Source organism: Equus caballus, chromosome 9 (genome assembly GCF_041296265.1).
Source record: "Equus caballus isolate H_3958 breed thoroughbred chromosome 9, TB-T2T, whole genome shotgun sequence".
Lineage (NCBI taxonomy): Eukaryota > Metazoa > Chordata > Mammalia > Perissodactyla > Equidae > Equus > Equus caballus.
Genome location: NC_091692.1, coordinates 97,101,914 through 97,239,052, shown reverse-complemented (window position 1 = coordinate 97,239,052; position 137,139 = coordinate 97,101,914). Strand labels below are relative to the sequence as shown.

General features: G+C 53.6%; 6 protein-coding genes and 4 long non-coding RNA genes across 23 annotated transcripts; 3 read left to right on the top strand and 7 right to left on the bottom strand.

Moving 5' to 3' along the window:
* The first annotated feature begins 6,656 nt into the window (after positions 1–6,656).
* On the top strand, positions 6,657–9,713 carry LY6H (lymphocyte antigen 6 family member H). Of its 7 annotated transcripts, none has more exons than XM_023649070.2 (5): positions 6,678–6,828; positions 7,050–7,121; positions 7,979–8,106; positions 8,845–8,964; positions 9,131–9,713. In XM_023649070.2, the coding sequence occupies exons 3-5, from the start codon at positions 8,040–8,042 to the stop codon at positions 9,364–9,366; spliced, it is 423 nt and encodes a 140-aa protein (XP_023504838.1). In that variant the 5' UTR covers positions 6,678–6,828; positions 7,050–7,121; positions 7,979–8,039; the 3' UTR covers positions 9,367–9,713. The 7 variants fall into 7 exon arrangements, with proteins under 7 accessions (XP_023504839.1, XP_023504838.1, XP_023504840.1 ...); XM_023649077.2 differs by lacking the exon at positions 6,678–6,828 and adding an exon at positions 7,415–7,515 and having other exon boundaries at positions 6,951–7,121; XM_023649075.2 differs by lacking the exon at positions 6,678–6,828 and adding an exon at positions 7,415–7,467 and having other exon boundaries at positions 7,104–7,121.
* A 33,280-nt stretch (positions 9,714–42,993) lies between these two features.
* On the bottom strand, positions 42,994–45,012 carry LOC138915496 (uncharacterized). Its single transcript, XR_011421507.1, has 4 exons — positions 44,800–45,012; positions 44,569–44,612; positions 43,468–43,571; positions 42,994–43,323 (listed from the first exon to the last, which is right to left on the bottom strand). It is a non-coding gene; the product is annotated as an uncharacterized lncRNA (long non-coding RNA).
* LOC138915497 (uncharacterized) lies at positions 44,497–49,510 on the top strand. Its single transcript, XR_011421508.1, has 3 exons — positions 44,497–44,640; positions 44,820–44,896; positions 45,551–49,510. It is a non-coding gene; the product is annotated as an uncharacterized lncRNA (long non-coding RNA).
* A 3,808-nt stretch (positions 49,511–53,318) lies between these two features.
* Positions 53,319–57,417, bottom strand: LY6L (lymphocyte antigen 6 family member L). 7 transcript variants are annotated; one of them, XR_011421505.1, is made up of 5 exons: positions 57,048–57,174; positions 56,661–56,751; positions 56,378–56,494; positions 54,523–54,763; positions 53,895–54,035 (listed from the first exon to the last, which is right to left on the bottom strand). XR_011421505.1 is itself a non-coding variant. In XM_070221983.1 (4 exons), the coding sequence occupies exons 2-4, from the start codon at positions 56,731–56,733 to the stop codon at positions 53,809–53,811; spliced, it is 417 nt and encodes a 138-aa protein (XP_070078084.1). In that variant the 5' UTR covers positions 56,734–56,751; positions 57,174–57,417; the 3' UTR covers positions 53,319–53,808. The 7 variants fall into 7 exon arrangements, 5 of the variants coding, with proteins under 5 accessions (XP_070078084.1, XP_014583607.1, XP_014583608.1 ...); XR_011421506.1 differs by having other exon boundaries at positions 54,017–54,035; positions 54,564–54,763; XM_070221983.1 differs by lacking the exon at positions 54,523–54,763 and having other exon boundaries at positions 53,319–54,035; positions 57,174–57,417.
* Positions 57,418–57,893: 476 nt separating this feature from the next.
* On the top strand, positions 57,894–70,317 carry LOC138915504 (uncharacterized). The gene is made up of 6 exons (XM_070222036.1): positions 57,894–57,944; positions 58,470–58,615; positions 58,909–59,013; positions 59,595–59,820; positions 60,076–60,168; positions 61,131–70,317. The coding sequence occupies exons 1-6, from the start codon at positions 57,894–57,896 to the stop codon at positions 61,491–61,493; spliced, it is 984 nt and encodes a 327-aa protein (XP_070078137.1). The 3' UTR covers positions 61,494–70,317.
* A 5,153-nt stretch (positions 70,318–75,470) lies between these two features.
* LOC138915494 (uncharacterized) lies at positions 75,471–81,150 on the bottom strand. Its single transcript, XR_011421503.1, has 2 exons — positions 76,230–81,150; positions 75,471–75,926 (listed from the first exon to the last, which is right to left on the bottom strand). It is a non-coding gene; the product is annotated as an uncharacterized lncRNA (long non-coding RNA).
* A 3,396-nt stretch (positions 81,151–84,546) lies between these two features.
* LY6E (lymphocyte antigen 6 family member E) lies at positions 84,547–90,088 on the bottom strand. Of its 2 annotated transcripts, none has more exons than XM_001496550.6 (4): positions 88,075–90,088; positions 86,103–86,213; positions 85,568–85,687; positions 84,547–85,479 (listed from the first exon to the last, which is right to left on the bottom strand). In XM_001496550.6, exons 2-4 carry the CDS (start codon positions 86,152–86,154, stop codon positions 85,256–85,258), a joined length of 396 nt encoding a protein of 131 aa, XP_001496600.5. In that variant the 5' UTR covers positions 86,155–86,213; positions 88,075–90,088; the 3' UTR covers positions 84,547–85,255. The 2 variants fall into 2 exon arrangements, with proteins under 2 accessions (XP_001496600.5, XP_005613390.3); XM_005613333.4 differs by having other exon boundaries at positions 86,103–86,208; positions 88,075–89,936.
* A 1,739-nt stretch (positions 90,089–91,827) lies between these two features.
* LOC138915495 (uncharacterized) lies at positions 91,828–92,818 on the bottom strand. The gene is made up of 2 exons (XR_011421504.1): positions 92,689–92,818; positions 91,828–92,209 (listed from the first exon to the last, which is right to left on the bottom strand). It is a non-coding gene; the product is annotated as an uncharacterized lncRNA (long non-coding RNA).
* Positions 92,819–99,508: 6,690 nt separating this feature from the next.
* Positions 99,509–103,590, bottom strand: LOC102148827 (lymphocyte antigen 6H). The gene is made up of 4 exons (XM_005613332.4): positions 103,076–103,590; positions 102,876–102,932; positions 102,509–102,634; positions 99,509–102,186 (listed from the first exon to the last, which is right to left on the bottom strand). Exons 2-4 carry the CDS (start codon positions 102,925–102,927, stop codon positions 101,945–101,947), a joined length of 420 nt encoding a protein of 139 aa, XP_005613389.1. The 5' UTR covers positions 102,928–102,932; positions 103,076–103,590; the 3' UTR covers positions 99,509–101,944.
* Positions 103,591–131,928: 28,338 nt separating this feature from the next.
* On the bottom strand, positions 131,929–134,350 carry LOC100066253 (lymphocyte antigen 6H). Its single transcript, XM_001917047.6, has 4 exons — positions 133,622–134,350; positions 133,412–133,468; positions 133,032–133,157; positions 131,929–132,709 (listed from the first exon to the last, which is right to left on the bottom strand). Exons 2-4 carry the CDS (start codon positions 133,461–133,463, stop codon positions 132,474–132,476), a joined length of 414 nt encoding a protein of 137 aa, XP_001917082.1. The 5' UTR covers positions 133,464–133,468; positions 133,622–134,350; the 3' UTR covers positions 131,929–132,473.
* Positions 134,351–137,139: the final 2,789 nt, after the last annotated feature.

Sequence of the window (137,139 nt, the reverse complement as noted above, 5' to 3'; positions counted from 1 at the left end):
ACGTTACTCCTAGGACATCTGGCAGCTGACTCCTCCTGCCACGATGCCCAAGCCAGGCCTGACCCACCTGTGTTATCTTTTGCTGTACAACAAGTTACCCCAAAACTGAGAGGCTTAACACAACACCATTTATGCTCTCATGGTGCCTGTGGGCCAGGAATGCTGATGCTGGGCCTCGGGCTCACGTTCTCTCTCCAGCTTGCTGTCAAGCTGTCAGCTGGGGCTGCGGTCTCATCTGAGGGCTCGACTGGGTGGACATCCACTTCCAAGCTCCCTCATGTCGTTGCTGGCAGGCCTCTGTCCCTGTTGTGGGGGTCCCCACCATGGGGCTGCCTCCCGACGTGGCAGCTAGCTTCCCCCAGGATGAGCCACCTGAAAGCAAGAGCGAGTCCACGTCAGAAGCCACTGTCTTTTTATAACCTAATCTCAGAAGTGACAACCAGTCATTTCTGTCCCAATCTCTTCACCAGGAGCAAGTCTGTAAGTCCAGCCCATGCTCAAGGGGACAAGATGCATGAGGATGAGAATACCAAGGGGTTCTGAGAGCTGTCCACACACCCAGGCCCAGATGTGGGGGGCTGGCTGCCGTGCCTGAGGTGTGCGGGGGCCTTCCAAGTGTCTGCACAGAAATTTGTCAGATTCCTTCTCCAGCAGTGGACTGACTGTGGTCAGCAGGGGCCCCATCAAGGGACACCCTGAAGCACCCCCTGCCTGGGCGAGGATTCCAGAATCCAGCTGACCAAGAGGGACGGAGGCTGGCCTTGTGTCAGGGCACCAGGAATGTCTGTCCCCCTCTCCCCTCCACCCCATGGAGAAGGCGGTGTGAAATCTGAAATGGACATGTCAGTTCTACCATGGATGGCCGGATCCGGACACTGCCGGCCTCCACACGGCCTGAGCGACCCCTCACCCTTCCCCCTCCTACTCCTCCTGCCTCTCCTCCCTCCCCGTTCTCCTCGCTCCCTTGGCTCCTCCCTCAAACACTCCTGCACTGTCCTCCAGGCCCCCTCAGTGTCTCCTGCAGAGAGGCCTTGTCCGCGCCGCCGGATTCCTCTCTCTGGACCCCTCCTCACGGTCTGTAGCCACCTTTCTATTTGCCCTGTCGTCCCCTGCCTGCCTTCCCTCCCTGGAATGTCAGCTCCACAGGACAGGGATCCTCTCTACTGCTGTCACCCTGTGCCAGCCGTACCTGGCACGCAGCGGGTCGTGACTGCTCCCAACTGAATGGCTGACTGTGCAGGTGGTGGCGACCTCTCATGCTGCCCACCCTGGGCTGGATGCCTAGTGCTTACTTTACCCATGGTGCCTTTGTGGCCCTCAGAACGCTTTCACGTGGTTACTGGCATCACCCCCATTTTACAGACAAGGAACTGAGGCTCAGAATCACACAGCGTACCCTGAGTGTGGTCCTGGGCTGCCTGCATACAGAGCCTGGGTCTTGCCTTTGTGCGTCTTGCCTCTGCCTTAGGAAAGAAGCCCCGGATGAGGCTGGCCATGGGGACATACGAAATGCCCGCAAGAGCTCATAACAGAACCATGTGCAGAGTCGGGGAGAGACAGGGCCGACCTGCCGGGACTGAGTTCTCAGTGAGTGTGTGAGTGAGTGTACGAGTGTGTGCATGTGTGCAGGTGTGGCGGTGTAAATGCATGAGTAGTGTGAGAGTGAATGTGTATGTGTGAGTGTGCACATGTGTGTGAACACAAATGTATGTGCTGCACATGCATGTGCGTGAACGTGGGGCGTGCATGTTAGTGTGTACATGTGTGTGAGTGTGTGGAGTGTCTGTGCACACACAGGCAGCTGGGAGGCGAGGAGGCCTAGTGCACTGCCTTCCCCAGCGGGGGACCTGGTGGTCCCTCGAGCCCGGGTGGGGTGTCCCGGCCCAGGCCTGGGGCTGCAGGTGGGTCTCAGGCCCAGAGGCAGGCTTTGTGCAGCTTGAGCTCCTGGTGGCCATTTCCTCAGCGTCGGTACTTTCACGAACTTCTTACACTGCGGGGAGGGTGCTCTGGAGCAGACTTGGGCTTCCAGAAAGTTCATGCGTCTTTAAGGAGCCGCGCATGCTGAGACACGGCCGTGGGCAAGGGCAGATACAGGTGTGGCGGCGTGGACCCTGGCGCGAGGCGCGGGCCTGGCAGAGGCTGCGTGCTGGTTGCGGGGCGGCGGGGCGTGGTCTGCGCGAAGGGCTCCAGGAGGCACGGTGCGCTCGGGGAGGGGCTGGGAGGACTCGAGACCCCACTCGCGCTGCGTGTCCAGGGCCCCCGGAGGGCCAGTCGGGGGAGGTGGGGGTGCCTGCGACAGTTCACAGCATGAAGGCAAGGGCGGGGCAGAAGGATTCGGGGGTCGATGGGGAGGCGGTGGGTGTGAGAGCAGGTGGTGCGGGGACACAGGGGGGACCCAGTGCGGCGTCTCTGCGGGAATCTGTCTCTGATGGCCTCCACCCTCGACACGGGGAGGGTGGGGAGGAAGGTGGCATGTGGGAACGGTACAGGAGGCAGACGCTGGAGGCAGAAATGCCACAGGGTGGCGGCCTGGAAGGAGTTGGCTGTCCCACGGATCCGCTCGGGGATACACACATGCAGACCTGGGCAGGGCCGGGGTGGGGGTGTCTCCGAGGGGCAGGTGGGCTGTGAGCAGAAGCTGAGGGAGAAGTAAAGTAGAGGGGCAGGTGGGGTGGGGAAGGGAGGGGCGGGACCTGGAAGCCGGGACATTGGGGCTTTGCTGAGGGCCTTGTGGGTGAGGTCTGGTTGGGGGGCTACCCTGGGAGATGTGGAAGCGGTTGGCGTAGCCTGGGGGTGGGGTGGCAGCAGGAACAGTGGGACTAGAGAAGAGAATGGGCCCCTGGGAGAACCCTTGCTGGGACTCTAGCCAAGGTGGGCCTGGCTGACCTGAGTGGACGATAGATAGCCAGCCAGCCAGCCAGCCCCCGGACTCATGGTCACTGGGGTCCAGGCGGAACAACAGGCGTGAGCTCTCATCAGCCTGAGGAAGGGCGGGCGCTGGTGTCAGGCCCTGGTTTGCATCTTAGCAAGAAGGGCCGAGTGCTTGGGGCTGGGCCCCACGGCTGCCCGGGTGGGGCCTGGGGACCCCTCACCTGTCTCTCCACTCTCTCCCCCGAGATGGCATCTGTTCCCTTCGTGCTGACCACGCTGTGTTGATGTCTCCCGCCCAGACCCTCCTCCGAGCCCATGTGTACCTGAGGTCCCTGGGTGGGGCCTCCCGGCTGTCTCAGACTCAGGAAGGTGCTTTAGCACCCGCGGGGGAGCTGCTCTCTCTGTCCTCCAGGCCTGGACCCATCGGCTTCCTGAGCAGGGCCTGGGAGGCAGGTGTCCTGGACAGACATCGCCAAGTCTTGCGAGCCCGGTCACCTACTCCGCTTCTACCGCCATCCCCTGATCTCAGCCACTGTCCTCCTCACTGACCTCTGAGCTCCATTCTGGAAGCTTTCGGTCGAGTCTCCACTCAGCGGCCACAGGGATCGTCTGAAACGTAAGGCAGTGGTGTCTGCCCCTCACCTCAACCCTTTTCATTCCCATTTCTGCAGACCTTGCCAACCGCTGACCTCGAAGCCGTTCCCAGGCTCTCTTTCCTTCGTCCATCTTCCTTTGATGATGAGAGGAGGGCCAAGAGAGCCAACCAAAAGGGACCAGAGCCTCGATGTCAGGACCTACGAGTCCCACCAGCTCTCCCTCACCTTGGGGGGAAGCCACTCCTGCATCGGTCACAGTTCTCCATGGAAGCAGAACCAACGGGATGCGAATATATAGAGAGGTTTCTTTCAAGAACTGGTTCATGTGATTACGGAGGCTGGCAAGTCCAAAATCTGCAGGGTGGGCCAGGAGGCAGGAGAGTCAGGAAGAGTCGATGTTTCAGTTTAAGTTCAAAGGCTGCTGGCAGAATTCCCTCTTACTCGGGAAAGGTCAGTCTTTTGTGCTATTCAGGCCTTCAACTGACTGGACGAGGTCCACCCACAGCATGGGGGGCAACCTGCTTCACTCAGAGTCCACTGATACAAATGTTAACCTCATCCAAAGACATCTTCACAGAAACATCTAGAATAATGTTTGACTGAATATCTGGGCACCACGGCCCAGCCAAGTTGACAGATAAGATTAGCCATCGCATTGGATAAGTATTTTGTCACTTGCAGTGTGAAGACTTCCCAACCAGTACACTGAGGTGCTTAGGACACAGTCTGGGGTCTGTACTGGGATTTCAAAGCCACCTGGGGTCTGATATTGGCCCACTTTTCTAACCTCATCTCCCTCTAATCTCCCTGGACCGCCGTGTGCCAGGCACGCTGACCTCCTTTCCAACTCTAACGTGGCACAGGTTGACCCTCCCCTGTGAAATGCTCCCCCTGGCCCTTCTGCTGGTTACCCTCGAAACCCCCTCTGCCTCCTCAGCATCTGCACACAGTCTCTGTGCAGACGACCAGAGCTGCCTCCTCAACAACGAGGGTCCCCGGACCCTTCGACTCCACCACCCCTCCCGGGCCACGGGCTGTTGCTGTCCTGGGTCCTGTTCAGTCTGTTAAAACCTCACACAGGAGACCTTCTCACTAGCTTATATGACAAACAATTTAGATTTCCCTTCTTTTTCTTTTTAAGACTGTTTTTTGTTTTTTTCCCTCCCCCAAGCCCCAGGACACAGCTGTATATTCTACTTGTAAGTGCTTCTAGTTCTCCTACGTGAGCCACCACCACAGCGTGACTACTGACAGATCAGTGGTGTGGTTCTGTGTCCGGGAGCCAGGCCCAGGCTGCTGAAGCCATGAGTGCCACCTTTAGCTGCTAGGCCATCAGGGCTGGCTCTAGATTTCCCTTCTTGAAAGCCAAGTTCTTCACTCACAATTCCTTCTTGCGTTCCTGCCTGTCCTCTGGAACACTTCCTCTTGAAGTGCATTCTTTAGGAGTTCCTTTAATGAAAGGTTGTTAGTGGCGAACTCTCAACTTCTCTGATTTATCATTGATCTGAAAACATTTATTTGTCTAAACTTTTATCTGAAGAATGTATTTTGTATTTATTTTTGGAAAACAGTGTATAAAATTCTTAGTAGGCAGTTATTTCCCTCTGAGCACTTTAAAGATGCTATTTCACTGTCATTTGGCCTCCTCTGCCGCTGTTGAAATTCTGCTGTCAGCCTAGCTGCTGTTTCTTCAGAGTCGATCCCGTTTCTTTTTGGCTATTTTAAAGCTCTTCTTTCATCTTTGGTGGTCTGCAGTTTCACTATGTTGTACATAGGTGTGAATTTTATTTTTATTTATTCTATTCAGTTTTCATTATAGTTTTCAGTAAATACTTCTCTCTCACCAGTTCTGGAATATTCCCAGGCATAATCTTTTCAAATATTGACTCTTTTTCCTTTCTGACTTCAACCAGACTTATATTAGCTCTTGGCACACCATCTTTTGTGTGTCTTAATTTCTCTTTGCTATGTTCCATCTCTTTATCCCTGGTGCCACATTCCTCATAATTTCTTTAGATTTATCTTCCAGTTCACAAATTCCCTCTTCCACTTTGTCTAATTTGCTCCCTAACACGTTTGTGAAATGGTTTTTGTTGTTTTTTAAAAAACAGCTTTATTGAAGTATAATTCACACACCATAAAATTCAGCCTTTTAAAGCCTACAATTCAGTGGGTTTTAGTATATTCACAGAGTTGTGCAATCATCAGCACTATCTATTTTTAGAACACTTTCACCACTGGGAGAGCCACCCCTTGACCATGAGTAGTCACTGTCTACTCCTCCCCTCCCCCAGCTCAAGGCAACCACTCATCTATTTTGTTTCTCTTGGATTTTTCTATTCTGGACATCTTCAGAGAAACGAAACCATACAATATAGGTTATTTTATGACTGGCTTCTTTCACTGAGCATAATTCTTTCAAGGTTTCTCCTGACATTATAATTTCAATAAAAAGTTCTTCCTTCTAAAGGTTCTGTTCTTTTCAGTAAAGCATGGTCAGTGTTGACAGTGTCTCCTTCCTTCCTTTAATATGTCTTAAACTGACAAGACATTAATTTTATATTCTATACCTGATACGCTCCATTTGGAAAGTTTGTGGGGGTTTAAATCTGTTACTTGTCATTGTTTCTGCTGTGTCTTACTGTGAGGGCTTATTTTCTCTGGATGTTGGCTGATTTTTGACTGTGAACTCATATCTGAATTCCATTGAATCTGCGGGAACCCCAGTCCCCAAGTTCAGGTTGCTTGTCTGTTCCTTTGCCTTCACTCTGTGGAGTGGCAGTGGAGCAGTGAGGTGTCCATCCTCTGGAGTCAGGCTGCTTATGTCCCAGCATCGGCTGTCACCTGGTCACTGTGTGACCTTGGGTGGGAAGCTCAACCTCTCTGAGCCATGTTTTCCTTAACATAATATGGGGATGATAATAAATATCAAGTGTTTAAAACAGAACACATAGTATGCGCGTAATCAATGCTAACTATGATGAGCACACCTTGCAGTGACATATTAGTGACAGTCATTTCTCTAACGTAAGACTCAGGGAGGCAGAAACCCTCTTCTACTTTCTCACAGTGTTGCCCAGGGCCTAGGGCAGCGCTAGCCAACAGAGAGTACCCTGTAGAAATGTGTTGGACAAATGAAGGCAGGACGAAAAGGAGCGACCTCCAACACTTGCACGGCAGCTGTGGCTTATCCAGTGCCCTGCAGAGCCGGACTCCAGGCACAGGGGACGGCAGGCGCAAAGGCACTGCACCTCAGACGCTTTCTGGAGCGGGAAGCGACACCTAAAGCTGCGAAACCGGCCGAGGCGGGTGCAGAGGGCCTTGAATGCTGGGACCAGTACTTGGGACTTGCCCTCTGGGGGTGGGTGTGCTTGGAGACAGCGGTCCTAGGGGGTTGCGGCTGCTGGGGGCGCGTCTTGGGTGCTCGCGGGAGGAGAACAGCCTGGAACAGTCGGAACCCGGGATGGGAAGCGGAGGGGCCCCAGGGCTGAGCGTCTGTGACCCGGGACCCGCGCAAGCTCCGCGCTCATTAGTTACCTCCCTCCCTCTCTGCGTCTTTGTGCACTTCGCTTCCTTTCGCAGTAAACGTTCTTCCGAGAAATTCCAAGGGGATCTCAGCCAAGCGGAGGGGGAAGGGATCCTGCTCTCGCCTGGGTAGGGGAAGGTGGGAGGGGGGAAGGGCGCAGGGGGAGCGGCGGAGGGAGCGGGAACCGGAGAGGGCTGGCGCGGGGGCGAGCGGGGCACCTGCTGGCGAGGGGGCGCAGGACGGCCCGGGACCGCGACCTGCCGTAGGCCCCGAGCCCCGACCCCCGACCCCCACCCGCGCGTCTCCGCCTCCCCCGCCCCCGCGCAGCCCCCGCCCGGCTCCGCCCCGCCCCTCGCGCGGGGTCCGCGTCTGCGGCTGCGTCCCCCGAAAGACGAGGCTGCGCCCGGGTTCCGGTCCGCAGGGAGACCGAAGGGCACCGCCGCCCGCGCCCCGGAGTGCCGACACCCCAGGGATGTGAGTGCGCCCCCGACCCGAGGCCCGCGCTCCCCGCCTCCATCCGCGGTGAGCGCCGAGGCACGCGGAGCGGGAGGCGAGGGGCGGGGGCTCGGCGCGGGGTTCCCGGCCCCCCAGCCCAGGGGTGGGGGTGGGGACGTGGCGCGCGCCCCTCCCCCTCGGCAGGTACTGTTCGGTCGCACCTTGTCCTACCCTTTCCTCTCCGGACACACCCACCGATCCCCAGGGTGGAGAAGTCTCGCCCCCGAGCCCCCCATCCGACAGGTGACGAGCGCGGTGGGGGCGTTTCGGGCTGTCACCCAGCCGGAGAGGGCAGACCTCTTCTCTTTGGAGGCGATGCTGTGATGGTGGACGCTCTGGGGGATGGGCTGGGGGTGGGGCTTTCCGAGCTCCCAGACGACCCCCGGCCTTGGATTCCCCGGAGGAGGTTGCATCCGCAGGCCAGAGAAGGGGAGGGTCCTTCGGGCTTGACAGCGGCCTGGGTCGCCTGAGCGAAGCTTCTCTCTGCCAGGCCTGCGCCCCAGAAGACCCCCACCCACAGCCCCTGCGCTGTCCTGAGGCCCGCCTGGAGCATGCTGCCTGCAGCCATGAAGGGCCTCAGCCTGGTACTGCTGGCCGCCCTGCTGTGCTCTGCGCCCGGTGAGTCTGGGGGCGGCCCGCGGGGTGGGCCGGGTCGCCTGGAGAGCCCGAGGCGGCTCTGGAGAGAGACAGGCTGGGGGGCCACCAACTCCGACGGTAGCCGTGAAACCCACACCGCCTCCCGGACCCCTGCGACCCCGGCCCGGCCCTTGCCCCTGTCGCCCTGGCTCACGCTGCTCCAGCTGCAGCCACGCGGGTCCCTCCCGGCCCCTGAGGGCGCCGAGTGCTCTTCCGGCCGGGCCTTCCCCCAGCAGCTCGTCCGTCCTTCGGGGATGTCTGTCCTCAGTGCAGGGCTTCTTGTGCTCCATCTCTTCTCAGAGCCCCACCTGATCTCCCATCCAGTGTGGTTTGGTTTTTGTAGCTTGCAGCCAACCTAACCTTGAGGCATGTGTGCTTAGGGGGTAGTAGAGAGTGTAGGAGGGCACCATGGGTGTGAGATATGTGTGCCTGGGGGTGTGTGTGTGCATGTTTATGGGGCCAGGCAGGGGGCATGGGGGTTTCCAGAGTCCCGCTGGTGGGACCCTCCCCTGGAACTGCCCAGAAGGCTCACAGATCCTCCCAGGCCTGTCCTCCAGGTGCCCGTCTGGCCTGGTCACTCCTGGCCAGGGGGTGCCTGGCCTCCTGCAGCCGTGTGGTTCTCCTAGGAATGCCTATAGCAGGCAGCGGGGAGGATGCAGGGGGCTGGCCGGCCTGCCCCCCTGGTTGGTGTGATCATGCTCCTCCTCGTGCCCCACACAGCGCAGGGCCTGTGGTGCCAGGACTGCACGCTGACCACCAACTCCAGCCATTGCACCCCGAAGCAGTGCCCGCCGTCGGACACAGTGTGCGCCAGTGTCCGCATCACCGACCCCAGCAGCAGTAAGTCAGGACTGGGCCCGAGTGGGGAGAGGGCAGGGGTGCCATCTGAGCTTCTCTGACTGGGCACGAGAGTAGGTGCCTGTCTCTCCCTGGTCCTGGCTGGGTCCTGGGCATGAGGCAGAGGGCCCCGGTGGGGTCTAATGCCCAACTCCCCTCTTTTTCCCAGGAAGGAAAGATCATTCCGTGAACAAGATGTGTGCCTCATCCTGTGACTTCGTTAAGCGGCACTTTTTCTCAGACTATCTGATGGGCTTCATTAACTCTGGGATCTTAAAAGTAGAGGTGGACTGCTGCGAGAAGGATTTGTGCAACGGGGTGTCCGGGGTGGGGGGCAGCCCCTGGGCCCTGGCCTGGGGGCTCCTGCTCGGCCTAGGGCCTGCCCTCCTCTGGGCTGGGCCCTGAGGTCCCCTCCCTCCCACAGGGCTTTTGAGCTTATTCCGCGGAGCCGGTGGTTGCCCTCTCCCCAGCCTGGCCTGGCTGGGGTTGGGGCAGCCTTGGCCTGGCTCCATGGTCTGTGGCCCTCGCCCCTCCCCGAGATGTGAGACCTCCCTGTCTCTCTACCAGCGTCGAGTCCCAGCCAGCAGGACATCTCTGGGAAACCAGGCATCGGGCAGGAGGCGTGGGGGGTGAGGGCAGGGGGCTGGGACCCCCAGCTGTCTGAGGGGAAGCCAGGCTGAGCCAGGCCCAGTCCAGCAGCCTGGCTGTGAGGGCATCTTCTATGGAGAAATAAAGTCACTTTTGAGTTCGGAGACCTGGGTCTGAGTCTGGGTGTTGGGGGGCGGGGGGGTTCCTGGCAGAAAGCAGGGAGTGAGGTGCTGAGAACAGGCAGGCACTGGCACTCTTGGGGGCCGTGGGGTGAGCTGGGCTGCCTGGGGGACCCAGGGTTCGGTAAGGTTTGGGAGCAGCCGAGGGGCGGTTAGAGTGAGAGGAACAAGATCACAGGGTGGGCCTGAGGGCGAGTCCTTACAGCCATGTGCGCGTGCCCTGTGGACGCCGGACACGCACACAGGCTGACACTAGCGCACACGCAGCCATGCCTGCAGAGTGGTACACTCCACCTCCACGCTGTCGTCTTTACACGTTCACACTCTGAAACAGTTACATCACACCAGCTCATGGATGGTGTGCCCCACTGTGGGCACACCCACACATCTCCATGTTTGTGTGCGCACTGCTCTCGAGCTCTCAGGGCCCTGCGCATGCCCCGTGTGTGGGTCTCCTCTCGCTCTTGCTCTCACTTGCTGTCTCTCAGCCTCGAGGGCGGTCATCCTTGGGGGCCAGCTCCCCTGAGAGCTGTCGGGGCTGCTCCAGGCTCTGGCGAAACCCTTGCTTCCCAGACTCTGCTTCTTAACCAGACATCCCCTGCCCCCACCCTGAGCTGGGTGCCACTGTGGGCAGGGTCCTGAAGGCCAGCCCCCTGACCAGGGGCTGAGGAAGCCCACGCCCTGTGGGGGACGCTCAGGTGGGAGGAGGCAGACCAGGCCCGAATAGGTGAATCCTAGCGTGCTGCTTTTCCGGGTCCTTCCTGCTCCAGGGCGGGCTTATGATTTCGTCCCTGCACCCTGAGTCCAGCGCAACCTCCCACACCCGCTGGCCGTGTGGCTTGTCCTGCGGCCCAGGCTTGCTGTGTGACACTTGGTGGCTGCTCTAGGCTTCTCATGGGGTCTGGTCTTTGGCCAGATCTTCCTTCTCTCTCTCTGGCTGCCTCAGGCTCTGGTCACTTGTGGGTCCTGGGCTCCTTGGAAAGAACAGTGGTTTCACTGAGAGCTGGCCTTGGCATTCCTCCTGGGGCTCCTCTGCATGAGTGAGGGGGAGGGATGTGGGGATCCAGGGGGAGTGAACCAGGGAGGAGAGTGGGGTCGCTGGAGATAGGTGTCAACTTCCTGCTGGTGGAAATGGCCGAGGGACTTGTCCAAGGGTCGTCTCACGCTCCATTGTGAGTTTGCTCTGCTGCTCTGCAGTGTACGCCAGCTCCCCCCTTCGCACCAAACCTCAGTAAAGTGTGCTACCCACCGCCTGTGTGCTGCTCTCGGGAGCATAGGGACCAGGGGCTGCTGGCAGGTGACCTGTAAAACTGCTGCTCGCTCATGGGGAGTGTGAAGAGAAGCTTGAGGATTCGGAGGAGGCCGGAGGCTGGGAGGCTGGGAGGCTGGCGCCCGCGAGGCTCTGGAGTGATGGAAGCCATGGAGGAGCTGGGAGGACATGCACTCGCCGCCCCACGGGATGGGGTTCAAACCAACTCGTGTCAGTCTTTGCGTGCTGGATTTATTGTTTGGGGGAAGTGTTGAAAACACAAAAGTGAGTGAAATTCTCCCAGCTCTTCAGAGAGTGATTTACGGTTAGAAGTGAATGGGGCTCTCGGGGAGGGCAGCATGGCCCGGATGCCCGATATCTCAGCCCCCACTTCCCAGCTGCCGGGTTGAGATCTGTGCCCCCCGCCCCCCCCCCCCCCCCGCCATGAGCGTCTGAGTGTAACCCCCACCTTAATAATTGTCATCGAAGGGTTGAACCCCGCAGTCTGTGACGTGCCTGCTCCACGGGGCACATAGATGGTGCAGATAAACCAATGTACCACTTGGTTCTTTTCTGAACAATCCACCAGGGACATCTCTCCTGGTCAGCGAGTCTAGACGGCCCTCTGGTTTCAGTGTCAGCCGAGTGTCCCTTGAAGGGATGAGCTGGGGTTTAATGACCCGCCCTTACCTGTGGGTGGGGAGTCGCTCTCAGTGTTTTCATCAGCACTCTGCCCTCACCGTCCTCGGCCTCCTGTCCCGATGGGCTTACGTGATTCTTTATGTCGGATCGACTCTGAGAGGTGGGCAGCTGAGCCAGGGAAGGGATCTACTTAACACCGAAACAGATTCCTCAAAAAAGGTTGGGTCAAGTTGCGTTCCCACGTCCCTTCCACCCTCACGAGCAGTGGATGTCATCCAACTTCGGGAATTTTTGCCTGTTTGGTAGACAAAAACAGGATCTATTCTGATTTCCATTTAAAAAAAGATTCGTGAGGTTGAGCATCTCCCGTTTCCGTTGGCCATTGCTTGTCCTCTGTAACTGTCCCATCACACCCTTCACTCCCCCTTCCACGAGGCCTTGGTCTTGTCTTGCTGATTCGCAAGACTTCTGTGTGTGAAGAACACGGTCTTTTCCGTGGTGTGTGTTCTGCAGACGTTTGCCTGTGTCTTTGCTTGTGGCGTCTGCACTGTACACATGTGCTTGTTCTCGAGTGCCGTGCGGTCGAGTCTCTCATTGTTTTTTAATGGTTTCTGGGCTTCGGATCTTAGGAGAATTTCCTCTGCCCTTCCCTTATGGAAACAGCCCCTGCATTTTCTTCTAGTGCTTTTACAGATTTGGCTGCTACGTTCAGACGTGCAGTCCACCTGGAGCGCCCGGAGGCAGGGCCTCCTTCCAAATAAATGGCCAGTTTTCTCAATGCCACTTATTAAACATCCTGTCTTTCCCTGTTAGCTTGACGTGCTGCCTTGATAACAGAATGCGTTCCCACGCACTCTGCAGGCTCCACAAGCGTGAGGCGAGTGCCCCTCCCTCCTGTTTTGTGCAAAGCTTGTTGCTACTTCTCACAATCTATTCTTACAGATGAGTTTTAGAATCTGTTTGTCCAGTTCTAGAATAACACTCAGAACTTGGATGGGAATTTGACGCAGTTGGATCTGAGGTGGGGAAGGATGGTGTGGTCACTGTGCTGAGTCTTCCTGCCTGGAAGCTCCGCGGAGCCGGCCCCTTATTTAGCCTCCTGATAACGCCCCTCTGTGCAGTCTTCCGTCTTCCTCGTGCGGGTCTTGTGTCTTCCTCGAAGGACTTGCCGCTGGGTAATTTATGGTTGTACGGTGTAGTATATGGTGTAAGCGGGATTTCTCCTTTGCCTTTAAATCGAATTGGTCATTTTTGGTGTGGTGAGCCAAGGTTCTTCCTTTTCTTTGTGACGCTCTTTCCAGAAGTCACGGCCTTCTAGAAAGCACCCCCCCCCGCCCCCATTTAAGCAGGATGACCGGCAGAGGGACTGAGGGGTCCGTAGGTGGACAGCTGACAGATTGTGGCTTCCGTGTTTCCAGACGCCCCAACCCTGTGTCCCGGGCCTTTCAGAGACAAACGTCAAGACAGAGGAATGGAGTCTGCGGAGAAGCACCTCAACACACTTCCAGACAAGGAGCAGGAGGAGGAGGGAGGGAGGAAGGGAGCTCCTTAACCCAGGGAGAGATGCCCTGGACTGAGAGGGGAGAGGGATGGAAGGACTGGAGGGTGGGGTGGGTCCCAGAGGGAGGCTGCTGAGGGGCAAGGTGTCAAAGATGATGGGTGACGGGGTCTGGGCAGGTGGGCCACTGACAGCTTCAGGTGTTGTTTCTGTGCTGTGGCCCAGGAACAAGGCGCGGGGCGAGGCACGCAAACCAGCGTGAGGGCCATCTTGGTGCCACCTGCGTGCATTGGTTGATGGGTGAGGATTGGATGGACCGAGGGGCATTGGAGCAGATACGTGAATGGACAGATGTGTCAGCCCGACTCCAGTGGACACAGCCCTGGGACAGGAGCTGTGGCGCCCTATATTGACCGAGACAGTGGGCTCTGCCACCCTGGCAGAGTGGGTCTGGAGAGAAAACTCGATATGGGAATTATTACAGTTACCTTCCTTGTTCACCTGAGGTTTGGGGCTGTGCTCACATGCTGGGTGTCTCAGCCCAGAGTCTCTGAGTCGCTGGAGGCAGAGGGGTACACAGAGGACTCTGCTGGGTGGTCTGAGGAGCTGCTCCAGGTGGCAGAGCTGGCCGCTGGGCACTGCCACTGGCCCTCCATAGCACTCTCAAGTGGCGGCATCTGCCTGTATATCCCTGGCAGAGCCGAGGGCATGTGGCGACACCCTAGGGGCCAGGAAGTTGTGGAATGTAGTTTCTGAATTCCAGAAAAGTGTGGTTCACAAGGTGGGGACTGTCAGCAATGTGCAGGGGGTGTAGGGGTGACTTGGGGCAGCTGCAAATGGCATTGTACCCGGAGCACGGGAAAGTTCCTTATTTTCCAATGCATTTCCTCCTAAACTCCATCGTGAGCAGAGTCTCTTAGATTTTCAAGGTATACAACCCGGTAAACTACATGAAGATAATTTTTTTTCAAAGATAAGCTTTTTGGTGAGGAAGATTGGCCCTGAGCTAACATCTGTTGCCAGCCTTCCTCTTTTTTTTTTCTCCCCAATGCCCTAGAACATAGTTGTATGTCCTAGTTGTAGGTCATACTAGTTCTTCTATGTGGGATGCTGCCACAGCATGGCTTGATGAGCGGTGCCATGCCCACACCCAGGATCTGAACAGGAGAACCCTGGGCTGCCGAAGTGTAGCGCGAGAACTTAACCACTCGGCCACGGGGCGGGCTGCTGAAGATGATTTTGATTCTGCTTTCCTAATATTTTTATTGCTTATTTAACTTTTGTTTCTATTGCGCCCGCCGGGACCCACGAAGCATAGTTGAATAATGACAGTGACCCGGGGCGTGTGGGTTAATGGGTAATCGATGTTTGCTTTTGGATTTGAGAATCAGTCTTTATTCAGCTTCGACTTTTTATTTATTCGTATTTCAATTCGCTTTTTTTTATTAGCAATGGCTGATGAATTTAAAAGAAATACTCTCCCGTCGTCTGTTGTTGTAAGCACACGTTCCCTCGTTGAACTGGCGGTTGATAGAGTGGGTTCTGTTGCTGGACTTGCTGTTGGCGAGCCAGCTTGGCGTGGCGGCACAGATCCACCCCGTGGGCCCCGGGGCGGAGTTCTTTCCCACCCCTGCCAGATCCACATCGCCGGCGTTTGGGGAGGACTTCTGCATCAGATTCGCGATCCAGACCTGTCTCTGGTTTTCCTTGGATAGCTCTGCTGGACGTGAGGATTTCGGCAGCCTTGTAGACCAGACGGGCGATTTCCTACCTCCCATGCTCTGGAACATTCCAGCTCTGGGGGGCCATGGAGTTCATCTTCCCCAGCGCTTCCTTGGAGGTGGGGGCGCGGCGGGGGCTCTGACGCTGGCCCAGGGAAGCTGCGGGACTGATGGGTGCTCCACGCCCTGCCCCCTCCCCGGCGGGTGCTGCCCCTCACGAGAGGCTAGGGCCTGTCCCTCTCAGAGTGTGTGTCCATCTCATCCTCGTTTGCACCAGATCGTGGACCAATTAGAGGTCTTGTTATGTCCACTCGATACCTGGGAAACAGACTTGGAAGAGGGAAGACACCAACATACCAAAATCTTCACGAAATGCCTGGATTCATGTGTCTCTTCTACCACCTACTTGCCATGTGATCTTGGCCAAGTTCCGCGTTCCCTTTGAACCTCATTTCTGTATCTGTGAGTGGGTACACACCCAGCTCACAGCGGGGTTGCACGTGGAGGAGGGGCTGTGCCTAGAACCTGGGTCTCTGGCTCCTTCTGTTCCAGCCTGGCAGAAGGCTAGTCCAGGCAGGGTGGATGGAAAGTGGCGGGGAGTGCAGGGGTGTGGGAGGATGAACACCTCCCCTCACTCAGTTCCCTCCTTGGGGCTTAAGGCTTGTCTCTGACCCTCGCCCCCCGCCATTGTGTCCAAACACCTCCCAGACTTCAGGGCTCTTCTTGAGCACAGCCCCTCCTGGGACACCTTCTCTCACCGCCTCTCTCCCACACCCCACCTCCTGGCCTGTGCTCCCAGCCCCCTGTCCCCCAGGATGGCTCTGCCTTGTCTGGTCCCGTCTGGATTCTCTCACTCCCCCAGCCCCTGCCTGGGTGCTCCTGTGTCCTCCTCCCCCTGGGGCCCTGGGGGACAGCTGCAGCTCAGCCCTGCACAGGACACTGTTGGTCAAAGGAGTTGAGCTGGACAGGACGCCCAAGCTCCCGGCTTCCGCACGCTCTCCAGGAGGCACGTTGCTGTGTGATGTTCCCACCGGGTCTCCTACTGTCACCCAGTATGTGCATGCTGGAGACCCAGAGGTCCTTGGGGTTTCACAGCAGGTGGGAGGGAAGTGGCTTCTCCCGAGGCAGGTGAGGAAACGAGGCAGGCGCAGGAAGGTCTCTCGCTTCCCTCCAAGCTCCCGGGCAGCCGTGGGGTCGGGGCTGAGCTGGAGCAGTGGCTCTCAAACCCCAGTGTGCACGAGAATCCAGCAGATGAGGGTCTGAGCAGGCCCGGGCCCTCGCCAGGAAATCCCGGTTTAGAGAGCCCTGCGGGGGCTCCAGGAATCTGTGCCATCTACATCCCTAATAAGCAGAGGGTGCCCACCAGAAGGGAGGTGAGGAGCGAGCTAACAGTTTTATGTGCTTATTTATTCCCTTTACTAGTGTTTGGGGGCCAGGTGCTAGGCTCTAGGCCCTGGGGACAGAGCAGTGGGCAAGACGGGTGAGGGGCCTGCCCCTGCGCAGGGTGCCATGAGGAGCTGCAGCCCTTCGCTGGTGGGCTCCCGAGAATGAGGCCTGGGGGCTGGGGGGACAGGGGAGCGTGGGGCAGGGAGAGTTGAGGGGACTCGAGTCCTGGAATTAGGTGAGAGGCTCCTCCGTTTTTTTAACTTAGTTCTTGACTAGACGATCCACTCCCGTCAGTAAAGCAGGTGAGAAGTGCGCCTCGCACCCCCGGTGCCTCCGCCCGCAGTGCTCCTGTGCAGCCCCTCAGCGCATATTTGTGCAGACCGGGGATGCGAGCACCCACTCCTGTTCTCCACGCCCTTTTACGCAGACGTTGTTCACTGTGAGTGTGTCGCCTGGAGACAAGCTGCTAGCCTCTCCGCGCGGTGCAGATGCGCTTTCCCGCTCTTTCTTACGGCCATGCTGTGCCCTGCAGACCGACCCTCTCTTTCCAGCTTGTGTGCTCAGTCCCGGCTTCATGTTGAGGGTGCCTCCACCTGCAGTGCTGTAATGTGTCACCCAGCACGTGTGTCCGGGCAGCAGGTCCCTGGAGAAGGCCTTGCTGGGCGAGGGTCTGAGCCTTTGTCACCGTGATGGGTGTGGCTGCCATACCTGCCTTGGGAGTTGTGCCAGTCCCACTCCGGCCAGTGATGCCTGAGACACAGAGGGCCTCTTCCGGTTACACTGCATCTGAGGGCATCCCAGTGCTGTTGCACTCGTAGTGAATCTTTCACTCACCCCTTCTCTCTATTAGGGCTTTATGCATCTGTGTGTCCCGGCTGGCGTGGAAATCCCGGAGATGTACAAAGAGGAGAAGGTCTGATAACGTGACCGCAAGTGAGGAGAGGGAGGCGGGGGTGGACTGCAGGTCTGGGCTGCGGATCCCTCAGTCCCACCCGGTGAGACGCACTTTGAGAGCCTGGGCAGACACCGTGGGGGCCATGAGGGCCACACCTCTCACTGTTTGGGAAAGGGGGCTGGCTGTTATCAGGGAGACCACGTGCTGCTGGCCCTGAGCTTGGGGAGGGCTTGTCAGGTGGGTCTTGGTGCCAGTGAGCTTATTAGGGGAAAGGGTGAACACTGACTGACAAAGTTCAGGCTTGAGCCACCTGAATTCCAGAGGACCAGGCTGGCTGGGTGCCTTTGAGCTCCAGCCCATGGGCAGTGAAGAGCTGACCGCATATTGGAGTCACGGGCTCCGGTCCAGGTCTTCAGAGGGCCAGCTGGCCACTGTGTGGAGGTGGGGGAGGGGGACTGGAGGATCGAGGTCTGGGGCGTGTGACAGGGGTTGGTGGTGCCCGTCCAGGGCAGTGGGATGTGGAGACTCTGGGAGGGGATGGCTGGGCAGGGGTGCCAAGACTCGTGTTTGCTGGTAAGCTGGGTCGGAGAGAGTTGGGGCTGATGGAAGGGCTGGAGATGCCCAGCACGGCCCTGAGCCTGGCCCGGGGGAGGGTCACTCAGGTGAGGGGCGCAGGCGAGGAGCAGGTTCGGACAGGTGGAACCGACAACCAGCTCAGGGCTGTCTAGGTGGAGCTGGGACACCCACAGGCCATCCAGGGAGACGTCCTGGAGGATGGGGAGATAGCGGACAGGGGTGAGAGCAGGGCCCTAGGCATAGGGGACAAGGAGGAGGGTCTATGGTCGCGACAGGCATCATATCACCTGCCCATGGCCTTGCCAGCGGCTCCCTGGGCCGAGGTTCTGGCTCTCTCCCTCCGCACTGGTTGGAGTGGCTGGGAGCAGCCAGAGAGCACTGGAGAGCAGAGGAGAGCAGGGGGCTGGGAAAACTCACTCCACTGTCCAGCCAGGTGAGCATGTGATGCTTTGGGGGGTGGAGGGTGGAGGCAGCAGCGAGGCCAAATCACTGGCATGGGGGTGGGGCTTGGTCTTCATGCTGCCTTTGCCCAGGAAGCACTCAGCTGTTTGGTCTGGTTTGTGCGTGTGTGTGTATGTGTATGTGTGAGTGTGAAGGGGCTCAGCTCACACCCCAGTCCTGCCCCGCCCCCCACTCTCCCAGGTGGGCTGTTGGCAGGTTGGTCTTCCGGAGCGGGGACACAGACCCCTTCCCTGGACAGAGACCCCTGGAACGCAGGCCTCTCCGGCCAGCCCCTGAGCGGCAGGCAGTAATTCTGCTGAATGAATGAACGAATGAAGGATGAGGAACGGTGATTGGATATGTCAAGAATCATGAATTAATGAGAAGGGAGCTTCACGTCCGAGTGCTGATAAACAGGCATGGCGGAATGAGCCTCCCTCTCGTGGGCTGGAGCCCCAGTGTCAGCCCCCATTCTCTCCAACTGCCCACTGTCCCCAGTTCTCCCTGGTCTGAAGGGAAGATCTGGGGGTCCTTACTCCATCCATCCTGAACACTGGGCCCTCAGCCCCTAACTTGGGGACCTGAGCAACATGTGGCCCCAGCCCGACATGCGACGGACAGATCCCAAGGATTCACCTTCCTGAGGAGACAAGGTTGGGGGTCTCCATCCCGGGGAGGTCTCGAAGGGGAGGGGGGCCATCTGAGGGAATGTGGCTGGGAAGAAGACCTGAAGATTAGCTAATCTGTCGGTGGCTGGCCCGGTGGCCGAGTGGTTAAGTTCACGTGCTCTGCTTCCGTGGCCCGGGGTTTCACTGGTTCGGATCCTGGGTGCGGACATGGCACCACTCATCAGGCCACATTGAGGCGGCATCCCACATGCCACAACTAGAAGGACCCACGCCTGAAATATACAACCACATACCGGGAGGATTTGGGGAGAAAACAGCAGAGGAAAAAAAAAAAAGATTGGCAACAGTTGTTAGCTCAGGTGCCAATCTTTAAAAAAAAAAAAAAAGATTAGCTAATCTGTAATTAAGTCATTCTTCGGTGACTGTCCCCAGTGTTCCCTGCAGTGGTCACCATGGTTACCATGCCTTCGCATCCCCTGAGTTTCCTTAGAGAGCCCTCTGCTCGAGCTGAGCGTTCCCATTTCTACGGTCTGGAGGTTTATGGGGCCCAGGAGAGTCCTCAGCAACCTGTGAAAGACGCGCGCAGGCGTGTCACGGAGCACGCGCACAGGAGAGGGATGTCCAGGTTCAGGAGTCACCAGGGAAATGCTGTGCCCCTCGGCTTAGCAGCTGTGCAGAATCTGACGTCTCTGATGGAGTCCATGTGTGTTACGAGGACTTCTTGTACGTGGCAGGTTGGTCATACATCGGAGCAGACACTGGGAAACAGCATGGTGCGTGCTCTAGAGTTGAATTTTCATGTTCCCCAGAACCAAGCAATCTCTTTCTGGCACGTCGCCCAGTAAAACGTCACACAGGTGTGTGCCAGGAGGCGTGTGCAGGAAGGTGTGTGGTTGCACTGTTCACAAGGGCAGAAACCTTGAAACAGCCAAAATGACCATCACGCGGAGAATGGGCTGATGCGTTGTGATAGAGTCACGCAATGGAATACGGCAGAGGAGTCGCAACGAGTGAGCTATAGTGTCACAAGACTATACGGCAGAATGTCAGCGACGTGGAACTCGGTAGACAAGTCCAGGCAGATCTCTTGGCGCTGATGCTCATATAGAAATCACTTTATGCTGTTATTTTATATGAATGTGATAGAAAAAATATAGCTTTCTAGATAATAAAACTCTGTATCATCTCCCCCTCCCCCCATATATCTGGCGAGTATGAGAACAGTCAACTCAAGATTCCAGAATCTGATGTTGCCCTCCAGGATGGGGAGGTAGGGGCGCGTAGAGCCTTGAGAAGCATCCCACAGGGAGCAGTAAAGTACCGTCAAAGTGTTGATCTTCCTGTTGCTTGGTGAGTTCACAGAAAGTTGTTACATTATTAAGAAGAAAGAAAGAAACGTGTGCCAGGTAGGGACCAATGATGAGGGAGTGTCACAGACAGAAGGCCATGAGTGAAAATCGGTTTCACTCACCTGAAGTATCGGAAATGCCCTCCCATGAAACCACACAGGGCAGAACCCCTCGACACTTGTGTCCACACTGGGCATCTCACATTTTAACACACGAGCCTGAGGACAGCAACAGGAACGCGCTGTGAACCACTGGACTTGCCTGCTCTGGCCCCAGGAGCCAGAGGCGTCCCGGAGACCTCTTCCCTCCTGAGGGCTCCTTCCTGAAGTCCCTGCTCACACGGACGAAAGCCATCGTCCTTGGGGAGCAGGTGTTGCTTTCATGGTGAAAATGCCGCCTCCAGGGGCCAGGAGGCACATCTGTCTCAGCGAGCAGCGTGACTGACTTTCGCTCCAGGGGCCTGTAGATCTTGGTGGGCGAATGCATTTCGAGAAGGAAATTTTGAATGTGAGGAGAAAGGACATTCTCCAGGGAGGAAAAGGGGGCCTTGAGGGGCCCTGGAGCCACAGAGGTCCAGATGCAGACGTGGAGATGGGGGATGGAGCCCTGAACTGAAGAGGAGCAGGGACCACAGATACGAGGGCAGCTGGCCTTAGAGATGGGCTCTGGGGACAGTGATGTTCGAGGTCCAGCCGTACTGATGCTTGTTGTATGAGTTTCTTGGGGCTGCTGTAACCAAGTACCGTAAACAAAGTGCTTTAAAATAACAGAGACGTTTTCTCCCGCAGTCCCCGAGGCCAGCAGTCTGAAATCCAGGGGACTCCAGTGGAAGATCCTTCCTGCCTTTTCCAGCTTCTGGGGGCTCCTGGTTATCCTTGGCTGGTGGTCGCATCCCGCCAGTCTCTGCCCTGTCTTCACATGGCCTCCTCCCTGTGTCTCTGTGGGTCCTTTCTGTCTTCTATAAGGACATGCTCATTGCCTTTGGCACCCCCCTTAATCCAGTATGGTGTCACTTCAGTCCTTACCTTAATTGCATCTGCAAGGACCCTGTTTCCACGTAAGGTCACATTCTGGGGTTCCAGGTGGACAGTGGTCAGCCCTGTATACTGGTTCTGGGGCTGGGTCCCCTTCACTCCCAGTCCAGTCCCTGCTCAGTTCCCAGCAGAGGTGTTCACCTTTACTCTTAGAGTCAGGCTGTGTCTGCTCTGCCTGGCGACTCGAGGGAGGGCCGTGCGCCTGTCTGCAGGGACAACGAGAACGCTGCGGAGAGGGGGCTGGAGAGTGGAGCTGCAGGGGCCCAAGGGACAGGCTGCCGGGGACAAGCTGAGCACTTCCAGGAAAACCTCAGCAGTGTTCAGACTTCTGTGTCTGCGAAGGACGGGCGCAAATTATTTACCTGGTGGTTAAAGGGAACGTGTTCTGGAGACAGGCAGAGCGCGCACATGCTGGCATTAAAGCTGGAAGTGATTTCTGACTGCGGCTGTGTCTCTGCCGTGAGGACAGAGCAGGCTTCCTTCCAGTGACGTGGGAGGAGGGGAAACCCAGCCGACTGCACTCTTTCCCCAGGATGCCCCTTATTTGGGGAACTAACACCCCGTCAGTGTCGTGTGGTCCCGTCCCGTGCTGTGCTCTCTGCCCTCCTATTGGGGTCCCGTTAGAGTAACCACCCCGACTTTGCTTATGGGTAGTGATAATTCTGGAGAGCTAAGCAGTAACAGTCAGTTAAAAAAAACCTAGGTAATTGATTTTTAAGTTGCACTTTCATCACTTCGAGAAGTCCATAATGTGAATGACAGGCTTCAAGTCTGGGACATTGATGGGGACAGGCTGGCATCACATACGTAAAACCAGACCACAGAGCACTTTTGTTTTTCTCAAGTTTGGCTGTGTGCATTTCTTCACTGTTTGATTTAGAGTAAAGGTGTGTGGGCCCCCATTACCGCAGGGCACCAAAATCAGAAATTTATCCCATAGGAAGCGGAAAACACTCGACAGTTGTTGCTAAGCTGTCTCGCCCTCACCATGGTGAAGCTCTGCTTCTCTCTCAAGACCGAGGTGTCAAAGAGAAGCAACAGGTGACTCAAAATCTGAGAGTGTCAGGAAAACAGCAGCCTGCAGCCTCCCCCACCCCCGGCGTCCTCACACCCTTCCCGGGACGACACGGTGAGCAGGACCCTGTGCTTTCCACTGCCGCGCACGCATCCGGCCTGAGGTGGACGAGTTCTGTGCTCTCTTGAGCCTCCGATAAGGTTGGTGTGTCCAGATTTCCTCTCTATAAGAAGGTTTTGTTTTTGTCTTTTTTTTTGGTGAGGAAGACTAGCCCTGAGCTAGCATCTGTGACAGTCTTCCTCCACTTTGTATGTGGGACGCCTCCACAGCATGGCTGATGAGTGGGGTCGGTCCACACCTGGGATCTGAACCTGAGAACCCAGGTCACCAAAGCGGAGCACACAGAAATTTCACCACTCGGCCACAGGGCAGTCTTTATAAGGAGCTTTTTAAATGCTCTGAGCCTGTCATTGATCAACCTTGGCTCTTGTGGCCAGGAAAGAAGCAAGACAATGAGGTTCAGGTTTGGAGTTTTTGCAGGTTCTTCTGACTCGGCTAAAACAACAAGATGAATCAACATGAAAAAAAATGTTTTTGTGAGTCTGAGTTCCGTGAGGCTGCCCGGTGGGCGTGGGGTGGGGCTTCAGCTTGGCCCCCAGGCTTCAATCTGCGGAGCCAGCGATGGTGCAGAGTGGGGACTGCAGGCAGCTCACTTTCATTCAGCATATCTGCTGGCTGTTGTTTCAGTTATTTCTCGTTGGGTAACAGATCACCCCAAAGCGTAAGTTCCACGGTCTCATTGCTCACACCTCCCAGGTGTGCTGGGATGGCTTACTTTGCTCTGCGTGTCCTCAGTCCGTTCTCTCCAGGCTGTGGTTTGGGCTGGAGGAGGCAGCTGGCCTCCCCGCCCAGGATCCTGGAAGGCTGGGTATAAAATCCTTGATTCACACATTCTTTCCTTGAATTTCTTGGAAATGCTGTTCCATTTTGCCTGGCTTCATATGGTGCCTTTGAGAAATTTGATGTCAATCCAATTCTTGTAGGCTATTTAATCTTTTCTGCCAGGGGCCTTGAGGATTTAAAAACAAGTCTAACATTTAATGAGTTTACTCAGATATTTCCCAGAATCGATCATTTGAGGTCAGTTTCCCAGGTATTTAATTGGCCCTTTTAATGTATACATTCAGTTTTTCTTGTAGTTTCAACATTATTATAATTATTCATTCTTTTTTTCTTTCTCTCTTCTCTGTTTTTGTATTTCCCATTTGAAAAACCAATTTTCTGTAGATCAGTTTTCTTTGCCTTTCTTCCGTTCTAACCACGTTTTCTCTGACTCGTTTCACTTCTTTCTTTGTCTCAAATTCTCGGGTTGTCCCAGTCTCCTCTTACGTCTCCTGCACCAGACCTGGAATCTGCCATTTCTCTGAGAAGCCCTCGTTTCTTTTAGTTTGAGACGATATTTCAAGACCACGGTCTGAGTTTGAGAGAGATAAAACCTCGCGATTTTATGCTGATTCCTCCGACTCAGACTCCAGGCTACAGGCTTTTCTTTTCTTCTATTTTTCTATGCTTCATCGTCCACACTGAGAATCCTGGAACACAGGGGAAATAAAATTGTTGGAAATTTTAGCATTAAGCTCTCTCATAATGACTCACTTATTTTGTCCCGTATCACACACACAGCAGTCTCAGAATAACAACCCCAGAGTGTCAGTGCAGACTGATGACTGAGGACGTTCACCGTCCACGTTTGCAGCGCCTCGCATTCCTCACGGCTGTGCTGTGTCCACCTGGTCCCAGCGCGCGGTTGCGACATGTTACGTTAACTCCGCTCCAGTGCTCAGGGGTCGTGGGTCTATGTGACAATAATGTTTGTCATCCACAGCCCTCACCTCAGTGTCTCTGCTCTGACTACGTGTGGCTTTTTCTCTGGTAGATTCCTGAGGAACAGCTCATGGGAACAAAATTCCCTGAGTTCTTCCAGGTTGAAAACAGCTCGTCAGTTTTCCTAGATATAAAACCCTTGGCCCCCATTTTCTCTCCTGGACTATTCTGTGTGTTTTCCCACTTTCTTGTAGCCCAAGGCCCCGCTGTTCTCAGAAGGAGCTGTGGCCCTCAGGGTGAGAGGTGCCTTGGGGGTGACATGGGTGGCCGTCCTTCTGTGACTCCCCCGAACTCTGTCTAAACCCCCTCCCCATCCTGGCCGGCCCTCCTCCATCTCAGAATCTCTCCTTTGGTTTGAGAAAACCCTGTCTGCTTCCTGTTTCACTTACATCAGAGCCTCATGAGATCGCCTGTGCCTTTGAGCTGCTGACAGTTCCTGGAAGCAACATCTTAAAAGAGCTGGGACCTCGAATGGGTGGGAAAGGAGAGGCCAAAGGCGGAGCCCCAGGCTGCAGCCTTGGGGAGAGGTGGGAGGACAAGTAGTTGTGGGGAGCAGACTGGACTCAAATGAGGGGTATGGAGCCCCTCTGAGCTCACGGGTGTGTGCCTGTGTGCGTGTATGCCTGTGTGCGTGTGTGATGGTGGTGGGCTCAGGGGAGAGCACCGTGAGTGTGCCTCAGGGCATTCTGCACCCTGACCCTGCACGTCCATGCCGGCCCCTGGGCCTCCATCTGCTCTGGAACGGGCTTCTCCTCCCACCTCCCCTGAAGCAGCCCTGGTGAGAGCCTTATGCCTCGTCTGACTGTGAAGGACACTTCAGCCCCTCAGGTCTGCGGGTCCCCCAGGCTCTGCTCAGTGCATCTGGAGAGTGAAGGGGAACGTGGTGTGTTAGGAAGAACGGGCTCACCTCTGAGAGCAGCCCTGTGTCCCAATGGACACACTACCTACCGGCTCATGCATCTCATGCCCAACACACACGACACACATGCAGGCAGAGGTCAGGCTCTTCCAAAATGCACGCATGTGACACCCCGCATGTGAGCACTTGGGGGCTGCTTCCCAGCCTGCTCCCCTGCTCTGTCCTGTCCGCCCTGCCCTGAGGTGGCTTCGCCCGCCTCCACACACCCCCGGACAGCCGCAGGGTCAGAACACAGCCCTTCTGGGGAGAGACGGCCTGACCAAGTGGAGAGGGATCCAGCCCTCCCACCCTCTCTGGACCCCTGCTGTCCTCTCACTCAGTCCACTTCCTGGACCTCCCCCCCACCGTGACCCCGCCTGCATCCATGTCCCACCGCCTCCCGCTGGATGATTCCCCAGCCCCTGTCCTACTCTCTTTCCCTGTCTCTGGGCTCAGGCTTCAGGGAGCCGGCCCGAGTAGAGCCAGGTATCAGCCCTGGTACATCCTTCTCTTCCTCTAGCAGGCACGGGGGGAGCAGCGCCCCAGGTCTCTCCATGCAGACACGGGACCAGATTGGGTCCCTGCTTCAGGGGCCCATGCATGGCTGCAGGAGACACTCGGAAGCCCCTGAGCCCCACGCCCCCCGATCCCACAGGGGACTCCCCCCAGCAGAGAGCTCTGCACACGGTGATGGCTCCCTCACACCACAGCTGCCCCAGGCCCTCGGGGTCCCAGGCTGCCTCCCAGTAGATGAGCCCCTTTCCTGGGGGTGGGACTCTCCCCCTCACCCTCCGTATAGGGGTCCGAGGTCTGTCGGACACGCTGGTGTTTGCTCAGACCCCAGGGTGCCCTGCTCCGCATTGTCCTCCCCAGTGCCTCCTGGGTCCCATGGGAACCTTTGGGCTCAAATGAGTCGTAGACGAGCGCAGGGGAGGGGAGTGGCCCCCCAAGTCCTAGTTCCAGAAGCATCTCAGGTTCCCCAAATGCCGAGACCCTCCCCTCCCCAGTCCAGCCCCAGCCAGACCTCCACCCCTTCTTCCCTCTTGGTCAGAGAAGGCACTGCAGAGGGTCCTCCAGCAAGCTCGTCCTCACAGGGACCAGAGAGAAGGGTACTCCCGACCGGTGGCGACACAGCACAGAGTCTGCACCCCAAGGGCAGGGGCAGTGGTCCCTCTCCCCTCTGCCCTCTGCCCTCTGCCCTCTGCCCTCTGGAGGTGCCCTCACACGCCCATGACCTCATCAGGGTGTCGACGACTCTAAGGGCCTCGCCTCAACCCAAGTTTGGGCCGGAGATGCTACCATCTCCTCTGACCCCTCCCTGGGACCCCCGTTTTCTGAGGGTGCCCCCATAAGGGACCGCACTCCATGCGCAGGCGCCCTCAGCTGGTGTCAGGTGGTGCCACACAGCTTTCACACCATGTTGCATCGTCAATGAGGTTTTCTGCTGGAGACTGTCTGTCTTCCTCTTCTATCTTCTCCTGTGTTCATTTCTGTGATCACACGTTTTGTGAGCAAGGCAGGGTGTGGCCCGGTTCTGTGGCTGCTCCGGGCAACAGGGTACCTGCGGCGCAGATGGTAAGCAACTGTGGAGGCACGTGGATGTGGAAGCACAGTGGGAGAAGAGCTCTGTCAGAATGACCTGGGCGTGGTGGTGAGGCTCAGATACTGAGGCTGCATGCACCTAGACCTGGTCGTCAGGGAGGACTCCCCCAGGAGGCAGCACATGAGGGTGAGGGCGCTGAGGCTGACAAGAGCCACTGCGCAAAGATCCAGGTGGAGCATTCCACGTGGTGGGAGCAGCATGTGCAAAGGCCCTGAGGGGCCAGGGGCCGTGTGCCCGGAGCTGAGACAGCAGGAGGAGGAGTGGGCGGGCAGGAGCCAGAGCGTGTCAAGCTGGCCACCAGTCAGGGTTGCCGGGAGGCAGATCCCACACGGCAACCTGGACAGGGGGAGTTTAGGAGAAAGAATTGTTGACGAGTAATGGGGGACTGGGACATCAGGGGACTGGCTGCCAAGGGTAAGGAGGCCTACAAAGAGCAGATACTGGAGAGCCACGCCCCGTAGGGCCGGCAGAGCATCCTAGGAAGAGACACACTTGGGAGAGGCCCCTCCATGGGCCTTAATAGGGGGGTGGGTCCCACAGGCCACGGTGGGCAAGCAGGAGATGGCCCTTTGGGGTGCTGCAGTAGAAGCATCCAGAACGCTGGCCACACTCACCAGGGGCCACCAGGAAGCTGTTCGCTGGGGCACCACCGAAGCTCGCTTGTGGGTGAACTCCACCAGGTGTCCTGTTGGCCAGCCACGTGCGGCAGGAGCAAGTAGGAAGCCAAGCAGGAACCTGGCATCCCTGCAGTGTCCCCTCAGCGACCTCTCTGAGGATGCTTAACATGCCCAGTGGCGCAGGATGCAGCCCCGTTAGCCACGAGGGGTGGCTTTGGAGCTGGGAGCAGTGCGTCGAGAGCCAAGAGCCAGCACAGGCGGCTTTGCTGGTCAGGCTGGGCTGTTCGGTTACTGTTCTAAGTGTTAGGGTGGCCAAAGAAGGGTTTTAATCCATGATGTGATTTGATTTGTGTTTCAAAAAGATCACTCGGGGTCCGGTATGGAGGGCACAGGGGAGGGCAAACGTGGCGGAGGGGCCCTGGTGGGAGCGAGCGCGGGCATCCCGGTGGGGACAGGAGCCGGTGGCCTAGGCAGGGTTGAGAGGCACTTTGGAGCTGGACGTGAAGACAAAGGGTGTCTTGATTCAGAAGTTTCAGGAAGGGACAGCTAGAGCGACCGAGGGCCTGTGACTAGAAAGAAGGGTTACAGATTAAATGGTCAAAAATTAAGATTTTCATTTTGGTAAATGTTCCTAATCTTTTCCTAGATTTTGCTCATTATTCCAAACACTAATTATCTTAGCTACTTTGGTGCACAGGGCCCAGTTGGTTTTCTTGGCGCACTTTTGGGTACAAGGGACCACTGTTTTGTGCCCCATTAACATTTACTTACAGTCAATCCTCATTATTCACGGGTTCCGTATTTGTGAACCCACCTACTTGCTAAAATTTATTCATAACCCCAAAATCAATACCTGTGGCACTTTCACAGCTATTTGTGGACATGTGCAGACTGACAAAAACTTCGAGTCACCCGCCACACGCGCTCCCAGCTGAGGTTGAACAAGGCGGCGCTCTGTCCTCCCGTTCCAGCCATCCCCCCGAGAACAAGTGTCCTTTCTGTGGTCTGTTCGGGGACATGGTTTTTGATTTTTGTTGGTGATTTTGCTGTTTGAAACAGCCCCCGGCCTTGCAGAGCTGAAGGGCTGTCTAGTGTCCCTAAAGCCAGGAGGCTGTCACGCGCCTCACGGGGAAGTCACGCCTGTCGGATGAGCTTCGTTCGGACGCAGGTTACAGTGCTGTTGGCTGTGAGCTCTGTGTGAACGGACCAACGCTGTGTATGAAATATGTAAAGAGAAACATGCATGAAACAAGATTACGTTTTCTTCCAGTTTTGCTGAGATATAATTGATGTGTACCATTGTATAAGTTTAAGGTGTACCACACAATGATTTGATACGTATATATATTGTGAAATGATTGCCACAGTGAGTTTAGTTAATATCCATCACCTCACATCACCTTACAAATTTTCTTTTCCTGGTGATGAGGACTTTTAAGATCTACTCTCTTAGCAAGTTTCAAATACACAATACAGAATTGTTACCTATAGCCTCCATGCTGTACGTCACATCCCCAGACCTTACTCATCCTAGAACTGGAAGTTTGTACCTTTCGACTACCTTCACCCATTTCCCCAGCCCCTACTCCCTGCCTCTGGAAACCACCAATCTGTTCCCTCTATCTATGAGTTTGGGTTTTTTTGGTTCCACATGTAAGTGAGATCATACAGCGTTTGTCTTTCTCTGTCTGACTTATTTCGCTTAGCGCCATGGCTTCAAGGCCCACCCATGTTGTTGCAAGGGCAGGATTTCTGTTTTTTAATGGATGAATAATATTCCATTGTATATACCACCTTTTCTTTATCCTTTCGATGGACACTTAGGTTATTTCCATGCCTTGGCTGTTGTAAAGAATGCTGCAATGAACATGGGGTTGCAGATATCTCTTTGACATAGTGTTTTTGTTTTCTTCAGATAAAAAGCCAGAAGTGGAATATATGCTATTTCTATTTTTAATTTTTTGAGGAACCTCGATATTGTTTTCCATAGTGGCTGCAGCAACTTACATTCCCACCAACAGTGCACAGGGGTCCCTTTTCTCCACATCTTTGCTAACACTCCTCCTGCTGTCTTTCTTTCTTTCTACCACAGCATGGCTTGTCAAGCGGTGCCATGTCCGCACCCGGGATCCGAACCGCGAACCCTGGCCTGCCGAGGTGGAACGTGCGAACTTAACCGCTGCACCACCAGGCCGGCCCCTCTCCTGCTTTCTTGATGACGGCTCTTCTGACGGGTGTGAGGTGGTGTCTCACTGTGGTTTTACTTTGCATTTCCCTGTCGGGGGTCATGTTGAGCACTTTTTCATGTACCTGTTGGCCAACTGAATATCTTCTTTGGAAACATGTCTTTTTAGATACTTTGCCCATATTTTCGTAAGATTATTGATTTATTTTTGCTATTGCGTTGTACAGGTTGTTTATGTATTTGAGATATTAGCCCCTTATCAGATGTGTGGTTTGCAAATATTTATGGTTATTGATTGGTTGAATGAAAGCATTGTGCCCAGAGGCTCGAGGACCTCATTCTGGGTTTCTCCTAAGAGCAAAGTTCAAGGTTTGCTAAATCGGTATTCGCGGTACTTCATAGAACAGAACTACTACAAATAACAAGAATTGTCCTTATTTGCAGCCAAAGAGAGTCCTTCAGAAAATGTGCCATAAATGATCGGGGCTCGAAGAATTGTGGTGGAGGGTTTGGGGTCAGTTTGTGGGGCCTCCGTGGCTTGCCCCTCAGCTGGGGCATCGAGCAGCTAAACGTCGGTTTCTTCCTTGGCCAGGAGGGGGACACATTATTAGATTCCTCAGTTTTTGTAATGTAACCGAGCAAAAAGGGGCTTGTTCTGCTCCATGCAGTCTCATGCCAATCAGTTGCACATGAGCCGGTGGTTGAGAAAGGAAAGTTTATACGATTAGCTGGCAGAATTGGAAGATGGCGTACTGATGTCCTAAAGAACCATCTTAAAATTAGACAGAATCTTGAGGCAGTTACACAGGGGAGATGGGCCAGGAAGGGGTGTTTAGGGATGTTGGCCATCTCATGTAACGGACTTCAAGGTGCCCCATTATCTCTTTCTTCTGTCATTCATGATGGGTAGCAACTCAGAATTTTTCTTTCTGGAGGTCATCACGTTCCTGGGGAAATCAGAGAACAAAGTTATCGTCTCATCACAGCCAGGAGATATACGTAAGCAAGAGTCATAGAACTAGCAGATCACGTATATGGCAAAGGCGAGAGGCGGTTAATCATCTAGGCTACGTGCGGGAGAGAATATATTCACAGAGCTAGTGAGTCGGGGTCGTAGTTACAACGTTGCTTCCTTTCCCTCAGGCTAACTTAAGATCTAGCTGTTACAGTAACAGTTGCCCAAAGATGATCAAAACTTCCAGTAAGAAATGGAGGGGCCTGGGGCCGGCCCGGTGGCGCAGCGGTTAAGTTCGCACGTTCTGCTTCTCTGCGGCCCGGGGTTCGCTGGTTCGGATCCCGGGTGTGGACATGGCACTGCTTGGCAGCCATGCTGTGGTAGGCGTCCCACGTATAAACTAGAGGAAGATGGGCACGGATGTTAGCTCAGAGCCCCAAAAAGAGGAGGACTGGCAGTAGTTAGCTGAGGGCTAATCTTCCTCCAAAACAAAAAAAACAAAAAAAACAAAAAAAACAAAAACAAAAAAAAAGAAATGGAGGGGCCGGCCCGTGACCGAGTGGCTGGGTTTGTGTGCTCCGCTTCGGCGACCCAGGGTTTCACCAGTTCAGATCCCGGGCGTGGACATGGCACCGCTCATCAGGCCACACTGAGGAGGTGTCCCACATGCCACAACTAGAGGACCCACGACTACAAATATACAACTATGTACCGGGGGGATTTGGGAAGAAAAAGGAAAAATAAAATCTTAAAAAAAAAAAAATGAAATGGAACATTTAGAACATTTAGGAGGGAGGAATGCCAGCTACCATCACTGATGCTTAGTGTATGCGCATTGCTCCAGCCCAGCCCGGGCTGCACGGGCTGTGGCTGATTTCATGAGGAACCAACCAGGAGAGCAGAATGGACTCATTCCCGCGCACACAGGGGAGGCGGTGTGCCAGGATCCAGGACGGGTCTCTCCTCCAGCTCCATGACACTTTATCCTCAGGCTCAACGATTATTTGAGGTTTTATATGTGTCAGTGGAGGCATTCAACTGTGTGTGCCATTTTTCAAAGGCCAAATGCACTTCTTTTCCTGTTCAGGTTTCAAAGGTATTACACCAGCCTAGGGTTTCACAGGAGCCTCCCCAAATATTTTCTCATTCAGGCTTCATTGCCAACATCAGCCTGTTGTTTTTGCATTTAATCCTATCAATAAGCTAATAAACCCTTTGTTATACCACATAGTTATGGCAGAGAGATTAAAATAATGTTTGCTATGTGACACTTAAAATGAGGGCACCATTTCCCGTTCCTTTGAAACAGAAACGACCTTTACTTCTGTTCCACTTGCTCCCAGGAGCTGGGCTGCTGACTAGAGCTTCTGTCTCACCACACCTGCATTCCTTCCGGTTTGCGGACATAACTATTTCCCAGGCAGCGTGTAGAACAGACACGTGCAGATTCAGGCTTCCAGATGTCGTCGTGTCACAGCGGACATTGACACCGGCCCTCCCACAGGGACGACATGTTCAGCTGAACCAGGTGAATGATGGCAGAGTCAAGTTTCCTTGTACATTGTGATTCTTGGGTCATCAGAGAACAGTGGAGGCCACACTGACCAGTAATGTCCTTCTGTGACTCGGACTCACCTTAGGGTCCAGTAAATGCCGCCTCCCTGACCCCTACCTGGCCACTGACTTTGGAGGGATCGGAGGCCACAGTGATTAGAGAGTTCGGTAGCCCCTTCTGGGCAGGGAGGAGGCGCGCCCTCTCCCGGTGGTGATGTCTGCGGTGTCACACCTTTTGATGAGCCCGATTTGCTAATGGTTTTTCTTGGCCACCCAAGCTAATTTGCAGCCAGTCTCCTGGAAGAGATCTCCCTCTGGTGTCCCTACTTGGGACAGCAAGTCCTTTTCATCGGGATGATGAGCTTCTAGGAACATTATTTCTGCCTGACTCACCACTCCGAGACCAAATCCTGAAATCCCCAAGGAACCTCTGGTCGGGCGTGGCATCCTGTCCAGGCCAGCACACGTGTTTCTGCCAGTGAATATGGTTAGAATTTGTTCAGTTTGGGAAGATGGTGTTCTTCCAAAACTGTGTGTGTCTGTGAGGAAAAACTCAGTCAAGTGTACCCTACCCCTGACTGCAGCTCTGCCCTCTGTGTCAGAGCTTCCCGTAAACGGTTGTAGGTGTATCTGCGGGAGGGAGCTGTCGATGCTATCAGGCCACTAAGCCACACATTCTCTGTGTCCCATTCACATCCATGTCTGGTGTATTTGGTGAGCAAATCAGGTTCTGACTCTCCGGGAAGCAGCAACCCGCCCCCACCTGCCGCAGGCGGCTGCCTTGGCCAGACCGAGGCTGCACAGAGAGGGAGGCTGCGCCACTCGGCATGCCCCGCACAGGCCTCACTGGCATTATTTCTCGCAGGTCGTCTGAAAATAACCAGATGGCAAATACAGCCACATATTGTGCGCTGACAGCTCCAGCTGGCTGCCAGTGAGCAGAGGCCCCGAGGGTGCTGTCTCACGTGTGCACCCCGTCATGCAGGTGGCCGTAGGCCTGCGGAGCCCAGCCCCGCTCGGGAGGTCTCTCCATCGTCGCCTTTTGTTGGCACCATGTCAGGAGGGATGATAGCTGCGTGTTATTCTTTAGCTCTGCGGGCTCTTGTGGACACACTGGGCCGTGTCCCTCTGGCGTGGTGGCCCCTGGGGTGCACCCCTGTTTGCATGCTCCCCGCCTCCATTTGTTCCTGTGTTGGTCCACACCCATCCTCCGGGTCATCTGTGCCCTGACCCCGCACTGGGCACCCACAGCCTTGCTGGCTCTTCTCTCTGGCCCCACTGATGCCGGGGCATTTGCGGGTCAAGAATCACTGGATGACCCTCCTGCCTGGGGATGGAGCCACATTCACAGTTAGTCCCAATTTGGCGACACGGGGTCAAATGATGACCCAGACTCAAGTTCGTTCAGGAGCGTGTTGCAAACGTTAATGGCAAGGACATCAGCTCCTGGGACCACCGGCTCAGGTGAAATGAGAGAGGTGGGAAAGGTACAAAATGTATGACTGCACCCTCCCGCCCCTCGCTCGCTCCTCCGATACAGAAACCTTCCCAGTGGACGCCCTGCCTGCCTTCTCCTCATGTTCTACCCGGAAGCCCCTTGCCTGCTGTGGCTGGGAATCAGCCCCTGTCGGCAGCGGGTGGACTTTCTCCTCACCTTCATTTCGCTGGGTGCGAGGGGAACATATCACCTGCAGCCGGGGGCGCTTGGCCTTAGCACCCACACACTGCATGGTCCATGAACCCATAGGCCCGCTCCGGGGGTCTAACCAAGGTACCAGCCTCGCCTTCATGCCTCTGAGCCGGCCGAGGGGTTTGGTGGGTGTCTGCGTGAGGTGTTAGCTCCTCCTTGAAATTCCCATGTGGACTTCCATCACCGAGTGCTGGGATAAGCCCTCGCCTTCACCTCTTGAAGCAAGCTAGTTGCTAAACCGTCTGGAGTGTCCCCTCGCAAGTCTATAGCTGGTTTGGGATTAATTAGAATAAGCACTTCCATCCAGCAGCACCTAGAGCTGGTGATGTGCCCACCGCCACCCCCACACCGTCAGTCTCAGGATTCACGCCTATAATGAGTCATCAGACTTCTCCTCAAAGGGCCCTAGCTCTTTAACAGAACACCCTTGGGATTCCATCGTTACCTGGCGTGGCCTGCAGCCACCAGCACAGGTTTTTGAGTAATCAGTGTTCTTAATTGAGTTACTTCTAAAGGTGCGGTGTTTACCTGGGCCTAGCGAAGAGCAGCAGAGATTAGAGCTCTTTTTCCTAATGTCCTTCTGTCCGTCCATTTGGCCAGTTCCTTCGTGTTCCACTGAGAAGACTTTTCCCCATAGCCGTCTCAAGACCTTCACTGGTTTGTGTCAAGGATGGGTAGACAGGCCTCTGGGCACCTGATCCTCAGGTTTTTCCATTTTCTCTTTTTCTTGCCCCAAAGAGCCTTAGTCATTATAACAAAAACAATACTACTGATAGCACCAGTCTAAGATAGTTCTGGATTCTCGAATTCACCTGTGAGACCTGAGGAAACGCAGAGAAAGTGGAGACTGCCCACCGTGCAAACCCCATGGCCCTCCTCCCTGACACATCACGTGCGTCATGCTCCAGGTCCAGTCAGAAGCTCCCAGCGGTGCGTGGGGCCGTCACTCACACATGAGGGTGTTTCTGCTATGAAACATTTTCCCTTTAAATTCCTATAATTACACGGGAGATACTGATATTTTCCAGTGGCCATGCCTCATAAATCCAGATTTGTGTATTACAAGTCTAGACAGGCCAAGGTAAGGACACTCCTTTATCTGTCTGCTACTAAATACTAAGGGCTCTGACTAACAGGTTTATAGGGAAATTTGCCTCATGGTTTCCTTTTTCTTTCTTATTTTTCTCTTTCTTCACTGCATCCCCAGGGGAGGAAGGAAGGGTCACAACTAGCTGCTAACACTTTCCTCTCCATGTACATATAAGTGTGTGTGCTACAGTTATGCGTATTTGTGTGTGTGCATGAGTGTGAGGGTGTATATGTGTATGTGTGAGAAGGTGTGTATGTGTCTGTGTGCGTACACCTGCATGTTGTGTCTCTTGATACGGGTCGTGGTCAGAAAAGTTGAACGGCCACTGGCTTAAAAGACTGAACTCAACTTGTCTTCCTGAAGTCACTTCCAGATCACGGGAGTGGGGCATACCATGCCCCACTGTTGCTGAGTGACTGCCTGCAGAATAACCATGCACAGAAAATGTGAAACTCCTTCTGCTGAATTGGACTATGGTAGATGTCAAGAGGCCAGTCCGGCGTGGAGTTACAGGGAGCCTCTGGTTCTCGTCACTGTCTCCTCTGTGAGGACGTTGGGTTGGAATTTTGACATCCAGGTCACTTGCTCTCCTTCAGCTTATAGGCACAAGAGAGGTGCACCTGGCACCATTTCCTTCACGTCTGATTCCCATCTCCTCCGCCCCCCGCCCCCTCAACGGGCTTGGTGTTCAGCCTTGTGTTTGCTCCTTCTTGGCTAGTCTGCATCACACCTTTGGATTCTTTTCCCTCTGCCTATTGGCCTCTGTGGTCCTTTACTCTTTAGCTCTAACATGCGGTTAGTGCTTCGTCTCTTCCAACCCTCCTATTTTTTTTTATTTCTGCACAGAGCAATCCCTGCAAAGTCCACCCTCACTCTGCCTTTGATTCTGATTCCGCCGTATGGGCTGAGGCATCTCACTCAGACTCCCTTTAGCTGCCTGGGGACAAGGCAAAGAATAAAGTTAAATACAGATGGATCTCAGCATTTGAGTGACATCCGGGCAGAAGTGAGTATGCTCAGATGCTGTGGGAGCATCACAGATGCTCCCAGACCACATGCCACACCCTGAACATTTAACCAGATCCCATGTGGGGAGGCTAAAAATCAGGTAGGAAACCCACAGTCTTACTGACTTGAAGAACCGGAGAGGAGAGTTCAGGACCACAAAAATGGCAGCTGGAAAATGAGGGAGCAAATACAAGAAAGATAGAGTCAGAGAAGAGGAGTCCAAATTCCATGTATTAAGTCTCCTCAAATCTCCGGCTGACCCCTGAACCATCCCAGCCTTGGGAAGACTCCAAGTAGCCCAGCTAAGTTTAATAGAATTGAACTAAAGTTTTAATTGCCATCCACTGCAGAGGAAACAGTTAGCATGTTGAGCTCAGCCAAGTTAATGGCCTGATTTAAAAAATTTGTACTCCATAGAGAATCATAACAAATTCAGAGTTTCTATTCATATCATTCTTAATGTCCAGGAAGCATTTTGTCACGTGAAAAAACAGGAAAATATGACCCTCCACTCTAGAGAAAAGATAATGAATGGAGATCAGCTCTGAGATAATTCGTATTTTTTAATTACCATGTAAAGGCTTTGAAGCAGCCACTATAACTGTGTTCAAGGATGTAAAGAAAAATACGCTTGTAATGAATGAAAAGATAGGAAATCTCAACAGAGAAATAGAAACTATAAGAGGATACAAATAGAAATTCTAGAACTAAAAAAATAAAATATTTGAACTAAAAATTTGCCAGTTGGGCTTAACAGAAGACTGGAAGTGGCAGAAGAAAGAGCTAGTAACTTGAAGATAAATTAATAGAAATTAACCAATTTGAAGAATACACAGAAAATGATAGGAAAAAAGGTACAGAGCCTCAAGGAACTGTGGAACAATATTAAAAGGTCTAACATAAATGTAATAGAGTTCCTGAAGAAGAAGAGAGAGGGAATTGTTTGGAGAAATAATGGCCAAAAATTTCCATATTTGATGAAACACATGAAATTACAAATTTAAGAAGCTCAAAAAACTCCCAAGTAGTATAAATATGGATAAAACTACATTTAGGCACAACATAGTCAAGCTGTTGACAGCCAAAGATAAGAAAATCTTGAAAGCAGCCAGAGGAAAACATATATTACTAAGCAGAGGAACAATAATACAAACGTTAGCTGACTTTTCATTAGAAAAAGTGGAGCCCAGAAGACAGTGGAGCAATACCTTTAAAGTGCTGAAAGAAGAAGTGATCTGCCCAGAATTTGATATCCAGTGAAAATATTTTTCAAGAAGGAAGGTGAAATAAATATTTTTATTGATACAATAAAACTGTGAGAATTCATTGCCAGCATACTTGCACTACAAGAAATGAAAAGTTGAAACTATAAGCCTCTCAAAAGAATACTAGTCTTTATTTTTCTTTCATACAAGCACAGAAGGATATAAATTTTGGTCAAACTACCAAACTTTGCTGCATCCCAAACATTTTGAGAAGTGATATTTCTTTCCTTCATCTGTTCTAGGTATTTAAAAAATATTTAAAATGCTCTCTTTTTAAAGGCTGTGCTAATGTGAAAGGCATTTTTTAGATTTTTACATGTGTTAAAATTGTATTTATCTCTTTTGTTATTAATTTCTAACTTAGTTGTATCTAAGTCAGAGAATATGGTCCTGAGATATTAAATAAAGAAGACTTTTAAGACCTGATAAAATCTGGACACTTTGAACAAAATCAAACTACTGGAATGCCTTGTTCAAATTTTAGTCCCAGTGAATTGCTTTCACAGAGGGAGAGCCTGAAGGAACCCATTGGACCTTTTGTTTTATGGAACATGAACTTAATACAATGAACTGTCCTCTCTCATTTCAATGAACTAACTGTAACAAACTCTTCTTTGACGTTAAATACTACATGCCAGGTGGCCCTAAAGTCTAAAGAGTTTATTGAATTTCTCAGGGAATGAAAAGTGGGTAAGGAACATTTTTGATGCCCCAATTGTTTGCTGTCTGATTCTAGTTCCACTCACATTCTCTGGAATTGAGTAAATGTTTATCTTTTCAATAGTGGTGGGGAAAGTCAGAGAAGAGCCACCCATTGCAGGCTACAGCATCAACCCAGGGGAGGAGCTAGAACAGGCCTTCTTCCCAGGCTGGACTTTACATACAGAACTGAGGAAGGGCCCCGGGAGAAGATGCAGAGAGGTGGAGTGATCAAATGCATTGTGGAGTCAGGGATGAGGGAATCGCAGATCTGAGAGTCAGAGACTCAGAGTCTTAGAAGGAGGGGAGAAGGGAGAAAGTCATGAGGTGTGTGACATAGAAAGGAGACAGAAACGTACAAACACAAATAGCAGAGAGCCACACATGCTTGCTGGGGTGGTGCAAATGGAGATCTAAGCTTCCTAGCAATCCAGGTGAAAAAGGAAGTAGGTAAGCACATACATACTCATTTACACAGACAGGTAAACACACTCGTACACACACAGACATGAACATTAAATTTATATATGGAAAACCAAAATACACACATTCACACACCTTTCATATATGCATTGTGGAAACAAATGTCAACTAACTTGGAGTAGGGCAGGCCTGTAGGGGGAGCTCTCACCCCCATCACCCATGTCAACTACACCAAAACTGGAAGAGAGGATGCTAGCATGTCTCTCAGGAAGTACAACTGCTTTACTATGAAGGAAGATTTCTCTCCCCACATGGCAATAGCCCAGCCAATGAGAAATGCCACAGCTCAGCCAATGAGAAATGCCACAGCTCAGCCAATGAGAAACACCACAGCCCAGCCAATGAGAAACGCCACAGCTCAGCCAATGAGAAACGCCACAGCCCAGCCAATGAGAAACGCCACAGCCCAGCCAATGAGAAACACTGCAGCTCAGCCAATGAGAAATGCCACAGCTCAGCCAAAGAGAAATGCCGCATCTCAGCCAATGAGAAACACTGCAGCTCAGCCAATGAGAAACACTGCAGCTCAGCCAATGAGAAACGCTGCATCTCAGCCAATGAGAAATACCTCAGCTCAGCCAATGAGAAACACTGCAGCTCAGCCAATGAGAAACACTGCAGCTCAGCCAATGAGAAATGCCGCATCTCAGCCAATGAGAAATACCTCAGCTCAGCCAATGAGAAACACTGCAGCTCAGCCAATGAGAAACACTGCAGCTCAGCCAATGAGAAATGCTGCATTTCAGCCAATGAGAAACGCCACAGCTCAGCCACTGAGAAGCCATTCTCACCCTGAACTGTTACTCTCCCCCAATGGATTTTCCTTTAGAACAACCCCTCCCTCTCCCCCTTTTTCTCTATAAAAGCAGCTCCCTTGCTTTGTTTGTTGGATTTGCCTATGGTTTGCCATAGTGTGTACATCCTGAATTGCAATTCTTTCAGCTATTCCCGAATAAACTGGCTTGAGGGTAAAATAACAGCCCAGGGGCTGGCCTGGTGGCACAGTGGTTAAGTTTGCGCATTCCTCTTCAGCGGCCCTGGGTTCGCCAGTTTGGATCTGGGGTTCAGACATGGCACCACTTGACAAGCCATGCTGTGGCAGGCGTCCCACATATAAAGTAGAGGAAGAAGGGCACGGATGTTAGCTCAGGGCCAGTCTTCCTCAGCAAAAAGAGGAGGACTGGCAGTGGATGTTACCTCAGGGCTAATCTTCCTCAAAAAAAAAAAGAAAGAAAAGAAAAAATAACAGCCGAATTTGCTTTTTAAGTTGACAGCGTGTATGTGCAGAAATTTTGTTAACAATGCTCACCCGTGCGAGGTGCAGCAAACTCTGATATTTTTTGTTCTAATGCACGTCTTTTTTTGTAGTGCTTGCTGCCCTCTAAACTGGTTTCACGACCCACACAACCTTTCTCAAACAAGGTTCTCTCCTGAACCCCAGACGTCAGACAATGATTTCCTTGGCTATTTTCCTGGTTCCCCCGAGAACGGCACGTGACTTACTAGGAGTGTGCCTCAGGACAAGAGACCACTTTCTCTGGCAGCCAGACCAAGCAAAGCTGGTGGCTGCCAATGATGCTGGGGCCCGGGTGTGCCTGGGGGGGCGCCAGGCTGCTGGGGGACAGAGCCCTGCACTTGTGAACCTGTGACCTTGTGACTTTGCAGACGCCCTTGCAGCTCTGGCAGCCAGCTCGTTCATCTGTGAAGTTGGGCTAACAGGAATCCATCACCTAGTGCAAGTGAATTCTTGGCTCCTGCTCTGTCTTACTGGAGGCTCAGTTATGGAGATTTGGTCATTTCCCAGCTGTGGTCACATGTTGGTCAGGTCCCCGCATGGTGGAGGAAGGGCCACAGTGCCCAGGAGAGACCCCTTGGTTCTCCTCTCAGTGCGTGGGGAGGAGAGGAGGCAGAAAGTTCTCCACACTTGTTCTTGACCCTCTGCAGTGCCTTTTCTGACCAAGAGGGAAGAAGGGGTGGAGGTCTGGCCAGGACTGGACTGGGGAGGGGAGAGTCTCAGCATTTGGGGAAACTGAGACGCTTCTGGAACTAGGACTTGTGGGGCCACTCCCCTCCCCTGTGCTTGTCTGTGACTCGTTTGAGCCCAAAGGTTCCCATGGGACACAGGAGACCCTGGGGAGGACGATGAGGAGCAGGGCACCCTGGGGTCCAAGCAAACACCAGTGTGCCTGACAGACTTTGGATCCCCACATGAAGGGTGACCAGAGAGAGGGTCCCCACACCCAGGGGAGCAAAGGGCTTATTGGTGGGAGGCAACCTGGGATGCCCAGGTTGTGGGCAGCTGTAGTGTGAGAGAGCAGTGGCTCTGCCCAGAACTCTCTGCTGGGTGGAGCTCCCTGTCAGGGGTAGGGGGATGGGTCCTCAGCTCTGATGATCTGGAACAATCAGAGGTGAACATGAGAGTAAGTGGAGGAAGGGGGAATGGTGGCTCTGTGACCTTCAGCCTGTGACTCTCAAAATGTTATGACCTTAACCAAGAATCAGATGCACTTTGCCTTACAGAACCATGCACACGCACACACATGCACACTTGTGTGAACAACTTTCCTCAAATAGAACTAAAGAGGCCATTCACACAGCAACGTTGAGCTGTACGATGCCTGGCGCCCTCTGACCTGTCCTGTCCTGTTCTATTGCATTGAACAAAAAGCTGATTGCTGCCAAGCAACATGACTTCAAGATGTGACACAGGTCATTTGCAAACACTGCTCCTGCCCCACAGACTCCAGGTGGGCAGTCAGGACAGCTCCCCAGGATATCCGTCCAGTTGCTCTAAACCAGTGTGCTACAGCAATGCATGTGGGGGTCACCCTTCATAATCTAGAAAAGAAGTTGAACACGTCACCCAAGATGAGTGATTTTGCTACATTTATTAGGTAAACTGGAACCAATTTTTCTAGCCATACCTGCCCACTTGGAGCATCGGTTCTCTGGTCGAGTGTCTCCAGGATCCAGGTTTTTAAGACTCGGCCCCCTGTGTGTGAGTGGGTGCCTGCTTGCCTCCTGCTGTGTCCGACTGGAGACCAAGTTCCTAGCAATGCCCAGCTGTGGCCATATCGGCTCAAGTCTCCGCATGCTTGGGAGAGGACCCAGGGCCCAAACGAGGTAGGGACGGTGACCTGGATGTTCTTTTGAGAACAGAGAGACTTGGGAAGGGCAGCAGTTGGGGGTTGTGGGGAGAGACGGAAGGGGCTTGACACTGAGGGCTGCAGCTAACTGAGAGATGGAACCCGTCCATCCCTCCCTCCATCCATCCTGTTGTCACATCTTCACTAAGAGGAATTCCCATTGATCTGTCACTCAATCGTCATTTCTTCACCACCCAGAACGCCTTCCTCATTAAGTTATGACAACTGCCATCACCTGTCTTCACCCTGCGTCCAATCCCCCCATATTCCTTGTGTGTCCCCGTGTTTATTGGCCCACGTTCCTGACCGCCTGCTGCGTGCACTTGGTGGTGGGGCTTCCCTGGGGTACGCAAACTCCAGGGCCCATGTGAGGGGCAAATGTCACCACTCAGTTCATTGGCATAGAAGGGGTGGGGCTGACCCTTTGTCAGGGTGGGGCCCCTCCTGGGTGGACTACAGGAGCTGGAACCTGCTATCCCCCAACACGGGGCAGAGAGGACGGTGAGGCTGGACCCTTTCTCAGACTTGCCAGGCTCAGGGGAAGAGCGTCAACATTGGGGGCACTGAGCCTGCACCTCCCCCATCAGGGGACCCTCACCCCAGAGAGGGTGGGTCCTGTCGCCCAGTCCACACAGAGAGGGGACTAGAGTGGGAAGCAGTCATCAAAGGGCCATGGAGAGTAGGGGGAGGGCAGGAAGGGGAGGGGTCCTCACAGCAGGGCGTGGTGGAGGCTGAGCCCCAGCTTGAGCAGGAGCCCCGCTTGCAGGGTCTAGGTGACACTGCTCACCCCAGCCTCCCTGTTGCACAGGTTGGTGGAACAGCACCTGGTGCTGGTGAAGACCATCACGTCTGCAGGAACCTGGCCCCTCTCCGGAGGGCTCCTGAAGGTGCAGGAGGTCGTGCAGCTTCTGGACATCAGTGTCTTTTGTTCCTGACCTGGGGGCGGAGGGCAGCTGGTGCTTGAAGCCAGGGCCTCCTGGCAGTGAGGAAGGAGTGGGGCTTTCCTGACGTCATGAGGGGACAGTGGTCAACCAGGCAGAACTCTGGGGCTGCAGGTCCCCTGCGTGTGAGCCCTCCGGGGCAGCCCCTGTCAGCCCAGGTCCCAGGGCATGCGGTGGGAGTTGGTATATGTGCAGAATTCGGGGGAACCAGAGATTTCCCAGCACCTGCAGGTGCCTGGTACCAGGCTTGGCCCATTCCTAACTTTTGAGTCCAGACATGACAGAGACCTTTAGAGACATCTCTGCCTGAGTCTGTCTACAGGGGTCCCTCCTGACAACCCACAAAAGGAAAGAAAAACGCCAAGCATCCCCCAAATAGAAGAAAGGGTCATTTGGGGTGGGGTAGGGGACGTCACATCAAGAGCTCCAGCATGTTTTCCAGCTGAAGCCCAACTCAGAACCCCCCAAAAGAGGCCTGAGGTTCTCCCGCGTCCCTGGGGGCACCGGGCAGTGCATGGCGGGAAGCCCCGGTGCCGAGCAGCTCCCAGCAGCCCGCCTCCCTCCTCCCGGGGGTCCACCCTGAGGGGGCTTTACTGCCACTAACGACACCCAGAGAAAGAGACAGCGCTCAGCAAGGGCCAGCTCTTCCTGGAGTCCCCCCACGCCGTGCCACCACCCCCTGGAGCGCGGAGGTGGAAGGGAAGGTAAAGGACAGGAGAAGAGCAGAGGCCGCGACCAGCTCCCCACGCGCAGGTGCAACTGCCCTTTCTGTGAGCTCCCTCTGCGGCAGCAGCCGGCGGGGGCGGGGGCGGGGGCGGGGGGTGCAGGGGAGAAGACCCCAGAGGAGAAACAGCGCTGTGCTGGCAAACCAGGTACCCGCAGAGAGAACACCCCAGCACAGGCCGGGCTAGAGGGACCCGCATCGTCGCTACCCAGGGTCTTCCCATGAAATTGAAATGAGATCCTCTAAGTTCTCCTTCTATCTGAGCCCAGTGAAAGGGCAGGGTCTCTGTGGGGCTCTGAAGGCCTCCTGGCCGGACGCCCCCCTCCGGAGCACCCCTCTCCTGAGGCCGCCCGGCCTGCAGGCTCTGTTAGGGAGTCAGAGGTCACTCCATCTTTGTCCTCTGGATGGTTCCTGCGAGCTTCAAACGGAGGGAGAAGGGAGGCCAAATGTGAGGCCCACAGACAGCAGGAGCCCCTGGAGGGAGCAGCCCTGGGAGGGAAGGGGCGGCCGAGCTGCGACGCACACCCCCACCCTCTCTGGGCCCCGCCCTGCAGGGACTCACCGTCTTTGAAGACTACATGTGGGAGAGACACAAGATGTCCTGGGGGTGCAGATGACGGGCCTGCAGTCAGAGCTGCAGACAGTGGTGGCGGTGCAGGCTGCTGTCTAGGCGGACATGGTGGAGTCGGGCTCAGCGCACACTCAGCGCATACTCAGTGCCCCCCCCCCCCCGCCACCACCCACTGAAGACGCCTGTGACCACAGGCCAACAGCTCCCCAAGTGACACCCCGACCTGAGCACACGGGCACCCTCCGGACCTGGGCCTGACAGTGACGCCTGCAGGCTGACATCACAACCCCCACCTCCCTGCAGGCTACACTGCAAAGTACACACCACACACAGGCCCAGCCGTCCTCAAGGAAACACACACACGCCACACACACATGCCACACACACATATACCACACCAGACACACCAGGCAAACCACACCACACACACCACACACACACGCCCCCCACACAGCACACCACACACCACACCAGACACACCACACAAAACACACATCACACACACACATGCTACACACACATACACCACACCAGACACACCAGGCAAACCACACCACACACACCACACACACACATGCCACACACACACACTACACCAGACACACCAGGCACACCATACAAAACACACATCACACACACACATGCCACACACACACCCCACACCAGACACACCACACACCACACCAGACACGCCACACAAAACACACACCACACACACCACATACACACGCGTGTGAACAAGCTACTGACACGCCATGCAGCCTTCACCCCACACGGAAGAGACCCACAGAGCCTGCCCTTTCAGCGCTCCCCTGTTGGCCGCACCTTTGCACACGCCAGGGCCGACCACAGGATCAGGAGGGCCCCTCTCACGGTGCGGGCAGTCAGGCCCAAGTGGGGGAGGCAGAGGAAGAGCCTTACCCAGGGCCTGCCATCCTCGACCCCTGACCTCATGCACCCCAACTCCTGCTCTCCTCCCCACCCCCTCGGTCCCACCCCTTGGACACACCCTCTGTCCCCATTTGCATAGGTCCTCCTATGCCCCCTCAGGTCCTTTGTCCCCACCTGGGCCCGAATCCCAGGGACACTCACCTGACCCCCCGGTCCTGCACCTTCCCCCAGACTTGGACTTGACCCTGATGGAGGAAAGAACCAACCCTGCTTGTGAGAAGCCTTCCTGGGGTTCTTCAGTCGGCAACCTCTGAGGCCCAGGGAGGAGGAGGGGACCGAGTCACAGCCCGGGGGGCAGGGACCTGGTCTCCCGGCCTGTGGGTCCCCCGACCTGGGCCAGCCTCAGACTCAGCTGTCAGCTGTGATGCATACTTTTTGTGTGTTTGTAATAGACCCATGGAGCAGGGCACAGCATTCAGCACCACGGAGGATACACGGAAAAGACTTGTGGGGCCACAGATGGCCGAGGGTGAGACCCGAAACCCCTGGGCTCCCGAATAGGTGGGGACCAAGGGCGGAGACAAGGGAGGACAGAGAACTGTATGAAGTTCATGTTTCATGAAACGAATGGTCCAACGGGCCCCTCAGGCTCTCCTCTGAGAAAGCAGTCACACACTCATGCGCCTGGCACTTGGTGTTCAACTGGAACTTGAACAAGACATTCTAGTACTCTGATTTTGTTCAAAGTGTCCAGATTTTATCATCTCTCAAAAGTCTTCTTTATCTCATATCTCAGGACCATGTTCTCTGACTTAGATACAATTAAGTTGGAAATCAATGACAAAAAAGATAAATACAATCTTTTCACATGTAGAAACTAAAAAGAAACGCATTTCAAATTAACACAGTCTTTAAAAAGAGAGCATCTTAAATATTTTTTTAAATACCTAGAACAGATGCACGAGGAAAATACCACGTCTCGAAATGTTTGGGGTTCAGTGACGCGTGGCAGTTTGGGCAAAGTTTATGTCCTTCTGTGCTTCTATGAAAGTAGAATGGAGACTCCTATTCTGCCGAGAGGCTTATAGTTTAGACTTTCATAGTTTAAATTTGGAAATAACTTCAGATTTATAAAAAAGTTGCGTGCAGCTATAAGAATTATTCTATATCACCCTTTACACAGATTTTCAAATTTTGACATCATACATAACCACAGTGCAATGATCAAGATCACGAAATCAACATTGATACCAGATTGTTATCTAACGTCCAGATCTTACTCCGATTTCTCCGGCTGTCGCCCAACGCCCTTCCAGTCCACCGTCCGATCTAAGGCTGTCGCTCTGCTGTCTTGCCTCCTTAGTCTCCTTCAATCTGGAACAGGCCCTCAGTCTTGATTTCTTTCGTGACCTTGGCACTTTTGAAGAGTAACGGTCAACTATTTTGTAGAAAGACTTTTCATTTGGGCTTGTTGTTTATTCATGATTAAACTCAGCTGAAGCATTTTGGCAAAAACCTCATGGAAATGTGGTTGTGATCTGCTCAGCGCATCATATCAGGCGGCACGCAATGCTGACTTGTCCCCTCACTGGTGATGTTGACGTTGATCCCTTGTTGAGGCAGCCCCTGCTAGGTTTTCCCACTGAAAAGTTACCATTTGTCCCACTGTACTTAATAAATGTCTTGTGACAGACACTTTGAAACTATGTAGATATCCTATTTCTCATCATTTCTTTGCCCACATATTTAGCGTCAACTGATGATTGTTGCCTGAAGCAATTATTACTGTGGATTTTTGCCAAATGGTGATTATGTATTTCCATCATTCTTTCTCATGGATTAGTTGGAATTCCACTGTATTTTACTCTTAGGTTTCCTATCCATATGCTGGGATTAGCTTTTTTTTTTTTTAAAGTTCACACTCCTTTGAGAAGGAAATGCTGTTTTATGGTATTTAAAAACCAAATCTGGGGCAATGCATGCTTATTGCTATGGGGATATTCCACTCAGAAGATACATATTCACACTAACACCTCTGCAGTCATCATCATGTTTCATGTTTCCTTCCGCTTCTACACTTTTTATCTCTTTTCTCCCACAGTGAGAATCCTGACTTGTAACAACATCAGTGTATTTAAGCGGTTTGATTATGAATGTCTGAGTGTGTATTTCTTTGGATTTTTGTTATCTGGAATTCATTTGGCTTCTTGGACTATAGTTTTGTGCCTTTTTCCAAAATTAGGAAATTAGCAGTCTTTATTTCTTCAAATATTTTTTCTATACCCACTCTTTGCTCTCTCCTTCTAGGACACAAATTACACAGATGTTGGACTTCTTGGTATTTCCCTGAGGCCTGTTCTTGTTTTCCCAATATCTTTTCTTTATGTTGTTCAGATTGGATAATTGCTGTGATCTATCCTCAAGTTGACTGAGTCTTTCTTTTCTCATCTTCATTCTGCTATTGAGCCCAGTTGGAGAGAGTTTTATTTTTATTATTGTATTTTTTCAGCTCCACAATTCCCATTTTTAATTCTTTACATGTTTGACTTCCTCACTGAGAGTAATCTATCCATTTATCTCAAGAGTGTTTGCCCTTAGTTGTTGGAGCATTTTTATAATAAACGCTTTAAAGACCTTGTGTGATAATTCTTAGTTGAGATTTTCCTGATCTTCTGAATAAAGAGTAATTTTGGATTATATCCTGGACATTTTGAATATTATGTTATGAGACACTGAACCCTATTTCCATCTTTTGGAGAATGTTGATACTTTTGTTTTAGCAGGCAATCGACTTGGCAGTTGGGCTTACGCTGCAAATGCAGATCAACCTTCTGTGGGTTGCGGCTTCCATTTCAGTTCAGTTTTCGGAGACCTTGCAGTGGTTGGGTGGCCAATGGCCAGTCTGATACCTTAGTGGGGGTCAATCCCACAGGTCAGTTCTCACGGTCTGTGTGTTCATGTATGCACAGCTCAGGAGTGAGCCTGGGTTTTCATACACACATTTACGTGCTTTCTTTCCCAAGCTCCTCAGTCGCTGCTGTCTCTCGGGCACTCTGTAGTTACTTGGCATTCATCTTTTCGGTCATCTAGCCAGAAAGCTGGATCTTAGTTATTCCACACTGCCACATACTTCCCACTCCTGCCACCACATCTGGGGTCATGAAAAGTGGGAAGAGGTAGAGAGAAAAAAGCCAGTGGGTTTTACCTCACCCCCTGGGGTCACAGCTCCTCTGACTGGAGAGGCAAGTTCCCTTCTCTCAGAACGTTAGCATCTGCAGGCTGCAGTGGCGGCTGCTGTAGCTGCTGCTTTTCCCGCTCACTGAGTGAGATCCAGAGGGGGTTTCTTGGAGCTCTTCTGTCCGTTCCAGGATCCACTGCCAGGTGTGGGCTGTCTTGAGTCACGTCCAGAGAATAGCAGAGGAAATGAAAAGGGAAAACTTACCACCAGTTTGCTGGCATGCCAGATTTCTGTCTTATTCCCCAATCTTTCTGCTACTATTTTCTGTTCACAGTCCTTGCATAGCTTCTCCATGGATTTCACTGAGGTTTTATAGCTGTATTCGGTGGGAGAGACGTGGGTGGGAGACAACGTCTATTCCGTCGGACCCTGAGCCAGAAGCAGCCTCGACCCCCTGCCCATCAGCCCTGCAGCAGGTGCTGGACCATCTTCCTTGGCACCATTTAGTTTGAATTTCTTTCACAAGTGAAAGCAAACATATTTTCTTACGTTTAGTGGTATTTTATATCATTTTTGTTAATTTTTTTCGTACTTTGCTCATATTTGCTATCAAGCTTTTGGCCTTCCCCCCTCCTTCATTTTTCAAAGAGTTCTTTACGGCCCTGGAGGGGGGAGCATCCCAGAGAAAATCTTTATATTTTTGTGTAGTCAAATTAATCTCTCTTTTCTCTTCCTGCGTTTGGATTTTGAATTATACTTAGGAAGCCTTTCTCCATGTCCAGGCTATAAGATAGTCACGTATCATTTCTTTGGGTGTTTGTACAGTGGGAGCTGTTGAATGTTGTGGTTATTCTCATGGATGACGTACAGATGTGTGTGCATAGGTCCAATTTTGACTTTTTCCAAATAGTCATTCATTTGTTCACATACCAATTATTTTTAAAATTTCCTCTTCGAGCCAGTGTCTTGAGGTTCCTCCTGTCATGCAATAGATTTACATACGCTCTTGGGTATATTTCCGGTCTTTCTACTCTACTTCACTCGATTCTCCATTCACATAATATTAAAGTACCGTTTACATTTTTGGGGGTTTTTTTTAGTATGATTTCACTTCTGGTAGTACTCATTTCCCCAAAACTCTATGTTTTTTCCAGAGTTTTCCTAACTAATCTTGAATATGTATATATTTTTTAATCTTGAATATTTTTGTTTACATATCTTTCAACTTGTTCAGTTCAAGAAAAAAACGCATGATTTTTGCGGTAATAACATTAAATTTAAAAAAGTACAAAGAGAGAACTGACGTTTTAATGACATTTAGAGTCGTCAGATCCAAGAACAAGGAGCATCTTTACGATTATTCGAGGCTACTTTCACATCTCTCAGGAGTGTATTGAAATTTCCTCCTTTAATGCCACAACTAGAAGGACCCGCAACTAAGGTATACAACTATGTACCAGGGGGGATTGGGGGAGATAAAGCAGGAAAAAAAAAAAAAGGATTGGCCACAGTTGTTAAAAAAGAACAAACAGAAATTTCCTCCTTTAGATTTCTGCATACTTTTGGTCAGATTTATTTTTAAGTGTTAGCTGTCTTGTCCCCATTTGTAAGTGAGATTTTCTCTCCCCTCATGCTCTAGTTGGCCGTCGCTTGTACGTGAATTGGCTATTGATTTCCATTTTAATCTTATATTCTACCAGCTCCTTGAAGGATTTGATCGGTTTTGCTGGCCTTCACACGGATCCTCTCGGGTTCTTGAGATAAGCTATCAAATTAGCTGCAAACGGAGACTGTACTTTTCCCAATGCTCCTCTCCCTAATTGTCTTCTCTCGTTCACTTTCATTTGCTCGTGTCTCCTGTACAGCATTGAAAGCAGTGACGACAGGGGCCGTCCTTCGTCAGGCCCGGCAGGGCCGCACCCGGTGCCTCCCCCAGCGAAGGGCCTGGCTGCACGGCCGATACACACACAGCCATGTTCTTGTATAATATGCTAGTGAATTTGCTCTCCTAATATCTTATTTGATTTAAGATCGTTGCACTGATACACAAAAATGCTACAATTTCCTTTTTTCTGTCATTATCGTCAGGTTTAGCTATCAATGTGTACTTGCTTTGTAAAAGGAACTTGCAAGTTTCACTTCTTGGATCCAATGTGGCACACCGTGTTTTCATGAGGAAATACTTCGTTTCGTCTGAATTTTCAAACTGACTCCACACAGGTATGCAAGGGGTCTCTTGTGAGAATTCCATCAACTTTACTGAAGTGTGATTTACATACAATAAAAGCATCCCTTTTTTAAGTGGACAGTTCAATGAGTTTTGACAAATTTATACACCCCTAAACCACCACCACACTTAGGATACAGAACACCCGCCTGGACGCCGTCAACGCCCCGGGGCCTCCTTGCGCGGCCCCCAGGACTCTGCATTCACCCTCTAGTTCCCACCCCTGAACTGTGCACCCGCCTCGCCAGAACGTCCCCCTCATCCACGCAGCTTATCTGTATTTCCTTCTTGCTCATTCGCGATCTCAATGCCGCCACCCTTCTGTGAGTCTGTCGGCTTTGTGGATCTTCTCTGTGTGATTTTGGTTTACTGTTTCACTAAACAATATTTTCAGTGTAATTTTGGTTCTTTTGGTTTGATCTGCTTTCTCCAGGTTCCAGATTTAAACACAAAGCTTGCTAATTCTCAATCCCTCTTCTCTTCTAACGTGAGGTTTTAGTCTATCCGTTTTCCTCACAGTGCCACTTTTATTTTAAAATAAAAGTTTGTACTAATTTTCCACTACTGTTCAGTTCAAGGAGTTTAAAAAATTCTCAGAATTTCTTCTTCAATAGATGAACAATCAAAATGTAACAATTTAATTTCCAAATATTTGGGATTTTAAAGTTTATCTTCTTTGTTATAAACATTTAATTTCAATTGATACGGTCAGGGAACATGGCCCCTGGGATAATTTACTGCTAAATGATATGAATGATAAAAATCTGGACATTTAGAACAAAATGAGAGCACTGGACTGCCCTGTTCAAGGTCCAGCAGAACGGGCTGGGGTGGCCGGTGCGCTCAGAGGGCGGGGCAGGGGGAGGAACAGAAACCATGGAGACACTGGGCCATCTGACTCTCCTGCGGAGAGCTAACCGTTAACTGTGGCAGTAACGGGGACCTGTCTGATTCGCCATCTGTACCAGGGACTCGGCAGTCTGGAGAACGGAGTGTTGGGTGTGTTTTCGAGGACAGGGGCAGTGGAGCCCTACAGGGGATGCCCCCACGGCCAGCTGTTCCTTGCTACATCATCACAACCCCACGTGCTGCCGTCTGGCTGCTCTCCAAGTGCCCCCGAGAGCCTCATCCTCACGTGGGGGTCTGCGTAGGGACCCCCAGCTCTGTCAGGGGATGGGGACCTGAGACAGGAAGAGGGCAGGAGTTTTTCCCCAGGTTTAGCCCTGCACACAGAACCAACAGAGGTCAAGAAAGGCAGAAATTATGGATGCTGAGTCACCAGATCCATTTTGTAGTTGAAGAGTTAAGGCAGCAAGACACAGGAGAATTGGAAACACACTGTCATGGGGAGGTGAGGCAGAAGAAGGGCAAGGCTGGGCGTGACCCAGAATGGATGCGGAGCTGACAGATGCGACCATCTCTGTGAACTTAGACCCTCGCTGGGGGCGGGGCTTGTGGCCGGATCTGAGGTTCCTAGCAGTGAATGTAAAAAAGAACCCAACCCCAAAGAATCACCCCAAACTCCTGGAACCAATGAATGTGTGTAGCAATGCCCGCTGCAGGATCACACCCAGCGTTCACTGCCGCCCCGTGGCTTCCATGTGTTGCTCATGGGGAAGGAGGAGGGCCGAAGTGTCCAGGAGGGGTTGGGACAGTGACCTGGCATTGTGTTAGGTCAGAGGGACTTGAGGAAGCTGAGTGGTTGGGTGAGAAACAGAGGGCCCCACTAGGGGTGGGCTCCATCTTCCTCATTGTCCTTGATCGTCCCTTCTTTTTTTTTGAGGAAGATTAGACCTGAGCTAACATCTGCTGCCAATCCTCCTCTTTTTTGCTGAGGAAGACTGGCCCTGAGCTAACATCTGTGCCCATCTTCCTCTGTTTTATGTGGGATGCCGGCCACAGCATGGCTTGACAAGTGGTGCATAGGTCTGCACCCAGGAACCGAACCGGTGAACCCTGGGCTGCCAAATCGGAACATGAGAACTTAACCACTGTGCCACCAGGCTGGCCCCATTGATGGTCCCTTCTGTGGTCACTCAGCACCACATGCTCAGCCCTCATTAAGCTTTTATTCATTGCTCAAGAATGCCTATCTCATTAGAGTCTGGACCATTTGGTTATCACTCATCTCCATCCTCCCCTCGCTTCTTCTTCATTTACTCACTTATCCGTTTATTCAGCAGTTCCTGATTTCCAGCTGACAGGCTGTCCTGAAGAGCCTGCAATCCTGGTGTCCTGTCCAGAGGGAGGACCAGGATTCCCAGCTCCAAAAGGGTCCTTTTCATGGAGAGGGAAGCAGAGAGCAGCTGCTGCAGCGGGCCATGGGGAGACAGGGTGTGATGGCCCTGACGCAGCACGGGTACCACCCAGACCACACACACATCCTTCCTGGGAAGGCGCAGCTCCTAGGCAAGACTCCTGATTCCCGTGCAAACACCACGTGGTCATCTCGCCTCAGCAGAGCCTTGCCGGCTGGCCGAAGCTCAGGGAATCAGAGCTTCCTGATGCCCCAGTGTGCCAGGGACCCTGTCTGGGGAGATGGGAGCAGTAGATGGGGACAGGCCTGCCCGGCCAGCCCAGGGGCCTGGATGGGGTTTAAATTCAGCGTGAAAATTTACAACCGCAGTGAAGGGGAGAGAGGTCCCACTCCAGGATGGGAATTCTGGGACTCTCACGGGTGAGCTCCTGGCGACTCCAGGGGTCTCCTTGGCACAGAGGGGTGCCAAGGTCCAGTGTCATCCTGAACCCACAAAAGCCCTGGAGCAACAAGGCCTCCCGCAGTCCATGGGGAAATGATGAGGAGATGGAGACCGGGGACGGGAGTAAGATGAGGGGACACTACGCAGCCCCTAGGTGGGCAGGCCTGAGGAGCCAGGAGTGGGGAACAGGTGTGGACCCGGCACTGGCCCGCGTTCTGGGGGATGTGCTGCCTGACGATGCTGCCCCCACCCACAGACTTCCCTCCTTGTCCCCAAGGCCCAGGGTCCCACTCTTGGCCCCCATCCTCCAGGAAGTCCCCCTGGATGGCCTGTGGGTGCCCCAGTTCAGCCTGGACAGCCCTGAGCTGGTTGTCAGTTCCGCCGGTCCCAACCTGTACCCCTCACCTGGGTGACCTCCCTCAGGCCAGGCACAGGGCTGTCCTGGGTGCCTCCAGCCCTTCCCTGCCCATTGGGCCTCACCTCCTCCAACTGAGCTGCCAAACAAACACCAGTCCCCTCGGCCTCACTGCCAAGTTGTCCCCTTCCAGCATCTCCCACATGCCACTGGCCTAGACAGGCAGCTCCGAACTCTGTCATGTGCCCCGACCCTGACCTGCCAGTCCCTCTCTCCCACCTCCACACAGTGGCCAGCTGGCCCTGCTGAGGACCCGGACTTGAGACTGTGACTCCTGCTTACCCTGCGCTGGTCCCAGGACGCAGGGGCCATCCCTGAGATTGCCTGGCCATGGCCCAGATGGACAGTTTTGTCCAGAGTCTACTGAGAGCTGGGCTGGAGGGACACAGTCTGGGCACGGTGAGTGGAGGTCGAGGAAGGAACAGGCAGGAGGCGGAGCAAAGAGTTTATTGTCTCTGGAAGGAGTGAGGGTCATGGTCTCACACCAGTGGACACCTGCAGCGTGACTCTGCCTGGGCCCCATGGATGGAGGTGGCTGAGAGAGTGGAGGGGGCTGCCCAAGGTCACAGAGCAAGCTGGAGCCAGAGCGAGGGCAGGAGCCACCCTCTGCATGCCTGGACTCTTCCTGCCCCTCACAGGGCATTGAACAGCCCATTCAGGGCAAGGGACCTGACACAGTTTGCTGTCACCCCAAACTGGGAAACACCTGTCTCTTGCCAGGGCAGCTGAGGCTCAGCTTGGGCTGTGTGAGCAAAGCGCCCTTGCCAAGGATGAGAGAGGTGGCCAGGTCCTAGGTGGAGGCAAAGGCACCTTTCGCACCCCCTCAGAGAGGGAATGTCCACCCCAGTGTCTCCAAGGATGGAGCCAGGACAGAGGTGGGAGGTGGGAGGATGGGGGGGCCTGCAGGCTTGGGAAAAGGTGCTCACAGCAGGGCCCAGAGGAGGCTGAGGCCCACCTGGAGCAGAAACCCCATCTGCAGAGCCCAGGGCCTCCCCTGGGAGGCGAGCGCCCTGTTGCAGAGGTTTCTGGAACAGCACTTCCTGGTGATGCTGTTGACCACCCCAGGATTCAGGACCCACTTAAACATCATGTTGGTGTTGGGGCACCTGGGAGCACAGTGCTTGCTGAGGAAGAACCCCTTCACTGAATCTGCGGAAGAAAGAAGACGGGAGGTGCCCCTGAGGCTCCGGGAGGGAGGACTCTGCTGTTACAAGGACAGGCGGGGGTGGAGGGGGGGGTGGGGGGGGCGGGGGGGGCCGGGTGCTCTTGAGGTGGGCAGCGAATGCCAGAACTAAACCTCAGAATCATGGAACTGTTGGCCCCTCAAGGGCTACAGATACCACCCCTGACCCTTTCACAGGGCTGGCGCTGCAGAGCAGTGGGAGCATGGCTGCCCAAGGTCACCTTCGAGGTCACAACAAAGACAGGGTCTAGGACTGCTGGCCCTGGTGGGGGCTCTTCCCTGAAGCCACCCATGGTCTGGACCACCCTGGCCAGCCCAGGGGCCTGTGAGTCTCTGAGAGACAGGGTGAAGCAGGGCAGAGGGGACAGGGGCTGGGAGCCACAGAGAACCTGTGGGACACTCAGCCTGGGCTTGGCCATCTCCCCACCGTTCACCCAAGGACGTGGCAGAGACCTTCAGAGGAACCCCTGGAGGAATGCAAAACTCAGAACAACCCGAACTGTAGGAGAAAATCCGCTCGTGGGTGGCATCCACCTCTTCTGTTGTATGACGTTGTGTTGCGTGCGTTGTGCAGCACTGTAATTTGTTGCGTTGATTACGTGACGACGTATTCTACGATAATCGTATTCTATGATGTTATGTCCTCTCAAAGGCTACGAAGAATGCTGCTCAGTGGCACATGGCTTAGAAGAGCCTGAAGGTGGGAAAGAGCATGCCTCTTCCTCCAGGAAGCCTCCAGGGCCCAACCTTTAGCAGCTGCCGCCTGTCTGCAGTAGTCAGGGTGGGGATCTCAGGCAAGGTCAGGGCACAAGGGGAGGGACCCCCTGAAGGGAGCCCTCATCACTGCCCACTCCCTGCATGGAGGACCGCCATCACACTCCCTCCAGCTACCGCCTTCCAGGCCCGGAAACTAGAAACACGATGCTCGGGTGGAGCCAAAGATAAAGGCAACCGCGCTGAAAGAACAACAGGACGGGGAGCCTCAGATCGCGTTCAAGCAAAGGCTGACTTGCCCTCCTCATGCGCAAAGTTCTCTATGGCGGCGAGGAGGAGGGGGAGGCCTCCTGAGGGGCACCATGGGAAAGGGTCACCATGGAGATGAGGGTCAGACTGTGGAGGAGGGGCTGGGCCTCCCTCCGTGTACAACGCCACCTTGAAATGTCTTTTTCTGGCCACTCACTCTTCGTCTATTTTGTATGTGGGATGCAGCCACAGCATGGCTTGACAGCGGTGTGTGGGTCAGTGAACGGGTTCCAGGCAGGAACTCCAGGCCACTGAAGTAGAGCGTGCAAACTTAACCACTACGCCACCGGGCCGGTCCTCTTGAAATGTCTTTTTAACCCACCAGAAAGGTAATGGGGAAAGGAACCGATGGGCCACAATGCTGGGGTGAGCTGGGCCTGGTGAGTGGAGCAGTCCTGCATGGGGCACCGTGGCAGACGCCAGTGCCGCAGCAGGGGCCACAGCCTCAAGGGCGCCTGCGTTTCTCACTGGCTCGTCCGCTTTACAGGTTTACCTCCAGGAAGCCCAGTCATGCAACATATATTTTCTTGCATCATTTCTGGAAAATCAGGACCTGAGGTTCATTATAGGGAGCAGATCAAATGAATGATGCTCCAGCCAGGCCCCTAGGACGTGCAGCCACAGAGAGGAGGCAGCTCTGCTGGCGCTGGCAGGTCCCGGGGACCTGGAACCACCTGGCTAGAATCAGCAAACTGTGATTGTGCCTTCTCGGGAGAACAGATGGGTCTCTCCAGCTCCAGCTCTCTCTAGACATCTGTATCATTTCACAGCATCGCTGGAGGTTTGCTGGGTGACATTTCAGTGCGGCTGGGGAATGTGTTCAGGTTTTACTTTATGATCTTCTCTAAGGCTTGTTTTTAAGTGAAGTCTTATCTCTTCAGCCCCACAGTCAGCCACGTGGACGTGGGGCCAGGTGGGCAGCCATGGGACACCAGGTGGCCCAGGTGCAGCCTGCTTGGCTGACCCTCCTCTCCACGGCCACCCCTCTGGCTGTCCTGCCCTCCCTGTAAGTTCAGTGACACCAGAGCTGCTGCCCTGCTGGCTATCCCTAGGGGAGTGACACTTAAGAACCAGAACCTCAACAGGAGGAGAAGGAGCAGCCCAAATTCAGAGTCCGCGGCCATTCCGCCTGGGGTCCAGTGGGAGGAGAGAGCACGAGGTGCTGTCAGAGCGATGGGTCTCAGGGCGCCCCGGCCCCGGCCCAACCCTGCGAAGAGCCCAAGGGTCCAGGGCGGGTCCCAGAGGCTGCGGCACCAGCCCCTTCCCTGGGTGCCCAGGGACTCACCAAGGTTGACGAACACCTCGTTGGAGACGCAGACCTGGTCTGTGGAGTTGCACACGGTGGGCTCGCACGACGCCGGGCTGGAGACTTTGAAGCACTGGTAGCAGCTCAGCTTCAGACCTGTGGGGCGGCCACGGGCCTGGGTGGAGCGGGCTGCGCACCTGACCCGGGCGCGAGGCGCGCCTCTGAAGGCGCGCGTAAGAAATGCGGCGCAAAGAGCCCCAGCGCCCCGCCGGAGCGCCCTGCAGCCCACTAGAGGCGCGGTCTCGCCCAGCTCGCCCCTTACCTGGCTTTGCTGAACCTCCACCAAACTCCGCAGACACCAGCAAAGCCCAGAGGCCTAGAACCAGCCCCTCCATGATGCCAGACGGCTCAGCCTGAGGGGGTGGGGTGGAGCAGAGAAGGAGGCTTCACCCCAGCACATCCCGGACTCCCTGAGCCACAGCTCCCCTCCCCTCGGTGGTCCCGCCTCCCTGGACCCTCCTCATTCCATGCCCTTCAGATCCTGGTTCTCTCGGGACCCTCCTCCCAGCCCCTCCCCTCCGCCAGGCTGCAGGGAGCTGGGCCCTTTGAGAAGAGTCAGCCCGGGACGGGAGGGTGTAGGGGCCTCCCAGCCCCTCCTCAGCAGCTCCTGCTCTGGGCAGGGTCCCCTGGGCTCCCTGAGGACGGCAACCTCAGCCTCTAGCCACCTCCTACTGGAGCAGAAGCAGGGCAGGGACTGCATCTCCCCTGCCCGTCCACCCCCGGGGCAGCCTCAGCCCAGGTCAGCTCTGATGGCCCTTCTCGCCCTGTGACAGACCGTGTGCAGCAGGGCTCCCCCCTACCGTTGGCGCCCTGGGGACTTGGGATCAGGTTGCGTCCCTGCCTCAGGGGCACTCGGATGGCTGAAACAGAGACGTTCCTTCCCTGAGGGGTAGCAGGAAGTGGTCTGATGCTGGAGGTGGAGGAGAGGGCCGGAGGGCTTCAAGGGGGAGGAGGGATCATTGGAGCTGGAGAGCAGGTGATGTGTGGACAATGAGGTGAAGCAAAGGCAGCCCAGTGGGTGAACGTCCTGAGCCAGGCGGCAGCAGGAACCCAGGAAAGTACCGCTCAAGGGCCAAGTGGGGGGAGGAGGAGGGGGGGAGACGAAGGGGGAAGAGGAGGAAGGCGGGGCGGAGGAACAGGGGATCAGGTCACCGCACGACTGTTGAATCTTTTCATTCTTTCTCCAGGGCTTGGAGTGACTTTGAAACCAGCAAGCAGTTAGCCATTGATGATTAAGTAGCTAGGAACTAAAGGTTTTTTTCCTTTTTGCAATTACTGAGTTTTTGCAATTACAGCTTTTAGCTGTTTGACCCGCCCATTGTTAACTGGCCGCTTAGGCAATACGCTGACTCCCACTAGGCTCCTGTGGATGACAGCTCCCTGGAGCCTGGGTCACCGTGGTAATGGGCGTGTGAGCTGTTCTTCAGCAATTAGAACCCCTTTGTCCACTTCAGGCGGGTTGAGACCACCAACCCCATCAACTGGGCCCGCGCAGATGTCCAACAGGCGACATTTTGACATCAAGAGACTAAAAACTCCACCTCAGGTTCCGCTAATGCCACTATTTTGTGGGCATGGGTCCTGTGAAGAGGCGTGGAGTCTGACTGTGCTTGCACAGCTCGACAATTCCCTCACCTCTCCTCACCCCCAATCACCTCTCTCCACATTTCAGACCACCTTGCCCCCCATCCCATAAATGTCCCTGAGTCCCCATTTTCGAGGAAGCGAATCTGAGGCTCATGCTCTCGCTTCCTCACATGGTTGCTTGTGAGTAAACTCTCTCTCTGCTGCAATCTCCTCCTCTGGGTGTTTGGCTTTGCAGCTGGGTGGCAGGCAAAAACGAACCTGGCGCGGTAACAACTTTCCCACTCCCCTGTGTGAGGAGGTGTGGGAGGCCAAGGAGGAGGGAGGAGAGCCTGAGCACCTCTACCCAGGCGGCCTCTTGGCCCTGAGGGACTGCGGGCGTGCTCGTCCCACAGGCCATGGCTCTGTCCACCTCAGGGCACCGGGCTGTGCTGCCTCCAGGACCTGGGAAGGTCTGGGCCCCTGCAGAGCAGCTGGAGCCTGAGAGCCTGGGCTGCACAGGGCCTCACCCTTGTCTGCATGCTGCTCTTCTCCTCAGCTCCGCCCGGGGTCGCATGCAGCTCCTCTCGTCCACTCCACCCAGAACCACACGTGGCTCCTTTCCTTGTGCCCGGGGCTGCCGCCCACTGCAAGGTTGGGTTCCATTTTGGAGACTGACGTCCTCAGCTCCTGCCAGGCTGCCTCCAACGGGGCGTCCTTCTCCCGTGGCTGAATCCCTTGGGACCGTTGACTGTCCCTGTGATGGGCCCACGGGGTCTACCAGGGGGTTTAGATGTGCTTGGGCCCCATGGAGTTTCATTTCCCGAATCTCCCCCACCTCGTAGGGCCGCAGGCAGAGTGTGGGGGCCCTTCCCCTCACAGCGCAGACCCGGACCCCTCCCCACCCAGCTCCTCCGCTCAGCCCCCTCCTTTCTTCTTGTTTTCAGAGCCCACGGGGCTGACACGTTCTCACTGGGCCCTGGTGCCCAGGAACCTGTCCTCAGGGGAACCAGCCTTAAAGAGGAGAATCCAGCAACACTTGTTCCAGCCCAGTGAGGCTCACTCGGGGGAGGCTGGGGCTGTCACAGTGGGTGCAGGGCCCGCTGCAGCGGGCGAGAGCTGGGGCTGGACCCTGAATACAGCAGGGGCAGCGGGGCTGACAGCCAAGGAGCAGTGGGTGCGGGGCGTGGAAAGTACTGAGAGGAAACCTGGGGGCGGTTCCGGGTAAACCAATTTGACAGGATTCTTGCTGAAGGCAGCAGGATGGTCAGACCTCACCTGGGGGGTGGGGGACGAGGAACCGGATCAGATATCCAGGGCTGGGGTTCTCTCTAAAACTGGATTTACAAGGAAGGGCACAGCTGGGCCCCGGAGGAGGTTCCGGAGATGACTAGAGGTTGGTCAGGCACAGATCTTTGTCACCAGACAGCACGCAGCTGACGACGCAGCATGAAGTCCGCGCCCTGAGGGCTGGGGCAGTGGTCCAGGGTGGGGCCTCGCCCCTCTGGGGGTGCCGTCACCCCCTCATGACCTCACCTGGGACCAGTCAGTTCTAAGGGCCCGATCTGCGCCCAGGTGTGGGCAGGAAACACTGCCCTGTCCCCTGACCCTCCCCGTCCCCTGTCCTCCACAGCTGTCCCCAAAGGTGCCCTCAGCTGGGCGTCAGGCGTTTGCATAGCCTTCCGCACTGTATCCCGTCAGTCCAGTCTTCCCCCGGTTCCTTCTTTCTCTGGTCCTTCCTGACTTTGTTTGCTCAGTCACAGCCTTGGAGCACCTGCGATGAGCAGGCAGGGGCGGCCGGATCTGGGCAGGCAGGTGCTGCCACCCGGCCCTGCCCTCAGGGCCCCAGCCAGAGGCAGGTGAGTGGGAAGACAGAAGGTGTGGCTAGTGGTTGGGAAAGGCCGTCCCTGACCCCGCCGTGACTGCTGCCCGCCACCTCCACCAGTGGCCACCAGTCCACCTGGTGATCCAACCAGCAGGACTGTCCCTGCTCCCTGTCTTGCCTGAGGCACGTTCTAGGGATCCGCCTAGCCAGGCACAGCCTCCATGGGGTTGGTGGGCCCGGGGTGTATGGGACTGAAGAGGTTCATTCACTGCATCATGTGTTTCCTCAGCTGTCCATTCATGCTGTCATCATGTTGAACATAAAGCTGGGGCTGTGGAACCCACAAAGCCGACAATCGGAAGGATGGTGGTGCTGGATGCAGGTGTGAGAAAGGGGCCTGGGCGGGGGTGGGGGTAGGTGGCAGGCATGGCTGTCCCAGGAGGAGCGGGGCCGGTTCATCTGGAGCAGGGCTGATCGCACGCTGTCCTGGCCACACAGAGGGGGACGTGCTCAGGTCACACCGCTGTCAGCACCCCCACACAAGAAGTGGCCATCCTCCCAGGTGACCACTCTTTCTCTGGCACTGGGCCAGGGACGTCAGCGGGCACACTGGGCAGCGATCGCTCGACTTCCAGCTGCCCTCCCGGCCTCGTTTCTGATCTCGCTTGTGAAGGAGCTGCTGGGAAGCTGGTTCCTGGAGGCGATGGGAGTGGCTGGGGACGTGAGGATGCAGAAGGCTCAGAAGCAGGCGGGGAGGGCAGGGCGCTACGGGGAGGGGAGGAGGTCCACCTGGGCCTCCTTAGACCCGGCACACGGGTGCCTGAGCTTCCACGGTCCCTGGCACCAGGACGGGGCCCCACCACCCCGCCTCTGCCCCAGCCCGGCGATGGGTGGGTCCCTTGGGTCCCGGCAACTGCCACTGTCATGGTCCCCAAGCTGAGTGTGCTCATGGTGTTGGTGTGTGGCCTTCGTCCCGAGCCCGGACAGGAACTGCGGGAGTTCGGGCCTTCTCGGGCATGGGAGGAGGGCAAGCCCACCTGGCTCATGGCTGTGAGCCGCCACTGGCCAGCCTCAGGTGGCACAGACAGTGAGTCCCTTGAGGGACCGGGCATTTGGTAAAACTCAGCTCTGCTCCCGGTGAGCATTCTCTTACCCAAACGGCTGCGCCCCAAAGAGGCCGCTCTGCAGCCCCCACTTGTCAGCTGAACACTGAGAGGAAAGAGCTCTCACTCCGAGCGGGCAGGGCCCGGCCTGTGGTTCTTGCTCCCCGAGAGGCCAGCCCATGGGTGTCAGCCCCGTCCCTGCCTGGGCCTGCACATGACTGCCCCCTTCGTCCCGAGACAGGAACAGCAGGGAAAGACAGCGGCCTGCCAGACCCCGCTGAGGCCAGACACCGCTGGGGAAAGGTCCCTGCAGGTGGATCCCCTGGGCTTCTGGCTCTGCCAGGGCGTCCACTGGGTCCTGGTGGCATTGACACTCGCTCCAGGTGTGGCCCTGTGCATCCTGCTGACCCGGCCACACCGTCCAGGCCCCGCACAACCATCTTCGGTTCCTGTTTGGGTCCCGAGCTCATTGCGTCGGACGACAGCACTGGGTTCGCAGCCCAGGCTGTGCATCAGTGGACCCATCCTGGACGTGCAGGGGACTCTCCAGGCCCCATTTCACCCTCAGGCCACAGGGTGCTGGAGCGAGCCAGCGGACAATTAAAGGACAGGCCCAGGCAGCCGACGAGGGGGACAAGAGGACCCCCACCGGACCGCACATCTTGGGCAGCCGTCTGAGTCTCATGTGACTGCGCGGCGACGGGCACTTCTCACTGACCGCACCATCCACCCTGCCATTGGCCGGCACCCTTCCTTCCAGGCACTGACGCCGCGGCCTCCGTGGGAGACCCTGCAAGGGCCTTCTGCCCCTCTGCCCGTTTCTTAAGACTCAAACAGATGGGAAACTAAGACGGCTATTAAGCGGCTATGTGAACCCATTTGAGAATAGTTTAGAAATTCAGGATTTGGTGCTGATCAATTCTGGAACAGGACGGATTCACATAGAAATGTGTTTCTGCTAAATGCTCCGTCCTTGGGTGACGGAAGTTCGAGATGAAGAGAGCAAGCAGTTCTCTTAGTAATGTGGAGCTTGACGACCGAAGGGGACACACTGATGACAGCACTAGGCCTGGCGCTGGGGGAGGCCGGGAGGGGACACTCACGGGCTGTATCCAGACTTGCTCCTGGAAGCTCCTCCTCCTCCTAAACAAACAGACCAAACCCACGCAGGACGAAACACTCCGGAGCTGCCTTTCCGAGCAGCAGCACTGAGTGGCTGGTGAGCCTGGGTCAAGCGGGGCTGACAGGGGGGCCTGGTGGGAGGCCCCAGGGCAGGGGCCCATGACGAAGGCCTCACTGGGAGCCCTGTGACCCTGCCGGTCCATTTCATGTCCTGACATCACAGACTCTGTGTGTCTAGGGGACCCCACGAGCCCCGTGGGACTGTGTTTTTTCCGTGTGCCCTGGCCGTCAGGACTCTGCCCAGCCCTGGTGCCATGGGCTCAGCCTTGAGTCACTGGCCAGAGCTGGTCATCTGAGCTGCTTCCTGGCACAGGTGAGGACGACGCAGGCGGAGTTCTCCGAGGTAGACCCGGTGCGCTCAGCGGCATCTCTCCCTGCCATGGTCATGATGAGATGCACAGTTGGGGTCCGCCCACCAGGCTGGCCCCATTGGCATGCTGGGAGTGACCTTGATCCTGGACTTGGTCCACTGATGCCTCTGACTGCTTGCCTGGTCACTGTCCCAGCCCCTCAAAGTCCCAGCCATTCGGCTCTGTGATGGACAGCCTGTGTCTCACTCACGTCCCAAGAAACCGAGGAGTGGAGTCGGGTCGTCCGGCTGCAGGCGGAACCCCTGTGTGTGCTTTCAGCTACAAAGGCTCTCCCAGCAGGCGGGCCTCAGGGCCAAGTGTCCCCACAGCTGACGTGGGGCTTGGTGGAGCACTGCAGCCTCTCAGGGGAGTCAAGGATGCAGGCCCCCAGCCACTATGCCCCGACACACACCTGCAGGCCCAGCCCAGGTGCCACTGGCCTCCCCTCAGCCTCTCCCCAACCCCTGGGTCCTAAAACTGCAGGAGCCCTTGCTCAGGGTTCCCTCATGGGGAGATGATCCCCGACGCCCACGTCAGTCAGACATGCTATTCCACACTGTTCCATGCAGGGAAACGGAACAGGGGGAGGTGGCGCTTCCCTCCACTTCTAGCCTGTGGCTCACACTGTCACAGGAAGCGCTGAAGACCCACCCTTCCCTCCATTTCTGCTCTGGCTCTTGGGCTCCTCCGACCCCCTGACAGCTCAGCTCTCTCTGCAGCTCAGCTGAGCTCCTGGCAGCCCCCACAGGCCCCGCGCTAGTGGGGGTTATGACAGTCTTTCAGGTCTCGGGACATGAATGACAGCTCACACCCTCATCCCACAGTTCCTGAAGCATCTGGTGCCCCCTTGCCTCCGTGGACAGTCCCCTTGGCTAAAGCCTGCGCACCTCTGGGGGAAGGGCTGGGGTCCCTACCCGTGTGCTCCTGTTGTGGTGAGTTCCTTTCTTGCGGGGACCCAGCACCCCCAGCCCATGAGTCCCAGGTCTGAAAACTGGCTGAGGTCCTGAACCCGGGTGAGGGGCTGCGACTTTTTCTTGGGGTGACTGCACTCAGCCTCCCATTTACCGTCTAGACCTCCTCTGCTGGGGCAAACCGCGGCACGAATGGGGAGCTGGGAATGGGGAGCCGGGAACGGTGGACAGTGCTCTGGTGGCTGACCATCCGCTTTGCCCTCAGGGTCGCCATGTTCTACCGTCCCTCTCGGTGGCTCTCTGTGGGGTAGGTCCCTGGACCGCCACCCTGACGCGGGTGGATGGGATAGTTACCGCCCCGGACTCTGGCTGCAAAGCGCTGCCCTCTGTGAGCCAGTGCCGCCACCGGGAGCTCGCGGACACAGCGGCCATGGTGGTGGGAGGGAGGCTGCGCGGGGGTCCAGGAGCAGGACGCCCCCACCAAGGCTGCTGCTGCTGCTGCTGCTGCTGAGACCCCCACATCTTGGCACCGAGATTGGAGCCGCCCGCAGAGCGCCGTCCTGCACGGAGGCCACCAGCCGCCCGTGGGGAGGGTTTGTGCCAGTCCCGCCTTGGGGGGCGGTCTTGGTCCTGCTGGGATTGCTGCCTGTGCCAGGTGCGGGTTTGCTTTTTTGCCCCAAGGGCCTCGATCGGCACCTTTCTCTGAGAATCACAGAGCGATGTGCTGCCAGGAATCTCCTGTGATATCACCTCAGACAAAGGGACAAACTCCACACCCACAGACCTGAGTGTCCCAGGGCTGCTGGAAGGAACTCCGTGCATTTGCCCTACTCACAACAAAAGAAGCTCGTGTGCTCACAGCTCTGGAGCTGGAGCTCCAAAAATCAGGGCGCCAGGAGGCCGGGCTCTCTGAGGGCCCGGGGACGCTCCTCAGCGGCTCCTTCCAGCCCCCGGGGGTGCCGGCGCGCCTCGGCGCTCCTCGCTTTGCGGCAGCATCACCCCACTCTGTGCCCCATGTTCACATGGTCTCCCCTCTCTGCATGTCTCTGTGTCCCAACTTCCCTCTTCTTACAAGGACACAGTCATACTGGATTTGGGGCCCACCCTAATCCAGTCCGACCTCATCTTAACCTGATTCCATGTGCACGGCCCTATCCACAAATAATGTCACAGTCACAGGTTCCGGGGGTGGGATTGAGCACGTCCTTCTGGGGACATAGTTCACCCCAGAACACGAGGAATGATGTTGGGCACACGGACAAGGAGTCCACTGTTCACATCGCACCCTCCTCGCTTGGCAGCTGTGGAGACCGAGCACGACCCTCAAAGGGAAGCCCAGACACTGGAGTGCGGATGGCCCTGAGCAGGTGTGGCTGGTTCCCGTCAAAGTGGCTGCCGCGTGACACTGTGATCCTAAGACCAGCGTGTGGGCCCAGGAACGAGCGCTCCCCTCACCCCATTTCCAGAGCCCTGTTCTCCATAACGTTACCGTCTGCTGCAACAGAAGGCCTGGCGCAGGATGGGGGGTCCCCGGGGGCCCGGGAAGGGTTCTACTACACGGAAATCTGTGCTGCCCTCTGGATGTTGTGGGGTCCTCCTGCCAGTAGAACAGCCAGCAGAAGAAGCGCTTTGTTGACAGGGCTGATTGACGACCTGGGGTTGCCTCTGAATCCTGGTGAAGAGAGGAAATCCGTAGGAAGATGGGGCGGTAACCGGGCTCTCCTCGGTGCCCCGTGCCTGCTGATAGCCTGGCAGGTGGGCGATGCTGGCCGCCACAGGCAGACAAAGGCACCCTGGGGGCAGGCCCAGAGCCCTCATGAAGGGTTGCATTACTCCTGGCAAAGCATGTCGGGGGAGTCATGAGGGCACCCTCCCCTCCGCCTCCAAGACAGACCCGCCCTGCTGCCCCTTCAGGGCCCACTTCCCCCTCCAAGCCAAGGCCAGCCTCTGAGCCAGCAACCCTGAGACAGGAAGGAGCACGAGCGAGCGGGCTTTATGCACGGAGCGGAAAGGTGATGACGTTTGGAAATAAATCAACGTAACTCACCGTATTAAAAGACCAAAACGAGGGAAAAACTGTGCGTTCATCTCAATAGACACAGAAAAGCCATTTGACAAATTTCGGCTCAATTCACGATCAAACTAGTACTGGAAAGGAACTCCCTCACCTGGGGAAGGGGCTGTGGGAAACCCAGGGCTGGTGTGGATCTGAAGGCGAGAAACTGCAGCTCCCCGCCAGGGGGAGTCGGCGGCTCCACGACGTCTGCTCCTTTCACCAGAGGACTTGGCCAGTCAAATAAGGCAAAGAAAAAAGAACAGGTTTTCAGGGTGGACAGCAAGAAGCAAAACCGTCCTTATTGTGCAGGCCTCGTCATCTACGCGGAGAGTCCAGGGATCTTCACGCAGTTCCTAGGATGCACAGAGGACGAGATTGATAGAAACATTGATTGGATTGCTAGAGTCTAGCAACAAATAACTCAAGACTGAAACTTAAAATTCCATGAGACGACCCCAAAAGTGCAATCTATTAAAGGAAAAATGGACCAAAAAAAAAAAAAAACAAGGGAAGAAAAATTGGGCTTCGTTAAAATGAGAAACTTTGCTCTGTGGAAGCCCATGTGAAGGGGATGAGAAGGCGAGATGCAGACTGGAAGAAAATGTTTGCAAACCACACGCCTGGCAAAGGACTTGTGCCCAGAATGCGGAGGGAACTCTCGGAACCCAACAGTGAAAAACAGACAAATAAACAGTCTCCTTAGAAAACAGGCGAAAGACCTGGCCCTGAGGAGGGTCTGCCGAGCAAGTGCGCCTGGGAGCGTGGTCGGCGCCATCGCCAGGGAGATGAGCACCGAACCACAAGGAGCCATCACCACACAGCGGGCAGAGGAGACAACGTGAAGTTAACCATGGCGCAGCGGTTAAGTGCGCACGTTCCAATTCTCAGCGGCCCAGGGTTCGCCAGTTTGGATCCCGGGTGCGGACATGGCACCGCTTGGCAAAAGCCATGCTGTGGTAGGCGTCCCACGTATAAAATAGAGGAAGATGGGCATGGATGTTAGCTCAGGGCCAGTCTTCCTCAGCAAAAAGAGGATTGGCAGTAGTTAGCTCAGGGCTAATCTTCCTTAAAAAAAGAAAGAAAGAAAGAAAGCAGGTCTTCAAGTCCTCAGTGGATTGGTCACAAACAGAACGTAAACTCTAGGAAGAAAGAGAAGCAGAAATGATAACGACTGTGATAAAAACGAAAGAATACCTATGGTCTAAAGCAACAACTCCAACATCTTGTGGGTTTATGACATACATGCAGGTAAACGTTGAGACAACAAAGTGCAATGGGGCGGAGGTGGTGAAGCTTTGCCGTGCCAGGTGCCTGAATGGCTCAGGACGGGCAAGAGCACTAACGCGAGGTGGATTATGGCAAGTCAAGGACTCAGACTGTCATCTCCGACCACCACCGTAGGAAATACACCTATAACGGAGAAAAGGAAATATGAAAAATGTTTCATAAGTCCAAAAGAGTGCAGAAAGAAAGTGAAAAGACAGTTGGGAAAAGTGAAAGCAAAGAGCAGAGTGGGGGACCTCACCTGCATGGCTGTTGTGTCTGCCCACCAGTATCCAGTGTGCTGGCTGGCCCGGCCCCTGTGGTTCTTATTATGACCGTGAGACACCCTTCAGCAGTAGCCATTGGGAAACCTTGAAGAAATAAAGATTTGTTACCTACAGCACCTGGAAAGTACACAGCCCGCCTGGGGCCACACAGCGATGTCGTGGGGAGAGAGAGTGAGCAAGCGCGGGTCTGAGGTGCTGCTTTTATTGGGGTCGAGGGTGGGGGCCTAGGGTTTTGTGGGCTCACTCTTTGTTGGTGAATCTAAAATATAAGAGTGGGCATTTAAAGCTCAGGAAGAGAAAACAGAAGAGGCCCCGAAAGTCAGTTCTAGAAACCAACCAGGATCTCTGAAACGAAGATGCCTTGTTGGGGGGTGGGCACGGGCTGGCTGTTTATCCCGTCCAGCAGCTGACAACGTGTTTTCTGACACAGCTGTCACCAAAGTGGGCGCCTCCGCAATCAGCGCTGATGCCAGGCGCTTGCGTCACTCACAGACATGCCACGTGGCAGGGCTGCACTACATTACCCCAAATATATTAGTTCTCACACGAAAGGTAAATGACCTAACTTTCCAACATAACGGGAAAAATCTTCAGATAAAAATAACAATAAACCGGTTACAACCCTCATTGTGAAATGAGGATACAGAATAGCTGGAAGGAAAATAATGGAGAGAGATGTGATGCTGAACCTCTTAATCTCAAGTTCGTGGGCCTGACGCCCAGCAAGCCAAACTCTGAGACGTCCATGCTTGGAGACGGAGAAAGGTTTATTCGAATTGCCCAAAACGGGTAGGTGGGAGCCTGGGTTCGCTCAAATCTGCCTCCCCGAGAACAGAAAGCAGGGTGTTTATGGAGCTAAGGGGCTTGGCAGGAGGAGCTTCGGGGAAACAGAGGGGCCGCTCCCCATAAGCCCCTGGGCGATCTGACCTGTGGGCTCCAGGGGCTGCTGAGGGCCGGTGAGCGCAACCTCCCAAAGGCATTCTCTTCCTTCTGCAAAACAAGCTCACAACCCTGGAGACCTGAGCCACCCCTCGAGTTAGACAAGGAAACAGCAAATTGCTGATTGAACATCTGTGTACCCCTCAGGCACCCGGCCTCAGACGCACCGTGCTGATGGTAAGCTAAAGAAATCTTGTTTCATGACATTAATGCTGAGGAAAGTACACGCTACAGTGAGAAATATTACTGAGATAAGAGACATTTTTAGAGTGATAAAGGGCCAGTCCAACAGAAAGATACGTCAACCCCACACTTGTACACATCTCACAGCAGCTTTGAAACATCTAAGCAAAATTCGCCAGAAGTAAATGTTGAAGCAAAGTCACAATCACACTTAGCGAGTTAATATAAGTCTTTAAGTGACGGATAGAACAAGCAGACAGGAAGTCAACTAGAATGCATGAATTTGTTAATAAAAATTAACATTGTGGACATGTATAGAACATTCCACCAAACACCTGCAGAATCCACATTCCTCTAAGCACGTGTATAACATTCACCAAATACGTCCTGTGTTCAACCGTGCAGTTAATCAAGAGAAATAAATAAAATGTATGAAGGTTGGAAAGGAAGAAATGCAAACCAGAACGGCTGATGCTAAAAGGACTGAAAACACCAAGTGCTGTTCCCACACGAAGGGCGCCATCTGCTCGCTGAGAGACAAAAGCCAATGTCAACAGGCAAGATGGCGGCAGAGAAAGGGCATTTTATTACAGCTCTCTAGCAAGGGGGAAGAGGGCCAACAAATGTCTGAAAGAACCATCTTAAGGGGGGCACAGAACCTTGACACAGTTCTATGGGCCAGTGGGTCACAGGGGAGGGGGTTTGGAATGTTGACCCTCTAGTGTCACCGACTGGGAGTGGCCACCCCAGATAGACTCTGTCAGGGGCCATCACATTCCCAAGGAACTCAAAAGAACAACGTTATCATCTTATCGCAGCTGGGAGGTACACACACAAGCAGGGGCCATAAAGTCTACAGAGCAGGTGGGCCTCCTGGGGTGCCCATCCAGCTGGGTGGGTTAGTCAGGGGTCGTTCGAAGTTACAGTATGGTTTCTTTCTACAACATGGCTTCCCTTATGTCAATGCTGTGTGGAGCTGGTATCAGCATTGTCAAGAATGCGGGGCAGCCGGAGCACCCACAGGTTGTCAGCATGAGTATAAATGGGAACAACTAGTTACAAACAAGTTTGGCAGCGCCTATTGAAATTAATGATCTGTGGGCCCTGTGACCCAGCAATCCCACTCCCAGGTATGTGCCGAAGAGAAGTGAGTCCCCACAATGAATGGCCGGGAACGTCCACAGTGACTTATTCCCGAGAGGCGGGCCTGTGCCCCGCTGGATGTCCACTCAGAGAAGCAGGGGCAGGTGCGTGCTGGCAGAGCCGCACAGAGGGTGCCACGGGGACACGAGAGAGTGCTCCTGCTGCTGTGCTCACAGCATGGGACCCTCACACGCCTAATGCTGAGTTAAAAAGCCAGAAGTGGCAGAATTCATGCCTTGCAGCTTTAGAACTCGGGCTCTTCAAGGCCAGCAGAGGGAGAGTCCACTGTTGGCGAGGGCTTTTAAAGGACTCAGCCGCCCAGGAGGGGCCCCCAAGGACACTTCCCTTCGGATTAACATGCAGCCAGTGGATCAGCTGCAGCTGGAAAGTCCCTTCACCTTCTCCTGCTCCTGGGGCTCAGAGCAGGTCCAGATCTCGCTCACACCTGACAAGAGGTTTCTACATATTGAAGTATATGGGTAACTATTCGGGTTGAAAACTGATTCGGCTTGAACTAAAAAGCCTGATTTACGGCCTATCAAACATACAGTGTAGGGGCTGGCTCAGTGGGTAGTGGTCAAATTCACAGGCTCCACTTTGCCAGCCCAGGGTTTGTGGGTTCAGATCCTGGGCATGCACCTACACCCCGCTCATCAAGCCATGCTGTGTGGCGTCCCCTGTACAAAATAGGGGAAAATTGGCACAGATATTAATTCAGCGACGAGCTTCCTCAAGCAAAAAGAAGAAGATTGGCAACAGATGTTAGCCTGGGGGCCAATCTTCCTCACCAAAAAACATTGTACATCTGCTTTAATCATTAAAGCAAAGAACGCGCTCTCTTAAAATAGAACGCGTGCTTAATGCCTAGGCCCCTCCTCAGCCCTATCGGGACGCCCAGATTAGTCCCTTTCCAGACACCAGGGTCACGGTGAACTGCTAATTTGCACCTAAATGCCTCTTTGAAACTGGTGCAAATGTATCCTGGGGGTGTTTAATGTATGTTCTTTCTTCTAAAAAGACACAAGTCTGTACTGAACACCATGCTTCTCGGGAGCCTTTCGAGGGACTTCCTTCACAGTCCTTGCTCTGGCTCAATTAAAACTCACCTCATTTCTGTGTCTATAGAATGCTTACTGGATACTTTGCATCTACACACCCAAATGGAGGCAATCACACAGAGTCAGGCGTGACCATGGAGGCCGGTGCAGAATTGTGACGACCAGATGCATCCCAGCTCCCTGGGCTAAGAGGGACAATACAGCTAGAGGGGCTGGGGCCACTGGCAGGTTTCTGGGAAATGATAACTGTCGATGAAAATAATCCATAGCCAACCTATAAATCAAAATTTGGGTTTATTCTGAGCTAAAATCTGAGGACCATGGCCCGGGGCCTTTCTTCCTGACGGAAGAAAGGGCACCAAAGAAGTGAGGTGTACAGAGGGGTTATATACCCCCATACAGGACGTTTCACATATGATTGAAATGTCCCTCCCACAATAGTCACGAGATTGCCCTGTCTGCACAGCGCTTGATGAACACAGCAGGCAGTGGGTCTGCTATCTCGGTGGGCGTAGCAGGAGGCAAGTCTATTGTCTCAAGCTGGGTGTTCACAGGTGAGCACAGCAATCAGTTCCTAGCCTAAGGAAAGATGCTTAATCCTTAAGGAAAAGCCAACGTTGGGAGGGGGAGGGAAGTTGCACCTTTATCTCAAGGGCCTTTTCTCTTGCCATAGGGAATGTCTAAAGCAGATATACAATGCATGCTCAATGGCCATGGTCAGGCCCTTTGGAAAGACAAGGTCAGACCGATTTAGATTTACACCAAATGGCTTCCTCATATACTCCGATATATCCTATTACTTGCCATTTTTATTTGTCATAACATTAGATCCATACTTCATACCGCACACAAGGATAAACTCCAGATGGGTTAGGGGCGTGACCTAAAATCATGGAACTCCGCAAGCGCTAGAAAGAATCATGGGCACATTAACTGGGAAAGACTTTCTAATGGCTCAAAATCCACAGACACAAAAGATGGATGAAACTGATGACATTACAATAAAACCTTTTGAATGCCAAAATTCGCCACAAGCAGAATCAGGAACCACTGACAAACTGAGACAAGATTTGCTTCGAGGATTATGGCAAAAGTGATGTGGGCTTGGGGAGCTGAAGAGTCGAAAAAAAGATTCCTTGAACTCTCAAGGTCTGGTGGTAGCGCTCTTTTATTCAGAGAATAGCGTGGGGACACACGGGCAGTGGGAGCTGCAGTGGGTTGAGGGTAGAGCTAAATTTACAAGGCATAGATATGTGAGTTATTTCTTTACAAGACAAGGGGAAGATCATGGTAAAAAGTCATTACAATAGTGCCAGTGCAGGTGGGGTCTGGTTAGTGGGTGGTCGTATAACTTTGGATACGAATCAGGTCAGGAGGTCCTATGCCTCCTGGAGGGTGGTACAGATCCATATGTAGGCCAGGACGCCTTGGGCTTCTCTCCCTGGGGCAGCCTTGATCCTCATCAAAAGGACAGACATCCCCAAGCACACAAAGAAGTCTTGACAGTGGGAGGGAGGTGTGACATCAGCCAAGGGGTGGAGCAGGGACTCCTGGGGCCTCTCCTCCATAGAAACACAGAAAAAACTGGTAAAACACAGTCAGACACAACGATACTGGAACTCAGAAAAATAGTCAAAGGTTTCCAGCAACCAAGCGAAGGGTTAGGCAAGGACAAGGCGTCTGCACGGGGAGGAGAGGCTTGTGGTGTTTTCCAGGGTCCATCTCCCTGTCACCCCCCTTTAGCGGTGGCCTGGAGGACAGCAGCTGAGTTCCTGTTCCTGGTGCCAGAGGGAGCAGAGAGCAATTGTTCTCAAAGAATCGTGGCTGTTTGTTTTCATCTACTGAGTGGCTCCCTGAAGCACCAACATGAGGGCTTGGCATTTATTTTGGAGAACTAAGGCTCCGCGTCCAGAGTATGGGGACCTAGAAATGGCCACCCCAAGGTATGTCTCTTTGGCATGATTATTTGAGGCTGGTTTCTTTGCAGACAGGAAAGCAACTGAAAAGTAGAACTTGCTTGCCCTTTGTTAGGAGACATTTACGTTGTAAAGGAACTCTCCATCTGTAAAGATATCTCCCTCTCTGTACCAGGAAGAAGAAAGGAGATGACCTTGTCTCTAGAAACTCTTAATCAATGGGGAAGGCAAGGACTTAAATCTGCATTTGTTTATTGTGCTTGTCTGGTGACCTCCTGTAGCTGACTTCCCTCCCCCCACCAACGTTGGCGCTGGCGTTTCTTTAAGGATTAAGCATCTTTCCTTAGGCTAGGAACTGATTGCTGAGCTCACCTGTGACCGCCCAGCTCCAGACAATCAACTTGTCTCCTGCTACACCCACCGAGATAGCAGACCCACTATCTGCTGTGTCCATCAAGCGCTGTGCTGACCGGGCAATCTTGTGACTATTGTGGGAGGGACATTTCAATCACATGTGAAACACCCTGTTTAGGGGTATATAACTACTACGTGCACCCCACTTCTTCGGTGCCCTTTCTTCCTTTGGGAAGAAAGGCCCCGGGCCATGGTTCCTCATAAAGCTTTGTTTAATTTTCTCTTGCTATTCTGTCTCATGTGAATTTAATTCGTTCTTGGCCAGACGAACCCACATTTTGGATAGAGGAAATGTCTTCCTCCCCTGCAAGAGTAATGAAGGGTCCCGGGTCTCTAGGGGCCTGCAGGCTGGGACAGATGGTGTGAGCAGCCCTCCCTCTCAGTGTCAGGAAACACCCCTGGGCTTATGGGCTTACTCAGCACCATGTGACAGCTTTTTTTTTTTTTTTTGGTGGTTCCAAGGAACACCCACCTCATGGCTCCAACATCTGAGCAAACGCCGGGCCCCAGAGCGTGGCCGAGCTGACAAGGGAGACGAGCAGAACTAATAAAGGAACTAGCACCACAGGGCCCCCCTCTCCACCCTGAGGGTGCTGGGGGAGAGGGTCCACAGGAGGGGGTCTTCCCCATGCCCGCCCTGCGCAACAGTGTCCCTGGAGAGGCCTCAGGCCACAAGAGAGCTCAGAGCCCCATGGAGGCCACTGGGGAACACGCCTCTCCTCAGGCACTTCTGACATCCGCCCTCTGCTCCAGCCCCTAAGAGGGCATCCTGACCACTCCTCGCTGCCCCTCTCGCTGACCACCCACAAGCACCCACAAGCAGAGTGCTGGCCACGTCCCCCAGGTCCCACGGCCCTCCTGCCCCACTGCCACATGCCTGTCTCCCTCCTCGAGGACTCAGGGCTGCCCCCACTCCTCTCCTCCCCCACACCTACCTCCCCCCTCTCCTCCGGCTCCCTCCACATCCACATTCCAGGCCCCAGAGACACCAAGGATGAGCTTTAAGGTGCAAATCAGATTATTTAATCCAATACCTAAAGTGCACAGTGTCTGCAGTCCCTACAAGGCCCACATGTCTCGTGACTGCCTGTGTCCCCTCTAGTCCGCTGCCCAGGCTGCCCATGGCAGGGGCTCCAGGCCAGAAGCCCCTTCTCCAGGCCTGGGATGGTTGTGTGGTGTGCCCCTCAGCTTTCAGCCCATCCCAGTGAGCAGTCTCTGCACAGTCTACCATCTCGTCTCTTCACCTGACTTGGAAGTACCCTGACTGAATCTTTGCTTGTCCATCCTCTGTCCCCCACCAGTCTGAGAGCAGGGACGGTGTCTGCTTATTTCTGCTGTGCCCAGAGTCCAGGATGGATCTGGCACACAGCCAGCACTCAGATCTCACATGTCGGACGGCTACAAGAACTGCTAAATTTCGGAATGGAGTGTTGCTCCTAGGACTGCGAGTGTCTGCGTGTGTCAGGCAAAGACGGGGCAGGTTGTGGGGTGCATTAGCTCTCCATCGCTGCATAACACACTTTGGGCTTAAGACAACCAGCTCTATTATCTCCAGGTTTCTGTGGGTCAGGACCCAGGCACCGGCCCACTGCCAGCTGCAGTCAAGGAGAGGTCCAGGCTGGGTCCTCATCTGAAAGCTCAGGTGGGGACGGATCTGCTTCCAAATCTGTGTAACTGTTGGCAGGGTCAGCTCGTGATGTGGCCCTCCTTCAGAGTCTGGTTGAGAGGCGGGCAGAGGCAGGCTGCCCTCTGTCCCCTGCCCTGTGGCCCTCCGTGGCAGCTTACAGCAGAGCAGCTTGCTTCTTCAAAGCCAGCAAGGAAGAGCATCTCTGCTTAAGGGCACTCAGTCAATGCGACAGCATCACGAACATCCCACTGCCTTTGCCGTGTTTATGGTTGGAAGCAGGTCCCAGATCCCACCTGTTCTCACAGGAGGGTGTGAGCCCCAGGGGGTGGGGCCATGGGCCACCTTAGCATCTCTCCCCTACACAGGGGCACCGGCCACTCCCTCTCCTGTGTAAATGCCCTGCCCCAGCCTTGGGAAGAGCTCCCAATGGCGGCACAACATGGTCAGAGCTTGGGGAAAGCTATGTGCCTGGAGGATTGGGGGGCAGCACAGGGCGGCTCAGATGGGGGTGGGGAGCTAACACTCATTCCACAGCCTCCATGCAGGGCCCTCTGCCTGCCCTGGGGGCACTGTTAGTTATGGGGTGGGGAAGGAGGGCAACCTGGAGTCCTTGTCTCTGCTGGCCCCTGTGGGCTGGGCTGACCTCTGACCTCTCTGCTTCCAGAACCCCTGGGGCATCTTTCTGTCTGAGGCCCCTGGCACCCAGGCCAGCTGGGGAAGGCTACACATCCTTCTCTGCAGTGTCACTCTCTGTGCAGGGCCTAGCTCAGGTCCACTCTCCCCAAGAGTTCATGGGCGGGGTCAGGGGGTGTCAGTTTGTCCTCTGCCTGGGGAAGGGCTGAGAGGGTGGCTGATGGAGTCCCTCCCCCACCTCGAGAGTCAGGCAGAGGCAGTGTCTCAATCAGGCTCCCAACAGAAACAGATGACCACCCAAGTCAGAAAACCAGGAGAGAGTGGCCTCTGAGCACCATTTGGAGAGGGGTAGGCAGGACCCCGGGAAACCAGAGACACGCACAGTGCCTCCAGGGCTGGCTGCAGGGTCACGAGCGACCTACCGCCCAGGCTGCAAAGGGGGTGAGAGGGCCATGGGGACACTGCCCCAGAGAAGCGATGGGAAGTGGGGGGACAGGGACTGTCCCAGGGGACCCTGCAGGAGGTGGTGGCGGGTCAAATCCCACTGCTCTCTCCTCCTCCAATCTCCACCAGGCTCCTGGCTCACCAATGTCGACGAAAATAATCCATAACCAATCTATAAATGAAAATTTGGGTGAGTTTATTCTGAGCTTAAATTTGAGGATTATAACCTGGGGCCTTTCTTCCCGAAGGAAGAAAGGGCACCAAAGAAGTGGGGTGCACAGAGTGGTTATATACCCCCAAAGAGGATGTTTCACATAGGATTGAAATGTCCCTTTTACAATCGTCGCGAGACTGCTCTGTCAGCACAGCGATTGATGGAAACAGCAGGCAGGTCTTCTGTCTCAGTGAACCCCGCAGGGTGGCAGTCTGTTGTCTCCAGCTGGGTGGTCACAGGTGAGCTGGGTGGTCAAAGGTGAGTGCAGCAATCACTTCGTAGCCTAATGAAAGATGCTTATCCCTAAGGAAATGCCAATGTCGGAGGGGGAGGACCTTTATCTCAAGGGCCTTTGTTCTGGCCATAGGAAATGTCCAAGCAGATATACAATGTGTGCTCAACAGCCACAGTCAGGCCCTTTTGGAAAAAACAAAGTCAGGCTGAATTAGGTTTGTACCAAATGGCTTCCTCGTATACTCCAATATATCCTATTGCTTGCCATTTTTATTTGTCACCAAGAACCCTCTGCTTTCTCCCACTTGGGGGTGAGGAGGCTCAGCCTGGCGGGGTCCGCCAGAGCTGCAGTCGGATGGTGGCGGCCACGTCTGCATCACTGACATCCTGCCCCCGGCACCCAGTGGCCCCTCTTCTCTACCTTCCCCCTTCCCCGGATTCGATGTCTGATGCCACCTCCCCAGAGGCCCCCTCAGCCCGCCTCACCTTCTAACGCTGACTGCAGCTGAGGGCACTTGGGAAGAAGCTACCAAGGTGACAATCAGGGGCCCTGTGAGAGAGGAGGGAAGCCACTCTGCATGTCACAGAGCCGTCATCAGGACACTGGATGGCAGAGCGACCCCACTCATGGCTGGCCTGCTGGCATGGCCCCTAGTCCCACAGACCTGGGTCCCCTGCAGGGACTGGCGGGGCAGGCAGGTCTCTGCAGGCCTGAGCCCTGGCTGGGGCTGCTGGGTTGTTCCTGGATCTCCTGCTCTGCCCTCCCCCATCAGGAGGTGTCCTCCAAACCGTCAAGCCGGAAGGAAACACCAAGGTCCGAGGGCCAGGGAAGCTGACATGTATTTCATCCCGTGACAGCCTGCGGGCTGCGGACGCGTGGACCACGGAGGTCTGGGGCCAGTGCTCGGAAGGGTCGGGCAGGAGAGGACCACACGGGCTGAAACCACTGGGGTTTGGTGTCAGTCCTAATCCCACAGCCACAGTGACCGATGCAGTCTACAGACGTGGTCTGGTGGTCTGACTGCTGGCTGCAGTCTTCCTCTCATCTCGATTAGCAAAGCAGGAACCTTGATGAAAGGTCGGTTGTAAAACGTCATAAGTCAGGTGATGTGGATTTTTAGGCTGGTTAATTTTAAAACTACAGACGAGAGGCAGGCTCTGAGAAGTAGAATTTGCTTGCCCCTTCATTGGGAAACATTTACATTTCTAAGGGAAACCTCTATCTGTAAAGATGCCTCCCTCTCTGTGCCAGGAAGAAGGGGGATGGCCTTATCTCTAGAAACTCTTAATGCCAGAGGCAAGAACTTAAGTTGGCTACTGTCTGGCAACCTCATGTAACTGACACCCCTCCCCCCGCAAAAATCCTCCTTTGTCTTTAGCTGAGGGTAATATTCAAGCGGTGACTTCTGCCATTTACTCAATCTAAAAGTTGTGGGACCGCCAAATGGCCCGACCCTACAGGCACTGATACCATTTTAACTTTTTTACATATTCTTTCCTTTGTCTTGTAAAGAGATAACTCACATACCTATGCCTTAAATTTAGCCTTACTCTCCACCCAACTTTGCAACAGAAGCCGCAGCAGCAACAGCAACATGCTGGCAGCAGCTCTGCCTGCCCATGGGTCCTGTCCCCATGCCAGCAGTGGCAGCAGCAGCTCCCTATGCCAGCAGCATCTCTGACTGCCCGTGGGTCCTGTCCCTACGCAGCAGCTCTGACTGCCCATGGGTCCTGTCCCCATGCTATTCTATTCTCTAAATAAAAGAGCACTACTGCCAGATCTTAAGAGTCTAAGAAATCTTTCTTTCGACTCCTCGGCTCACCGACCCCGCATCATTAGGGATCAGCGGTCACATATACATTGCTTAAGCTTCCATTTCTCCTGAGAAACCACCCCGGGGTCAACAGAAAAGACTTTAGGCCTCAGTTAGGGAGAGCCCATTTGTCTCTTAGAACATTTAACAATCCACCTGGGCCCCTGCACACAGCACAGACGCTCCACCCTCTCAAAGCCACTCGGGCTCCTGCCTGGGTGGCACGCTGCGTTCTCACACCCCTCCACTCCCAGCCCTGAGACCCCAGGGACCAATTCTGGGTCTCCCACGGGGGCACCCCTCCCCAGCACCAGGCCCTTCCTTGTCCAGGGGTGTGTGCTCCAGGGCTCTGTCCTCTCCCAGAAGGCCCTGCCCTCCAGCAGCTTGGAGGAGGCCCATGGTCACCCCGGTCCATCCTGTGTGGCCCACCTGGTCCCTTTCCTGGGCCTTCCGAAGTCTCCCTGGGGACCACAGTGTGGGTGTGGTGTGTATGGGGCTGGGGCACTCAGGAAGGCAGGGATGGGACAAGGCATGAACAAAATGAAGACAGGCTGAGCCTCCTTAAGGGAGCTCCGATGCCATGCCCAGGCCCAGGTGCCCCCACTTCCCGGCTTTCTGCTTGTCTGTCCCCGTGAGGGAGCGGGAGGCGGGGGTGCCTGGCCTGGGGTCTCAGAGGCTGGCTGCCCCCGTGCTGGGCCCTTCCAGGCTCCGTCTACGCGGGTCTTGCTGACAGAGGGCTCAGCTGGAAACCCTCCTCCAAGGGCAGGGCGTGCCTGGCCGAGAGCATGACCCCTGCGCCTCAGGGCTGCTTTTTCTCTCTGTTTCTCCGCCCTGGGCTCAGGCCCTGAGCGCCAGGAAACCGAAACTCAGCGGCTCTGTGAGCCCCTCCTCCCGCAGGAGTCAGTGTGAAAAAACATCCTCTGCCCAGAGCACCGGGCAGCCCCTCCTCCCCCCTGGAGCCCCGCCCTCCCCAGCCACCAGAGCCTCCAGGGGGCACGGAGCCCTCCTTTCTCGGAGGGGGCGGAGGGGCGGGGCCTGGCTCCAAGGCCGGGGTCCTCCTGCAGCAGCCGAGCCCAAGGCGCGGGGTGAGCCTCTGGGTGCAGTGCCATGCGATGATGGAGAGGCAGGTCTTTGGAGGGTTCTTCCTTAAGAAAAAAGGGACCTGGGGCGGGGCCGGTGGAGCAGAGGCTAAGTTTGCAGGTTCTGCTTTGGCGGCCAGGGTTCCTGGGGCTGGAGCCCGGGTGTGGACATACGCACCATTCATCAAGCCATGCTGTGGCAGGCGGCCCACATGTAAAGTAGAGGAAGATGGGCACAGATGTTAGCTCAGGGCCAGTCTTCCTCAGCAAAAAGAGGAGGGTTGGTGGCAGATGTTAGCTCAGGGCTGATCTTCCTCGAAAACCTCCACAAATAAATAAAAATAAATAAATAATCTGTAAAAAAAAAAAAAAAAAGGGAGAGAGAACCTGGAACCATGAACACAGTGTGGGCCCCTCGAAGTGGGAAGAGCCAAGTTCTCAGCCGCAGGGGGCCCCTGAAAGCCTCGCAGAGGGAGGGGGAGGGGGCAGGAAAGAAGCAGCGCTAAGGGGTCCCGGGCTTTCTTGGGGCCAAGGGGGAGCAGAATCTGTCAGCCCAAAATCTGCTTCTTTGGCATAAGGATTATTTTAGCCTGATTATTTTTAACAAACAGACACAGAAGCTCTCAGTAGCACTTGCCCTTTTGTGAGGGAAATTTCCATTTATGAGGGAAATCTCCACGTGTCAGGGCGTCCCCCTCTCCCAGGATGAGGAGGGTGACTCTTAACCTCCAGAAACTGATCAGTGGAGCAGGCGGTCTGCTGTCTGCATGACAGCCTTGTCCTCTGTCGCTGGGCTTTTCCTGGTCACTGCCTGTCACTGCGCTGCCCCCCTTCCTCCTTTGTCTTTAGCCGGGGATGGTTTTTAAGGTGGTGGTTTGGGCCATTTCAAGGAGTTCCCCAGTTTTCCTGGGTCTCTCCCATGTGTATGGGAGATATACCTGTCATTAAACTTGTGTTTGTTTTTCTCCTGTTAATGTCATTTATTGGGTGGGGGTGGGTTGTGAAGGAGTGTCTCAGCCAAGAGCCTAGGAAGGTAGAGGGACAATTATTTTTCTGCCCCACAGTAGCCCTCTGCCTTGCCCCTGCTCTCGGTGGCTCTGGAGGCCCCTCAGAGGAGGGCAGCGAGGAGGTGGGGCAGGGGACTCCTGCTCACAGTGCGACCTGGGATGCCCGGGTTCTCAGTCTCCCCTCCTGCCAGGGGTGGCCCCCTTTATGGTCCCACAGGGACCACAGCTCTCACTAGGCCCTGAGGGGTGGAGGGCTGAGGCCCCAAAAGTGAGGTACCACTGGGTACCCAAATCTGAGACTCAGGACCCTACCCAAGGGAGGGCGAGGCTGCAACTGCCTTCTGAGAGCTTGGAGCAGGCCTGGCCTCGGGGAGCTGGCCCGGCCTCGGGGAGCTGGCCAGGGTCTTGACTGGGCCCTGGGGGAGGGGGCTACGCAGGGAGGGCAGAGTGGGGAGCCCAGGACCACTCCAGGTCTCCGCCCTGAGAAGCACAGGGGGGAGACGGGGGCAAGGTCCCACCCAGAGCCCCAACGGAGGTGTGGGGGAGGCAGGGTTGAATGCCCTTCCTCTCCAGTCCTGAGGAGCTGGGCTTCCTGCAATCCTGGGGGAAGGGCTGTGATGAAAATGACAAGCAATAGCATATATTGGAGTATATGAGGAAGCCACTTGGTATAAAGCTGATTTGGCCTGGACTTTTTTTTTTTTTTTCCAAAAGGGCCTGATGTGGCCATTGAACAGACATTTATGTCTGCTTGAAGCATTTCCTATGTCTCAAAGGCAAGAACAAATGCCCTTAAGGTAAAGCTGCAACTTCCCCCATATTAGCATTTCCTTAAGGATAAGCATCTTTCCTTAGGCTAGGAAGTGATTGCTGTGCTCACCTGTGACCACACAGCTCACCTGTGATCACCCAGCTTGAGACAACAGACCTGCCACCCTGCTGTGCCCACCGAGACAGCCGACCTACTACCTACCGTGTCCATCAATCACTGTGCCCTCAGAGCAGTCTTGTAAGTACTGTAAAAGGGACATTTCAATCATGTGGGATACATGCTCTCTGAGGGTGCATAACCACTCTGTATACCCCCACTTCTTTGGAGTGCTCCGTTCCTTTGTGGAAGGACTCTCCCAGGCTATATGGTCCTCACATTTGGCTCATGATAAACTCACCACAATTTTGATTTATAGATTGGTTACGGATTATTTGCACTGATAGTTGTACATTAATAAGGAGCAATTATGGACTGGCCCAGTGGCGCAGTGGTTAAGTGCGCACGTTCCGCTTTGGTGGCCCAGGGTTCGCCAGTTTGGATCCCTGGTATGGACATGGCACCACCTGGCATGCCATGCTGTGGTAGGTGTCCCACATATAAAGTAGAGGAAGATGGGCACGGATGTTAGCTCAGGGCCAGCCTTCCTCAGCAAAAAGAGGAGGATTGGCAGCAGTTAGCTCAGGGCTAATCTTCCTCAAAAAAAAGGAGCAATTAGCCCCCTGCCCCTGCCCGGGTCTGACCGTGGTGTCTCCCCAGGCCCAGAGCCCCCAGGCGCCCCTCACCTCACTGGCCCTGGACCCCAAGCCCGGAAGATCTGTGGCCGCGTGCCGTTGGTGGGGTGGGGATCTCACTGAGATTGAGGGGTGAGATGTGAAGAGGTGTGGGGAGACCGTCAGTATACCCACCTGTTCTGATCCCGGGATTCTGCCCGCTTCTCTGGGTAGAGGTGGCCAAGAGCCCCTCCGCATCCTCACTGCCCAGACCTTAACGTGAGGAGGGGGCCTGTGCAGGTGGAGCTACTGAAACCTGCCCTTTCAGCCTCTGAGCCCCTCTCCTGCCCACTGCCAGCCCAGGCCTGGAGGGCAAGCAGTGTCCCAAGTCCTGGACCCTAGCTGGTGCTCCACACTCTCCCTCCCGTGGTCAATGGGACTGTCAGTGTGGGACCCAGAGTGTGGAAGTACATGAGGGGTGGCTGGGGGCACTCCCACATGCAGGGGTCCAGGGCCGCCCCCTGGCCTGCTGAAAGCTGGGCAGAGCTCAGGGACCTGCCTGGCTGATCCCAGATACAAGTGGACCCCAGCAGGTGCTTACCCATCTTGGCTGCCTCAGTGTCCCCATTGGCTTCTCAGGTTCCCTGGAGGAGGGGTGGGTCCTGAGGCTGGGGAGGGGGCAGCAGAGGAGTTAAGGGCAGAGGGAGGGGGAAGGGGAGTGGCCTGGAGAGGGTCAGGGGGCTCCGGGGAGCCTTCATGCAGTGTCCTCTCCAGCCCTCAGGAAGGAGGTCAGCTATGGGAGAAGTGGGGTTTCCTGCTCAATATTACAAGGAAGGGCCTGGAGCTGTTCCAGAAGAGGCTCTCTTGACAAAAGCAAGATGGACAGAGTTGAAGACTGGAAAGCAGAATGCAGCCTGCCGTGAAGAGGACCTCTGTTAAGGGGTTGGGGTGCAGGTGGGGAGGGGCTCTGCTCAGCCCGGGGCCCACCCTCTCTGGGCTGCTGTGAGCTCCCCACCCCCCCTCTGCCCAGGTGTTAGAGGGACGAGGGCAGACATCAGTGTGAACAGGCCTCAGCTCCCGGAGACAGGGGGCTCCTGAGACGGAGCAGCCTGGGAGGGGCAGGCAAGGGGACAGGGGGCAGGGGGCAGGGGCCAGACATGGCGGAGCTGAATTTGGCTACAGAGAAATGGGGGCTTCATCCAGCACCTGGGCACTGAGACTGGGGAGTCCGACTCCTGACCCGAGCGTGCCGGGGCCTCCAGCATCCCACCTGGTACCTCCCTGGGGGCTGGGCAGACGCCAGGGTTGAGCAAGAGCACTGGCACAGGGCCTGAGGAGTGCTTTCTTTTGCTTTGCCCCTCCCGTCCCTCTTCCGGTGTCCCCCACCCCTCCTCTCCCTCCCTGGCCTCCCCCAGGCTGCAGGAAATGGAAACTCAGAGCCGTAGGCTCCTCCACCCACCCTTCCCCTCCCCTTCCCCACCCAGCCTCCTCTGCTGCAACACAGCCTGTCCCTCCCAGCCTCCCACCTCCCCAGGGAGGGGCAGGAGGAGCCAGGTGGGACCACCAGCCGCCCTCAGGTCAGGGCTGCCCCTGACCCCAGCCCTAGAGACTTTACTCTCCAACTCAAAGCAGAGGGAATGCCAGGCCCGAGGAGCACAGACCCAGCAGGGCAAGTGGCTGCAATCCTCTGAGCCTCAGTTTCCGCTTCTGAAAGCTGGGGATAACCATACCCATCTCTCAGTGAGGTTGCACGCAAAGGGATAACAGATTAATGTCACCTGAAAATAGCAGGTACCCAGAGACGGAGACTTGGGTTAGTTTTAGAATGAACATTTGTTACAGATAGACCTGCCACTGCGCCCGCCCCACAGCTCCCGGTGCTCTAGGGCTCAAGTTCAATTTCCTGACCATGACTTTCAAGACGACACGCGCAGCTTCCTCTCGCCCCACATTGCAGCCTCCATTCACGGGGTGGTCCCTTTAGCAAAGTTGCTTATGATTGGTTTTGAGTGAACGATGTAGTGAATACATTTTATGTGGGGACTGAGAACTCCCCAGATAGCCATCATCTGGGCTGACAGTTACCAGCATTCCTGGGCGACATTTGATTTCATCCCCTTGAATTCTTTTCCTTACTTTTGTTTTAATGCTGGTCTGATCCGCTCAAGTGAACCCCAATATTTTCCCTTCCCACTGAGTCTCAACCAGGCTGCTCAGATGTGCTTCCAGATCATTCCACAAGGTGTTGGCTGGGCCCGGTTCCCCTTCCGCTTGCTGTCCCCACCACACCGTGTCACTCTGATTTCCGGGAGCAGATCTCTCCTCTTGCTAGGTTTGTTTGGAGGCCCGCCCTCCCCTGGGCTCCATCACAGCCTTGGTGCTCAGCCACTTGCATGGCTGGCTATCCCTGTTTGGTGGCGATGATGACACTGCCTTCATGCGCTTCAGTGCCTGCCCTGATCTCAGGGACCCCAGGAGACGGGCCAGACTCCTAAGCCCCACTGTGACCACCATCCCACCCCACTGGACGGTGCTTCTCGGACCCTGGACGCAGGCACATTAGAACTTCTGGCCAGCCTGGGTCGGGAGGTAAAGGGACCCAGACCCACCTCGTTCCTTCCCACCATCCTAGAGGCTTGGCAGCGTCCTGAGGAATACCTCAGCCTTCACGGAGCGCCTTGCTTCAGTCCTTCACCGCCCCTCGTTTTCTGCCCACCAGCTCAATCAAAGAAGCCCCTCGGCTGCCAACACAATTCACCGACTGCAGGGCCCCCTGCTCGGGCCTCCGCCCCCTCGGTCCTTGGAGACCACAACAGGCCGGCAAAGGGGAAGTGGGCACGCACAGCAATGGCTGGCGAGCAGCACCCCTGCCCTCCAGCCAGGGTCCGAGGCCTTCTCCAGGGGAGCCCTGGCCCTCTGCATTGGCACCCTGACCCTCTCCTCCCATGGGCCCTTGGGACGCACGTCTCGCTCACCCACCTACTGAGATCCTGCTGCCGGCAGGCTTTGTGCCCTCCTCAGCCCAACCAGCCCACACGCCTTGCTCCCAAAGCCCCCAAGCCCTGGGGCTGGTGCCTGTCCCCCATGCATGCTCCTGCAGGTCATGTCCTGCCCCACCCCACTCCCCCTCCGTAGGGTCCTGCCTCCTTCCAGAAGCAGGTGGACCTCCTTCCCTGGCCCGAGGAGGAACTTCCCACGCGGCCTCGCCCAGCCACGCGCAGGACAAAGTGGAAGGCAGGAGGTGGACGTTCCCTTCTCAGCCCCAAGTGGGCCTCAGTGTGGGGCGCTGCCATGGGGATCCCCAACCCTTCCACACTGGGGCCCCACACTGGATCTCTGCCACCCCCCCCAGCACATCAGGGCACTGTGGGGAGGGGCGCTCCCAGGCGGGTGGGCCAGAGGCAGTCACACTCAGTGCAGGGAGGGGTGGAACATCTGTTTTTATTTGAGGCACAAAGCAGCAGGAGGGCTCCAGCATGGGGTGGAGGAGGGGTGGGGGCCGCAGCAGGAGTTGGGATTGGGAGCCGGTTCCTGGGGCCAGCAGCCCAGACCTGGAAGCAGTGGAACCTCTGTCCCCCAAAAGACTGCCCTCGTAGTGAGTGAAATGTGGGGTATGAAATGCCAGAGAAAAGGAGTGCTGGTGTGGGAGCTCTCGGGGCTGCTAATGTCGGACTCCTGACCCTTACCCCGACCCCCTCCAAACACAGCCCGACACAGCCACACACATGCACACAGGGCAGGGGCACACTGCACCCCTGTCCACACAGCTGAGTGTACCCAAGCACACTTCCTCTTCTGAGACACAGTGGCACGAAGTGCATCATCCACACCACCTGGGGCAGACAGGATGGTCCCCGGGACTCGGTTCTGACTCCAGGACCCTCAGGCTCCAGGGGGACCTTCATCCCTTCCCAGGTTTCCCGAGGAAGGTCACATCATTGACCCCGGAAGTGAGGGCAGCTGGCAGGTGTAGGTGCAGGGGGCAGGCGTGACTGTGGGGACCAGGGGGGTGTCATCAGGCAGGGTGACAAGTTGGAGGAGGAGGCTCTGATATCCTCTTGGGGTCTGGGAGGGGCTGGGCTTTCCTTCCTGAGCTTAGGGAGTCTGGGCCGGGCACAGGGCCCCAGTGGTCAGGGGCCAAGCCGCAGCAGAGCGGACAGCAGACTAAGCAGGAGCCCCAGGCCCAGCATGGTGGCGCTGGCCCGCAGCCCGCCGTCGGCCGCGCTGATGTTGCACAGGAAGCTCTGGCAGCAGTGGACGCCCACGGACGCCACACCAAGGTTAACACTCGGGGGCCCAGGGCAGATCGGGGAGCAGCCTTTGTTCAAGGAGTGGCCCAAGTCCACTATGTTCCCTGCACGGAAAACAAGGTTGTGAGTGGAGAGACAGATGGCAGGGGGCCGGGTCGGGTGGAAGCCTGGCCGGCTGGCACCCCGACTCACCAATGCCCGCGGCGGCAGACATGGTCACGCAGTAGTTGTCCGAGTCAGAGCAGACGGTCGGTTTCAGGCAGTAAAAATTGCTGTTCTGATTCGTGCAAGAGAAGCACACCAGGGAGTGGGCTGCAGACGGAGGGGACATGCTGGCGACCCGGTCTCATGCCCTGGGATGCTGTCCAGCATCCCTCACACCTGCACACGCCCAATACCCAATCTTTTGCAGATATTTATTGAGCAACTATTGTATACGAGGCCCCCAAGAAAAGACAATGACACCAGGGGCCCTGAGGAGCTCCAGTGACATTCAAATGCATGGTGACAACAGTGTGTGGGGCAGGGCGGAGGTTTCCAGTGGGAGCAGGAGGGAGGAGCAGCCCATTGGCTGGGAGACAGAGGCCTATCAGGTTGCACAGAGCAGCTCACACGGGGATGGGATGGGACGGGACAGGACGGGATGGGACTGGACGGGACTGACAGGCTGGAAGGATCTCGGGGGAGAGGAGGTCCTGGGCAGCCAAAAGGCCCTGAGGGCTCTCACCTCGATCCACTCCCAGGAGGGCAGCCAGCAGCATAGGCAGGAAGACTTTCATTCTGGAGGGGGCAGGTGTCCCGTCTGGGGTCTCACAAAGCCCAAGAAGCCCGGTCTGCTCTGGAAAGACAGCTCGTTGGAGGGCCGGCCCAGCTGCCCACCCCACGCTGAGTGCCAGGCCCTGGGGCTGGGACTCGCCAGCTTCCAGCAGCTGGGGCAGAACACAGAGTGTGTTTCTGGTCTGTTCCTAACCTGCTCCTCACGTGGTGCAGGCTCCTTCAGTTGAGACCCCGCCCCAGGCCTGTGGCGCTTGTTGCTGGGGAAGAGGACACTGGAGGCCAGACTAGGAAACTCATTACCAGTCTCCGAATCACACAGGCAGGAGGTGTGATGCCAAAGGAGTGGCCCCTGCCTGTGGTCCTGGGGGTGAGGGGATAATAGTAGCTAACCTGCATCCAGAACTTTCCATGGGCCAGCCCTGTGCCTGGCATGGGCACTCAGGGCTGGGTTGGGGGAATGAGGCACACCTGGCTGAGCACCCACCTCAGAAGCTTCTGTGCGGGGAGGGCGAGGGGCGCCTCCCATTCTGTATGTTATTTGACACGGAAGACAAGGACCTCTGAGTATCTGCTCATTCCCCATCTGCGGCTGGGAAACAGGCTCAGCGACACACTAGCCACACCGGCGGGAGCCACAGGCCAGTGTCAGCCGGGTGGGCGTGAGTCCCTGGGGGCTGCCCAGTCCCCTGCAGCTGGACCCTCCCCTGGGCAGAGGCCTGTGGTGGTGGGTGGGGAAAGCACTTTGAGTGTGGCCAGCTGGGGCTCTGGTTCTGGTTTGGCAGAAGGCCTGGCGTGGGAGGAGGAGCCTGCTGCCTTCTGTTGAGGACACCGGGTAGTGGGTAGGGGCACTCCAGGCCTGGGAGGAAGAGGAAGGCCAGAGAGAGAACAGACTTGGGGAGGGGCTGGCAGCGGACCCCTCGTGCCCAGTCCTGGGCCTGGGTCTGGGCTGAGATCTTGGGGTCAGAGCAGGAGTGGCAGCTGTCTGGGAACAGTGCCAAGCCCAGCTGGGGCCTGTCCCCCGATCCAGGCAGTTGGGGAAGAAGGCGCCTCCATTTTCTCCTCGGTAAAGTGAGGGTTTGGGTGGAGGAGCCCTGAGCTGTCCTCAAGGAAGCCCTGGCATGCACAGCCACAAACAGTCACAGCCAGGGTCCCCACTGCCCACTGCCAGGCACCCAACCAAGCAGGCCACGCTAGGCTGGGCTGAGGCACTGGCCCGAGTGGACGGGCATTAGTAGGGCCGGGCGGGACTGTCAGATGCTTCCCAGACAGGCACAGGGAGCCCTGAGGAGAACCAGTGGGCTGCGGGGGCAGGACCATCTGGGAAGCAGACTGCGCACTCCTCCCACTGGGTCACGGCACTGATTTCTGGGAAAGCCGGCCCCCAGTGACTCTAGGCCTGAGAAGGGAAAGGACCAGGTGGCTCCGCACAGAGGACCTGGGTTCCTAGACGCCTCACATGCTTGCATAATCTATGCTAAACAGGGAGCCGTCACCTCTGCCCTGAAGGCTCCTGTCCCCGGGGTGATCCCCAGGGCAGCGAGTTCTCCCCTTCCTGCCGGCCCGCGGAGATCGCAGCCCCCTCCTCGAGTCAGGAAGGCTGCCCCTCCCTAGTCCCCACGTGAGAGTCACGGAGAACCCAGGGATGGGTGATGGGCTCCCAGTGCCTGCGCAGCCCTGGGCCACCCAGCCAGGGAGGACGCCTGGCGGCGGTCTCCACCCGCTCCGGCCCCAGATCTTCGGAAATATTCGAGAGGGCTGCGGGGCTAGGGGGCTGGGGATGGAGGCTCAGCCTCCTGGGGCCGGGCCCACCCTAACCCCCGACTGCCAGCCTCCTCCAGACCTCTCCTCGCTTCCCCGGGCGCCCCCTGCTCCCTCCCCACATCGTCCTGCAGGGCGCCTTCCGCCGCCCCCACGCGACTCACCGCCAGGCGCATGCAGGTCCACGGTCTCGCCGACCCCCGGAGTCCGCGGCAGCCCCAAGCTCCCAGGCCGGCCGACCGAGCGCAGATGGCGGGGCGGGCCGGGACGCGTCCGGGGGCGGAGCCGGGGCGGGGCGATCTCGGGGGCGGAGTCGGGAGCGTGCCCGGGGGCGGGGCCGGCTGGCGTCCAGGCCAGGCACCTAAGCGCTTCTCCGGGCTCCCGGCCCACCCGGCGACTCGAGCGCCGCGGGCCGCCTCCTCTGGCTTGCCGATGATCCTCCCACTCCCCTTCCTTCTCCTACTCATCCTCCCGGCCGCCGATCCTCCTCGTCCTCCTCTCCATCCTCCTCCTCCGGCGCGCCAAACCTCCTCTTCCCTCCCCCTCCTCGTCCCCACGCGGGCGATGACGTCGCGGCGCCCGGCCAGGCCGGGCGGGTGTGTGGCGGAGGGGCTGCTGCGCAGACAGAGGCCCACAGGTGGCCAGACGGGTTTGGGGCTGAGCACCGGGGAGGGAATGCGTCCGCGGAGGCCCACGCGGCAATGCTGGAATCCCTTCTGCAGGTGGAGTGGGCGTTCCCGACGGCGGCCGTCCAGGGGCGGTGTGGAGGCAGGGACTCTCAGCCTGGGCTCCCTGAGGTCGTTGGCCCCGGCCTCGCCTCGGGGCTGAGCCGCGAGCTCTCCCTTGGGTAGGGGAGCGGGTGGTGACAGGACCAGCTTAGGAGGTTGGAGGAGAGGGATCCTCGTTTCTGGGGCTTCCAGGCCGTGGTTTGGGCCAGGCTAGCTCCCTCGATGCCTGTTCTCGGCGCGCGGTCCAGTCGGGACTTGTCTGAGAGGGTGTGTGTTGTGGCTGGATGAGCCATGTCCTCGAACCCACAGCGACCCCAAGAGGTGGGACGTCGGGGTCCATTCTTCCCGAAGGAGGCTCCATATGCAGGGACTTGGCATAACCAGGGGTCACCGCTGATGCCAGGGGGTTTCCATAACAGCCCCCCCTCCCCCATGGTGCACCTCTTACAGTCTCTCCTTCAACCCCAGACTCTGGGAACCGGCTTCGTGTCCCCTGGACACCCACTGGAGTGGCCAGTGCATGTCCACCTGCTCGCAGGTCTAGACGTGTCTGCAGACACTTCTGTCTCACCTTCCCATCTTTCTGGCCTGGAGCCCGAGGCTGTGCAGGGCCCCATGGGAGGGACTTCTCGCAGTGACCTGTGGCTTCTCGTTTTCACACAGACCTTAGCATCTGATCTTGTGCTGCCAGTCCAATGTGTTGCAAATCTCAGGTGTCCCAGACGACCAGCAACCCTAGCACTCGTGCATCCTGTGATGGGGAGTTTCAGACCCCTGAGCGCTGGCACCCCACCCGCCACTGCTTCCCTGTGGGTGATGGAATGCTCCGGGGAGATTCCTGTGACTAAGCCTCCTGCTGGGGAAGCAGGTCTGAACTTGCCAGGTGTGTTGTCTCTGGCCACCTGAGCCTCGCACAACTCGCCCTCCCAGAGCAGACATGGGGTGGAGGAATGCAGGGAAGGAATTCAGAACCTAGATCTCTGGCTGGAAACCACGGGGTGACAATGGCCACCCAGGGTGTGCACTGGGTGGGAGCCAATGGCGTTGTCCTGGCCCTGAGTTCTGTGGCCACCATGAAGTGGGCACTCATGGGTCACTGTGAGCCTGTCTCTCCTCTAAGTCATCTCAGACACACGACGGTGGGTGAGGAGTTTCTGGGTGAGGTTGGCTCAGAGCTGGAACTTTCTCTCTCCATCTCCCTCTGCACACAGAGCTGCCCACCTCACAGGGTCTCAGGGGACCCAGCAAGCAATGACCTGGCGGGGCAGGGGCACTCCAGCTTCGTCCCTGGGGAGATCAGGTGGACCTGCTGGATGCTGCTTCATCCAGCTGCTTGGGCTGCTGTCCCTGAACACTGAGCTGCCACTGCCAGGTGTGGCCCCCTCCCAGCGAGAGCCCCAGAGCAGCAGGAAGCTCCCACATCTCAAGGTGGAGCCTCAGCACACTCCTCTCAGGCTGGCTCCCGCCTGCCTCAGAAAACATCCAAAGTGCTATTGTGACTTCAGAGCACCTGCTCAACCACAGGGGCCTCAGGCTCTTCCTCTAACTCACACTGCCACCTCAGGGCCTTTGCACAACCATTCCCAATCCTGGAATAGGCATCCCCACACCACCGTGCCCCCTATTCATTTTGCTGACTCCTCTGCCTTTGTGGTCCAGGTTTGGTCCCCTTGGCCCACAGTATCCACTGCTCTCAGGCTTTTCTCATCTGGGCCAATTCCTGCCTGATGATATACCCTCTGAGGACTTCTTGTCCCCAAGAGTGACCTTTCACAGGCAGAATATAATTTCCCCAGAACGTCCAGAAGGTGGTCAGTGCCTGTAAACTGTCCAGATTTCTGGGTTCTAACAATCCGCAGCTCTAACCAGGAGGAATTTTACATGGTCTAAATCTGCCCGCACCCACATATCTGGTTTTCTGGTGCAGTCACACCCCAGCATTGGCTGGCCCTGCTCCATGCACAGCCAGGGCAGGTCTGGGAGGGTCAGGAAGGCCATAGGCTCCATCCCCACTATCCCTCCCCATGCCCCCGCTGTTCTGGCGCCCTCCCAGCCCTTCCTGGCTCTGAGGTCACACTGCACACCTCCACGTGGCCATCTCCCGTCTTCTTTAGCCACTTGGAAAAGCTCTGACTTTGCAGACTAACTGCTGATTCCTGGGCTGGCTGCCTCCCCCCAGCCCCACCGGCAGCTGCACTGTGGCGAGGTGGGCACTATGTGTGCGCAGACTGGGTGACCGTCGCTGGCATTCTGGCTTCTCATCCTAGGAGGGAAGGCAGTAGCCACCCGCACTGGGTGTGTCAGCGTTCACCGCTCCCAGCCTGTGGAGGGTGTTCAGGCATGGCTGGCACTTGCTGCCAGTGTCCTCAGGGGCCCTAGCGCCAGTCTCTGGGTGGCCCTGCACTTCTGCCTGGAAGCGCCCCTCCTCAGCCCCACCGGTGGCTTGGAGACTCTTACTGCAGGTCTCTGCTCAGGGGTCCTGTGGGGGAACTGGGCCGACCCTGGCCCTCCCCACCCTCCATCAAAGTGCTGCTCCTGCTGCCTGTGCCTCTTGGTGGGACAAGGACGCTGAAGCCAGCCCCTGAGGTCTTGGGCAGGGTCTCCTGCTGCTCTGGGGCTCTGGCTGGGAGGGGCCATACCTGGCTGTGGCGGCTCAGTGTGCAAAGAGAGCAGCCAGAGCAGCCGGTGAAGCTGGCTGGGGAGGTCATGCTGACTCTGCTACCTTGAACTCCCTGCCTTCCCTCTCTGGGCCCAGCTCCCACATCTCAAGGTGGAGCCTCAGCACACTCCTCTCAGGCTGGCTCCCACCTATCTCAGAAAACAGTCCAAAGTGCTATCATGACTTCAGAGCACCTGCTCAACCACGGGGGCCTCAGGCTCTTCCTCTAACTCACACTGCCACCTCAGGGCCTTTGCATGGCTGTTCCCAATCCTGGAACAGGAAGTGCCCTTCAGACCTCCCTGGCCTGCACCCTCACGTCTCTGCTCAAGTGTCCACATCAGGGAGGTCTTCCCGACTACCCAGGTGAGCCCCCTCCCCCTCCTGCTGTGGAAGCACCTGGTACTTCTGCCCGCACACAGTGCACGGCCTGGCATTGACTAGGTGCTCAGTGAATAACTGGATGAGTACACTGGAGTGGAAATACAGCTTGAGAGACAGTGTTGTGGGGACAAAAAGCCACAAAACTAGAATTGAGAAGCACGATGTTTGCAAGGATGGCATTGCAGGAAGGAGGGCTGGGGACCACCATCCCCCAGTTCCTTCACAGACCAAGGCTTTCTGTCTGCACAGCCTAAGCTCCTCCGTGAAGTGCCTGGTGACCAGCGGGGTGGAGCTCGTGTGACGACCAGCAAGGGGAGAGCAGGACTTGGGTTGTTAGCAAGCTCTGAAAGGCTCTCTGAACCAGGAACCGATGACATGATCCAATCCACCGGGTGTTCATTCCAGAAGACAAGGAAGACCCTTCGCCTAGATGATGGATTGTTCCAGCAGAAAGTGAAGGATCTTGAGGGCAGAAATTGAAGTTTCTCTGGGTTAAGGAGCTGGGGAAGTGGAGACGAGCTGGTTCAACTGTAGGGAGACAGCGGCCCAGAGAGGCCCCTGGGGCTGGCAACCCAGAGGCTGACATTGATTGATGGCTGATGGAGACACAGAGGGGTGGGGCTGCCCTTACAGCAATGTCCATCCAACCACCCACCCAGAGCTTCTGAAAAAGACACCACCTCCTGTTTCACAGAGGGGCCTGCATTCCCAGCGCCTCTCAGCTAGGCACTGGCGGGTCAGACCCCACCTCCCAGTTCTCAGCCCTCCTTTGGTTCCGCAGCACTCAGGCTTCCCACACCAGTGGTGGCCTTGGGAGTGCCTCCGTGAGCGCCCTCCCCCCCACCACCCCGAGCCTGAGGGCCGGCCGTGTCCCTGTCCCTGGTGCTAGCCGGGAGCAGGGCTCACAGGCGGCCATAAGCATGGGTCAGGACACGGGCCCGGGGGACTGCCCGCCGCCCCGACTGCCTCCTTTCTAGCCACCTCCACCCTTGGCCCTTGCTCCGCACCTCCGAGGACAGGGGCCACCCCAGCTGGCCAAGCAGAGCCAGGCAGGACTCAGGAAGCACGTCCTCAGCCTTCCCTCCTTGCCTCTGGCCCGCAACCAGCCAGCCTGGGCTCTGCTGCCGGAAAGGGCTGCCTCCAGCACTGCCCTCCCCCGCTCCCCCCGCCACCCCAGGCCTCCCCGCCCCCCCCCCCCCCAGTCTTCTTCATCCCCATCCCCGCTCAACCCAGTCCTCTTCCTCTGGCCGCCTCCCTCCTCTCTCCCCTCTCCCTTCCTCTGGCCCCCTCCCCGCCCCCTTGTCCTCCCCCTTCCTTGCTCTTCTCCCCCGCCCCCCATGTCTTCCCCCGCCGCTCCCCCTACTCCTCCCCCCCCCCCGGCCCCCTTTCCCGCGGCCTTCGTCCGCCCCCTGGTGGCCGGAGCGCGCAGTGCACCCGACTGCAGGCTTCCAGGCCGGGGCCAGCCCACCCCCGAGGCTGCGGTCAGTCTCCTTTCTCCTGGATGCTCGGTGAATTCATTCACACGGCCCCGGGCGCCAGCCGGCTGCCTTTCCTGCCTCTTCTTTCATCTCAGAGACCTCTAGGCCGTCCCTGCCCTGGGCGCTGGTCAGACTCCCCCAGGCCTGCCCAGCAGGTCTCCCCAGCTTGAATCTTGGGATTCTTCCCCTCTCACAAGCAAATATGCTTCAAACTCTGCAAGGTGTCCTGGGTGGGGAAGAGCCGCTCCGTGGGGACACCCTGCTGTCCGGCTGGGGAGTGGGCCTTGGACCTCCAGTGGGGCCCTGACGCCAGGACCCTGCAATCCCTCCCAGTGGCTCTGCCTGGGGGCCCACCTGGGCCGGAGAGCCAAGTCTGCTCTGAGCCCCTCCAGCAGAGCAGCTGGCGAGGGCGGGGGCCGGCCCTGTGCCGCCTGAAGGGCAGAAATCAGCCATCTATGGCCCCTGGGAGCCCAAATGGCCCGGAGACTGGACGTGCCTCTTTCACAGACAAGTGCTTCACCAGCTTCCCTCCAGACTCTTACTTCAGAGCAGGTCTGAAAAGCCTCAGCCTGGCCAGTGGGTGGCCATGGGAGGAGGCTCCCTTTGGGCAGAGATGGCTCAGCTCCAGTCCCCTCCATCCCCTGTGGTCGTCTGAGCTGGCTCTCTTGCGGGGAGACCCGAATGGCGCGCCTCTGTGGCTGCCACGTCCAGCCAGCAGGGGGCGGCAGCTGCGAGCACCAAGAAGAGGGGAGGGGCGGGGTCCATGCGGGAGACATTCTCTGTGGTCTTCGTCTCTTGCTACTGTTCTGAGGCCTCTGCAGACCAGCTTATTTGTAAAATTTCTACCAGGAAAGGCAGAAGAGTCTCCCCTCAGCATCCCCAGTGGGAAAGGAGAAGGTCAGCTAGGCGGTCCTCACACCCCCGCCCCTTGGCAACCAGGATGGAGTAGAGCGTGCCCCTCCGGAGAGGGCCCGCGGGCTTCCCCAAGCACCGATCCCCACCATGCTCCTCCCCACACCCTGTCACGGCCGCTGGGTGGCTCCCTACGTCCCTGCCACCAGCCCATGTCCTCAGCCCCCGACTGACTCCTTCGGGCCAGGAAGAGAAGCGAAGGGGAGGGCAGAGGGACGGGTGCCAGTTTGAGCGGCCTGGGAACCGGCCCCCAAGGGAGAGTGAGGAGGGCAGGAGAGGTCTTGGCTGGAAGCCTGTGAAGGAGCGGGGTGGGGGGAGCGGGGGGAGATGGGAGAGGCTTCCGGCCACCAGGCAGGGCTGCCCCAGGACGGAGGGAGGGAGGGGGAGCTGGGGGGAGGAACAGGGCTGGAGAGTCTGGCCAGGAGATGGGGGCCACTGCAAGAGCGAGAAGGTGCAGGGCAGCGTGGGCCCGGGCCTGGGCTTGGAGCGGTCACGCTAGGCTGGGCTGGGAGCAGCAGGGGGGCGACAGGAGGGCCGGGCTGCTGTAACCCTCCTCACACAGGCTCTTTCTGGAAGGGCCCTCCCCGGATGCCACAGACGGAAGGAAGTTGGAAATGGCTTACAAATTGTCTTTGTCGTAACAACATTCAATCCCCCGTGTGTCTTCTACTCATCTTGTGACCTTCGAGTCTGGCAAGAGGAGGGAGTTTCCTGGAGTTCCTGACACCCCCAGAGCCAGGCCTAGCTGCATCCCGGGGACCTTTCTCTCTGGGCCGTGGGTGGGACTCATGCTTAGGTGAGGCCAAGCCTTGGTTGCTGATGGTGGTCAAGGAGAGGCTACCACCTTGGAACCCTGGCCCAGCCACAATCTTCCCACTTCTCGGGGAGGTCGTGAGCCCCTCCCTTCCCTCCAGGAGGCTCACACCTTATGAGTACAGTTTTATATGTTTTTGACCAAAATACACTATAAGAAATGTATTTTACGTTATGACCAATATATATAAATCCTTACTGTGTGGGGGGCACTCACTATCTTCTATTCTATCCAGTTCTACCTCATTCTACTTTATTTTCATTAAAAATTTAATCAAAAGTCATTACTCATCAGAATGGCTGTTATTAACAAGACAGGAAATAACAAGCGTTGGAGAGGATGTGGAGAGAGGGAGCCCTCACACTGCTGGTGGGAGTGCAAACTGGTGCGGCCGCTATGGAAAACAGTATGGAGCTTCCTCAGAAAATTAAGAATAGAAATACCATATGACCCAGCTATCCCATCACCGGGTACTTATCCAAAGAACACAAAAACACTAATTCCAAAGGATATATGTACCTCTATGTTCACTGCAGCATCGTTCACAATAGCCAAGACTTGGAAGCAACCTAAGTGCTCGTCAATGGATGAATGGATAAGGGAGATGAGGTGTGTATATATATAAACACACAATGGAATACTATTCAGCTATAAAAAAGATGAAATCTTGCCACTTGTGACAACATGGATGAACTTTGAGGGTATTGTATTGAATGAAATAAGTCAGACAAAGAAAGCCAAATACTGCGTGATTTCATTCATACATGGAAGATAAAAACCAGCAGCGGTGAACAAACAGAGAGAACGGGATTAGTTTGGTGGTTACCAGAGGGGAGAGGGGAGGGTGAAAGGTGTGTGGTGATGGATGGTCATTTGTCTTTGGGTGGTGAACAAGATGTAGTCTGCGCAGGTATCGAAACGCCTGAAATTTATATAGTGTTGTAAACCAATGTTACCTCAATAAAAAAAATTTTTTTAAGTCATTGTACTGATTTCACCACCCACAGTTTGGAAAGCACTGCCCAAGCCTCTAGTTCATGACATTTTTCAGATGGCTTATTAGGACTTTCTTCAGGGAAACTTATGTAACAGAGTTAAGTAACAGTTAAATTAGTTAAGAGAGTTGCTTATGTTAAGTGACAGAGTTACTTATGTAACAAAAGCATTAAGTTGAGAAAGAAATTGAATGTTAAATGGAAATGAACTTGATTTGAGCCATAGAAGAGCAGAAGATGGACTCTGATCCCCCCCCCCCCCCCACCATCTGGGCCCATCTCAGTTTGTGAAGTGAAGGTGCCCTCGTTGATCCCCGTAGCCTGACGCGGGAGCCCCCCACAGATGCCCACACCGGGGACCCTCGGTGTTCTCCACTGCTCCAGTGGGCTGAGAGGGGAAGGCCGTGCACGTGTGGGCATGTGTGCACACGTGTGTGATGAGGGGTGCAACAAGGAGCCGGGCAGCCTCTGGGTGTCCTCCTCCATCCCTCACCCTCCCTGGAGAAGCTCCCGTACCCAGAGAAACCGCCTCCCATTTTGAAGAGCTCAGAGCCCTGGGACCAGTGGAGCAGGGACCAGTGTCCACCCAGACGTGGACAGAGGGGGTCAATGCCAGCCTCCCTGTGCCTCTGAGGGTGGCTCAGGGAGAGGAACTGTCTGGATCAGGAGGTTGAGAGGCCTTGCGGAGATGGGGAGAGGGAGAGGCGCTCAGGAGGGAGCAAGGCAGAGAGGGGCTGAGACAGGCCGGAGTGACAGAAGAGGACCGAGTCTGTGCCTGTGCTTTGGGTCTGGCCTGGGACCACATGGGCAGCAGCAGCCCTCTGCTGAGTGAGTGAGTGCGTAAGTGAATGGAAGAGTGAGTGAGTGAGTGAGTGAATGAATGAGTGAGTGAGTGAGTGAATGAGTGAGTCACCAGGCAGGCAATAAACAGCAATCAAGTACAGATGCTTGCAGAGTGAGACAAACCAGAGGAGAGAGTTAAGAGTCTGTAGTGACTCATTGTTCATCCTAGTGTAAGGAAACAAATTAAAATTAGGGGAAAATGTCATTTTCCCCGGGGCTAGAAAGGGAAGAGCCTGTCCTGCCTTCCTTTTCTTAGAGCACTTCCTGTAGGAAGCTTGTCATTGTGAATTCCTTCTTTGCCCCTTTGGGATGTCTTTAAATCTCTTTAGAATTGGTGGAGTGGGGAGGGGTTGCAGCCAGCCCGGTGGGGTGGCACAGCAATTAAGTGCACATGTTCTGTTTTGGTGGCCTGGGGTTCACTGGTTTGGATCCTGGGCTGGGACCTATGCACCACTCATCAAGCCATGCGTGGGCAGGCGTCCCACATGTAAAGTGGAGGAAGATGGGCACGGATGTTAGCTCAGGGCTAATCTTCCTCAGGAAAAAGAAAAAAAAAAAAGATGAATTCAGGAGGAACTGTGAGTGTGACATGCCCTGCAGACCCCTCCCTGGACCTGCAGAGTGAGTGGGGACAGGGACGGGGCCATGCCAGCTGCATGCTAGGCTGAGGTCGTGCCCATCTCTGCAGGCGGTTAGCGGGCTGCCTGTGAGGCACTCCACGCCCAGGTTTAATGCTGATTCAACACAGTCTGCGTGGCGAGGTTTCCTTGGTTGGCAGGAGATTTCTTTTTAATTCTATTTCTAACACGGCTGTTTGCTGTCCGGTGAAGTGCTCGCAAATGCTGCAGTCGCCGGCCTGGTTAATGCACTACCTCCAATTCCTGGGGTCCTGCTCCTCCAGACTTGCCCCGACCTCTGCATGCCCCATTCCCTCCCAGCACCCCTGTCCTTGGCTGAGCTTGGGGGCCCCTTTCTGGAGGACATGGGTCCCTTCGGCCCCACCGCACTGTCAAGTGGAGTCCCTGGTCCCTCTCCCTTCCCCAGTAGATTGAGTGTCCTGGGTGAGCTCTGTCTGGCTCACAGTGGGGGGACCACAGTGTCTTCACCCACTCCTGGCCCCCACCGCCACCCCTGGAACTGCCCAGCTCACTCAGGAAGGGGAGGCTGTGGAGGGGCTGGCAGAGGCCAGGCCCCCACGGCCTGGAGTGCTGAGTTGCACATCGCTTCCCAGGGGCTGGCTCTCCCTTCCCAGCCTCTGCCTTTCCCCCTGCAGGACAGGCTAGGCAGGTGGGGGCTTCTGCCCCGATCCTCTTGCTCTGGGTGCACTGTCCTCTCCTAGTGTAATAAGACTGAGGGACACCACCATCAGGGGCGCTTTCCACTCTTGAGGCTGCCGCCTGGTCACAGGAGGGCTCGCCAGCCTCGGGTGCTGTCTGCACTCCAGGCAGCGTGGTGGCAAGAAGGCTCCAGGAGGAGGGTGGTTCCTGCTGAGGAAAGCTGAATGTTCCAGAATATCTCTAGGAGACCAGTGTCAGCAGTGAGTTCCAAACAGGGCACAGTGTTCCCATGTGTGGATGTCTGAGTGTCTCTGTGTGTATCTGTGTGTCTGTATATGGGTACATGTGTGGTGTGCATGCACATGTTTAGAGGGTGTGTGTCTGTGTGGGTGTATGTGTGTCTGGGTATATGTGTATGTGTGGTGTGTGTGGGTGTGTGTGTGTGTGTGCTGTGTGTGTGTCTGTGTAGGGGAAGAAGTGCTTTAAGGGCCCTCGCAGGGAGAGCTCAGAGGAAGGTCCCGCCCCAGGGCCCCTTCTGCTCTGATGAGCAGAGCTTGGCGCTGGGGACCTGAGGCCTCAGCTGGCTGTGCCTCTACCCCCCATACTGTGGCCCACAGCAGGTGCCTCGCCGCTCCCCACCCCCCTGCTAGGTGCCCATTGTCCGGGGAGAGGGTGGCCTCCACAGGCTTCCGGGGGGCAGGGAGGTCTTACGACGTCCCTCTGTTTACCCTTCACTCGATTGTGCCAGCCCTGCCCCACCCAACCTGCCCTGTCTCCACAGGAAGCAGGTTTGCCTGAACTTGCTGTAACCCTGCAAAACAGCAAGATGCGCTCTGGGTGTGCAGCCAGCTCTGCCTGCCCCAGGTGTGAACGGAGACCTCTCCCAGCCCAGTCACCCCCCGAAACGGTGGTTATAGAAACACACAGCAAAGAGGCTGCTCTGGCACGTTCCGTTGTCATGTTCATCTACCAAGGACGCCCGTGTGGCTTTTGCTTGCACAGACTTCGTGGATGGAGGGATGGCATTTCTGACCTGGGAGCAAATGCATAGTTTTTATACTGGTTTATTTACTTATATGCAGATGAGCAATTTTGTAATCAGTGGTTGATTAGACACGAGGTTGATGAGAACCAGCTCCTCTGAGAAATACCCCTCACAGCCCGGAGCCCCTCTCCACAGTCCAGTGTCTGCCCGATGTTCATAGTCTTGAATTTACAGACCCGCAATGCTTCCAGTCACTGAAACAAACTCTTGATATTTCAGAAAAACTATTTGCCCCTTCTGAAAATTCATCTTTCCAGCCAGGACTGTGTGTACACAGGCAGCCCGTTTCCAGCCCAGCCCTTGGGCAAACGGGGAACTCAAGGTTTAGATTCCCACGCATCCTGTCCAAGCTGTTCACCTGACACTTTCCAGCACCCCTCCTCCCTCTGCCTCCCCTGCCCCAGTGCGGCCAAGGTGTTGACCAAGATTCTTTTACGGCATTCATGATTGAAGAATCACAAACTTGGAGTACGCTATTTTATTTCCACAAACCAAAGTGCCCTGTTAATAGGATGTGCGGGGCCAGAAGGAGCCCTGAGCTTGGATGAAAACACTGGTCTAAACCGCGGGTCTGCAGACGGCCATGGCTGCTCTGGGATGTCACCTGGCCCTGGGTCCATGTGGGGAGGGCCTCGGCCAGGCACAGACCCTCCCTGGACTGGCTTCCTCACAGGAGACTTCAGACACTGGCCACAATTGGGGTTTGGGGAATCCACTGCTTGGCCTGTGGGAAGGGCTTTTGGAAACACCTTTCGTAAAAGTCTCAAGGGATGACGTGGAGCCTCCTGGTCGAGGAGTCTGCCGGCATGGGAGGCCCCTCAGACTTGGCTGCCCCTCCTCAGGGACCACCAGGGGCTCTCGCGAGAGCTCCTCACCCACAGGTAGGTTTGCTCACTTTGTCGCACACACCACATCCCAGCCTCAAGAACCTTCCTCTGGCACCCTTACATTGGAGGACTCTGTGACCTGAGCTGAAGCCACAGGGGCAGGCCAGAGGGCGTGGGCTGTGACCTGAGGTCACCCAGGGGACAGGATGGTGAAGTCAGGAGGCAGGGGACTGGCCCACCAGGCTGGGGGAGCCCGTGCAGGCTCCTGTAAGGCTGGCCCAGTATCCGTGGAGTCTTCAAACCCCTCTGCCCATGAAACTCCACCTACCCCCGATACACAGCCGCCCCCGGACCTTCCCCCGTTGCACTGGGTGGGGTGGGAGATGTCATGGCCCACTGGCAGCCGGGGGCTGAGTTGGGGCAAGGGAGATGGAGGAAGGAGGGGTGCTGGAGGAAAGGCTTCCAGATTTCCAGGCCTCCCAGCCCCTGCCTGGCGGGAGGACCCAATCCTGTGGGGCGGATGTGTCCCCCGCCCAGGGCCTGCACTCCCTCCCAGACTGTCCCAAAGCCTGGAAAGGAGCCAGCACCCTTGTTCGGGGGTTGAGGCTGAGTTGCCCCTTCTCTCCAGCTCAGGTGGTGAAGGGACCGGCGGGAGGGGACTTTGGTCCCTCTGCTCACGTGGCCTCTACGAGGGAAAATGAGGTGGATGTGCGGGAGTCACACCCAAGCCGCTGGACAGACCTACGGGGGCAGCACCACAGGCTCTTTGTCTCTGCCCCAGATGGGCATGAGACTCAGGCACTTGACTCCTCCCCGTGCCTTAGTTTCCCCACCTGTGAAGGGAAGGGCCAGCCCTGGTCTCCGAGGCCCCGCCGACCCCACCATAGCGATCCCTATGGGATTCCCAGAGCCACACTCAGAGTTCCCGGGCAAGGGCGGCTGTAATGAGGGAGGGAGGGGCTTCTCTCTGGAAGATGTGCCTGGGGGACCTAGGGAGGAGACAAAGCTCTGGTCACCACAGTCCCACTGGGAGGAGCAGGGTCCTGTGGGGTCAGGGAGCCCCTGAGCTTCAGGGTCACCCTAGGGGACGGGTGCTCAGAGGGGAAGAAAGTGTGAAAGATGCTGGAGATGATGGAGGGAAGGAAGCAGCCAGGCCCCCTCCCCTGCCACCACCACCACCTCTGCTGAGGGTGTCCTGGCAGTGCAGCCCCCACATGGGCCCTGGACAGATGCCCCCCATGGAGGGTCCTGGTGTGGCTCCCAGCAGGGGCTCAGAGAGTAGGGAGTGTGCGTCAGAGCAAATGCTTCATGGGGGGCAGTGGGGGCCACCCCCTGGTGTGCGAAGCTGGCCCCTCCAGGATCTGCCCCTGCCCCTAGCCCCCTGGCCATCAGAGCTCGTGGCCGAGGGAGCACCGGGCTGCAGGAGAGGCTTCCTCGGAGGCAGGTGGCAGAGACCCCCACAGAACTCCCCCCGACCTCCCCACCGTGGGGCCGAATGGCATGTGAAGAACAGGAGGGGCTGAAGAGCATTTATTGTCTACTGACTGCCGTGGGCGCTCTGCAGAGGACCCGCTGGAGGGGCTGTGGGCTCCGCTGTCCTAGCAGCCCCTGTCCAGCCGGGGCTCGGCAGTCTCTGCATCTTGAGTCTGTGGTTGATTGATGGTGTTTGCAAAGTGTGACACACCTGTTGGCATAGCAGGGCACTGGGCACCTGAGGCTGGGGCTGGCCAGGTGGGAGGGCAGGAGTGGCCGTGGGTCACCCGAGGGTGGATGCTGCCCACCTCCTTCCCTGGGCCTCTGGGTCCCAGGTGTAGCAGGAGGTGGAGTCCAAGCATAGCCTGTTTGTGAGAACTCACGGGTCTGAGCAATGTGTGCATGTGTGTGAGCGCATGTGCGTGAAAGTATGTGCACACGTGTGCCCGCATGTGCATGTGTGTACACGTGTGCATGTGCACGTGTGTGAGGTGTGTGAGTGTACACATATGTGTGCATGTGAGCGAGCTTGAGGTGGGAGCTGTTGTGCAGGCCACCAGGAACTGCGATCCTCCTTGGTGTCTGGGTTCCAAGGGTCCTCACAGCAGGGCCCAGAGGAGGGCAGGCCGCAGGCTGAGCAGGAGCCCCCCGGCCAGGATCCAGAGGCTGCGCCCCACCTGGGCCACCCTGTTGCAGAGGTCCTTTCCACAGCAGTCCGGAGCCCACAGTTCTAACTTAGACCTGTCCTCTGAAACCATCTTCTCCACCAGCTGCTCCATCATGTCATAAACGTCATCGCAGGAAGAGCCACAACCCTTAGAATGTAACTTGACTACCTGCCCTGTGGGCAAGAAAGGAGATGGCTGGCTTGGAGGCCCCCCAGTTCCCTCTGACCTCTGGGGTTGTCCCTCATCGCCCTCTTCCCAGGGCTGCTGGGCGCCCCATTCCTCTGCTGGGAGGCCCGTCCCGCCCCACCAAGCCCCCACAGCCTCTGGAGGCTAGCCCCTCTGTGAACACATGGGGACACTGAGGCAGGCCAGTGAGGGCCCAGGTGACACGGACACTGGCCCCTGCCACACTCATACTCCTTCCACGAGGCCAGGGTGAGCCTCAGAGCAGAGCTCCCTGAACCCACCCCCACATTCTGGATGCTGGGAACTCACCACTGGTCTTGGTCAAGGTCCTGCCGCCCTTATAGCAGATGCTCGGTGTGGAGTCACATGAGATGGTGGTCTGGCACTTGCTGACGTCCTCTTCTTCAGTGCAGTTGTAGCACTGCAGGCTCAGGGCTGGGGTTTGGCAGGGACACAACCAAGCTCCAACAGCAGGAAGCTGGGTTTAGACCCCCACGGACCACAGCCACAGCCCACATTGGAGCGTGGCCTCCAGGCCCCTGCATAGGAACTGTGGCCCTTTCCCGCCTTCTGGGGTTCTGGAAGACAGCTCCCCACATGCTCACACACAGCCTCTCACAGGGGATGCCGCCCCATGCCCCCAGGACAGGTCCCTGCCGGGTTCCCTGGGACTCACCTTGCTGGGAGCACAGCAGCACGGCCAGCAGGACCAGATGGATGCCTTTCATGGCTCCTGGAGATGGCACAATTCCAGTGGGCCCCTTTAGGGTGCTCCAGGTTCAGGCTCCTACCCTCCTCCCCACACCCTGTTCCTTCATAGCTGACCCCTCTGCAGGCCTCCCCCAGCCCCCTGTGCCAGCCAGATGGCTCTCGCACCTTGAGTCACCTGCTATCTTCAGCCTACACTCTGGAAACCAGCATCTGGAGCCACTTCCTCAGTGGCTCAGAATATATCCCCTTGCACCCTTGTGCCCCACCCGTGAGAACTGGGGGAGGGCGGGTGCTGGGCTGTGTGTCTCTGCCGTTTGCAAGGATTCTAGTGGTCAGACTCTACCCGGGACCATTAGTCGTTAGTCACTGGCCAGGAGGGCGGGCGTGAACTCCGGGCCTGCTGGGAGGGGCTGATTGGCAGAAATCCTGCTTCCTTCTCACTGAGGAGCGGTTGCCTTGGGGAGATCCCAGGAGGTTGCTTTGGGGAGATCCCAGGAGGAAGCTCGGCGGTCTCCAGTTTCCAATCGCCCTTCAGAGGCCTCTCTGAGGCCGCCGGCCCCCTCCTCAGAGCTGTAAAACTGAGACCTGTCAATGTTGGTCCTGTCTGTCCCCTTTCCCTTCTCTGGCTCCCAGTCCCAGTCCTCTCCTGGTGTCCTCCATGCACCCCCACCCCTCTGTGTGTCCTTTGTCTGCCCTTGGTGTCAGGGTAACGCTGGCCTCACAGAGTGAATTCAGAAGTGTCCCCTCCTCTTCAGTGTTCGGAAGAGTTTGAGGAGCATGAATGTTTATTCCTTTTTAAAAGTTTGATAGAACTGATGCGGGCTCAGTGAGCCGAGGAGTCGAAAGAGAGATTTCTCAGACTCAAGGTCTCGTGGTAGTGCTTCTTTACTCCCAGAATAACAGGGGGACAGGACCCAGGGACAGTGAGAACTGCAATGGGTTGAGGGTAGCGCTAAATTTATAAGGCATAGATATGTGAGTTATTTCTTTACAGGACAAAGGAAGGATCATGTTAAAAATCATTAAAAATTAGAGCAGAAATAAATGATATTGAAACAAAAAAGACAGTAGAAAGGATCAATGAAACAAAGAGTTGGTTCTTCGAAAAAATTAACAAAATCGACAAACCCTTAGCAAGACTCACTAAGAAAAAAAGAGAGAAGTCTCAAATAAATAAAATTAGGCATAAGAGAGGAGAAATCACAATGGATACCAAAGAAATACAAGGGATCATAAGAGAATACTATGAAAAACTATATGCCAACAAATTGAACAACCTAGAAGAAATGGACAAATTCCTAGACTCTTACAACCTCCCCAAACTGAATCAGGAATAAATAGAGAATCTGAATAGACCAATCACAAGTAAAGAAATAGAAACAGTAGTCAAAAACCTCCCCCAAAATAAGAGTCCAGGACCAGACGGCTTCTCTGGAGAATTCTACCAAACATTCAAAGAAGGTTTAATACCTATCCTTCTCAAACTATTCCAGAAAATTGAGAAAGATGGAGTACTCCCTAACACATTCTATGAAGCCAACATCACTCTGATCCCCAAACCTGACAAGGACAACACAAAGAAGGAGAACTACAGGCCGATATCACTGATGAACATAGATGCAAAAATCCTCAACAAAATTCTGGCAAACCAAATACAGCAATACATCAAAAAGATTATACACCATGATCAAGTGGGATTTATACCAGGGACACAGGGATGGTTCAACATCCGCAAGTCAATCAACATGATACACTACATTAACAAAATGAGAAACAAAAACCACATGATCATCTCAATAGATGCAGAGAAAGCATTCGACAAGATCCAACATCCATTTATGATAAAAACCCTCAATAAAATGGGTATGGAAGGAAAGTACCTCAACATAATAAAGGCCATATATGACAAACCCACAGCCAACATCATACTCAACGGACAAAAACTGAAAGCCATCCCTCTGAGAACAGGAACAAGACAAGGGTGCCCACTTTCACCACTCCTATTTAACATAGTACCAGAGGTGTTGGCCAGAGCAATTCAGCAGGAAAAAGAAATAAAAGGAATCCAAATAGGCAATGAAGAAGTAAAACTCTCACTGTTTGCAGACGACATGATCTTATATATAGAAAACCCCAAAGAATCCATAGAAAAACTATTAGAAACAATCAACAACTACAGCAAAGTTGCAGGGTGTAAAATCAACATACATAAATCAGTAGCATTCCTATATGCTAACAATGAACTAACAGAAAAAGAACTCAAGAACTCAATCCCATTCACGATCGCAACAAAAAGAATAAAATACCTTGGGATAAATTTAACCAAGGAAGTGAAAGATCTATACAACGAGAACTGCAAGACTTTCTTGAAAGAAACTGACGACGACATAAAGAGATGGAAAGACATTCCATGCACGTGGATTGGAAGAATAAACATAGTTAAAATGTCCATACTACCTAAAGCAATCTACAGGTTCAACGCTATCCCAATCAGAATCCCAATGACATTCTTTACAGAAATAGACCAAAGAATCCTAAAATTCATATGGGGAAACAAAAGACCCCGAATTGCTAAAGCAATCCTGAGTAAGAAGAACAAAGCTGGAGGCATCACAATCCCTGATTTCAAAACATACTACAAAGCTACAGTAATCAAAACAGCATGGTACTAGTACAAAAACAGGTGCACAGATCAATGGAACAGAATTGAAAGCCCGGAAATAAAACCACACATCTATGGACAGCTAATCTTCGACAAAGGAGCTGAGGGCCTACAATGGAGGAAAGAAAGTCTCTTCAACAAATGGTGCTGGGAAAACTGGACAGCCACATGTAAAAGAATGAAAATTGACCATTCTTTTTCACCATTCACCAAAATAAACTCAAAATGAATCAAAGACCTAAAGATTAGGTCTGAAACAATAAGTCTTCTAGAAGAGAATGCTAGGCAGTACACTCTTTGACATCAGTTTCAAAAGAATCTTTTCGGACACCATAACTCCTCAGATGAGGGAAACAATAGAAAGAATAAACAAATGGGACTTCATCAGACTAAAGAGCTTCTTCAAGGCAAGGGAAAACAGGATTGAAACAAAAAAACAGCCCACTAATTGGGAAAAAATATTTACAAGCTACTTATCTGACAAAGGGTTAATCTCCATAATATATAAAGAACTCACACAGTTCAACAACAAAAAATCAAACAACCTGATCAAAAAATGGGCAGGGGACATGAACAGACATTTCTCCAAAGAAGATATAAGAATGGCCAATAGACACATGAAAAGACGCTCATCATCACTAATCATCAGGGAAATGCAAATCAAAACTACACTAAGATATCACCTTACACCAGTTAGATTGGCAAAAATATCCAAAATCAAGAGTGACAAATGTTGGAGAGGTTGTGGAGAAAAAGGAACCCTCATACATTGTTGGTGGGAATGCAATCTGGTGCAGCCACTATGGAAAACAGTATGGAGATTTCTCAAAAAGTTAAAAATAGAAATACCTTATGACCCAGCCATCCCACTACTGGGTATCTATCCTAAGAACCTGAAATCAGCAATTCCAAGAGTCCCATGCACCCCTATGTTCATTGCAGCATTATTTACAATAGCCAAGATGTGGAACCAACCTAAGTGCCCAGCAACTGATGATTGGATAAAGAAGATATGGTATATATACACAATGGAATACTACTCAGCCATAAAAAAGGACAAAATCATCCCATTTGCAACAACATGGATGGACCTTGAGGGTATTATGTTAAGCGAAATAAGCCAGACAGAGAAAGACGAACTCTATATGACTCCACTCATAGGTGGAAGTTAACATATAGACAAGGAGAACTGATTGGTGGTTACCAGGGGAAAGGGGGGGTGGGGGGAGGGCACAAAGGATGAAGTGGTGTACCCACAACATGACTAACAATGAGGTACAACTGAAATTTCACAAGGTTGTAAACTATCATAATCTTAATAAAAAAAAATTTAATCATTCTAAAAAAAAAAGTCATTAAAATAGTGCCAGTGCAGGTGGGGTCTGGTTAGCGGGTGGTCGTATAACTTTGGATACGAATCAGGTCAGGAGGTCCTATGCCTCCCGGAGGGTGGTACGGATCCATATGTAGGCCAGGATGCCTTGGGCTTCTCTCCCTGGGGCAGCCTTGATCCTCATCAGAATCACCAGTGAAGGCACCCAGTCCTGGGCTTGCTTTCTTGGGAGGTGTTTGATCACCGATCCTTCTCCTTACTAGTTCCGGTCATCCCTGGTATGCAGGGGGATCAGTTCCAGGGCCCCTCCTGGTACCAAACTCTGCGATGCTCAAGCCCCTTATATAGAAGGGCGTAGTGTTTGCACACGACCTACGCATATCCTCCCGTGTCCCTGACATCATCTCCAGAGTACTTATAAGAGCTGATATAACGTAACTGCTGTGGAAATAGTTGTTATACTGTATTGTGTGGGGGATGGTGACAAGCAAAAAGCCTATACACGTTCACTACAGATGCAGCCATGGTAGGCCTTTCGATCCTTGGCTGTGGGGCCCGAGATACGGAGGGCCCACTGTACGTGTCTATCAGATTTTCTGTTGCTTCATGATTTAGTCTTGATAGGTCTTGTGTTTCTAAGAATTTTTCCACTTCATCTGGATTATCAAATTTGTTGGTGTACAGCTGTTCATAGTACTCTCTTATAATGCTTTTTATTTCTGTAAAATCAGTAGTAATGTCCTCGCTTTTATTTCTGATTTTGGCTTGTGGGGGAGGGGAAAATTCCTTCCCTTCCCCTCTTGGTTCTTAGGGCTGGTTGAATCATTAAAATGACATAAGACAGGTTAATAGGAGAAAAACCAACTTATTACGTATGCACAGGAACCCCACATACACGAGAGAGTCAGAGACAGAAAGGTAAAATGAGGTATTTATGTCATCTTGAGCCAAGAAATGGGATAGGGGCCTGGGGCTTCAATGGGGAGGAGAGTAATTCAAGGAACAACGAGTAGAGCAAATGTGCGGTAATTAGAGGTTTGACCTACTATACAGGTAGTCACAAAAACTTATTTCTAGTAATAACACTTATTACGGGCAAGGCCTCCAATCTACTTCCTTTAAGGGAGAGTTACAAGTTTCTCTTCAGCCTGCGGGGTCTCAATAGCCTTTCACTCAAACTATTCCACAGGTCAAAGGGTCATATCTTGGGGTGGCCTGCCCTGAACACCATCAGGTTATTTGAGGTTTCTTTCTCTCTTTTTTCTTAGTCTATCTGACTAAAGTCTTGTCAATTTTGTTGATCTTTTCAAAAAACCAATGATTACTTTTGTTAATTTTCTCTATTGTTTTTATCTCCATTTTGTTTATCTCTGCTCTAATCTTTATTATTTCTTTCCTTCTGCTATTTTTAAAAAATTATTATTATTATCATTTTAATGATTTTATTTTTCCTTCTCTTCCCAAAGCCCCCTGGGACATAGCTGTGCATCCTTAGCTGGGTCCCCCCAGCTGTGGCATGCAGGATGCTGCCCCAGTATGGCCCGACGAGCAGTGCCATGTCCGTGCCCAGGACCCGAACTGGCGAAACCCTGGGCTGCCAAAGCAGAGCATGTGAACCCAATCACCTGGCCATGGGGCTGGCCCCTTCTTCTGCTGCTTTTGAGCTTAGTTTGTTCTGCTTTTTCTAGTTCCGTAAGGTGTAAAGTTAGATCATTGTCGAGACCTTTCTTCTTTTTTAATGTAAGCATTTATAACTATGAATTTCCCTCTGAGCACTGCTTTTGCTGCATCCCATACATTGTGGTGTGTTGAGTTTTCATTGTCATTTGTCTCAAGATCTTTTCTAATTTCCCTTGTGAGTTCTGCTTTGACCCATTGGTTATTGAAGAGTTTGTTGTTTAATTTTCATGTATTTGTGGATTTTCTAGTTTTCCTTCTGTTTGTGATTTCTACTTCCATTCCATTGTGATAAAAAAGATATTTTGTATGATTTCAATCTTTTAAAATTCATTAAGACTTGTTTTGTAGCCTAACATACGGTGTATCCTGGAGAACATTCCATGTGCACTGGAGAACAATGTATATTTTGCTACTGTTGGGTGGAGTGTTCCGTGTACATCTGTTAGGTCCAATTGACCTCTAGGCTTGTTCAAATCTTGTATTCATAATGTGTTTTTAGGGCTTTGCAGCAGGTGAGGCTCTCTTCTTTCACTTCCTAAAAGAATTTGCTTAGAATTGGTGTTGTTTCATCATGAAATGTTTGATAGAACCCATCAAAGAAGCCATCTAAGCCTGGAGTTTTCTTCAACAGCCTTTTTAATTTTCTTTTTCAGATAGAGAGCTATGCAGATTTTCTTTTTCCTTGTGTCAATTTTTGTAAGTTGTGTTTCAAGGAAATTGTCCATTCTATCTAAGTTGTTGAAATTCTGACATCAACTTGTTTAAACTTGTCAGGTGCCCAGCTCCGCTGGAGAGAGAGCTGAGATGTCAGCTTTGGGGAGTAGTCAATTTAAGCAACAAGCCAAAAACGAAAGTAGCGATAAGGTCTTTAATCAACAAGATCCAAAACGAAAGAAAGTACTGACTTTCCTCAGTTCCACTTTCCCTCATGAAATGGTCCACTGCTGGAGGCTCAGACAGATCACAGCGCAGCCCACCGGGTCCTCAGGAATTCTGACATAAAGATTTAAAGGTGTAGTTACAGTTTCTCGCTTAGGATGCATCCCTGCTTCTGGCACCTGCAGTTGCATCAGGCAGGAGAAAAGGAAGTTGGGGTGATGTGGGAAGAACTTTATAGTTGCTCCAGCATCGCCCCCAACCCCTCTGCCCCAGATCACCAGAAAAGCAGAGGGATCTGTCCAGGGGGATCTCCCCTTATTCCCCCTCCTGTTGAGTGTGAGCACACACTCTTGAAGGCATGTAAGCCAGCCCCTCATGCCTTATCTGCCCCCATTTTAGACAGCAATTGTTTCAACTGCCCATTCCAAGTTTCTATTAAACCATTATTCTGCAACATGATATGTCCGTGTGATGTGACAGCTCTTGGCCCACTGTTGGACAGTATGAGCTGTAAAGTGTGTTCTCAGTCTGAAGAAATGTAGCTCAGTGGTCAGAATCGGTACAATATTTTCTGTTCCAATCCTTTAATGGTATTTTGAGTGTTTGCATCTACCACTAGGCCTGCAAAGCCCAGTCCAGAGTAAGTGTCCATTCCTGTTAGGACCATTTATAAGCCCCCAGGGCTACTGGCATCATTCCAATGTAATCCACTTGCCACCTGTGTGTGGGGCCCTCTCGACAGGAAATTTTTCCCATTGTCATCCGCAGTCTCTGTCTCTCTTGTTGACAGGTCAGAGCAGCTGTTGCTGGCATTTTGTGCCCCTGAGACCAAGGGAGGAGTATGTCTAGATTCAGCCCATCTCTGCATTGCTGCATGCCCCCAAGCCCAAGTCGCCTCATTTCATGGACCCAGGCCCTCAAGGGAGGACACCAAAAGGTCCACTTGATGGTTTCAATCACCTTCTGAACCTGGAAGGGGTTCTTCTGATGGGCATTGATATGTCCTGCTTTAACGCACTCCTTAAATTCCTAGAGCAATTTCTTCCAACAGGGCCATGCCCTGTACGGGCATCACTTTAATGGTCCAATTTTCCACTGACCATATACCTGACTAGACGGCCAGGACTTTGGCTACGGCCCACGTGTTGATAAAAATGCAAATATAGAGGATTTTGTCATTGCTCAATTCTTCCATCGCTGTTAGGAAAACAGCATGCAATTCAGCCCATTGAGCCGATTTATTCTTGCCTTCTTCAATCAGAGTCTTGCCATCTCCTGGTCTTAATGTGACAGATTTCCAAACAGATTTTGTTCATCCGTCTTGGGACTGCCATCCATAAGCAAACAGCTCTTTGTGGTTCAGTTGAGAGATATTCGTAGGACACGGTCTATGTGGCGGTTGGTTCTGGCAGCTCCTCAGCTGGCTCCAAAGTCAGTCCTAGAGGAGAAGAGGTGCCTGCTCGTGAGCGTGGTGCGTGCCTCCTTACATTCCCCTGGCAGCACGCTCCTGCATAAACCATTTCCATGTTATTATGGAACTCTTCTGGCACTGCCTTCCTTGTTAGAGGGTTTCTCTGACATCACCTAAGACACAATGGGCACCTCAGGTTTCACAATTATTTTAGGTCCTCCCGTCATTGAAGCGGTCTCAATTAATGCTCAATAGTGGGCTAATAATTGTCTCTCAAATGGCATGTACGAGCAGCAGCATTTGGGAATTTTCTTGTCTAAAATCCCAACAGTTGCTCCTGGGAGGTACTCAAGGGCTTCTGCCATAAGCTCCAGTCTGCGTGAGTACAGGTGGCAGACACTTCCAAAGTCATGTCTGAGTGGGGTCACGAGAGCCTGTAGAAGTTGACAAAAGAAAGAGCTAAACTGGAGTCTCAAGGCCTTAGGGGGAGCTCTTACTCCATCACTCACGTCAATTACACCAAACAGGAAGAGATGGACGCTTGCATCTGGGACAGGAAATACAACCACTCTACTATTAAAGGAAGATTTCTCTCCCAACCCAGCAACAGCCCAGCCAATGAGATATACCACAGCTCAGCCAATGAGAAACACCACAGCTCAGCCAATGAGAAACGCCACAGCTCAGCCAATGAGAAATGCCACAGCTCAGCCAATGAGAAACACCACAGCTCAGCCAATGAGAAATGCCACAGCTCAGCCAATGAGAAATGCCACAGCTCAGCCAATGAGAAACACCACAGCTCAGCCAATGAGAAATGTCACAGCTCAGCCAATGAGAAATGCCACAGCTCAGCCAATGAGAAACACCACAGCTCAGCCAATGAGAAACACTGCAGCTCAGCCAATGAGAAATGCCACAGGTGAGCCAATGGGAAAGACTGTAGCTCAGCTGACAAGATGCCATTGCCCCCCTGAACTGTTACTCTCCCCCAATGCACTTTCATTTAGAACAGCCCCTCTCTCTCCCCCTTTTTGTCTATAAAAGCAGCTCCCCATAGGTTTGTCTCTGGTTCGCCATAGCATGCGCATCCTGGATTGCAATTCTTTTGACTATTCCCGAATAAACTCATTTTGAGATAAAATAACAGGCAAATTTTCTTTTTAAGTTGACATATGTGATGTCAGGAGAGTGGGATCCAAAGGAGGCGGCCCCCCTGAGAGACGGCAACCCCCAGAATCGAGCGAGGTACCGCACACAGCCCCTTGTGCTCTCACTTCCGTGAGTGGCCACCTGCTTTCAGCTTGGTGAGTCTCATCTTGGATTTTGAGCTCTGCTCCCTTTGCTTCTGAGCTCTCAGGCTTTGTTCAGGATGTGGAGAGGTTTGTCCTCTCGGGGAGGGACTTTGTCCTCCAGGTTCAAGACTCTGACCTCAGGTTCCAGGCATCATCCTTGGGGAGTACTCAGTTCCTTTTGGGGCTCGGCCTTGATGATGGTCCAGTTTTTTGGTTTTCAGATTCCTTTTGGAATCAGGATGGGAACCCAGCAACTTCCTTTTGTTTTTAGATTCCTCCAGGGATCAGGGCTAGGACTCTAGCAGCTTTCTTGGGTTTTCAGAAGAAATTTGAGAACTGGGATCCCAGTTATCTGAATGTTCTGAGGGCAGCCCTCCTTCAGGAGTCCTGACTGGTTTATGTTTAAGAACTGTGGGCACCCTGCATGTGCTTTTTTTACTAAGTGGGTGCCAGAATTGCCATGGCCATTAAGGGGAACTGTCAGTCTCCCCAAACCAGCTTTTCTTAAAACCAAATTGAAAGACCGTGGCTCTAAAATTAAGCAAAAACAAATGGTGTGTCTATTTTCATTGGCATTTGGGGGCTTCCGGATATGCACAGAGCTCTAAAATCACCTCACTACATGACACCTTGTCTGGATTAGCTGAAATAACTGAAAAGCTGCGGAGAACAAAAGGCTTCTGAAGCTTCACGTTCCCCTCCCTCTTCTCTGTCTCAGGTGCTGGCTTATCTTCCCAGACTCCCGTCTCAGACTCTAGCCCAGCAGCCACCGTGTGCCCAGGCTCACCCCCAACGCCATCTTCCTGTCTTCCCCTCTGAAAACCTGCCCCTTTAAAATCAGACCCTCTGAGAAGTCAAATGCTAACCCCTGATTACTATTTCTAAGTTAACTGGAGCAAATAAACAACTAGAAGGATAAATTTAAACAGCAATTACCCTAGACTTTTGATAATAAACAAAATGACTCCAAAAACAGCTCTAAAAGGATACTTACAGCGTGCAAACAAAAATCTTTAGTAAAAGACTCTGGTCATCTGAACAAGTAACCTCACCTTAGTCCATCTGCCAGAAATACACTTTGCATGCAACTATTCTTCTGAGCTTGTACCTGAGACATGGCTAAAGGTTTTAAAATAAAGCTATGAGATCTCTGTTCAGGTCTATGTCTACATGTATATGTTATAGATGTCGACAAAAATAATCCATAGCGAATCTATAAATGAAAATTTGGGAGAGTTTATTCTGAGCTAAAATGTGAGGACCATGGCCTGGGGCCTTTCTTCCCCAAAGAAGAAAAAACACTGAAGAGGTAGGGTGTATAGAGTGATTATATACCCCCAAAGAGGATGTTTCACATAGGATTGAAATGTCCCTTTTACAATAGTCGTGAGACTGCTCTGTTGGCACAGCGATGGATGGACAGAGCAGGTAGGTCTTGCTGTCTCTGTGGACACAGCAGGGTGGCAGGTCTGTTGTCTCGAGCTGGGTGGTCACAGGTGAGCTGGGTGGTCAAAGGTGAGCACAGTAATCAGTTCCTAGCCTAAGGAAAGATGCTTATCCTTAAGGAAATGCCAATGTTGGGGAAGTTGCACCTTTATCTTAAGGACATTTCTCCTTGCCATAGTAAGTGTTTAAAGCAGATACACAATCCCTGCTCAATGCCCATGCTGGGCCCTTTTGGAAAAAACAAAGTCAGGCCGAACTAGGTTTATACCAAATGGCTTCCTCATGTACCCTGGTACATCCTATTGCTTGTCATTTCTATTTGTCATAGAGATGTGATATTTTCCTGCCCCCGGATGGTATTGCTAGAATTGATTTGTAAAAACCTCTGTTTAATTGGCTTGGTTATAAATTAAGTATTCCTAAGTTTCAGAAATATAATGGAAACTAACTTAAATGCTTTTCAAGTTCACGTGATCTAGGATCAATGTTTAGTAAATAAAAGCTAGCTAAGGGTTGTTGGTTTAAGTAATAAACAGGCTTGCCTTCAGGGTTGTTAGTATCGGGTGCCATGCAAATGTGCAACTTTCTGTCTGCCTGGGGTTACTAGTCAAGTGGGCCCCTGCTGTCTCTGTTTCAGAATTTGTCAGAAGAGAGAAACTTTGGATGATGGTTGGCTATTTAATGTCTAATCGAAACATGATTGTTAAAAGCGAGTAATCAAAATAATTGCAAACAAGGTCAAGTTTATAATAAGTTAAAGTAAATAATGGATAGTCATTGAATACCTAAATCATTTTCCAAACAAGATAAAACAATAAAATATTAATTACTCAAGATAAGTTTATCTCCTTTTGGCTTCCAATTGCAAAGAAATGAAAGATAAATTTGAGTCTGTTGGTAACCATGTCTTGTACCACACTGAAAGACTGCACTATTGAAAGGGCATATACTCCTAGGAATTATGAAATGTATCTCTAAACCTGCCGGTCCACAATTATGTACTTCTGAGTTTTCACTAGAAATTGGGGATTCTAAGGGTTAAGAATTCTTATATGAGTAACTAAAGCTACTAGAAACAAAAAGGGGAACATCTCTGTATACAAGGAAAGTAGGATGTGTGTTTCTGTAAAAGAAGGTATGAGCAATGGAAATGCATTCTGTTGAGCGAAGAGAAAGTAATTTTGTCCTAAACAGAGGCTGGTGTTTTGTTAAAATAATTTCCTGTGTTGTTTCTATCAGGTCTTTACTTAAGAGAGCTGAATCTTCTTAGTATTGAAGGAGTTAAGTTTTGCTTACAACTATGTAACCTTTCGTATTTGCCTTTGAAACTTGTTATTGTTACTTTGGTCAAATAGATACTTAAGTATTATTTCATAATGATCTGCGATCCCATTTGGTCAAGTGTCCAAAGCTTTTGATATTGTAGGGGACTGGAATTGGCCACCCCAAAATATGTCTCTTTGGCATGAGGAATATTTTCGGATTGTTACTTTTAAAAAACTGCAGACAGGAAAGAAACTCTGAAAAGTAGAATTTACTTACCCTTTGTTAAGAGACATTTACATTTGTAAAGGAAATCTCCATCTGTAAATGTGTCTCCCTCTCTGTACCAGGAAGAAGGGGGGATGACCTTATCTCTAGAAACTCTCATCAGCGTGGAAGGCAAGGACTCAAGTCTGCGTAATAACCTGACTCTTGTTTACTGTACTTGTATGGTAATCTCCCATGATCGACTCCCCCTGCTCCCAACATCCTACAAGCTTCCCCAAATATTCAAATTCTAAATGACGTCTTTTCATATATGCCCTTTGAATAGTGCAATCTTTCAATGTGACACAAGACATCATTACCAAGAAACCTAAACTTTGGGATTTTCCAGAGGGCAGCTGGGACAGCTCATAAGATCTATTCCCTCCCCTTATTAAAAGAGAGATATTAGATGAATTAGGCTTATGTGGCACATCAGATTACTTGAGAAGCATGGTTGAATAAGCAACAATAAACCTTTTTATGTTGTATTGTATGGTTGAATGTTACCAGCATGTCTTCTAGAAACTGTATAAAATTCCTAAACATCTGATGTGTCCTAATATAATGTTATTATCTGTAATTCTAGTTACTATCTAAAATGCATGTCACAAAAATACCAAATTTTCTTCTCAATTGTATGTACCCATTGCTTTTTAAAAAAGTATTTGCCGGTTACAGACAGTTATTGTTTTACTTTGATGCTTTACAAATATGTTTCATTTTCAAAGAGATTCATGAAAAACACTTTGGCAAGTCCTCTGGAACGCAGGTTTTGATAACTTCAAGACCATAACACTGAACTGGATGGAAATTTCTGAATCTCAAATGAAAGACTGATTGCTTTGATGTTTCGTTTTCCAGATGGAAAGGACCCCTTTTGCTCCTCTCCTTTCAGCTCCCTATAACTCACAGCAATTTGGTAAAGCGTATCTTTGCAATAAGGGTTGAAACATTTACATTTTTCTCTCTACCTGATCCCTCCAGAATTCAGAAACTTTCAAGTATTCTTTTCATGGCAATGTATGTATTTGCCTGGGTTCAGTGAAGCTCTGTTCTCCTTAAGAGGGCACAATTGGAAATATTAGCTACATTAGCAAGGCTTTGACTAAGATGTTATATTTATGAAAGATGTACATAGACTCAGATAGGACCAGGCAGATTTAAGAAACTGCTTGGAAAATCAGCCTAACACCTTGCTTATGAGGTTCCAGCAAAGCGAGCTTTAAAAAAGCTTATATGGTCAACCACTGTTCTTGCTGCATTTATATAAATAATCTGGCCAGGTTTAACACAAATTAATTTTACTCTGATTATCTTCAATAAAAATGGGGATTATTGTGGAGAGAGAAATTATGTTTGCATATTCATAGATATTAAATTCTAGTCCTGTTAATAGTCTTCAAGGTTTTGCTATACCTGTAAGCTGGACTGGATCCTAAATTCTTCTAGTTTTCTTAGATGTCTGGCTAAGGTAATCCAAACTGACATTTCCAATCTTCTTGCCCTTGAAATCTCCTTGGACTACACTAGGTCCTTCTCACTACCCAGATGGCAGGCAAACTTCAGGGACTTGAGCCTTGGGTGCACGTCTCACAGCTAAAGAAGGCTCTACCTGACACTTCTTTCTGAACAAACACTGGGGACCTCAAATCAAACTGAGTAGAAAGAGAAGCAGCTGACATCTGAGGCAGAGAGCTTTCCCAAGACGACCAGACCAGGGCTGTACACCCTCTTCCCACTGCTGTTTCTTACTTTATTTTCTCCCTCTCTTTCCTGGAAGGACAATGCCCTTGTTCGCATTTCCCAATCCCTTTAGAAAGGAAGAAACCTCTCTGATTGCTGGATTTGCCATCAGAAACCTTGGTCTGTGCAAGAGAGTAATGATCCCGTAGTTCACCCTATAAGTCATTTCACTGGGATTTCAGATGCTCTTGTTTGTCTAAATTAGTCTGCTGGCCCATTTTACCAAGTCAAGGTTCTAGACCTGCCTAAACTTCTTCCTTGCTTTAATTTGACCCAGCCTGGGAAGGGGAAAACAAGATCTGTTGAATATTTGTATGAAAAATTCTGCAAAGCCATCATAGTAATCCAGGCCATCTGTAAATTTCTAGATACCCATGTATTTAGGCAACCTGTCAGTGTGTAACAACACAGTATCTGAGCCTAGGTTATGTAATGCTAATGCTTCTGTGTAGATGATTGAGTCCATAGACGCTATCACTCACGTGAAGGCCCTTATGCACCACCCCTGGTTATGTCTTCTTCCGTGGAGGTTTCAGTAATGGCCTTTATGCTTGGACAACTCAGTGCCTTGACAGCTGGAGAATACAAGGACAGTGTGCCCTTGCCATAGTCACTGTCCTGTTCTCTCTGCATAACCAGAGACCTCTCATTGGTCTCTCCCATTGAATCTCCATAGTCACCCTAAACGAGAACTTCCAGGAGGCGTACATGACTCTGGGTTTTCCTCCATGGGAAGAACTTTCTTTCCGTGGATCAGAGTGAGTGCCAACGAACAAATGATCAGGAGTCTCCCTGACTCTAGAAGAATTGGCCGACTCCACAGCCAAAGCAGTTTCAGCTCAGCAACCATCACTGAACTCATTGGCCAAGGTAGTCTTGGATAACTGTGTAGCCCTTGATTATCTATTTGCTGAGCAAGGACATGTCTGTGCTGTGGGGAACGCCTCCTGGGGCACATGGATAAACACCTCTCGGGAAGTAGAAGCCCAGTTACATAAGATCAGAGAGCAGGCACAGTGGCTACAACCAGTTCCACCTAACAAGCCACTGTCTTTTGATTTGTCCAGCTGGTACCTTCAGGTCTGGGCTCCTGGTTTAGAACCATCTGCAAAGTGGGCTTGTTGCATTGCTCTTAATCTTACTCTGTCTACTTGTTGTGAAGTTCTGTGCCTATTGCCTGTTCAACTGCTGTACAAATGAGGTGTCCAATAAGGTGTTGCTGGCTTGGCACTTTGAGATGATCTCTAAGGCCTATGACCTTGGAGAACCATAAACTTTAGAAGGGAAATGCCTGAGAGTTCTCCCTCCTAACTTTCCTTGTTACTCAAATGTGGCCTAAGTGGTTTCCAACCACCATGCACTTTCCCTCCAATGTGGGACATGACAACCAGGAAAGGTCCTTCCTGGCACCGAGGGACAAGACCACTACGTGCAGAGACCCTGACTGTTGATCAGAGACGCTTTCAGAGAAAGATCTTGATCAAAAGGGATAAATGTGGAAATTAATTAAAGAAACCTCAACTAAACTGGAGTCAGGAAGGCCTGTAAGATGAGCTCTAACTGCCATCACACATCATTAATTGCACCAAACAGGAAGAGATGGACACTTGCATCTCCCACAGGAAGTAAAACTACTTTACTACTGAAGGAAGATTTCTTTCCCCACCAAGTAGCAGCCCAGCCAATGAGAAACACAGCGACTCAGCCAATGAGAAAGACTGCAGCTCAGCCAGTGAGAAATACCACAGCCCAGCCAACGAGAAGTCTCTGCAGCTCAGCCAATGAGAAATGCCACAGCTCAGCCAATGAGAAGGCGTTGCCATCCTGAACTGTTACTCTCCCCCAATGGATTTTTCTTTAGAACAGCCCCTCCCTACTCCCCCTTTTTCTCTATAAAAGCAGCTCCCCTCCTTTGTTTTCTCGATTTGTCCATGTTTTCCTGTAACATACATACTCTAAATTGCAAATTTTTGGCTGTTTTCCAATAAACTCATTTCAAGATAAAATAGCAGGCAAATTTGCTTTTAAGTTAACAGGCCCGAAGACATTGAGATGTTACCTGTCTTTGTCATTCAGACACGACCTGCTTTTGTTCACGTCCCCACTCAAATGCAGCTTTCTTTCAGGTAGTCTTATAGATGGGAGGTAGCAGTGTTCCCGGATGTGGAATACACATTCTCCAAAATCCAGATAACAACTTTATTTAAGCCTCGATACTGTACTGTTAGTCTCCATTAGCCATCCACCTTTTTCACAGGCCACATAGTGCTGTACAGCGGATTCCCTGTCACCAGCACTCCAACTTCCAGCCTGTCGTTCATTCCAGTGGTAGTTTCTTTTTTGTCTCCCAGGTGTTCTGTGCTGTTTTAAGTTAACCACCTGTGTGGGCTTGGGTGGTCTAGTGGTTCCCATTTATCATGCCCGATTACAACTGGCCTGAGGGCGGACTTACCAGCCTTTTGCTCCTTCTCTTTTGAATTCCTCCAGCTGGGGTAAATAGAGTGAGCTTGTTTGGGGCCTTTTAATGTTGGGGGCCTAAGAGGAGGTCCCATTGGTCCCCCAGTCTCTGGTGCTGCATCCATCGATGTCCACTTTATTCATCCCCTTTCTCAACAAGCGTCTGAAGACTTCCACTCTCCTGGGTCGAGTCCCTTGACTCTCCCTATTTTCTTAGTTACTTTAACGTTCTTGATATCACTAAGACCCCTATGGGGAAGCTGAGATAGCAAATCTGATAAGCCTTCTCGAACTGTCATTCAAGTCTGTAGCAGTAAAATTACACGGGGTGCTCATGTGATAGGGTGCCCTGAACCACAGTATTTACCATAACCTGGGTAATGGGTATATTCAGCAGGTGAATGCCTTGCTCATTGTAAAGCCAGTCCCCCATGGCTTGCATATGAAGCCTATTAGCTGCTTCATCTGGGGTGCTCCACTTGGCATTTATAGGGGAACTTGGGCAGTCCCCTTTCTGAGGATAAACACACTTTACAGAGGCTCTTGTCCAGTCCACTGGCTGGCTGTTCCCTCAGGAATAACCTCCTGTGTGTCTGGATCATGTACAGCCATCTGTGCCTGTTGCACAGTGAGCTGTGGGTCCTACGTTAACCCAAACGTGCTCTTCCACTCTCTGGCTTCAAACCAAAGACACAGCCCCAAATTTGTTATTGTCATAGCCCATTTCAGTAAAGGTTCTTCAGGAAGCTGATGATACCAACCCACAAAAAGAACGAGTTCCTTCACACTATAGCCTCTGGTTTCAGTCATTTCTTGGTTTGCCATCCCCCTACATTAACTACCTTCTTGGGGACCACAGCTCTCAGAGGTAGTTTCTGTTGCCCATGTGTAATTTTCTTTTTAGAAAATTAGAAAGAAAAGAATTCTTCTTAGAAGAAAATTAGAAGAAAAGAATTTCTTCTGCCCGTGCTTTCTAGGCGGCTTTGAGGCTAATGGCTGAAGCTCAGATAACCCAAATTTGAGCTTGGTTTACCATCATAGCTCAACCCAGGACTTTCTTTTACTATCATTTGGCTATTACAGATACCAATAACCAGGGAATTGAATATTTAGTGTGCTTCCTATTACTTTTCACTTCCTTGTATACCCAATGAGCCGACTCTGCGGGAGTCGAGACTACTACCATTTCTAAGTTCCGTTGTAACTTTCCCGTCAGTAACTGATCTCAGCGCAGCTGCACTTTCAGACTGTGGGAGACCAGGGAGCCACCCAGGGATCACAGTTTCCTCATCCCCCTCCCTTTCATCATTTCTCTTGAAAACTACATGTTTCTGTGGTCCAGGGTTGTCCTTCTAAGAAGTCTTCTAAGAATTCTGGCTCACCCATCCCACAGCTCTTTGAAAACAGGCCAGTGAGCAGTCCTTTTGGGTTTTTATGGAGGCTTCATTATGTGGTCATGATCAACAAGTCACTGGTCATTGGCAATTGATTCAACCTCCCTCCTCTCCCTGGAAATCAGGGGGTCCCACTGAGAGTCCCAGTCCTCTGACCACGTGGCTAGTTCTCCTGGCAACCAGCCCTCCCATTAGGTGCTTTACGCAAGTCACTTCATTAACATAACAAAAAACTCCTTTATCCCTCTCAACACTTAGGAAATTCCAAGAGTTTTGGGAGCTGTGAGCCAAGAACTGTAGATGAAGACCAAATATACAGTATCTGAGAAATACATATATTTGGTCATCTGAATGACCAAATATATATATTTCTTATCAATCACAATATTGCCCTCTCCTACTAATTTCATGTTTAATTTTGCTCTTATTTTTTTAATTTCTTAAGGAGAAAATTTGTATCATTGGTTTTCTTTCTTTCTTCCTTTCTAATTTGGGAATTGAAAGGACACATTTTCCTCTAAGTGCTGCTTTTGAGGCTTCCCACACATTCTGACATATTCTGACTCTATTACCACTCGGTTCACAATATTTTCTAACTTTCCTTGTTTATTCTTTGAACCATAGGAATTTGAGTACTGTTATCTAATTTAAAAATATTTTGGGATTTTCCAGATCTGAGCTCTCCAATATGCAGCCACTCAGCATGTGTTGCTATTAAGCACATGACAAGTTCCTGGTGCAAATCGAGGTGCTTTTTAAGGGTAAAATACCCACTGGATTTTGAAGACAATTCAAAATAAGGAGCGTAAAATATCTCATTTTTGAAAATATTCAAAGTGATAAAGATAATATTTTGGATATAATGGTTTAAATAAAGTATATTATTATTAATTTCACCTTTCTTTAATGTACCTACCAGAAAGTTTCAAATTACATTTGTGACTTGTTACATCTCTATTGAACAATACTATTCTAAATATCTTATTGTTACTGACTTTGATTTTGCTCTTAAAGAATGTCATCGTTTGCAATTTATTGATGCTTTTCTGGAGCAGTGTATGACTATCTTGATGAGCATCCAGTGTGCGCCTGAAAAGACTGTGTATTTTGCAATTATTTGACATCCTTTTTTGTAAGTGTCAATTATGCCAAGATGGTTGATAGTATTGCTCAAGTTTTCTATATCTGTACTGAAATATTTCCATCCTCTTGTTCTATCAATTATTGACAGAGAAGCTTTAAAATCTCCAACTACGACTGTGGTTTTGTAAATGTCTCCCTTTGTTTCTGTCTGTTTTTGCTTCACGTATTTTGAAATTTTGTTATTAGGTTCATACGTGCTAAGGTCTGTTATGTCTTCCTGGTTAAATTGCCACCTTATTGTTATGAAATGTCTGACTTTATCTCTACACTGTTCGCTTTGAAGCCTAATTGTATTAACAGCTTTCTTATGCTTGTTTGCAGTGTGTATCTTTTTCCATCTATTTATTTTCATACTATTTACAACTGCATTCCGACACCAATTCTCTGACACCAGCTGGGTGTCCTATAATTCATGTCAGTTCCTTCACTGACCATCCGGGTTGGCACGGATCTCACAGGGTGAGGGCACCGCTGCCTTTATTTCAGACACCAGCTGCAAGTGGACTCCACAGGCTACCTGCACTTCTGTCCTACTTGGCTTTCCACGACTTCCCTCCATTTAGATTCAATAATTTCATAGAACAACTCAAAGGGCTCACTAAAAGTTCTATACTTATGATGACTGTTTTGTTATAAAGGAAACAGCTTAGGAACAGTCAGATGGAGGAGACGGAAAGGACAGGGCCTTTCCTTGTGGAATCTGGGCACATCCCACTCCCGGCACATCGATATGTTCACCAACCAGGAAGGCTCCCTAAGCTTTGCTGTCCAGAGATTTTACTGAGGTTTAATTACATAGACACGATTGACTAAATCATTGTCGTGTGATCGAGCTCAGTCTCCTCTCTTCTCCCTGGAGGTCAGGGGTGAAGCTGAAAGTTCCAACCCTCTAATCATGTGCGTTGTCTTTCTGGGGTGGCCAGCCACTCGCAGGTAGCTAGCATAAGTCATCTCACTAGCATAAACTCTGGTGTGGTTGAAAAGGGCTCATTATGAATAATAAAATACACCTTTATCACTCAGAAAAGTCAAGAGTTTTTGAAGCTCTGTGGTTGGAACTGGGGGCAAAGACCAGATAGATTCTTCATTGCATCACGGGCCACCCATTGTCTTTGACCATGGGTCCCTGTGGCAAAAGGATCACACTTGTCTGAACATAACAGAGAGAGCAACATTGGGAAGATGCAGTGTGGGGTCGAGAGAGGAAGGCTTTAACTCCATTGCCTAATCTATTTGAATATCAACATCAGGATGACAATCTTACCAACAGTGCCAGCATAAGACCACATTGCATTATGGTCGACGTGTTAACGAAAAATTATTCTGGTAAGGAAGCCTTTATTCAAGACCACGGCAACAGAGGAGACAGACTGAAGTCAATACGAGGTGCGAATACAGCAAAGACAGCTGGGGGTGAGTGAAGGGGTCAGTGGGAGGACGATTACTAAGAGATATCCGTGTAGGGGGGGATCTTGCTGAGCTGACTCAGCAGAATTCTTTGCTAAAACTGGATGTGGCAGGCCAAAGAGGACTGGGGTCAAGGCTGAGGCGTGCTTGAGGAGACGCTTCAGAGGAGCCTGACTAACGCTTGGGCGAGAAGGGAGTCTGTGAGTCTCTCTTCTGTTGTAAGGAAAGAAGAGACGTTCTTCTTTCTTCTGCACAATAGACGTCCATTTCTCTTTCAACCACCCTTTGTTTAGTAAGCACCAGCTGAGCCGGGCATGTCAAGACTTGCAGTGGAAGGTGTTTGCTAGATGGCACGAGACATCAGGTATTTTACAAGGGGATTTCTGTGAAGACAAAAGAAAAACAAAGTCAATGGTTTGAGCAAATTATAGACCCAGTTTCTGAGTCCAGAGGGCAGCCGGTGGAGAAGATTTCTAGAGGTTGGGCTCCAAGTGTGTTTAGATGGTCCAGTAAGTGTGGCAGTGGCAATGTAGTAAATATGACAGATTTCCTGGTTTGCAGTTTGAATGTTTTTGTGATGGCATAGATGTCGGAGGTTTTGGTGTCATAGCCCACAGTCCTGGCTTTTCCTGGAGCAGAAGGTAGACGCAGGGGCTTGGGAGCAGTTCCTGAGGCCACACAGCACAGCCCAGGCTTGAACGTGGTCCACCCACGTTCTACTGTGGGGATGAGCCCTTTGAGGGGCCGTTGTCCGGCTTCAGCTGGCAGAATCTTTAGATCTGAGGGGAAAGGGCAGCTGTAAGGCAGTCTAGAGTTCTGAGAAGGATCTGGGTGGTTTGCTTTTGGTTCTCAGTGAGGCCAAGTGAGGAGGGTGGGAGAAAAACTGCAAATGTTTGTTTGAAGAATTGTAGGCAGATAATGAAAGCACCTAGGGAAATGGAGAAGCTGGCAAGGACTGACAAAGTGTGCAAGGTGGCAGATCCCACCCTATTTGCAGATAAGCAACAAACTTCCATAATGGTCGTGCCCGGAGTCTGGTAACCCGTGAGAGTGCACGTAATTCTCTGTGGAAACACTAAATGTCTCTCTGCGCTCACCCTCTCTTCGTTCAAAGATCAGTGAAACAAGGTCATTCTCATTTACACAATAAGCCTGATCTCTTTAGATTTGGCCTGGTTGTTTACCTAAGTGCAGCAAGAATGGTAACTGAATACAGGCCTTTTTAAGTAGGCTTTGCTGGAGCTTTCCATAAGCAATGTGAGACTGGACTTTTCAAAGCCTCCTGAGACCAGGAAGCCAAGCCAAGGACTTGATCCTGACTTTTTCTTTTTTTGGGGGTGGGGGGGAAGATTAGCCCTGAGCTAACATCTGCTGCCAATCCTCTTCTTTTTGCTGAGGAAGACTGGCCCTGAGCTAACATCCGTGCCCATCTTCCTCTACTTTATATGTGGGACACCTACCACAGCACGGCTTGCCAAGCGGTGCCACATCCGCAGCCGGCATCCCAACCAGCGAAACCTGGGCCAAGGAAGCGGAATGTGTGAACTTAACCTCTGCGCCACTGGGCTGGCCCCTAGACCCCAGCATTTGCCTGCAGTACCCATAGAGTTGGGTGAATTCCTCTCTCTTTGCAATCTCCCAAATATCCTACGCTTACTAGGCCTGCCAGGCCGTGACCTTCCCACTCACTTGTAAGGCTGGTAGTCCAGTAAGCCAGGTACCAGGCCGGTTTTCCCGAGAGGGCTTCGGAAGCCCTGGCTGCATGAGGTCACCCTCAGTTCCTTACAATTGACCACACGTGATTCTGTGCACACGGTTCCAGATGACATTCCAGTCAAATGCCTTGACTTGGTTGTAACCAGTGTTTCCAGTTATGTCCTATTGCTAGAGGACAATTTCTTACTGAACCTATGCAAATAATTATAGTGCCATGAAAATAAGAATACTCATGAGGAATTTCTGAATTCTGGGGAGCTCAGGCAGGGAGAAAAAGACAAATGTTTCCTTTCTGTTTATAAAAGCACGGTCTACTGAACTGCTACGCGTTATAGATAGGAGAAAATAGAAAGGCGTGCCCTATGTCTAGAAACAAAAGCCATAACCATCCTCTGTTCACTCAGTCCTGTGTCATAAATTCTGCTTCCACTCGCTCTTGGGTTAGCAGACTCATGACCCCATCAGCTTCTCCGCTAGAGCTCATGGTATGATCTCAAAGTTATTTAAGTAATGCCTCCAGATGCTTGCGCCCCAGAGCACAGGCATGGGCTCTGAGACCATCACTTTTGGTGAAGACAAAGCCCCCTGGCCTGTAGCTGACCACACATGCTTTCAGGGAAGAAACAGAGTAAAACAGAAACTGTCTGAGGATGACAAAAGACTGAAAATGACTGGCAAAGATCTGATGAGGGCTCACTGTAAAAATGACACAACAGATGAGGAAATTTGGTTATTTCTTGACACAAAACATTTAAAAATAATCACTGGATGGGCCAGCCCCAGTGGCCTAGTGGTTAAGCTTGGCACACTCCGCTTCAGCGGCCCAGGTTCGGTTCCTGGGCACGGAACTACAACACTCATCTGTCAGTGGCCATGCTGTGGTGGCAGCTCACATACAAAAAGAGAAAGATTGGCAATAGAAGTTAGCCCAGGGCAAATCTTCCTCAGCAGAAAAATTTAAAAAATAAAGATAATAACTGGAATTATGACTAACATTATGTTGTTGTATAATATGAAGCTGAGCATTACCAGGACATTTCACGGGCAGTGAAGTCACAGACACTGACAAATTTCTAGGAACTTCATGCAATTTCTTAATTGTTTGTATTAGCTACACTTTGTTCACACAGATATAACATAGAGAAGGTTAAACACCTTGTCTTATTTGACAACGCTTCCCATGCAACTCACCACACCAAATAAATCTAATAGTTTTTGATGTCTCTCTTTGTGCAAGGCAAAAGGACAGACACTTTGTGATTCTCCAGGGGCCCCATGGAAATCTCAATGTCTGTGTGAGATCAGCAGATTTCACTTAGCATGCACTTGGGAAGGCACAGTTATCAGAAACGTCAAAAGGTTTGAACACTTCACTCAATAGCGTCACAGTTCACTGTTAGGCGATGCTTGCTTGCTTTTTAACCAAAGTGACAATAAAAGACTTTAGAACTAGATAGGAGGCAACATGACTATGTGTAAAAAAAAAAGCGCAGCTCTTTTCAAGATGAGAAAGCTTTGTTGTCTTGCATCATCAAGAACATGATAGAGTCAGCATACGGCACAGAAAATCACTCCGATGAAACACACAATCTTTGTTTTCTAGGCAGACTACAGATTACTCAAAAGGTAAAGAAGATCGTTATACAGTCTCTTATTAAGATCAGACCAATAACCCAAGAAGAGTTTGTCATTTTAAGAGAGAGGAAACCAAATTCTAGTTTTGCATTAGTGTGGTATTGATACTAAAATTTACGTTTAAAAAATCATATAAATAGACACATGTAGCCTTAGCCAGCTTTGACCACGCAACGTGAGATTCCTTCTCTACAAACCTGCAACTTCCCACATCATCCAGGTTTTGCCCTGCCTTTTCCTCCTTGTGGGGAAACAGCCAGGCCCTGTACTTCAGGACAAAGTGACTTTTTACCTTCTACAAACACAGCCTACTTTCTTTGCGGACAAAATTGTTTCCTTTCACCCTTATCATTTCTAGTAGTTTCGTTTACGTATATTGATCATAATTTTTAACCCTAGTAACTTTTATTTTACAGGGAAGACTAGGGAGCAGACATTTGTGAATTGTCTGTCATGCACCAGTGTCCTGTGGCGGACTGGCAAAGTTTATGACTGAGCCATCTCACAGCTTTTATAGCTCTACACTTCCTCGTGGTACGATTTTTGATTGAAGCAAAAAGACCATGTTTGTTAACAGAATAAAACACAGCCTCTCCATACTGTTTAAAAATAGGAAGCTGAAGCCTGTAAACGTAAATTTATGCTTAGTAATTGATATCTCAGCAGTTTCTTACTTAGAAATGGTCTGGATATTTAAGGAATATCTATTCTTAGCTTAAGTCTAAGGTCGCAAATTGCCAAGAAGATTTTGGAAACTCTTGTTAACCAGACGTGCTAAAAGCCTAGTTATTCTTGAAAACTCCATTGACAGAAGTTTTATTGTACTTGTGTCAACTTAATACATGCGGTCTTAACAATTATGCTTGGATTATTCATGCGAATGTCATAAAATATGAAACTAAGCTAGCCATCGTCTCAGGTTATTTCCTTGTTAACTATTTTTACAGTGTGTGCTTGTTAGGCAAGTACCCCCCAAAAAAAAAAAATCACAAAAGCAAAAATACCCACAAAAAACAACTAAAAAATGTTAAATCCACAATTTTTTTTGTTTTACTGCCGCATTGGAGGGGCATGAAGTAACAGGTATCAAGCAATCCATGTCTCGTTGTGTATCACATTCCTCGTTACTCCTATTTTTATTCCTAGCGTGAATGTATAATCTTTATAGTCTTACATCCACAGCTGTATTGTCTCTCTCTGTGTAGTCTAGTGCATACTGGTAAACCCAAAAAGAGTAAAAATGTATGCTTATGTTATTTATATGCAATGCTAGTAACTCAGAGGACACAGCCTTTTTCACTAAACCAACAATATGAAGCTACTCTTACTTACCCAAGATTTACCCAAATCATGTGAACTTCAACAGCATGTGGTTGGGCTTTGATATTTGTGAGAGTTTCGGGACGATCTCACGGATATAAGCACTTATTTACATCTAAGCCGACCAGAGCAGAGAAGTCAGCTTTCAGGAATTTCACCAATGGATTTGATAACACCATCCAGAGATCGGGAGACACCACGCACAGTGCGCTCGTACACACACACACAGAAAGACACAGAGAGCTCCCCAGCCTTCAGGCCAACCCATTAGCCGTGAGTCAGGCACAGACACAGGAACACGAGACTTGTGGGTTTCTGTAAAGAGCGGGCTCTCCCCTTTGCCCCGTTTTCTATTTTTATCTGAATTGTGTTTCTGGGAGAGGACACGATGTGGGTCACCTGCTCCATGTGAGGATCAGAGTCCCCATGTTTATGGAGGGCGTGGTTGACATTTCCTTTGCCCTGGTGTGCAGGCCTGTGGGGGCTGCGGACAGCCCTGTTATAATGGCTCCTTCCAGTCCTCAACCAGACCAGTACTCTGAGGGGAGATCTCTGCCCATTGGTGGACATGGTGGGCGGTGACATGTGCTCCTTGGTCTGAAGAGAGGTGACTCACAGGTCCAGACTTTGGCAGTGTCTTCTGTTCTGCTCTGTTCTGCTCCTAGACAGCATCCCGAGCACGGCATCTACCCCCAGGGAAGCCAAGCCCGATCCAGTCGGGGTCTGCTACTATGGGGACCGTGTGCCTCCGCCGGGGGCCTCCCCGTCCCAGCATCCATCTCCCTTGCCAGCTGTGATGAGGGCCTTCCCGCAGGGGATGTCCCTGGAGCCGTCGGCGGTCTGGCTCTCTTTTACTGGCAGACAGCCCTGTTCTTGCTGGCATTCTGGGCCTTGCAGGCTGCAGGAGGAATGTGTCTACACCGAGCCCGTCTCTGCACTGCCGCAACCCCCGTGTCCATTGTCTCCCACAGCGATGCCTCGTCCCTCTTTCTCGGACTTGGGGAAGTTACCACCCCCCTCTCAGCAAAACACTGCCCTTCTCTCCAGCTCAGGTGGTGAAGGGACCGGCGGGAGACGACCGTGGCCCCTCTGCTCCCCTGGCTTCTACAAGGAAAACTGGGGTGGATGTGCGGGCTCACACCCAAGCCCCTGAACTGGTGGGGGCAGCACCACAGGCCCGTTGCCTCTGCCCCAGACCGGTATGAGACTCAGGCACTTGACCACTCCCCGTGGCTCAGTTTCCCCACCTGTGAAGGGGAGGGCCAGCGTTGGTCTCCAAGGCCCTGTTGACCCCACCATGGCGATCCCTGTGGGGTTCCCAGAGCCACACTCAGAGTTCCCGGGCAAGGGCAGCTGTAATGAGGGTGGCAGGGGCTTCTCTCTGGAAGATGTGCCTGGGGGACCTGGGGAGGAGACGAAGCTCTGATCACCACAGTCCCACCGGGAGGAACAGGGTCCTGTGGGGTCAGGGAGCCTCTGAGCTTCAGGGTCACCCTGGGGGACAGGTGCTCAGAGGGGAAGAAAGCGTGAAAGATGATGAAGGGAAGGAAGAAGCCAGGTCCCCTCCCCTGCCGCCACCACCACCTCTGCTGAGGGTGTCCTGGCAGCGCAGCACCCACACGGGCCCTGGACAGATGCCCCCGATGGAAGGTCCTGGTGTGGCTCCCAGCAGGCATGGGAAGGGGGGCTGTGAGGCAATGGCCTCCTTTGATGGCCCTGCTGAGGTTTTCCCACGGCAGCCGGGGCACATGGACGTGGCAGTGCTGGGTCAGAGGAGCCCCTAGAAGTGAAGACACCCCCGAAGGCCCCAGCACTGCCTGCCCTGCCAGGAGCCTCGCCTGCGGACTTGAGGCCGGACCGTCCCTGTTGGAATGTTTCTGTGAAAATCTAAAGCGTCGTTTGGACTTTGAAGTTTTGGGACACCCCCTTCTCTGCATCGTCACAGGACTCCATACAGTTCTTGGTAAAGCCCAGAAACCCTGAGGGAGGAAGCAGACGGAAGTGGAGAAGGAGAAATCACTCTGAGGCCCTCTGCCCCTGGGGTCCCCCTCCGCTCTCATTCTCCTGTACCCAAGGGCCCCCCCGGGGATGTCTCACAGGAGCTGCCCCCAGGCCACATGACGGGGACACTGAGGCAGGTCGAGAGGGTAGTGAGGTCAGCCCCCAGAGCCCTTGCTCCAGGCCAGGAGGAGTCCAGGCACCTGGCTGGACAGGACGGAGGAGTGAGGGTGGGTCGGGTAGACACAGGGGTCTCAGGGCTGAGCAGAGGAAACAGGGGGCTTCCAGGCCCAGTCTGGGGACCCCATTCAGGGTGGGCGGTGGCACGTGGCCCCTGGCCGTGGCAGGCTTTCTCCAGGGGAGCCGGGGGCTCTCAGGCACTCGTCCTCACCCGTCAGGTTGAGGGACCCACCACCACCCTGACCCCCACAGATGCCAGGACGCCCTGCCCGCAGCCCTCACCTCCCTCAGCCAGCTCCGTGAACAGCAGTGCCGCCCGCAGGCTTCAGCTGGCCTCTGCATGCCTTGCTCCAGGCCACAAGAGACAGATTCCGTAGCCCCGGCCTGAGGTACCTGGAGGTCAGGCGCAGGCGGGCCCCCCAGCCCAGCCCCATGAAGGTGGGACCCACTCCCACTGTGGCTTTGGCCGCTGCTCCCTATCCCCCTCCAGGGGGTCAGGAGAAGGCGGCTGGGGGCGGGCTCCCTCCCCTCTGTGTGAAGAGCTTCCCTTCGCCCCTCTTAGGCATCCCTCCAGTGCTGGGGAAAGAGCCCCCCTTCCTCAGAAACGCACCCTGCCCCTCCCCCACCTGCCCTCCATGGACCAAGGGGCATTTTCTCTTTGCTACCCTTAGGGGACAGGAATCCTGAAGCCAGTGTTCCCCAGTCAGGGGTAATTCCTCTCAACCAGGGGGCATTTGGCAATGTCTGGGACATTTTTGGTTGTCATGACTCAGGGAGGGAGGAGACCTGCTGGCATCCAGGGGATAGAGGCTGGAACCCGCCCCCACTGCCTGTGGGCTGCTCTGCCTGGATGTTCCAGTGGCCCCCACACTCGGCAGCCCCAGCCTTAAGCTCAGCATCCTCCAGAGTCCCCATTCCGAGCTGAGACCACACTAGTGGCTCACTCTAGCCATTGTCCTTGATGGAGCCCTGTGAGTGGGTGGGATCACCATTCAGAGCCTTAGATACCCCTAGACTTAAGTTAGCTCTAGGTACGCAATAAACCAGCATGAGTGGAGCAGGGTTAGAGATCAAAGGAAGTGTCAGCTTAAGACTGAAGGCAAGGACAGACCAAATCCATGGTGAGAGGAGCCAGGGCAAGACAAGACCAAATTCTTGATGATATGAGGCAGGTCAAGACAAGACCAATACCAAGAACAAGAACAAGAACAAGGCCTGGGCTGCACTGACCAAGGCCCACTAGTGGCTGTGATGGGCACCAAGCCCCAGCAAGACACGCTCAGGCCACGGTGTGGCAGTGTTTGGATGGATGCTGATAGCAGCGTCCTGTGGCCTGGGGCAGCCCCGAGCTATGGGGTCACCCTGGGTGCAGGCGCTCAGCGGGGAAGAACGTGTGAAAGACGATGGAGGAAGGAAGCGGGCCAGTCCCCCTCCGCTACTGCCACCACTGCCTCTGCTGAGGGTGTCGCAGCAGTGCAGCCCCCAGTGGGCACTGGACAGATGTTCCCCAAAGGAGGGTCCTGGTGTGGCTCCTGGCAGAGGTTCAGAGAGCAGGGAGTGTGTGTCAGAGCAAATGCTTCATGGGGGGCAGTGGGGGCCATCCCCCCGTGTGCGAAGCTGGCCCCTCCAGGATCTGCCCCTGCCCCTAGCCCCCTGGCCATCAGAGCTCGTGGCCGAGGGAGAACCAGGCTGCCCAAGAGGCTTCCTCGGAGGCAGGTGGCAGAGACCCCCACACGCACTCCCCCCGACCTCCCCACCGTGGGGCCGAATGGCATGTGAAGAACAGGAGGGGGGCTGAAGAGCATTTATTGTCTACTGACTGCCGTGGGCGCTCTGCAGAGGACCCGCTGGAGGGGCTGTGGGCTCCGCTGTCCTAGAAGCCCCTGTCCAGCCGGGGCTCGGCAGTCTCTGCATCTTGAGTCTGTGGTTGATTGATGGTGTTCGCAAAGTGTGACAGGCCTGTTGGCATAGCAGGGCGGTGGGCTTGGGGCTGGGGCTGGCCAGATGGGTGGGCAGGAGTGGCCGAGGGTCAGCAGAGGGTGGAGGCTGCCCGCGTCCTTCCCTGGGCCTCTGGGTCCCAGCTATAGCAGGAGGAGGAGTCCAAGCATAGCCTACGCTTGCGAGAACTCATGGGTCTGAGCGTGTGTGTGGATGCGTGTGAGCGCATGCGTATGAGTGTATGTGCATGTGAGTGACTGCTTGTGCGTGTGTGTACATGTGTGTGCATGTGCATGAGAGAGCGAGCTTGAGGTGGGAGCTGCTGTGAATGCCACATGGAAGTACGATCAGTAAGGATGCTCCCCCCTCAACTTGGTGTCTGAGTCCCAGGGGTCCTCACAGCCGGGCCCAGAGGAGGGCAGGCCCCAGGCTGAGCAGGAGCCCCCCAGCCAGGGCCCAGAGGCTGCGCGCCACCTGGGCCACCCCGTTACAGAGGTCCTTTTCACAGCAGGCCACATCCCGCACTTCTAGGTTGAACGCTGGGTTGGATAGATTCGAAATCTGCTGCATCGCCTGGGAAGCTTCCTGGCAGGAAGGGGCACAACCCTTAGCGTGTATTGTGCCTGTCTCCCCTGTGGGGGAGAAAAGGAAATGCCGGATGTGGGAGGCCCCCCAGTTCCCTCTGACCTCTGGGGTTGTCCCTTATCGCCCTCTCCCCAGGGCTGCTTGGCCCTCCATTCCTCTGCTGGGAGGCCCATCCCGCCCCACCAAGCCCCCACAGCCTCTGGAGGCTAGCCCCTCTTGTACAGATGGGGACACTGAGGCAGGCCAGTGAGGGCCCAGGTGACACGGACACTGGCCCCTGCCACACTCATACTCCTTCCATGAGGCCAGGGGGAGCCTCAGAGCAGAGCCCCCTGAACCCACCCCCACATTCTGATCCTGGGAACTCACCAGTGGCCGTGGTGAATGTCATGCTGCCCTTGTAGCAGACACTTGGTGTCGGGGCACATGAAAAGATAAGCTGGCACTTGTTGATGTTCTCAACATCAGCGCAGCTGTAGCACCGCAGGCTCAGGGCTGAGACCAGAGGGGGACACAGGTCAAGCTCAGATGGCAGAAAGGCTGGATTTAGACCCCCACAGACCACAGCCACAGCCCACATTGGAGCGTGGCCTCTGGGCCCCTGCATAGGAACTGTGGCCCCTTCCCGCCTTCTGGGGTTCTGGAGGACAGACTCCCTACATGCTCACACACAGCCTCTCACAGGGGATGCCACCCCATGCCACCCCATGCCTCCAGGACAGGTCCCTGCCGGGTTCCCTGGGACTCACCTTGCTGGGAGCACAGCAGCACGGCCAGCAGGACCAGATGGATGCCTTTCATGGCTCCTGGAGATGGCACAATTCCAGTGGGCCCCTTTAGGGTGCTCCAGGTTCAGGCTCCTACCCTCCTCCCGAAACCCTGACCCTCCATTGCTGACCCCTCTGCAGGCCTCCCCCAGCCCCCTGTGCCAGCCAGGTGGCTCTCCCACCTTGACTCACCTGCTAGCTTCAGCCTACACTCAGGAAATCAGCATCTGGAGGCACTTCCTCATCGGCTCAGAATATATCCCCTTGCACCCTTGTGCCCCACCCATGAGAACTGGGGGAGGGCGGGTGCTGGGCTGTGTGTCTCCGCCGTTTGCAAGGATTCTAGTGGTCAGACTCTACCCGGGACCATTAGTCGTTAGTCACAGGCCAGGAGGGCGGGCGTGAACTCCGGGCCTGCTGGGAGGGGCTGATTGGCAGAAATCCTGCTTCCTTCTCACTGAGGAGCAGTTGCCTTGGGGAGATCCCAGGAGGAAGCTCGGCGGTCTCCAGTTTCCAATCGCCCTTCAGAGGCCTCTCTGAGGCCGCCGGCCCCCTCCTCAGAGCTGTAAAACTGAGACCTGTCAATGTTGGTCCTGTCTGTCCCCTTTCCCTTCTCTGGGCTCCCAGTCCCAGTCCTCTCCTGGTGTCCTCCATGCACCCCCACCCCTCTGTGCGTCCTTTGTCTGCCCTTGGTGTCAGGGTAACGCTGGCCTCACAGAGTGAATTCGGAAGTGTCCCCGCCTCTTCAGTGTTCGGAAGAGTTTGAGGAGCATGAATGTTTATTCCTTTTTAAAAGTTTGGTGGAAGCACCAGTGAAGGCACCCAGTCCTGTGCTTGCTTTCTTGGGAGGTGTTTGATCCTTACTAGTTCCGGTCATCCCTGGTATGCAGGGGGATCAGTTCCAGGGCCCCTCCTGGTACCAAACTCTGCGATGCTCAAGCCCCTTATATAGAAGGGCGTAGTGTTTGCACACGACCTACGCATATCCTCCCGTGTCCCTGACATCATCTCCAGAGTACTTATAAGAGCTGATATAATCTAACTGCTGTGGAAATAGTTGTTATACTGTATTGTGTGGGGGATGGTGACAAGAAAACGGTCTGTACACGTTCCGTACAGATGCAGCCATCGTAAGCCTTTCGCTCCTTGGATGCTGAGCCCATGGATACAGAGGGCCCTCTGTATGTGTCTATCAGATTTTGTTGTTTGTTTTTTTAAATTTATTTTTAAGCCTTTTTTTTCCTTCCTCCCAAAGCCCCCCAGTGCACAGTTGTATATTCTAGCTGTAGGTCCTTCTGGTTCTGCTATGTGGGATGTCGCCTCAGCATGGCTTGATGAGCGGTGCTAGCTCTGCGCCCGGGATCTGACCTGGTGAAACCCTGGGCCGCCGAAGTGCAGTGCGGGAACTTACGCCACTGGGCCACTGGGCCGGCCCCTGTCTCCCCTCGCCCAGCCCCTTTTCCTGTTTTACTGGGGGACTCGATGTCTATGAAGTAATGGATATCAAGCAATCCATTAAAGTCGCACACCAAACTCATCATTACTCGTACTTTTACTCTCAGTTCAAATTTATAATTTTCACGGTTTTACATCTTGTAGGTAGAACCTTAGCTTATTTAACTACTAAACCCAAAAAGAACAAAAATGTATGCTCACGTTAAATCAAATGCTAGTAACTCAGAGGACACAGCCTTTTTCACTAAACCAACAATATGAAGCTAGTCTTACTTACCAAAGATTTACCCAAATTATGTGAACTTCAACAGCATTTGGGTGGGCTTTGATATTTGTGAGAGTTTCGGGACGATCTCACGGATATAAGCACTTATTTACGTCTAAGCCGACCAGAGCAGAGAAGTCAGCTTTCAGGAATTTCATTAATGGATTTGATAACACCATTCAGAGGTCGGGAGACACCACGCACAGTGCGCTCGTACACACACACACAGAAAGACACGGAGAGCTCCCCAGCCTTCAGGCCAACGCATCAGCCGTGAGTCAGGCACAGACACAGGAACACGAGACCTGTAGGTTTCTGTAAAGAGCGGGCTCTCCCCTTTGCCCCGTTCTCTATTTTTATCTGAATTGTGTTTCCGGGAGAGGACACGATGTGGGTCACCTGCTCCATGTGAGGATCAGAGTCCCCACGTTTATGGAGGGCGTGGTTGAGATTTCCTTTGCCCTGGTGTGCAGGCCTGTGGGGGCTGTGGACAGCCCTGTTGTAACGACTCCTTCCAGTCCTCGACCAGACCAGTACTCTGAGGGGAGATCACTGCCCATTGGTGGACATGGTGGGCGGTGACATGTGCTCCTTTGTCTAAAGAGAGGTGACTCGCTGGTCCAGACTGTGGCAGTGTCTTCTGTTCTGCTCTGTTCTGCTTCTTTGACAGCATCCCGAGCACGGCATCTACCCCCAGGGAAGCCAAGCCCGATCCAGTCGGGGTCTCCTCCTGTGGGGACCGTGTGCCTCCCCCGGGAGCCTCCCCGTCCCAGCATCCATCTCCCTTGCCGGCTGTGATGAGGGCCTTCCCGCAGGGGATGTCCCTGGAGCCATCGGCGGTCTGGCTCTCTTTTGCTGGCAGACAGCCCTGTTCTTGCTGGCATTCTGGGCCTCGCAGGCTGCAGGAGGAATGTGTCTACACCCAGCCCGTCTCTGCACTGCCGCAACCCCCTTGTCCATTGTCGCCCACAGCGATGCCTCGTCCCTCTTTCTCAGACTCGTGGAAGTTACCACCTGCCTCTCAGCAAAACACTGCCCTTCTCTCCAGCTCAGGTGGTGAAGGGACGGGCGGCAGAGGACCGTGGCCCCACTTCACCCCTGGCTTCTACAGGGAAAACTGGGGTGGATGTGCGGGCTCACACCCAAGCCGCTGAACTGGCAGGGGCAGCACCACAGGCCTGTTGTCTCTGCCCCAGACCGGTATGAGACTCAGGCACTTGAGCGCTCCCCGTGCCTCAGTTTCCCCACCTGTGAAGACAGGGGCCAGCCTTGGTCTCTGAGGCCCCGTCGACCCCACCATAGCGATCCCTGTGGGATTCCCAGAGCCACACTCAGAGTTCCCGGGCAAGGGCAGCTGTAATGAGGGAGGGAGGGGCTTCTCTCTGAAAAATGTGCCTGGGGGACCTGGGGAGGAGACGAAGCTCTGGTCAGCACAGTCCAACTGGGAGGAGCAGGGTCCTGTGGGGTCAGGGAGCCTCTGAGCTTCAGGGTCGCCCTGGGGGACAGGTGCTCAGAGAGGAAGAAAGTGTCAAAGACGATGGAAGGAAGGAAGCAGCCAGGTCCCCACCCCTGCCGCCACCACCGCCTCTGCTGAGGGTGTTGCAGCAGCACAGCCCCGACATGGGCCCTGGACAGATGCCCCCCATGGAGGGTCCTGGTGTGGCTCCCAGCAGGCATGGGAAGGGGGGCTGTGAGGCAATGGCCTCCTTTGATGGCCCTGCTGAGGTTTTCCCATGGCAGCCGGGGCACATGGACGTGGCAGTGCTGGGTCAGAGGAGCCCCTAGAAGTGAAGACACCACACCCCCGAAGGCCCCAGCACTGCCTGCCCTGCCAGGAGCCTCGCCTGTGGACTTGAGGCCGGACCGTCCCTGTTGGAATGTTTCTGTGAAAATCTAAAGCGTCGTTTGGACTTTGAAGTTTTGGGACACTCCCTTCTCTGCATCGTCACAGGACTCCATACAGTTCTTGGTAAAGCCCAGAAACCCTGAG

What these genes read in the sequence shown, in the direction of transcription:
- LY6H (XM_023649072.2), top strand. Translation starts at nt 6,931, where the DNA reads ATGGGAAGCGGAGGGGCCCCAGGGCTGAGCGTCTGTGACCCGGGACCC. An exon ending in CCTGCTGTGCTCTGCGCCCG is followed by an intron (nt 8,107 to 8,844) that starts GTGAGTCTGGGG and finishes TGCCCCACACAG; the next exon opens with CGCAGGGCCTGTGGTGCCAG. An exon ending in CATCACCGACCCCAGCAGCA is followed by an intron (nt 8,965 to 9,130) that starts GTAAGTCAGGAC and finishes TCTTTTTCCCAG; the next exon opens with GAAGGAAAGATCATTCCGTG.
- LY6L (XM_070221982.1), bottom strand. Translation starts at nt 57,098, where the DNA reads ATGCAGTCCCTGCCCTGCTTCTGCTCCAGTAGGAGGTGGCTAGAGGCT. An exon ending in GGAGGTGGCTAGAGGCTGAG is followed by an intron (nt 56,752 to 57,047) that starts GTTGCCGTCCTC and finishes CCACCCCCTCAG; the next exon opens with GCTGAGCCGTCTGGCATCAT. An exon ending in CGAGGTGTTCGTCAACCTTG is followed by an intron (nt 54,036 to 56,377) that starts GTGAGTCCCTGG and finishes TTTCTTCCGCAG; the next exon opens with ATTCAGTGAAGGGGTTCTTC.
- LOC138915504 (XM_070222036.1), top strand. Translation starts at nt 57,894, where the DNA reads ATGTCCAACAGGCGACATTTTGACATCAAGAGACTAAAAACTCCACCT. An exon ending in GGGCTGCCGCCCACTGCAAG is followed by an intron (nt 58,616 to 58,908) that starts GTTGGGTTCCAT and finishes TCTTGTTTTCAG; the next exon opens with AGCCCACGGGGCTGACACGT. An exon ending in AGGGCCCCAGCCAGAGGCAG is followed by an intron (nt 59,821 to 60,075) that starts GTGAGTGGGAAG and finishes GTGTTTCCTCAG; the next exon opens with CTGTCCATTCATGCTGTCAT.
- LY6E (XM_005613333.4), bottom strand. Translation starts at nt 88,377, where the DNA reads ATGAGTAGGAGAAGGAAGGGGAGTGGGAGGATCATCGGCAAGCCAGAG. An exon ending in CCTCCTGGGAGTGGATCGAG is followed by an intron (nt 85,688 to 86,102) that starts GTGAGAGCCCTC and finishes CTCCGTCTGCAG; the next exon opens with CCCACTCCCTGGTGTGCTTC. An exon ending in GTCTGCCGCCGCGGGCATTG is followed by an intron (nt 85,480 to 85,567) that starts GTGAGTCGGGGT and finishes TTTTCCGTGCAG; the next exon opens with GGAACATAGTGGACTTGGGC.
- LOC102148827 (XM_005613332.4), bottom strand. Translation starts at nt 102,927, where the DNA reads ATGAAAGGCATCCATCTGGTCCTGCTGGCCGTGCTGCTGTGCTCCCAG. An exon ending in GCTGCTGTGCTCCCAGCAAG is followed by an intron (nt 102,635 to 102,875) that starts GTGAGTCCCAGG and finishes GCCAAACCCCAG; the next exon opens with CCCTGAGCCTGCAGTGCTAC. An exon ending in GACCTTGACCAAGACCAGTG is followed by an intron (nt 102,187 to 102,508) that starts GTGAGTTCCCAG and finishes TCTTGCCCACAG; the next exon opens with GGCAGGTAGTCAAGTTACAT.
- LOC100066253 (XM_001917047.6), bottom strand. Translation starts at nt 133,463, where the DNA reads ATGAAAGGCATCCATCTGGTCCTGCTGGCCGTGCTGCTGTGCTCCCAG. An exon ending in GCTGCTGTGCTCCCAGCAAG is followed by an intron (nt 133,158 to 133,411) that starts GTGAGTCCCAGG and finishes CTCTGGTCTCAG; the next exon opens with CCCTGAGCCTGCGGTGCTAC. An exon ending in GACATTCACCACGGCCACTG is followed by an intron (nt 132,710 to 133,031) that starts GTGAGTTCCCAG and finishes TCTCCCCCACAG; the next exon opens with GGGAGACAGGCACAATACAC.